The sequence below is a fragment of the Triticum urartu genome, chromosome 2A, assembly GCF_056163025.1.
Source record: "Triticum urartu cultivar PI428250 chromosome 2A, HENAU_Tu73, whole genome shotgun sequence".
NCBI lineage: Eukaryota > Viridiplantae > Streptophyta > Magnoliopsida > Poales > Poaceae > Triticum > Triticum urartu.
This window is the reverse complement of record NC_141874.1, coordinates 38,334,570-38,478,748: the sequence shown is the minus strand read 5'-3', so window position 1 is coordinate 38,478,748 and position 144,179 is coordinate 38,334,570. Positions and strand designations below refer to the sequence as shown.

The window sequence follows — 144,179 nt, the reverse complement described above, 5'->3', positions numbered from 1 at the left end:
AACTTGTTTAACTTATGTCTGTACTCAGATATTGTTGCTTCCGCTGACTCGTCTATGATCGAGCTCTTGTATTTGAGCCCTCGAGGCCCCTGGCTTGTAATATGATGCTTGTATGACTTATTTTATTTGTAGAGTTGTGTTGTGATATCTTCCCGTGAGTCCCTGATCTTGATCGTACACGTTTGCATGTATGATTAGTGTACGATTGAATCGGGGGCGTCACAAGTTGGTATCAGAGCCGACTGCCTATAGGAATCCCCTTTCCACACTCCTTGGCCGAAGTTGAGTCTAGACATTACAAAAACTTTTACTAACATGGATGTGTGCCTTACGGGCCCACATCGCCATCTGGGTGGTATTAGGCTCTTTTACTCCTCGATCCTTACTCTAGGACACTGAACTCTCTCCTACTCGGGTTAAACGATTTTACTAAGTCTAACACTAGGATCCCGTGACCACGTTCACCCCAAAGTTGGATAAGCCCTAGTTATTCTTTAGAGTGGTATTTGAACCTTATCCACATTGTCATTTGACTCCTGTGAAAACATCTTTGTTTTCAGATGGAACCCACGAGGCAGGTCGTGCGCCACACGACGGCCATTGGTGCCTCAGGATCACCTGCTGTGTTGATTGAGATGATGACCTATCTGGGTTATCGCTGGCACCCTGAATACACCGTCTATGAGGAGTACCAGGACTTCAACCAGGAGCAGTACCGTGCCATCGTCCACCTCTACTCCCGAGAGTATGACTCCACTACTGTGCTGCACACTGCTCATGGTGTTGGAGTGACTATCGATATGGCGGTCCACGATGCTGCTTATGTTGCTCTGACACGTCTTCGCGGAGAGTATCAGGAGTTGGACACCTCCCCCTTCAGGCACATTGCTATCGCATCTGATGTTGGTGCGGAGGGATACTACACTGCTGCCTACTCCACCGTCACCCGAGAGCCCTTCTGAAGGAAATATGCCCTAGAGGCAATAATAAAGTTATTATTTATTTCCTTATTTCATGATAAATGTTTATTATTCATGCTAGAATTGTATTAACCGGAAACATAATACATGTGTGAATACATAGACAAACAGAGTGTCACTAGTATGCCTCTACTTGACTAGCTCGTTAATCAAAGATGGTTATGTTTCCTAACCATAGACAAAGAGTTGTTATTTGATTAACGAGGTCACATCATTAGTTGAATGATCTGATTGACATGACCCATTCCATTAGCTTAGCACCCGATCGTTTAGTATGTTGCTATTGCTTTCTTCATGACTTATACATGTTCCTATGACTATGAGATTATGCAACTCCCGTTTACCGGAGGAACACTTTGGGTGCTACCAAACGTCACAACGTAACTGGGTGATTATAAAGGAGCATTACAGGTGTCTCCAAAGGTAGATGTTGGGTTGGCGTATTTCGAGATTAGGATTTGTCACTCCGATTGTCGGAGAGGTATCTCTGGGCCCTCTCAGTAATACACATCACATAAGCCTTGCAAGCATTACAACTAATATGTTAGTTGTGAGATGATGTATTACGGAACGAGTAAAGAGACTTGCCGGTAACGAGATTGAACTAGGTATTGGATACCGACGATCGAATCTCGGGCAAGTAACATACCGATGACAAAGGGAACAACGTATGTTGTTATGCGGTCTGACCGATAAAGATCTTCGTAGAATATGTAGGAGCCAATATGGGCATCCAGGTCCCGCTATTGGTTATTGACCGGAGAAGTGTCTCGGTCATGTCTACATTGTTCTCGAACCCGTAGGGTCCGCACGCTTAAGGTTACGATGACAGTTACATTATGAGTTTATGCATTTGATGAACCGAAGGTTGTTTGGAGTCCCGGATGTGATCACGGACATGACGAGGAGTCTCCAAATGGTCGAGACGTAAATATTGATATATTGGAAGCCTATGTTTGGACATCGGAAGTGTTCCGGGTGAAATCGGAATTTTACCGGGTTACCGGGAGGTTACCGGAACCCCCTGGGAGCCATATGGGCCTTCATGGGCCTTAGTGGAAAGGAGAAAGGGGCAGCCCAAGGTGGCTGCGCCACTTCCCCCTCCCCTAGTCCTATTAGGACTAGGAGAAGGTGGCCGGCCCCCCTCTCTCTCTTTCCCCCCTTGGGGAATCCTAATTGGAATAGGATTGGAAGGGGAGTCCTACTCCCGGAAGGAGTAGGACTCCTCCTGCGCCTCTCTCCCTGGCCGGCGCCCCTCTCCCCCCTTGGCTCCTTTATATACTGAGGTAGAGGCACCCTAGAACACACAAGTTGATCCACGTGATCTATTCCTTAGCCGTGTGCGGTTCCCCCTGCCACCATATACCTCGATAATACTGTAGTGGAGTTTAGGTGAAGTCCTGCTGCTGTAGTTCATCAAGATCGTCACCACGCCATCGTGCTGACAGGAACTCTTCCCCGACACTTTGCTGGATCGGAGTCCGGGGATCGTCATCGAGCTGAACGTGTGCTCGAACTCGGAGGTGCCGTAGTTTCGGTGCTTGATCGGTTGGATCGTGAAGACGTACGACTACTTCCTCTACGTCGTGTCATCGCTTCCGCAGTCGGTCTGCGTTGGGTACGTAGACAGCACTCTCCCCCTCGTTGCTATGCATCACATGATCTTGCGTGTGCGTAGGAAAATTTTTGAAATTACTACGAAACCCAAGAGTGGTATCAGAGCCTAGGTTATTTATGTTGATGTTATATGCACGAGTAGAACACAAGTGAGTTGTGGACGATACAAGTCATACTGCCTACTAGCATGTCATACTTTGGTTCAGCGGTATTGTTGGACGAGACGACCCGGACCAACCTTACGCGTACGCTTACGCGAGACCGGTTCCCTCGACGTGCTTTGCACATAGATGGCTTGCGGGCGACTGTCTCTCCAACTTTAGTTGAACCGAGTGTGGCTACGCCCGGTCCTTGCGAAGGTTAAAACGGAGTCTATTTGACAAACTATCGTTGTGGTTTTGATGCGTAGGTGAGATTGGTTCTTACTTAAGCCCGTAGCAGCCATGTAAAACTTGCAACAACAAAGTAGAGGACGTCTAACTTGTTTTTGCAGGGCATGTTGTGATGTGATATGGTCAAGGCATGATGCTGAATTTTATTGTATGAGATGATCATGTTTTGTAACCAAGTTATCGGCAACTGGCAGGAGCCATATGGTTGTCGCTTTATTGTATGCAATGCAATCGCGATGTAATGCTTTACTTTATTACTAAACGGTAGTGATAGTCGTGGAAGCATAAGATTGGCGAGACGACAACGATGCTACGATGGAGATCAAGGTGTCGCGCCGGTGACGATGGTGATCATGACGGTGCTTCGGAGATGGAGATCACAAGCACAAGATGATGATGGCCATATCATATCACTTATATTGATTGCATGTGATGTTTATCCTTTTATGCATCTTATCTTGCTTTGATTGACGGTAGCATTATAAGATGATCTCTCACTAAATTATCAAGAAGTGTTCTCCCTGAGTATGCACCGTTGCCAAAGTTCGTCGTGCCCAGACACCACGTGATGATCGGGTGTGATAAGCTCTACGTCCATCTACAACAGGTGCAAGCCAGTTTTGCACACGCAGAATACTCAGGTTAAACTTGACGAGCCTAGCATATGCAGATATGGCCTCGGAACACGGAGACCGAAAGGTCGAGCGTGAATCATATAGTAGATATGATCAACATAACGATGTTCACCATTGAAAACTACTCCATCTCACGTGATGATCGGTCATGGTTTAGTTGATTTGGATCACGTAATCACTTAGAGGATTAGAGGGATGTCTATCTAAGTGGGAGTTCTTAAGTAATATGATTAATTGAACTTAAATTTATCATGAACTTAGTCCTGGTAGTATTTTGCAAATTATGTTGTAGATCAATAGCTTGCGTTGTTGCTTTCATATGTTTATTTTGATATGTTCCTAGAGAAAATTGTGTTGAAAAATGTTAGTAGCAATGATGCGGATTGGATCCGTGATCTGAGGTTTATCCTCATTGCTGCACAGAAGAATTATGTCCTTGATGCACCGCTAGGTGACAGACCTATTGTAGGAGCAGATGCAGACGTTATGAACGTTTGGCTAGCTCAATATGATGACTACTTGATAGTTTAGTGCACCATGCTTAACGGCTTAGAATCGGGACTTCAAAGACGTTTTGAACGTCATGGACCATATGAGATGTTCCAGGAGTTGAAGTTAATATTTCAAGCAAATACCCGAGTTGAGAGATATGAAGTCTCCAACAAGTTCTATAGCTAAAAGATGGAGGAGAATCGCTCAACTAGTGAGCATGTGCCCAGATTGTCTGAGTACTACAATCGCTTGAATCAAGTGGGAGTTAATCTTCCAGATAAGATAGTGATTGACAGAATTCTCTAGTCACCATCACCAAGTTAGTAGAACTTCGTGATGAACTATAATATGCAAGGGATAACGGAAACAACTCCCAAGCTCTTCGTGATGCTGAAATCAACGAAGGTAGAAATCAAGAAAAACATCAAGTGTTGATGGTTGACAAGATCACTAGTTTCAAGAAAAGGGCAGAGGGAAGAAGGGGAACTTCAAGAAGAACAGCAAGCAAGTTGCTGCTCAAGTGAAGAAGCCCAAGTCTGGTCCTAAGCCTGAGACTAAGTGCTTCTACTGCAAAGGGATTGGTCACTGGAAGCGAATCTACCCCAAGTGATTGGCGGATAAGAAGGATGGCAAAGTGAACATAAGTATATTTGATATACATGTTATTGATGTGTACTTTACTAGTGTTTATAGCAAACCCTCAGTATTTGATACTAGTTCAGTTGCTAAGATTAGTAACTCGAAACGGGAGTTGCAAAATAAACAGAGAATAGTTAAGGGTGAAGTGACGATGCGTGTTGGAAGTGGTTCCAAGATTGATATGATCATCATCGCACACTCCCTATAATTTCGGGATTAGTGTTGAACCTAAATAAGTGTTATTTGGTGTTTGCGTTGAGCATGAATATGATTTGATCATGTTTATTGTAATACGGTTATTCATTTAAGTAAGAGAATAAATTGTTCTTCTGTTTACATGAATAAAACCTTATATGGTCATACACTCAATGAAAATAGTTCGTTGGATCTCAATCGTAGTGATACACATAATCATAATATTGAAACCAAAAGATGCAGAGTTGATAATGAAAGTGCAACTTATTTGTGGCACTGTCGTTTAGGTCATATCGGTATAAAGCGCATGAAGAAACTCCATACTGATGGACTTTTGGAACCACTTGATTATGAATCACTTGGTACTTGCGAACCGTGCCTCATGGGCAAGATGACTAAAACACCGTTCTCCGGTACTATGGAGAGAGCAACAGATTTGTTGGAAATCATACATACCGATGTATGTGGTCCGATGAATATTGAGGCTCGTGGCGGATATCGTTATTTTCTCACCTTCACAGATGATTTAAGCAGATATGGGTATATCTACTTAATGAAACATAAGTCTGAAACATTTGAAAAGTTCAAAGAATTTCAGAGTGAAGTTGAAAATCATCGTAACAAGAAAATAAAGTTTCTACGATCTGATCGTGGAGGGGAATATTTGAGTTATGAGTTTGGTGTACATTTGAAAAATTGTGGAATAGTTTCGCAACTCACGCCACCTGGAACACCACAGCGTAATGGTGTGTCCGAACGTCGTAATCGTACTTTACTGGATATGATGCGATCTATGATGTCTCTTACTGATTTACCACTATCGTTTTGGGGTTATGCTTTAGAGACGGCCGCATTCACGTTAAATAGGGCACCATCAAAATCCGTTGAGACGACTCCTTATGAACTGTGGTTTGGCAAGAAACCAAAGTTGTCGTTTCTTAAAGTTTGGGGCTGCGATGCTTATGTGAAAAGGCTTCAACCTGATAAGCTTGAACCCAAATCGGAGAAATGTGTCTTCATAGGATACCCAAAGGAAACTGTTGGGTACACCTTCTATCACAGATCCGAAGGCAAGACATTCGTTCCCAAGAATGGATCCTTTCTAGAGAAGGAGTTTCTCTCGAAAGAAGTGAGTGGGAGGAAAGTAGAACTTGATGAGGTAACTGTACCTGCTCCCTTACTGGAAAGTAGTACATCACAGAAAACTGTTTCAGTGACACCTACACCAGTTAGTGAGGAAGCCAATGATAATGATCATGAAACTTCAGATCAAGATACTACTGAACCTCGTAGATCAACCAGAGTAAGATCCGCACCAGAGTGGTACGGTAATCCTGTTCTGGAAGTCATGATACTAGATCATGATGAACCTACGAACTATGAAGAAGCGATGGTGAGCCCAGATTCCGCAAAATGGCTTGAAGCCATGAAATCTGAGATGGGATCCATGTATGAGAACAAAGTATGGACTTTGGTTGACTTGCCCGATGATCGGCAAGCAATTGAAAATAAATGTATCTTTAAGAAGAAGACTGACGCTGATGGTAATGTTACTGTCTACAAAGCTCGACTTGTCGCAAAAGGTTTTCGGCAAGTTCAAGGGATTGACTACGATGAGACCTTCTCACCCGTAGCGATGCTTAAGTCCGTCCGAATCATGTTAGCGATTGCCGCATTTTATGATTATGAAATTTGGCAGATGGATGTCAAAACTGCATTCCTGAATGGATTTCTGGAAGAAGAGTTGTATATGATGCAACCGGAAGGTTTTGTCAATCCGAAAGGTGCTAACAAAATGTGCAAACTCCAGCGATCCATCTGTGGACTGGTGCAAGCATCTGGGAGTTGGAATATACGCTTTGATGAGTTGATCAAAGCATATAGTTTTATACAGACTTGCGGTGAAGCCTGTATTTACAAGAAAGTGAGTGGGAGCACTACAACATTTCTGATAAATATATGTGAATGACATATTGTTGATCGGAAATAATATAGAATTATTCTGTAAAGCATAAAAGGAGTGTTTGAAAGGAGTTTTTCAAAGAAAGACTTCGGTGAAGCTGCTTACATATTGAGCTTCAAGATCTATAGAGATAGATCAAGACGCTTGATAAGTTTTTTTCAATGAGTACATACCTTGACAAGATTTTGAAGTAGTTCAAAATGGAACAGTCAAAGAAAGAGTTCTTGCCTGTGTTACAAGGTGTGAAGTTGAGTAAGACTCAAAGCCCGACCACGGTAGAAAATAGAAAGAGAATGAAAGTCATTCCCTATGCCTCAGTCATAGGTTCTATAAAGTATGTCATGCTGTATACCAGATTTATTGTATGCCCTACCACTGAGTTTGGCAAGGGAGTACAATAGTGATCTAGGAGTAGATCACTGGACAGCGGTCAAAATTGTCCTTAGTGGAATAAGGATATGTTTCTCGATTATGGAAGTGAAAAAAAAGGTTCGTCGTAAAGGGTTACGCCGATGCAAGTTTGACACTAATCTAGATGACTCTAAGTCTCAGTCTAGATACATATTGAAAGTGGGAGCAATTAGCTAGAGTAGCTCCATGCAGAGCATTGTTGACATAGAAATTTGCAAAATACATGCGGATCTGAATGTGGCAGACCCGTTGACTAAGATTCTCTCACAAGCAAAACATGATCACACCTTAGTACTCCTTGGGTGTTAATCACATAGCGATGTAAACTAGATTACTGAATCTAGTAAACCCTTTGGGTGTTGGTCAAATGGCGATGTGAACTATGGGTGTTAATCACATGATGATGTGAACTATCGATGTTAATCACATGGTGATGTGATCTAGATTATTGACTCTAGTGCAAGTGGGAGACTGAAGGAAATATGCCCTAGAGGCAATAATAAAGTTATTATTTATTTCCTTATTTCATGATAAATGTTTATTATTCATGCTAGAATTGTATTAACCGGAAACATAATACATGTGTGAATACATAGACAAACAGAGTGTCACTAGTACGCCTCTACTTGACTAGCTCGTTAATCAAAGATGGTTATGTTTCCTAACCATAGACAAAGAGTTGTTATTTGATTAACGAGGTCACATCATTAGTTGAATGATCTGATTGACATGACCCATTCCATTAGCTTAGCACCCGATCGTTTAGTATGTTGCTATTGCTTTCTTCATGACTTATACATGTTCCTATGACTATGAGATTATGCAACTCCCGTTTACCGGAGGAACACTTTGGGTGCTACCAAACGTCACAACGTAACTGGGTGATTATAAAGGAGCATTACAGGTGTCTCCAAAGGTAGATGTTGGGTTGGCGTATTTCGAGATTAGGATTTGTCACTCCGATTGTCGGAGAGGTATCTCTGGGCCCTCTCGGTAATACACATCACATAAGCCTTGCAAGCATTACAACTAATATGTTAGTTGTGAGATGATGTATTACGGAACGAGTAAAGAGACTTGCCGGTAACGAGATTGAACTAGGTATTGGATACCGACGATCGAATCTCGGGCAAGTAACATACCGATGACAAAGGGAACAACGTATGTTGTTATGCGGTCTGACCGATAAAGATCTTCGTAGAATATGTAGGAGCCAATATGGGCATCCAGGTCCCGCTATTGGTTATTGACCGGAGACGTGTCTCGGTCATGTCTACATTGTTCTCGAACCCGTAGGGTCCGCACGCTTAAGGTTACGATGACAGTTACATTATGAGTTTATGCATTTTGATGAACCGAAGGTTGTTTGGAGTCCCGGATGTGATCACGGACATGACGAGGAGTCTCCAAATGGTCGAGACGTAAAGATTGATATATTGGAAGCCTATGTTTGGACATCGGAAGTGTTCCGGGTGAAATCGGGATTTTACCGGGTTACCGGGAGGTTACCGGAACCCCCCGGGAGCCATATGGGCCTTCATGGGCCTTAGTGGAAAGGAGAAAGGGGCAGCCCAATGTGGCTGCGCCACTTCCCGCTCCCCTAGTCCTATTAGGACTAGGAGAAGGTGGCCGGCCCCCTTCTCTCTCTTTCCCCCCTTGGGGAATCCTAATTGGAATAGGATTGGAAGGGGAGTCCTACTCCCGGAAGGAGTAGGACTCCTCCTGCGCCTCTCTCCCTGGCCGGCGCCCCTTTCCCCCCTTGGCTCCTTTATATACTGAGGTAGAGGCACCCTAGAACACACAAGTTGATCCACGTGATCTATTCCTTAGCCGTGTGCGGTGCCCCCTGCCACCATATACCTCGATAATACTGTAGCGGAGTTTAGGCGAAGTCCTGCTGCTGTAGTTCACCAAGATCGTCACCACGCCGTCGTGCTGACAGGAACTCTTCCCCGACACTTTGCTGGATCGGAGTCCGGGGATCTTCATCGAGCTGAACGTGTGCTCGAACTCGGAGGTGCCGTAGTTTCGGTGCTTGATCGGTTGGATCGTGAAGACATACGACTACTTCCTCTACGTCGTGTCATCGCTTCCGCAGTCGGTCTGCGTTGGGTACGTAGACAGCACTCTCCCCCTCGTTGCTATGCATCACATGATCTTGCGTGTGCGTAGGAAAATTTTTGAAATTACTACGAAACCCAACACCTTCTACCATCAGAACCTGGTTCTGCATGCTGATGGGCTAGATAGAGCTAACCGAGCTCTTCGCCACGAGTTGTACACCACCCGTCAGCACCTGTACCGTGCTCTGACGCTGTTGCACCCCTCTATCCGATCTGGTGATTTGTCGCGTTCTGCGGTCTACCCTGCCAGGACCGTGATGCCCTAGGGCGTCGGCTGGCCAGATGTGGGAGGCTACTCTCCTGCACTTGGTCCTCTCCTACCACCTGCGCATCGGGTTCCGCACCAGAGTATCCGCGGACCCCAGGCTGCTCACGTGGAGGTCTTCCCTTCGCGTCACTACCAGCTGTCAGGCTACACCTACCTCCACAGTTCCACCTGGGACTGATGAAGGCTTGCTTATTAATGATAGATGCATTTGTCGCGAGCCTACGTGCCGCCTATGATGTATTAGTCTATGTACTGAACTCTGTGTACCGAACTCTATGCATGATCTCTTTTGTAAGATATATCGTCTACTATGTAGTATCTATCGTGCTGCTTTCATTGTGCATGTTTCATCATGAATGATTCTTGTCCTTGCAAAATTTCTCGATGCTGAACTACCCCTGTTATATATTAGCAGGATGGTTAGACCAGGTGGTCGTGGACATGGTGGCAACCGCCCACCACCGCCTGAGTACATGGCTGGTATGATCCAACAGCTTGAGATGAATCGCCAGTTCATGGAGAATATGATGGCTCAGTTTCCTCGCCCCAATATGAACCAGCAGCCAACCCCAGTAACTCTGCAGGATTTCATGCGCCTGAACCCAACTGTGTATCATAGCTCAACTCAGCCTCTGGATGCTGATGACTGGCGCCGTGACATCACCTATGAGATGGAGTCTGCTAATGTAGCACCTGCCAGCTATGTCACCTTTGCTTCCTTCTTCCTGAAGGGACCCGCAGCTCAATGGTGGGACAGCCACAGGCGTACTCTGCCAGTTGGAACAATCATCACCTGGCCAGACTTCCAAGCTGCCTTCCGTGCTCGCTTCATTCCTCAGGGAGTCATGGACCGTAAGAAGCGTGAGTTTCACAACCTCACCCAAGACAACAAGACTGTTGAAGCTTATCAGCAGGAGTTTCTTGACTTGTCCCGCTATGCTGAAGAAGACATTGCAACTGATGCACGTAGACAGGAGAAGTTCTGTGATGGCCTTCAAGCTGACATCAAGCTCGCACTTCTAGTGCATGACTTTGCTGATTTTGCCACTCTGGTGAACAAGGCCATCAATGTCGAAACTGGTCTGCAGGAATACCAGAGCTCTCACAGGCGCAACCGTGACACGGGCTCATCTTCGGGCCCGTCCTCGCAGAAGCGCAAGATATGGATTCCCAATAGCTTGTACCAGCCGGATGCACCTACCCAAGGCAGACCTATGCTGCACCTCGTTTGCCTGCTCCTCCGACTAGGAAGCCAAGACTCCCAGCTCCACCACCACAAGCTCCTGTTCCCACTCCCAATAATGGGTTGTGCTTCAGGTGTGGACAACCAAGGAACCGTGCTAGGGAATGCAACCAGAACCAGAATCAACTGGCCCTTCCAGCAACTGGCCGTGGAAGCAACCAGCCCCGCAGCAACAATGCCAAGTCTCATGATCGTGTTCATGCCAACCACGTTGATCTGAGCGAAGCTCAAGACCAGCCTGCTACTGTGATGGGTACCCTCCTCGTAAATTTAGTACCAGCATCCGTTTTATTTGATACAGGTGCATCGCATTCATTCATGTCATAAGGTTTTGCATGCTTGCACGACATTAAATGTGAGGACATGAATGCTTCACTATTAGTACACACCCCTGCGGGCCAATGTCGAACCTCCATGGTTTGCAACGACGTCCCTGTAGAAATCGAAGGACTAGAGTTCCTTTTCTCTCCCATCGTACTAAAGTCCTGTAGCATTGATCTCATTCTGGGAATGAATTGGTTAAAAGCGCATACTGCTTCTATAGTTTGCGCCACTAAGACCGTCCATCTGCTACACCCTTCAGACGAAATAGTTACTTACCAAGCTCATCTGGTGCAAAACGCCGAGGCACGGCTTTATGCCTTGAATGCGTTGAACGCTGCACCACTTGATGGCATTGAAAACATTCCCGTCGTTCGTGAGTTCCAAGATGTCTTCCCAGAAGAACTTCCAGGGATTCCCCCTGCTAGAGCTGTCGAATTCATCATCGACTTGAAACCCGGCACTACCCCTATAGCTAAACGACCCTACAAGATGCCGCCGCATGAACTCATTGAGCTTAAGGAGGAAATCGACAAATCTCTTGTCAAAGGTTTCATTCGCCCAAGTTGCTCTCCTTGGGGAGCACCTTCTCTCTTTGTTAAGAAGAAGGATGGGACAAACCGATTAGTCCAAGACTACCGTCCTATAAACCAAGCTACCATTCAGAATAAATATCCTCTTCCCCGGATCAATGATCTTTATGATCAACTGGCTGGCTCATCAGTGTTCTCCAAACTCGACTTGAGGTTGGGTTACCACCAGATCCGTGTTCGTGAGGTGGACATCCCAAAAACCGACTTCGTGACTCGGTATGGATCATACGAGTACACCGTCATGTCATTCGGCTTAACGAATGCTCCCGCCACCTTCTCTCGTCTGATGAACTATATATTCATGGATTACCTCGACAAGTTTGTCGTGGTTTATCTAGACGATATCCTTGTATTTTCCAAGAACGAAGAAGAACATGCTGCACATCTTCGTCTTGTGCTGGAAAAACTTCGAGAGCATCAACTGTATGCTAAGTATTCCAAGTGTGAATTCTGGCTCCCCGAAGTAACCTATCTTGGGCATGTCATCTCCAAGAATGGTATTGCCGTCAACCCTGAACGAGTTCAGGCTATTCTCGATTGGACTCCTCCGAAGAATGTGAAGCAAGTCCAAAGTTTTCTCGGCCTCGCCAGCTATTGCCGTCGATTCGTCGAGAACTTCTCCAAGATTGCCAGGCCTCTGACTAATCTGTTGCATAAGGGTGTCAAGTTCGAATGGACAGACAAGTGTCAGGAAAGTTTCCAGGCGCTCAAAGACAAGTTGACTTCTGCCCCCGTGCTTGCTCCACCTGATACTAAGAAGGACTTTGTCATTTACTGTGACGCTTCCCGTCAAGGATTAGGTTGTGTCCTAATGTAAGAGCGCAGAGTGATTGCTTATGCCTCTCGTCAACTGCGCCCTCACGAAGAAAACTACCCAGTTCACGACCTCGAGCTTGCTGCTGTCATTCATTCACTGAAGCAGTGGCGACACTACCTTCTCGGTAATCGTTGCGAGATCTTCACCGATCACCAAAGTCTGAAGTATTTGTTTACTCAGCCAGATCTGAACCTTCGTCAGCAAAGATGGATGGAGACTGTTGCAGACTTTGACGTGGGTATATCATATACCCCCGGCAAGGCTAATGTAATGGCTGATGCCTTGAGCCGCAAGTCTTACTGCAACCACCTCCAGGTTCACAAAGTTCAGCCCTCGCTTGTCGAAGAATTTAGAAAGCTGAACCTCCATATTGTTCCTCCTGGAGCACTCGCTCCCCCTCCCCCGGAATTCCGCAAGATGAATCTTCTTGTTATTACTAAGGGTTCTCTAAATACCCTGACTGTCGTACCAGATCTCGTAGCTGGTATAAAGACTATACAAGGTTATGACTCTGAAGTCCATAAGATTAAACGCCATCTAGCAGAAGGAAAGCCCTCATTCTTCACTATCGCCGATGATGGCGCCTTGTATTTCAAGGGCCGCCTAGTGGTACCATGTTCGAAGAAAAACCTGCATAAGACTAAAAGGGTTATGCAAGAAGCCCATGATACGCCTCTGTCCATACATCCTGGTAGTACAAAGATGTACCAGGATATTCGTCAAAGATTCTGGTGGTCTAATATGAAGCAGGACATTGCTCGTTATGTTGCTGAGTGTGACGTATGTCGCCGTATCAAAGCAGAGCATCAGAGGCCTGCTGGAACTCTGCAACCTATCTCTATTCCTGAATGGAAATGGGACCATGTTGAGATGGACTTCGTCACTGGATTTCCCAAGTCGCAGAAAGGTAATGATGCTATTCTTGTCGTCATTGACCGGCTTTCTAAAGTTGCACATTTTCTGGCGGTCAAAGAGACAATCACTGCTAGTCAGCTTGCTACTCTCTACATGGCCAGAATTGTTTCACTTCACGGTATTCCACTGGTTATCAGTTCAGACCGTGGCAGCTTATTCACTTCAAGATTCTGGCAAGTTTCCAAGAAGCTATGGGGACTCATCTGTCGTTCAGTACTGCGTTTCATCCTCAGTCGCAAGGACAGGTTGAGTGCGTCAACCAAGTTCTCGAAGACATGCTTCGAGCTTGTGTAATATCATTTGGCAAGAAATGGGAGGAATCTCTTCCATATGACGAGTTCTCTTATAATAATATCTATCAAGCTAGTCTGAAGGTGTCCCCCTTTGAAGTGCTATATGGACGAAAGTGTCGATCCCCCCTAAACTGGTCAGAAACGGGGGAACGTCCACTCTTTGGTCCGGATATTATCCAACAGGCTGAAGAGCAAGTTCGCATTATTCGCGAGAATCTCAAGACTGCTCAGTCATGTCAGAAAAGTCAGTATGACCGTCATCACCAAGACATGGTCTATCAACCTGGCGAAAAGGCTTATCTTCGAGTTACACCAATGAAGGGTGCACACCGCTTCGGGATCAAAGGAAAGCTAGCTCCCCGCTATATTGGTCCTTTCACTATTCTCGAAAGGCGTGGAAAAGTGGCATATCAACTGGAGCTTCCGTCAAACCTTTCTCAGGTTCACGATGTGTTCCACGTGTCGCAACTTCGACGCTGCTTCAAGGACCCAATCCGAGCAGTGGACCATGAAGTGCTCGAATTGCAATAGGACCTCTCCTATAAAGAGCATCCGGTCCGCATTCTCGACCAAGCTGAACGCCGCACCCGTCAGAAGGTGATCAAGTTCCTCAAGGTCCAGTGGTCGAATCACTCTGAAGATGAAGCCACCTGGGAACGCGAGGATCGTCTTCGCGATGAATACCCTGCACTCTTTCCTTCTACCTCCTAAATCTCAGGACGAGATTTCTTGTAGTGGAGGAGATTTGTAACGCCCGGATAATCATGCTACAGTAATCTCACGTTAAGGGTGACACGTCACCTCTGTCACTGTAATTAATCTCGGGTTAATTCAAAACCGTTTCAAATTTAAATCCTAAATAAGTCAAACGACAAAAGTTTTCAAATATTAAAATAAAATGTTCGGGCTATGTCTATTATTGCATCGGTAATTATGGTGAAGTAAACACATTTTATAAAATGCCTAAATACTTTTAAAATGAATTAAACAGGAAAGAAATAATAAAAGAAAATACAAAAGGGGAAAACAAAAAAAAAGAAAAGAAGGAGAACACCCCCTTCCCTGGGCCGTGGCCCAACTGGGCCAACCCACCTAGCCCAGCCGGCCCACCCCCGGCTATAACCCCCCCCCCCCACTACCAGAAACCCTAACCCCATCCACCCCACTCTCCCCACGACACCCCCACTCCCCCCCCCCCCCCCCGCAGAAATATCTCCCTTCCCCCCCATCTCTCCCGATTGGATCGGGAGGAGATGGCCGCACGACGCCGCCGGACCTCCCTCACCGGACGCCGCCACCTCGCCGTCCTCCTCCACTCCGTCGCTCGTCCCCGTCGCCCCCCCCCCAACTTTCCCCGAGCCCACTGCCCCGTTCCCTGCTCCGCGATGTGAGCTTCCCCTCCCCTGCACGCCCCCCCCCCCCCCCCCCGCGCGCGCACTCGCGCTTGCCGCGTGCGCCCGCACTCACCGTGCGCCTGCTCCTCCCCGCGCCCCTCCTCTCTCTCCGTTCGTCGGCCGCGCTGCTCGGCTGCGCCCGCATGCCGGAGCTCACGCTTCGGGCCGCCCGCCACTCACGCACACACGCGCACGCGCACGCTCGTCGCCCGCCCCGCACGGCTCCGCCCGGAACGCCGCACGGCCGCGCGCCCGCGCCCTGGTGCTGCTTTCCCCTGCCTCCCTGCCGCCGCAGTGACCGCGCACGCCCGCACCTCGCCGAGACCACGCGCGCGCCGTCCCTGGCCTCGCCCCGCCCACCGCAGCTCGCCTCCCCCCAACTGGCTGCCGGCGCCCACGTCGCGGGCCGCGTCCGAGGCCAGCCCCGTTCGGCCTCGGGCACGGGCACCACGCCCGCACCCAGCGCCCGACCCGCAAGGCCTCTGGGCCACAGACAACGGGGCCACCCCCCTGTGAACGAAAACAAAATAAAAAAATGAGTTAATAAATAATAACTAAAATTAGTTAAAATGATAATTAATTAATTGATTAAAGGATTAATTAAATTAATTAATCTTGATTAGATTAACCTAATTACTAGTTAACTTAATTAACCCCCTGATTAGACTAATCAATCAATGACATGAGGGTCCCACACATAGTTGACCCAGTCAACTGCTCAGTTGACTGCTGATGTCAGCATGATGTCATGCTGACGTCATCTTTTACTATTTTGGATAATGTTGAGTTAAAATATTTAAATTAGTCCTAAAAATGATTTAAATCTTTTAAAATTAATATAAAATAAACCGTAGCTCGGATGAAAATACTTTGTACATGAAAGTTGCTCACAACGACGAGACGAATCCGGATACGCAGCCCGTTCGCCCGCCACGCATCCCTAGCATAGCGAACACGCAACTTTCCCACCTCAGTTTCATCTGTCCGAAAACGCGAAACATCGGGAATACTTTTCCGGATGTTTTCCTCCCTTCCCCGGTATCACCTCTTACCGCGTTAGGGCACCCCTAGCACCGATACTTGTCATGTCATACATCGCTATGCATCTGTTTGCTTAAATATTTATTGTTTCTTCCCCCTGTTCTCTCGCTAGATACCGAGACCGACGCCGCTGCTACCCAGTACGAGTACGGAGTTGACGACCCCTCTCTCTTGCCAGAGCAACCAGGCAAGCCCCCCCCTTTGATCACCAGATATCGCCTACTCTTCTCTATACTGCTTGCATTAGAGTAGTGTAGCATGTTACTGCTTTCCGTTAATCCTAATTCTGATGCATAGCATGTCCTTGCTACTACTGTTGTTACCTTTACCTACTATCCTATTGCTTAGTATAGGATGCTAGTGTTCCATCAGTGGCCCTACACTCTTGTCCGTCTACCATGCTATACTACTGGGCCGTGATCACTTCGGGAGGTGATCACGGGCATATACTATACACTTTATACTATTACATTACTTGTGATGCTGTTCGGAGATGGGGGCTGAAGGGGCAGGTGGCTCCATCCCGGTAGAGGTGGGCCTGGGTTCCCGACGGCCCCCGACTGTTACTTTGAGGCGGAGCGACAGGGCAGGTTGAGACCACCTAGGAGAGAGGTGGGCCTGGCCCTGGTCGGCATTCACAAATACTTAACACGTTTAACGAGATCTTGGAATTTGATCTGAGTCTGGCTACTGGCCTATACGCACTAACCATCTACGCGGGGACAGTTATGGGCACTCTACGTCGTGGTATCAGCCGAAGCCTTCGTGACGTCAGCAAGGATTGGACTGGAACGCCTACTAGGCTAGGTCTGCTTCCGGCCACCCACGCAACGTGCAGGTGTGCTAAGGGCGATGGGCCCAGACCCCTGGGCGCTTAGGTTTAGACCGGCGTGCTGACCTCTCTGTTAGTCTAGGTGGGGCTGCGACGTGTTGATCTTCCGAGGCCGGGCATGACCCAGAAAAGTGTGTCCGGCCAAATGGGATCGAGCGTGTTGGGTTATGTGGTGCACCCCTGCAGGGAAGTTAATCTATTCGAATAGCCGTGATCTTCGGTAACAGGATGACTTGGAGTTGTACCTTGACCTTATGACAACTAGAACCGGATACTTAATAAAACACACCCTTCCAAGTGCCAGATACAACCGGTGATCGCTCTCTCACAGGGCGACGAGGGAAGGATCATTGGTTAGGATTATGCTACGTGATGATACCTGGAAGACTTCAGTCTACTCTCTTCTACATGCTGCAAGACGGAGGCTGCCAGAAGCGTAGTCTTCGAAAGGACTAGCTATCCCCCTCTTATTCCGGCATTCTGCAGTTCAGTCCACATATGATAGCCTTATTCCAGTTGATACCAATGCATACATATGTAGTGTAGCTCCTTGCTTGCGAGTACTTTGGATGAGTACTCACGGTTGCTTTCTCCCTCTTTTCCCCCTATCCCTCCTACCTGGTTGTCGCAACCAGATGTTGGAGCCCAGGAGCCAGACGCCACCTTCGACAACGACTCCTACTACACCGGAGGTGCCTACTACTACGTGCTGCCCGCTAACGTCGACCAGGAGTAGTTAGGAGGATCCCAGGCAGGAGGCATGCGCCTCTTTCGATCTGTATCCCATTTTGTGCTAGCCTTCTTAAGGCAAACTTGTTTAACTTATGTCTGTACTCAGATATTGTTGCTTCCGCTGACTCGTCTATGATCGAGCTCTTGTATTCGAGCCCTCGAGGCCCCTGGCTTGTAATATGATGCTTGTATGACTTATTTTATTTGTAGAGTTGTGTTGTGATATCTTCCCGTGAGTCCCTGATCTTGATCGTACACGTTTGCGTGTATGATTAGTGTACGATTGAATCGGGGGCGTCACAGTGCAGGTCGGGTTGCAAGGCCAGCCCCTGGTGGATAACCTGTCCGCGGTCCAGTTACGGTTGTGGAGCATTAACCAAAGGTAGAATTTGATCTTGTTTTCAGCCTTCACTTTCCATGCTTTCTCTAGGAGTGGCTGCCTAATTCGTCCCAAGAATTGGGCTTCATAGGCATCTTTAGCCATGTAAATTCCTTTGGAGTTAAGGATCCACGTGATGCCATCATCGTCATGAGACAACTGCACTTCCTGGATCTTCTCCCATAAGGAAACAAATTGCTGCACTTGCTCTTCGTTGTTCATCCTATGTAACCCCTTCATCCAAAGGTTGTTTGTCAGAGCATCAGTGACCTTGAGATTCTTCTTCCATGCCAGTTTTGCAACTTCGGGTGCCAGTGCAATAGGTGCAATTCCATGCATCCACCTGTCCTTCCAAAAGTTGATCTTTTTTCCATTTTCCATGGAGATCTTGGTGCAGGCCGCGAAAAGACTTCTGTCAACTGTGTCACAAGGGATTTGGGTGCCTTTCCAAGGTCTGTCGATGTTGTCCCATTCAAACCAGCACCATCTGAGTCTCAAGGCTCGGCTATAACAAGTTAACTCTTTGATCCTGGGGCCTCCGAGACTTTTGGGGGTACAGCATTGTTTAAAGTTTACAAGGCATTTGCTTCCCCTTGCTTCCTCATCCCCAGCCCAAAGAAAAATCCTCCTGCACGTATCAAGCTTCTTGATAGCCCATTTATCCATTGCGAAACACGAGAGGAAGAATGTTGCCATTGCCGTGAGGACTGAGTTGATTAGAGTTAGCCGCCCAGTTCTATTCAGAAGTCTTCCTTTCCATGGCTTGACTCTTCCAGCAGCCTTGTCTATCATTGGTTCCAATTCAGCACGCGTTGACTTCCTCCTGTTCAGTGGTAAGCCTAGTTATTGGCAAGGGAACAAACCCTCCTTTCCTCCAAAGTCCTGTAAAACCTCTCCATGCTCTTCATTGTTGCACCGGATCTTGAATGCCGTGCACTTCCCTAGGTTGATCATCAAGCCAGAGATCTCTCCAAATCTAAGCAGAATTCTCTGAGTAGCTGCAATTTCTTCTCTGATGGGGTTGACAAAAAGTGCCGCGTCATCCGCGTACAGGCTGGTTCTCAAACTGGCGGCCTGATGGCTTAAAGGAGTGAGAAGACCATCAGCCGCTGCCATGGCGATCATTTTTTGCAGTGCTTCCATTGCAAGAAGGAATAACATCGGCGACAGCGGGTCTCCCTGGCGCAACCCCCTCCGGTGCAGGAACGGTTCACCTGGACAGCCGTTGAGGAGGACCCGTGAAGAGGAAGTCGAGAGCAGCAAAGCAATCATGTCCGTCCATCTTTGCCCGAAACCAAAACCTTTCAGAACCTCCAACATATAGCTCCAATGCACAGAATCAAAGGCCTTAGAGATATCCAATTTGAGGAAGATGAGCGGTGAATTTTTTGTGAATGCCCGTCTTATGACATTCTGGACATACAAAAAATTATCTTGAATGCTACGTCCCTTAAGGAAGGCACTTTGACTTGCAGAGATCATATGTTGTAATTCCGGGGCCATTCTGTTTGCCAAGATTTTGCATAGAATCTTTGCCACACTATGCATGAGACTAATTGGCCTAAAATCAACAGCATGATCAGCATTTCCTTTCTTTGGCAGCAGCACAATGAAAGCATTATACAAAAGATTCCATGTTTTCCCTCTGAGATGAAAACATTGATTGATGGCCTCCAGCAAATCTCCTTTAATGAGCTCCCAACACTTCTTGAAAAAACCTCCAATAAAACCATCCGGGCCAGGGGACTTCTCATCATGCATTTCTAGAACCGCCTTTTTTAACTCCTCCATGGTGAATATGGCATCCAGATGCTCAAGGTTGAAGGAAGGAAGCTGCAGATATTCCCCATTTAAGCTAAAGTTACGCTGCCTAGCAGTTCCCATCAGATTGTTGAAATGCTCCCATAGGATTTGAGCCTTTTGCTGCTTTTCAAAGACAAAGCCTTCAGGCCCTTGCAAGTAGGGGATGTGGTTTTTGCGTCTGCGCCCATTCGCCCTGAGCTGGAAAAGTTTTGAGCTTGTGTCCCCAACCTTAATCCAAGTTAACCTGGACCATTGCCGAATTCTAATTCTCTCAATAGCTGCAAAACCCAACAACTTCTTTTTCAGCAGGTATCTTAAGAGCCTCTCTTCTTCAGTTAGCATTCTTTCCTCTTGGGCGAGGTCAAGATGGAAGATCAGCTCAGTGGCAACATTGTACAGCAGTCTGGATCTTTTGGATGCCTTTCTGTTCCATTTCTTCAGCGCCTTGGCAGTTCTGGACAACTTGGTGTGAAGCCTCCTGCAAGCATCCAAGGACTGAACTGGTTTTTCCCAAGCTTTAGCTACCACCTCAAGGAAGTCGGGTTTTGCAAGCCAAAAGGACTCAAAATGGAATCCTTTGAGGTGTTGCAGCTCCATTGGCTTGAGTAACGGCGGGCAGTGGTCGGAGATGGACGAAGAGGCAGGAGTGAGCTGATAGTTTGGAAATCTCAGCTCCGAGGCTTCAGTAACTAGCACTCTGTCGATCTTTGTCAAAGTCACATTTTCCCTCTCATTTGACCAGGTGAATTTTCTCCCAAGTAGAGGAAACTCCAGCAGCTCAAGCTGGTCCAAAGCAGCCCATCATTTGCAGATTGATATTACCATTGTTCTTCTCGTCAGCCTTCTTTATCAGATTGAAATCCCCAGTCACCATCCAGCAGGCTTGAGCAAACTGTTTGATGTTTTTGAGCTCCTCAATGAACAATATCTTATCTGAGTCTATTTGCGGTCCATAGACAGCAGAGATTGTCCAAGAATCATTGTTAGTTCGATCTGTAACAGTCCTTGAGATTGAATTTGGTCCATCTGCCAGTGGTTCATGGGTGATCTCAAAATTAGAGGAGCAAGCGATGAGGATTCCTCCCCGAGTGCCCACAGCAGGCTTGTAAATGAAGTTCTCTCTGAACTGGGTGCCCAAGATTTCAGCAACAATAGCAGGAGTAATCACAGCTAATTTCACCTCTTGGAGGCAGATTATGTTGCATCCAACCTCAGCTGCGAACATTAGAGTTGCTCTTCTCTTGGCCGGGTTGTTTAAGCCCCGAACATTCCAATTTAAAATTTTGTAATCCATAAGGAAACCAGGGTCACAACAGGATGGAATAGTAGCGTGGATTGACATCCAGGCAGTGGGTTGCAGGGCAGAGCCAATTGATCCGGACTTCCCAACAGACGAACAACAACACTAAGCACTCCAACAGCAATTTGGGGATACATCAACACCACACACAGACCTCTAAGAAACATCAGAAGAACTAACATATGGAAACCAAAGAACTACCAACATCGATAGGAGCAGCCAGCCTAGGACGCAGCGAGTCCTGGCACCATAGCAGGGGTCTTGCCTTTCTTATCAGGGCTGGAGGCAACCATGGGGGAGGATATGGCAGCCATAAACGCCGAGGGAAGCGGCTTCTAGCAGATATTCTTGATTCGCTCGATCCCCTCAGGCATGGCAGCCGCCAGCTCAGGCGCAGTTCCCTCCTTTTTCAGAAGGACGTACAACGCCTTGTCCAAACTCGAGAGCTGGCTGGAAGGCTTCGCCGTGAGCCTACCGCTGCACCTCTGCGCCGTCCCGCCGCCCGGGCCCGCAGGAGGGCGGCTGACCGGGGTTGTTGCCTTGGCCGTCGGTGCCACGGGAGGAACGGGGATCAGAGGGGCTGTGGTCATGGATGAACATTTGCTAAGGAAGAGCTCGACCTTATCCACCCCTGGCACCGAGGATGGGCTGAGCAGCAGACCCTGGTGGGCCCTCGATGGCAAGCTTAATTCCATTCAGGGCTGGAGCGCTTGGGTCTTCAGGGCCGGGGACTTTTCCAGGCCCATCTCCAGCCCCGAAGCCCAAGATGGCTTCAGGCCCAAGCTCCATCTCAGCATCCAACTCTTGCAAGGGCATTAGAGGACCGCCCGTGCGCAGACGATCTGGCATTTCTTCTGCTGGTGTAGACTTGGGCGCTGCTCTTGGTCCTGCTGGTGTGGGTACCAGCTTATCCATGTTTCCCCCATCCCCGTGCTCCTGGACGTCCGACAGGTTTGGGCAGAGGGCGGGAGACATGAAAGAGGGAACTGGCTCTAAAGCAGCGTCCGACCGAGGAGACCGAGGAGCCAGAAATACACCATCGTCAGGCACGCTGTCTTGGACATGCACATGGGTGGTATGTATGTCTTGCTCTGAATGCCTGAATTCGCCATGCTGTCGACCACAACTCCGCTGTGTTTGTTCGGTCTATGATATATAATATCGTTGTAAGACTGCATCTGTGGTACCACCGTACCAGTACCACCCTCCTCATAGAATCTTCAAAATTATATTTGAATGCAGCACTAATATTGCAGCAGTAAGTGGCTGCATTTGTGCTTCTCCAAACAATTTGTGATCTGAATAGTTGGTGCCAAAACTAGAGAACATTGTATCATTATAGTCAAGGTGCTTAGATTTGGAATTCTATATCTATACCTAATAATAAAAGGGATATTGCTTCTGATGTTACGTCAGAGCAATTGTCCCAAAGTTGCAAAATATTACCAATCAATGCCACTCATAAGTGATAAAAATGCACACAGGGAATCCCCCGCCCCGGCCCATGCAGGAAGGACCTTCTATACTGCGATATGGCAAAGCGACAAGATGCAGCCCACCCGTTTGGGCTGGCCCATGTCTGGGCGGCCTGTTTTTAAATTCATTGTTTCTACATTAAATAATTTTGTACTTCAAAAAGTTCCTAAAATTAAAAAATAGAATTTTGAAATAAAATTTTAATAAATAAAAAAAATGTCAATTAAAAAATGTTCGCAATTTTTCTAAAAAAAGTTTGCTTACTCAAAAAATATTGAAAATCTTGAAAACAATATTTTAGGAAATCAGAAAATGTTCATATTTAAAAAAAATCGTGTATTAAAAAATTTAAAGAAATTGAACAAAATTTCCCCAATTCAAAAAATGTTCATGAATGGAAAATATCCTATAAATTCTAAAATTGTTCGTGACTTAGAAAATACTTTATTCATTCATAAAATGTTCGCTGATTCAAAAATGATCATGCATTTCAAAAAATGTTTGTTAAATAAAAATAATATTCGTGAATTTAAAAAATTGGTCCACTAATTTCCAAAGATGTTTGTTGATTCAAGAAAATTGTTTGAAAAAATATTTGCAAATAGTATAAAATGTTCATGAATTCAAAAAATGTTCTTGATTTTAGAATATGTTTGAATATTTTTTAAAGTGTTACGAATTTGAAAATTGTTCACGATTTCAGAAATGTCCACGAGTTTAAAAAATGTTCATGATTTCACGAAATGGAGAGTGATAGTATATCTCGGTAATGCAGCAAAATGTGGTGATGGCCATTGGAGATTATGATTTTTTGTTTCTTCCATTGCAACGCACGAGCCCTTTTGCTAGTATCTAATAAAACCAGAGGTACATTTTTTTATGGGAAATGTAGGTGGCGTGTTTACTTGCTAACCACCTGATGACAGGGAGTATGGTTGTTTACGAAGAGATATTAATCAAATCTCGGGCTGTGGAAGCAGGTGATGATTATGTTTCTTCCCATTAAAGTAGAGGTCCCTGTGGAGCTGTACTAGTAAATTAGTACTTCCTCCATGAAGAAATATAAGAGTGTTAGTGATCTAAACTCTCTTATATTTCTTTACAGAGGGAGTATCAAACAGACTATCATGATTTGCAAACTGTATAAATTTAGGCTTCAGGCATGCGATTACTATTTACATCCTTTGTTCCTAAATATAAGATATTTTGGCAGTTCGAATAATCCAATTTGAACTACCAAACCATATTATATTGAGGAACAGAGGTAGTACATGTTGACTGGCTCAACATGATCCATGGCCAGTTTCTCATGTGCCCTCATCAATTTAACATTGGTATTGGTGCTATAGAAACCAGATGATGTGATCGATTCCACACGAATGGGATGAAAGGGGTGTTGACATCCTGGCAAAAAATAAGGGGTGTTGACACCCTTATAAAAGGGCTTCATTTCTAGAGGCTTGATTAATTTGTTGCTACAGGACATGTTTGAACGATTCAATAGCACCGCATTTTGGAACCGAGTATATGCGAGATGAGATATTAGAAGAATACTGAATAAGCACGGCTGTGAACTGCTCCATGTATCTATGGAGATCAATTCATGTTCTCGGCATCTGTCTTGCGGAACCACCAACCCAACCACGATGTCGCCACCATCACTTGTTTTTGGCAATGGTAGCTGGTAGCATGCAGGAATACACGTCAAAAGAAAATGTACCTGAGTAACTATGTTTAGCTAATGCGCCAAACAAGAAATGTACACCATGAATATGTTAAACACAATTACATAGCGTGTTGTAGCGTGGCAGGATTGCATTACTTGCGCCTATATGTTAGGTAGTTAGGAAGGACATTTATCTTAACTAGAGTCCTTATCTCTACCTCTTTCTTTCTTCTCAAGTTTGTAATTACAACTGATGTATGCGCTATCCAAGGAGGTGCGCCCCTGGCCTTTATAACACGCAACAGCGCCCCCACGATGGGTAAGACGCTTTCGCCTATTCGCACATGGTATACAGAGCCTCCTCTTCCAAACCCTAGCTGCTCCATAGTCCCAGGCCATGTCTTCCTCCAGCGCCGCCCCAAGCAATCTCGGTCAGGTCACGGAGAAGCTCTCCCGGACGAACTACATCCTGTGGCGAACTCAGGTTACGCCGCAGCTGAGGGGAGCTGGGCTCTTCGGCTACATCGATGGAACGATGTCGGAACCCACCCGCCTCCTCGTCACCAAGGACAAGGATGGCAAGGAGTCGTCTGAGCTCAACCCTCTCCATCCCATCTGGGTGAGGGAGGAACAACAAGTGCTCGGCTACCTCCTCAACAACCTCTCCAAGGAACTACTGATCGCGGTGACCACGGTCACCACCGCGCATGCCCTCTGGGTGGCGCTCGCAGGCATGTTTTCTTCTCAATCTTTGAGCCGTGTAAACAATATTTGCACTGCCTTGATCAATGCACAGAGGGGCACCCAATCGGTTGTTGCATACTACGCTCATATGTGTGGCCTTGCCGATGAACTCGCCGCGGCCGGCAAGCCCATCCAGGATGATGAGCTCATCTCCTACCTGCTGCATGGGATGGATATGGACTACCAGCCTCTCGTCTCCGCCCTCGACGCCGGTGTCACGCTGGTCTCCATCGACAAGCTGTACTCCATGCTGAGCAACTTTGATCAGCGTGTGGCACAGTTTCACAGCACTGCTGGCGGCTTCAAGTCTTCGGCCAACGCCGCCACTCGCGGGCGCGGTGGGTACTCCTCGCGCTCTCGCGGTCCTCCTCGACACAAGGGCAAGCAAGGTGGTGGAGGCTCTGTTGGGGAACGTAGTAATTTCAAAAAAAATTCCTACGCACACGCAAGATCATGGTGATGCATAGCAATGAGAGGGGAGAGTGTGATCTACGTACCCTTGTATATCGACAACAGAAGCGTTTGGTTGATGTAGTCGTACGTCTCCACGGCCCGACCGATGAAGCACCGAAACTACGGCACCTCCGAGTTCTAGCACACGTTCAGCTCGATGACGATCCCCGGACTCCGATCCAGCAAAGTGTCAGGGAAGATTTCCGTCAGCACGACGGCGTGGTGACGATCTTGATGTACTAGCATCGCAGGGCTTCGCCTAAGCACCGCTACAATATTATCGAGGACTATGGTGGAAGGGGGCACCGCACACGGCTAAGAATATGATCGCGTGGATCAACTTGTGTGTCAAGGGGTGCCCCTGCCCCCGTATATAAAGGATCAAGGGGAGGAGGCCGGCCGGCCCTCTATGGCGCGCCAAGGAGGAGTCCTCCTCCTAGTAGGAGTAGGACTCCTACTAGGAGGGGGAAAGAAGTGGGGAGGGAGAGGGAAAGGGGGGCTCCGCCCCCCTCTCCTAGTCCAATTCGGACCAGGGGGGAGGAGGCACGCGGCCCACCTTTGGCTGCCCCTCTCTCTCTCCACTAAGGCCCATATGGCCCATTACTTCTCCCGGGGGGTTCTGGTAACCCTCCGGCTCTCCGGTTTTCTCCGAAATCACCCGGAACACTTCCGGTGTCCGAATATAGCCGTCCAATATATCAATCTTTATGTCTCGACCATTTCGAGACTCCTCGTCATGTACGTGATCACATCCGGAACTCCGAACTAACTTCGGTACATCAAAACTCATAAACTCATAATATAACTGTCATCGAAACCTTAAGCGTGCGGACCCTACGGGTTCGAGAACAATGTAGACATGACCGAGACTCGTTTCCGGTCAATAACCAATAGCGGAACCTGGATGCTCATATTGTCTCCTACATATTCTACGAAGATCTTTATCGGTCAGACCGCATAACAACATACGTTGTTCCCTTTGTCATCGGTATGTTACTTGCCTGAGATTCGATCGTCGGTATCTCAATACCTAGTTCAATCTCGTTACCGGCAAGTCTCTTTACTCATTCCGTAATACATCATCTCGCAACTAACTCATTAGTTGCAATGATTGCAAGGCTTATATGATGTGCATTACCGAGAGGGCCCAGAGATACCTCTCCGACAATTGGAGTGACAAATCCTAATCTCGAAATACGCCAACCCAACATGTACCTTTGGAGACACCTGTAGAGCACCTTTATAATCACCCATTTACGTTGTGATGTTTGGTAGCACACAAAGTGTTCCTCCGGCAAACGGGAGTTGCATAATCTCATAGTCATAGGAACATGTATAAGTCATGAAGAAAGCACTAGCAACATACTAAACGATCGGGTGCTAAGCTAATGGAATGGGTCATGTCAATCAGATCATTCACCTAATGATGTGATCCCGTTAATCAAATAACAACTCCTTGTTCATGGTTAGGAAACATAACCATCTTTGATTAACGAGCTAGTCAAGTAGAGGCATACTAGTGACACTCTGTTTGTCTATGTATTCACACATGTATTATGTTTCCGTTTAATACAATTCTAGCATGAATAATAAACATTTATCATGATATAAGGAAATAAATAATAACTTTATTATTGCCTCTAGGGCATATTTCCTTCAGTCTCCCACTTGCACTAGAGTCAATAATCTAGATTAGACAGTAATGATTCTAACACCCATGGAGCCTTGGTGTTGATCATGTTTTGCTCGTGGAAGAGGCTTAGTCAACGGGTCTGCAACATTCAGATCCGTATGTATCTTGCAAATCTCTATGTCTCCCACCTGGACTAGATCCCGGATGGAATTGAAGCGTCTCTTGATGTGCTTCGTTCTCTTGTGAAATCTGGATTCCTTTGCCAAGGCAATTGCACCAGTATTGTCAAAAAAGATTTTCATTGGACCCGATGCACTAGGTATGACACCTAGATCGGATATGAACTCCTTCACCCAGACTCCTTCATTTGCTGCTTCCGAAGCAGCTATGTACTCCGCTTCACATGTAGATCCCGCTACAACGCTTTGTTTAGAACTGCACCAACTGACAGCTCCACCGTTTAATGTAAACACGTATCCGGTTTGCGGTTTAGAATCCTTCGGATCAGTGTCAAAGCTTGCATCAACGTAACCTTTTACGATGAGCTCTTTGTCACCTCCATATATGAGAAACATATCCTTAGTCCTTTTCAGGTATTTCAGGATGTTCTTGACCGCTGTCCAGTGATCCACTCCTGGATTACTTTGGTACCTCCCTGCTAGACTTATAGCAAGTTACACATCAGGTTTGGTACACAGCATTGCATACATGATAGAGCCTATGGCTGAAGCATAGGGAACATCTTTCATTTTCTCTCTATCTTCTGCAGTGGTCGGGCATTGAGTCTTACTCAACTTCACACCTTGTAACACAGGCAAGAACCCTTTCTTTGCTTGATCCATTTTGAACTTCTTCAAAACTTTGTCAAGGTATGTGGTTTGTGAAAGTCCAATTAAGCGTCTTGATCTATCTCTATAGATCTTAATGCCTAATATGTAAGCAGCTTCACCGAGGTCTTTCATTGAAAAACTCTTATTCAAGTATCCCTTTATGCTATCCAGAAATTCTATATCATTTCCAATTAGTAATATGCCATTCACATATAATATCAGAAATGCTACAGAGCTCCCACTCACTTTCTTGTAAATACAGGCTTCTCCAAAAGTCTGTATAAAACCAAATAATTTGATCACACTATCAAAGCGTTTATTCCAACTCCGAGAGGCTTGCACCAGTCCATAAATGGATCGCTGGAGCTTGCACACTTTGTTAGCTCCCTTTGGATCGACAAAACCTTCTGGTTGCATCATATACAACTCTTTTTCCAGAAATCCATTCAGGAATGCAGTTTTGACATCCATCTGCCAAATTTCATAATCATAAAATGCGGCAATTGCTAACATGATTCGGACAGACTTAAGCATCGCTACGGGTGAGAAGGTCTCATCGTAGTCAATCCCTTGAACTTGTCGAAAACCTTTTGCGACAAGTCGAGCTTTGTAGACAGTAATATTACCGTCAGCGTCAGTCTTCTTCTTGAAGATCCATTTATTCTCAATTGCTTGCCGATCATCGGGCAAGTCAACCAAATTCCATACTTTGTTCTCATACATGGATCCCATCTCAGATTTCATGGCTTCAAGCCATTTTGCGGAATCTGGGCTCACCATCGCTTCTTCATAGTTCGTAGGTTCATCATGATCTAGTAGCATGACTTCCAGAACAGGATTACCGTACCACTCTGGCGCGGATCTCACTCTGGTTGATCTACGAGGTTGATTAGTATCTTGTTCTGAAGTTTCATGATCATCATCATTAGCTTCCTCACTAACTAGTGTAGGTGTTACAGAAACAGTTTTCTGTGATGCACTACTTTCCAATAAGGGAGCAGGTACAGTTACCTCGTCAAGTTCTACTTTCCTCCCACTGACTTCTTTCGAGAGAAACTCCTTCTCTAGAAAGTTTCCGAACTTAGCAACAAAAGTCTTGCCTTCGGATCTGTGATAGAAGGTGTATCCAATAGTCTCCTTTGGATATCCTATGAAGACACATTTCTCTGATTTGGGTTCGAGCTTATCAGGTTGAAGCTTTTTCACATAAGCATCGCAGCCCCAAACTTTCAGAAATGACAACTTTGGTTTCTTGCCAAACCACAGTTCATAAGGCGTCGTCTCAACGGATTTTGATGGTGCCCTATTTAACGTGAATGCGGCCGTCTCTAGAGCGTATCCCCAAAACGATAGCGGTAAATCAGTAAGAGACATCATAGATCGCACCATATCTAGTAAAGTACGATTACGACGTGCGGGCACACCATTACGCTGTGGTGTTCCGGGTGGCGTGAGTTGCGAAACTATTCCACAATTTTTCAAATGTACACCAAACTCGTAACTCAAATATTCTCCTCCACGATCAGATCGTAGGAATTTTATTTTCTTGTTACAATGATTTTCTACTTCACTCTGAAATTCTTTGAACTTTTCAAATGTTTCAGACTTGTGTTTCATTAAGTAGATATACCCATATCTGCTTAAGTCATCTGTGAAGGTGAGAAAATAACGATATCCGCCACGAGCCTCAATATTCATCGGACCACATACATCTGTATGTATGATTTCCAACAAATCTGTTGCTCTCTCCATAGTACCGGAGAACGGTGCTTTAGTCATCTTCCCCATGAGGCACGGTTCGCAAGTACCAAGTGATTCATAATCAAGTGGTTCCAAAAGTCCATCAGTATGGAGTTTCTTCATGCGCTTTACACCGATATGACCTAAACGGCAGTGCCACAAATAAGTTGCACTATCATTATCAACTCTGCATCTTTTGGCTTCAACACTATGAATATGTGTGTCACTACTATCGAGATTCAATAAAAATAGACCACTCTTTAAGGGTGCATGACCATAAAAGATATTATTCATATAAATAGAACAACCATTATTCTCAGATTTAAATGAATAACCGTCTCGCATCAAACAAGATCCAGATATAATGTTCATGCTTAATGCTGGCACCAAATAACAATTATTTAGGTCTAATATTAATCCCGAAGGTAGATGTAGAGGTAGCGTGCCGACTGCGATCACATCGACTTTGGAACCGTTTCCCACGCGCATCGTCACCTCGTCCTTAGCCAATCTTCGCTTAATCCGTAGTCCCTGTTTTGAGTTGCAAATATTAGCAACAGAACCAGTATCAAATACCCAGGTGCTACTGCGAGCATTAGTAAGATACACATCAATAACATGTATATCACATATACCTTTGTTCAGCTTGCCATCCTTCTTATCCGCCAAATACTTGGGGCAGTTCCGCTTCCAGTGACCAGTCTGCTTGCAGTAGAAGCACTCAGTTTCAGGCTTAGGTCCAGGTTTGGGTTTCTTCTCTTGAGTAGCAACTTGCTTGCCGTTCTTTTTGAAGTTCCCCTTCTTCTTCCCTTTGCCCTTTTTCTTGAAACTAGTGGTCTTGTTGACCATCAACACTTGATGCTCCTTCTTGATTTCTACCTCCGCAGCTTTCAGCATTGCGAAGAGCTCGGGAATAGTCTTATTCATCCCTTGCATATTATAATTCATCACGAAGCTCTTGTAGCTTGGTGGCAGTGATTGGAGAATTCTATCAATGACGCAATCATCTGGAAGATTAACTCCCAATTGAATCAAGTGATTATTATACCCAGACATTTTGAGTATATGCTCACTGACAGAACTGTTCTCCTCCATCTTGCAGCTATAGAACTTATTGGAGACTTCATATCTCTCAATTCGGGCATTTGCTTGAAATATTAACTTCAACTCCTGGAACATCTCATATGCTCCATGACGTTCAAAACGTCGTTGAAGTCCCGATTCTAAGCCGTAAAGCATGGCACACTGAACCATCGAGTAGTCATCAGCTTTGCTCTGCCAGACGTTCATAACATCTGGTGTTGCTCCAGCAGCAGGCCTGGCACCCAGCGGTGCTTCCAAGACGTAATTCTTCTGTGCAGCAATGAGGATAATCCTCAAGTTACGGACCCAGTCCGTGTAATTGCTACGATCATCTTTCAACTTTGCTTTCTCAAGGAACGCATTAAAATTCAACGGAACAACAGCATGAGCCATCTATCTACAATCAAGCATAAACAAGCAAGATACTATCAGGTACTAAGTTTCATGATAAATTTAGGTTCAATTAATTTACTTAAAGAACTCCCACTTAGATAGACATCCCTCTAATCCTCTAAGTGATTACGTGATCCAAATCAACTAAACCATGTCCGATCATCACGTGAGATGAAGTAGTTTCATTGGTGAACATCACTATGTTGATCATATCTACTATATGATTCACGCTCGACCTTTTGGTCTCCGTGTTCCGAGGCCATATCTGTATATGCTTGGCTCGTCAAGTATAACCTGAGTATTCCGCGTGTGCAACTGTTTTGCACCCGTTGTATTTGAACGTAGAGCCTATCACACCCGATCATCACGTGGTGTCTCAGCACGAAGAACTTTCGCAGCGGTGCATACTCAGGGAGAACACTTCTTGATAATTAGTGAGAGATCATCTTATAATGCTACCGTCAATCAAAGCAAGATAAGATGCATAAAAGATAAACATCACATGCAATCAATATAAGTGATATGATATGGCCATCATCATCTTGTGCTTGTGATCTCCATCAAAGCACCGTCGTGATCACCATCGTCACCGGCGCGACACCTTGATCTCCATCGTAGCATCGTTGTCGTCACGCCAATCTTATGCTTCCACGACTATCGCTACCGCTTAGTGATAAAGTCAAGCATTACAGCGCGATTGCATTGCATACAATAAAGCGACAACCATATGGCTCCTTCCAGTTGCCGATAACTCGGTTACAAAACATGATCATCTCATACAATAAAATTTAGCATCATGTCTTGACCATATCACATCACAACATGCCCTGCAAAAATAAGTTAGACGTCCTCTACTTTGTTGTTGCAAGTTTTACATGGCTGCTATGGGCTTAAGTAAGAACCAATCTTACCTACGCATCAAAACCACAACGATAGTTTGTCAAGTTGGTGCTGTTTTAACCTTCGCAAGGACCGGGCGTAGCCACACTCGGTTCAACTAAAGTTGGAGAAACTGTCACCCGCAAGCCACCTATGTGCAAAGCACGTCGGGAGAACCGGTCTTGCGTAAGCGTACGCGTAATGTCGGTCCGGGCCGCTTCGTCCAACAATACCTCCGAACCAAAGTATGACATGCTGGTAAGCAGTATGACTTACATCGCCCACAACTCACTTGTGTTCTACTCGTGCATATAACATCAACATATAAAACCTAGGCTCTGATACCACTGTTGCGGAACGTAGTAATTTCAAAAAAAATTCCTACGCACACGCAAGATCATGGTGATGCATAGCAACGAGAGGGGAGAGTGTGATCTACGTACCCTTGTAGATCGACAACGGAAGCGTTTGGTTGATGTAGTCGTACGTCTCCATGGCCCGACCGATCAAGCACCGAAACTACGGCACCTCCGAGTTCTAGCACACGTTCAGCTCGATGATGATCCCCGGACTCCGATCCAGCAAAGTGTCTGGGAAGAGTTCCGTCAGCACGACGGCGTGGTGACAATCTTGATGTACTACCGTCGCAGGGCTTCGCCTAAGCACCGCTACAATATTATCGAGGACTATGGTGGAAGGGGGCACCGCACATGGCTAAGAATATGATCACGTGGATCAACTTGTGTGTCAAGGGGTGCCCCTGCCCCCGTATATAAAGGATCAAGGGGAGGAGGCCGGCCGGCCCTCTATGGCGCGCCAAGGAGGAGTCCTCCTCCTAGTAGGAGTAGGACTCCTCCTAGTAGGAGTAGGACTCCTACTAGGAGGGGGAAAGAAGTGGGGAGGGAGAGGGAAAGGGGGGCGCCGCCCCCCCTCTCCTAGTCCAATTCGGACCAGGGGGGAGGAGGCACGCGGCCCACCTTTGGCTGCCCCTCTCTCTCTCCACTAAGGCCCATATGGCCCATTACTTCTCCCGGGGAGGTTCCGGTAACCCTCTGGCTCTCCGGTTTTCTCCGAAATCACCCGGAACACTTCCGGTGTCCGAATATAGCCGTCCAATATATCAATCTTTATGTCTCGACCATTTCGAGACTCCTTGTCATGTCCGTGATCACATCCGGGACTCCGAACTAACTTCGGTACATCAAAACTCATAAACTCATAATATAACTGTCATCGAAACCTTAAGCGTGCGGACCCTACGGGTTCGAGAACAATGTAGACATGACCGAGACTCATTTCCGGTCAATAACCAATAGCGGAACCTGGATGCTCATATTGGCTCCTACATATTCTACGAAGATCTTTATCGGTCAGACCGCATAACAACATACGTTGTTCCCTTTGTCATCGGTATGTTACTTGCCTGAGATTTGATCGTCGGTATCTCAATACCTAGTTCAATCTCGTTACCGGCAAGTCTCTTTACTCGTTCCGTAATACATCATCTCGCAACTAACTCATTAGTTGCAATGCTTGCAAGGCTTATGTGATGTGCATTACCGAGAGGGCCCAGAGATACCTCTCTAACAATTGGAGTGACAAATCCTAATCTCGAAATACGCCAACCCAACATGTACCTTTGGAGACACCTGTAGAGCACCTTTATAATCACCCATTTACGTTGTGACATTTGGTAGCACACAAAGTGTTACTCCGGCAAACGGGAGTTGCATAATCTCATAGTCATAGGAACATGTATAAGTCATGAAGAAAGCAATAGCAACATACTAAACGATCGGGTGCTAAGCTAATGGAATGGGTCATGTCAATCAGACATTCACCTAATGATGTGATCCCGTTAATCAAATAACAACTCCTTGTTCATGGTTAGGAAATATAACCATCTTTGATTAACGAGCTAGTCAAGTAGAGGCATACTAGTGACACTCTGTTTGTCTATGTATTCACACATGTATTATGTTTTCGTTTAATACAATTCTAGCATGAATAATATGCATTTATCATGATATAAGGAAATAAATAATAACTTTATTATTGCCTCTAGGGCATATTTCCTTCAGGCTCCAGCAACTCCTCTCGCGGCGGACGTCCCAACTTCACCAACAACAGGGGCCGTCGTGGCGGGGGTGGCAGCGGTGGCGGCTCGGGCAGATCACGCCCTAATGTCGTACGTTGCCAGATCTGCGGCAAGCCTGGCCACATGACCAAGGACTGCTGGTATCGTTTCGATGAAGATGATGCCTCCTCTGATGAAGATGACAAGGTAGCTGCCGCCGCTGATGGATCATATGGCGTTGATACTAATTGGTATCTTGACAGCGGCGCTACCAACCACCTCACGGGAGAACTTGAGAAGGTGACTCTTCGTGAGAAATATCATGGCAAAGACCAAATTCACACGGCAAGTGGTGTAGGTATGAGGATAAGTCACATAGGTCATTCGGTTATACGTACCCCTTCTCGCAAGATTCATCTTAGAAATTTTTTGCATGTTCCTAGTGCCAACAAAAATCTTCTCTCCGTTCATCGCATCACCATTGATAATCATGTATTCATTGAATTCCATCCTTTCTTATTTTTGATCAAGGATCAGGCCACGAGGAAAGTTCTCTATCGAGGTAGATGTGTTCGAGGGCTTTACCCGTTGATTCCGGAGTTTAGAAGATCAAATAAACAAGCTTGTGGTGCTATCAAGCTTTCGTCCACACGATGGCATGATCGTTTAGGACATGCATCTTTTTCTTTGGTTGAACATTTGCTTAGGAAAAATAAGCTCCCGTTTGTTGGTGAGCGAAATATTGAAACTATTTGTGATTCTTGCCAAAGAGCAAAATGTCATCAATTACCTTACCCTATATCTACTAGTGTTTCCACTCAACCTTTGCAATTGATATTCTCTGATGTTTGGGGTCCTGCCCCCACCTCGGTTGGTCGACACACATACTATGTTATCTTTATTGATGACTATAGCAAATTTTCTTGGATTTACCTTCTCAAGAAAAGATCCGATGTTTTTCAAGTGTTCAAAAATTTTCAAGCACTTGTAGAACGCAAGTTTGACAGCAAAATTATTGTTGTCCAATCCGACTGGGGGGGGGGTATGAGAAGCTCAACTCCTTCTTTCAAACCCTTGGCATATCCCATCATGTGTCATGCCCTCACGCTCACCAACAAAACGGATCGGCCGAACGCAAACATAGGCACATAGTTGAGGTTGTTCTAGCTCTTCTTGTCGGCGCTTTTATGCCCCTTAAATTTTGGGACGAAGCATTTCTCACAGCCGTTCACATTATCAACATGCTTCCTAGTCGAGTTATCAACAACGACACACCCACCGAACGACTTCTTCATGTCAAACCCGACTACACATCACTTCGTGTTTTTGGGTGTGCCTCTTGGCCTAATCTTCGACCCTACAACTCTCGCAAGCTCATGTTTCGCTCAAAACAATGTGTTTTTCTCGGGTATAGCTCTCAACACAAGGGGGTCAAATGTCTAGATGTCTCTACAGGTCGAGTTTACATATCCCGTGATGTTGTATTCAATGAAACCAAGTTTCCCTTCGCTGAGTTACACCCAAACGCCGGCGCTTTACTTCGGAAAGAAATTCTTCTTTTGCCTCCAAATCTAACCGGCTTTGCTAATGGGGAGTATAACTCTGATGATACTACTATGACTAACCCTCTTACCAGGTTGCATGAGTTGTGTGATGACACAGGAAGCTACGCTGAAGAAAACAGAGTCAGAAATAATGAAGAAAATCGCCCAACAGGGCCATATTTCATGTGCCAGGACTTGCGGAGCATATCTCCTTTGGAATCGACGCCTGCAGGCGTGGCAGACCTGCCAGCAGGATCCACTCCGAGATCGCCGCCCTCAGCTCGGTCAGGCGGATCCCCCTCAGATTCCGCGCCCGAGCCCTTCGCTTCTCCCCCCGCGCCCGACCGCACGTCAGCAGGCGGCCCTGCCTGCGCCACGCGGCAGCCAGCGGCTGGAGGCGCCGGCCCGCACTCGCCAGGGCCCACAGGCAGTCGCTTTCCGGCTCAGCCTGTCTGCTACAAGCGGCGGGATCTGCGTCGGCCAACTGGCCCGGGCCCAACGGGCCCCACACCTGGCGCACGCGGGGGACCAGCGTCATCATTGCTGTGGAACGAGCCCTGTCCGGTGGGATCTTCTGTGGCGCGTGTGACTCCGCCCCATGTCGCTGCCTCGCCTCCACGCACAGAGGATCCGGCCTCTGTTTCTGGTGCGGCTGCTATGGATCCTACCGAATCCACCCCGGGATCAGCAGCTGCAGCTCCCATGGGATCTTCTGCGCCGAAGCCAACCACGTCACGACATACTCGTCTCCAACAGGGGGTAATACAACCAGTAAATTACAAACATATGACAAAATTTGGCATGATCTTCTCTACAGGTGAACCAGGCGAGCCGTATTCACTTGAGGAAGCCCTTGGTGATGAAAATTGGAAACAAGCAATGAAAGAAGAGTACATGGCCTTAAAGAGGAACAACACATGGCACTTGGTTCTTCCACGGCAAGGTAAAAACCTTATTGACTACAAGTGGATTTTTAGGATTAAGAGAAAATATGATGGCACTATTGATCGTTACAAAGCAAGACTTGTAGCAAAAGGTTTTAAACAACGGTATGGCATAGACTATGAGGATACCTTTAGTCCAGTCGTAAAAGCTGCCACTATCCGTCTTGTGTTATCTATTGCTGTTTCCAGGGGATGGAGTCTTAGATAGCTAGACGTTCAGAACGCGTTTTTGCATGGTGTTCTGGAAGAGGAAGTGTATATGAAACAACCTCCTGGGTTTGAAAACAAGAATGCACCTTCTCATGTATGTAAACTTGACAAAGCCTTATATGGATTGAAGCAGGCTCCTCGGGCATGGTACTCACGGTTGAGTCACAAAATGCAAGCACTTGGTTTCATCCCTTCAAAGTCTGATACCTCTTTGTTCATTTACAACAAATGCAACACTCATATATTTGTTCTCATCTATGTTGATGATATTATTGTCACAAGTTCATCTAATGAGGCTATCACAGGCTTATTGAAGGATCTAAGTACAGAATTTGCTCTCAAGGACCTTGGAGACTTGCATTATTTCCTAGGGATAGAAGTGAAGAAACATGATAATGGTCTTCACCTCTCTCAGGAAAAGTATGCAACAGATCTGGTAAAAAAAGCTGGTTTGCAAGGGTGTAAACCCTCACCTACTCCACTATCAAGTTCAGAAAAATTGTCTCTTACAGAAGAGCAGCCTTTGGGTCAAGATGACAGCATAAGATACAGGAGTCTGGTAGGTGCGCTTCAATATTTAACACTTACACGGCCTGATATCTCCTTTGCTGTTAATAAGGTCGGTCAGTTTCTTCATGCACCCACCATAGTTCACTGGACTGCTGCAAAGCATATAGTTCGATATGTCAGGAATACTCTCAATATTGGTCTGAATTTTAGTAAGTCATCATCTACACTTTTGAGTGCTTTCTCAGATTCTGACTAGGCAGGCTGCCTGGATGACAGGCGGTCCATTGGTGGCTTTGCAGTATTTTTTGGTCCCAATTTAATTTCATGGAGTGCAAGAAAACACATTGAAGTTGATTTTCACTTTGTCAGAGAACGAGTGGCTCAGAAGAAACTTGACATGCGTTTTGTGCATTCCAAGGACCAGATAGCAGATGGATTCACAAAGCCTCTTCCCACATGAAGCTTTGAAGATTTCAAACATAATTTCAACTTGATGAAGTTGTGATTAAGGGAGGGTGTTAAACACAATTACATAGCGTGTTGTAGCGTGGCAGGATTGCATTACTTGCGCATATATGTTAGGTAGTTAGGAAGGACATTTATCTTAACTAGAGTCCTTATATCTACCTCTTTCTTTCTTCTCAAGTTTGTAATCTCAACTGCTGTATGCGCTATCCAGGGAGGTGCGCCCCTGGCCTTTATAACACGCAACAGCGTCCCCATGATGGGTAAGACGCTTTCGCCTATTCGCACAGAATATACAATCCATATTGTAGAAGATCAGAATAATCAACACTGCAAAACTTGATCTATATCTTTTTTTTAGAAAAAAAAAAAGAATTACTTCCGGCCTCTGCATCAGAGTGATGCATGAATCCCTTTTATTAAACTTGATGTATATCTTGTCAAGAGTGTAAGCTATACTCCTCGCAGACAAAAGAGTGTACGCTCTGAGACAATATCATTATGCCCTCGGAGAGCCCACCCTCGTAGACTTGAACTTGTAGTGAATTAAAAACAATATAAATCTTAGTCTTCTTAGTTTGCCTATTTTTATTCGTAATTAGTATTAAAGCTTGGTTTTGTCTTATAGTGAATTAAAAACAATATAAATCTTAGTCTTCTTAGTTTGCCAATTTTTGTTCGTAATTAGTATTAAAGCTTGGTTTTGTCTGAACCTATGATTAGCTCTTTGGGAAGTATCCAAACGAACATTTTTGGCAAAAATCAGCTGAACTTGTTGGGGGTGTGTGATGAATGTCCCGGCTAGTACGATTGATCCAACTAGAGCTGGCGGAGACCATTAATTGCGAGTTTAAGATGTAGTATATTTTCATCCGTCGTTACCCAATACTCCCTTCGTTTTTTTATATAAAGTGTATTTTTCTGAGCGCGGTGATCAAGGCATGGAATTGAGGACAAAAGTATCCTTAACTAATTAGGTGGTTAGTAGCTTAATTTGTGCCAACTAAATAACCAGCGGCCTAATAAAAGGCAATTAAATCTCGTTGTGCCACAATAAAATCAGTCAGTGGGCTGAGAGAGAGAGAGAAATGTGAGTGCATGCAATCAGGGAGAAAGATACTTCTTTTACTACCTTTCTATTGGGAAATACGTACTACTTTTTATCTAAGGCGGGTAATGAATGGTGGAAGGGCATGCACGGAAAATCGAGAGGAAAAGAGAAATACACCTTATATTACATTGTGATATTTTTGGGATAAATAAATACACCTTATATAAAGGAACGGAGGGAGTACTATGGTCAATCATCCGGTTCACCTGTCACACAGGTCACACACGTATGGTGTGCGGTGCTTCCACGTGAGAATGATAGAACCGGTACCCTTGCGTTGCCCCGTGCGTGCGACTCGAGGGTGAAAGCCCTAGCGCCGCCAGGCTTCATCCTCCACCCGATCCATCACCCCCCGCCTGATGCATACACCGGCCAAGTCCGAGCCGCGTCCAAGGAAGGTGGGGGCGGGGTCGTGCTGATCCAGCTTGGTGGAAGGGGTGGAGGGCCCTAGATCTAGAGTGGTGGCTCCGTCCGGTCCTGTGTTGCTCCCTCATGCCGGAGGGCATTTGATCCGGGGTGGCGGCCCCTGGTGTGGCCTCCCTGTCCGGTGGCGTGGTGGGGCTAGCGGGTGCCGGGGGTCAGCTTGGGTGGCCAGCGATCTACCAGTGGGTTGGTGTCGTGGCTAGCTATCCCGACGGCCGGTGGCTCCTATCTTTCCTCTACCTCCATTCCCTACTAGGTGCACTACGTCTCACCCGACATCTCCACGCTGGATGCTAGCCGGTCATCGGGCTGGGGCGGAGCGGGTGGTGGAGGTCCAGATTGGGGTAACTCCCTGGTCAGCTTCGGCCAGTCGCGACAGTGACGACGCTTGACGGCGCCTATCTTTTTCCTAGAGACGGCGTTTGGGTCTGCCCTACCTCTTCCCACATCATTTCTTCTCAGATGAAAACCCTAACTGCGGTAGGCGGCAATGGTGCTCAAGGCGTTTTGTCCTTCTTGAAGGCATCGCCGTTAGAGCTATGTGGTGGTGGGTGCCATTTGGGTTCATTGGCGGCACGTGCAGATGGCATGCGCCTCTTCCTCTAGTGGGCATCTACTCCAGGAGAAACCCTAGATCTGGGTCTCCCGGATCGGATGATGACGGACACTTTGGTGATGTTTTCCCTCCCGTGGGCATTGTTTTGGAGCAGATACTAACTAGAGGGGCCAACAGGTGGAGCGGTGTCACATCTACCGCATTGAAGACGGCAGGTCTCGACGGCATGGTGTAGTGGAGCCTTAGCATTAGAGGGGGGTTGATGGACGCGCGCAAGTTGGAGGCATTGTCAGGCATCTTGGTGACGTCGACGATAGTTAACCCTGACAAGATCAATGCGATGATCCCTCCCGAACATGGGACGGTGGAAGATGGCATCGGCACATCCTAGAGCGTGAGCACGCAGTGTTGGCGCCGTCTCATCGCAGCGCCGCTTCTTCTTCCTCGGAGCTCCACAACTCTATCCTCTCTCTTTGTCTCTCTCAAGAACACATGAGAACACACACGCACGCACACATTCACCAAGGAGAAAATTAGCTTTTCCTTATCTCTCCCGATGACAATCACATGCGCTACATGGTTTCCTTCAGCCCTCACGTCCTGGAATCACTCCATGATGCGTGGCCCGGCCTACCGGCCACTTCTTACTTATCTTTCTCAAGATAATTCACTAGAGCTAACAAACTACATGCAGCTAGCAACCCACTACCTACATGCACGGTCAAGCCTTCCGTAGCCTTCTCATCATCCAAACGACCCGGCCACAAACAGCCCACAACTCTAGCTAACAGCCACTGCCTTACGAGCCGGACCCGGAGCGCGCGCACGTACCGGAGACCAATGTCACAGGCATGGCTTATTTTCAACACTCACCCCCTAAGCCATGATCTCGTTGTCGGAGTTGTTGCAGCTCCCGTCGTCGATGTCTTCTTGACCGTGACCCAGCCTGCGGACCCAACCTGGCGCAACGACGCCGATTGCACCGCCACGGATCCGACCTAACGCAATGACACTGGTCCATCCGTGCTCCGTCACGTCTCCGGCGACATACGCCAAGCTCCTCCGCCGGTGACACACGCCCGACGTCCCTCGGCGCCCCGCACGTCCCACGCGCACCCGACGCGCCTGACGAGCCCGACCACGCCAGTGCATCCCGCACGTCCCGCGCGCACCCAACGCGCCCGATGAGCCCGACCGCACCAGACGCTCACAGCGCGCCGCCTCCGTGTCCGCCATGGCAGCCGCCAGCGACAAACGCCGGAAGGATGTAGCCGAACTCGAGCACAACGGCGACATACGCCTCCTCCCAACGTCAACCGCACGCTCGTACGCGCGCCCATGGTCCCGACGCGTCCAGTGCGCACCCATAACACGCATCGGTCACGCCCGGCTCGCCGCCACGGCTTATTGCCCTGCACCGCTGCGGCCTCAACCGCAGCGCAACAACTCCATGCCGCCACGCCGCGCCACCACGACCTCTGCGCCACCACGCAGGTCCTCCACGACCTCCTTGTCTCCGCGACCACCGTGCCCTTCGCGCGCACGACATCATACCGCACAGCCGCGGACTCGCCGCGCGTCGCCATCGCCACGCGCTCGCCGCGCGGCGAGTCCGATGCCTCCATGCCGCTCGCGCACGCCGCGGACGCCACAGCGCGCAACGGCCGCCCCTCGAACGTTGTGGCTCTGATACCAACTGTTGGCGCCGTCTCATCGCAGCGCCGCTTCTTCTTCCTCGGAGCTCCACAACTCTGCGTGCTGTCGGTCGCCTAGACTGGTTGGTGCTCTTGGCTTGCCAAGGGGCGGCTTCTTGAGGCCACTGGATTAGATGTTGTGCGTTGGTGCAGCCAAGGCACATCATTGTACTTGTAGGTGTAGCCACTGTTTCCTGGAAGGTGGCTTTGGAATGAGCTTTGTATTTATTTCGTCAGATTCTGTTGAATAACATAATAATAAAGATGGGTTGATCCTCCCTTTCTAAAAGAACACAAAAAATCTTCTGGTTCACCTAGAGAGAGCAAAGATGATCACGCCAGTGTTCCTATGTAGCATGTGTCCATACGAGAGCTAGATTGGCATGTGTGTATCTTCTTAATGCGACATTGAGATTAATGAAAACTTCATAATTATTATAGGTGATACTTGATTCAAATTATTCTCATTCTATTCTTTGGCACCTGTTAATCTATCTAGAGTCTTGCTTTCCCTTGGATGGAAGAAAATGTTTGAACGGGGTGGACAAGTGTTGGCTGCAAGTGGATGCACACTACCCATTACACCAAGTAGTTTTCGTACCAGAAAATATGAGACATGCATGCAGATTATCGAATCTCATGTACCTAATCGACTTGTAGGAGCAGGGGGTGAATATGCTTCTTAACATTCAAGTGAGATCCCTGTGGTGTTGTACTAGTAAATTGCATCAAGCGGCATGCAATTACCATTTACATGTTGAGCCACGTCGAGTGGCTCAACGTAATCCATGGCTAGTTTCCGATGTGCCTTCAGCAACTTAATATTGGTACTATGAAAAACAAGAAAACTGTGATATATTAATTTCACAACGGATGGGGTGAAGAGGGAGCCGAACTGCCGATGCCCTTATAAATGGTAAAGTTATGACTGACGTTTGAATGATCAAATAATACTACACTTCCGAGATGACTATACAGCTGAAAGGTATATATATTAGTAAGATATTTGAAGAATACTGAGTACATGATTTTTATGGTACCTTGGTGCCCCGTGAGAAGGATAGGTGTACTATAAGATAACGGATGAGCTGAATCACTCTGTATTGGCCAAGACAACACAAAACCGAAAAAAGCACACTTCACATGTTGCAATCAACTGACCTGTTTGTTTTCATAACATGGACTAGGCAACAGATTTCTGAAAATTTAAATGTGCGCCCGCCCAACTGGATTTGCCTCGTTGAGATGGCAGAAAGCACACCAACTGAACTGACGTGGGAGAAAAACTTCATGAAGATGATAGCCTACGTTGCACAGATACTTGGATACGTATCGGATACGCGATACGGGGATACGCTTGATACGCCAATTTTCTGAAAACATGGATACGGCGATACGTTTTTATATAGATGTTACGCATATTAATTATTAAAAATATTGAAAACAAAATAGAGCTTCTAGGTCAAAGCATGCCTTAATAGGATTGTTCCCTTTGTTTTCTTGCACTTGGTCCACTTTCATTAATTAGCAGTGGGATTTTTCCGAGTTTGTTGTTCCAATTAGTACATCGACTTTCTCTTGCTCACCTTTTAATTGAACAAAAATATTGACAGTCATATTTTGGCATGAACTCACACCCATGTTGGGTATCTTCAAAAGATGTGCCTTTACTATTGAGGGGATTTCGCTTCGAACGAGGGGTTTCAGGTATCCAAAAAGTATCGCAGAAGTATCCTAGAATTATCAAACATTATTTTTAAAAAAATTACAAAATCGAGGGATACTTACGGGATACGTATCGGGCTGTGTCGGGGCAGTATCCGGCTGGATACACGTGATTTTTGAAGTATCCGTGCAACGTAGATGATAGCTCATAGAGAATATTTTCTTTCTGTTTTCTCTGAAGATACACGTAAATATTTCTGAAAGAAAAATAACTTGTTCTTTCTTTAGTTGCAAAACAACTTGTTCAATGAGAAGGTACATTTCACAGTAATTTCACTACTGAAACAGTGTACCTAATTCAGATAGAAGTGTTTGTCCAGTTGCACAGTACTACTGCAGAGTTGCCGCATCTTTCTACTAACAAAATAGTTCACGCTCTCAGACCTTATGATATCTTCAAGCATGCAACCATTATGATAAGCATTGTTCATGGGACACGGCTAGCTACATCGGTTCAACATTGTTAGTCATGCAGGACGTAAGGTGAGCATTCCATAAGGATAGATGGTGTGAAAGTTCGTTTCCACCATTATAAAAGGAACATTGCTTTACCGGGAGACCTGATTCAGGGAGGATAATTGGTCCCGACTATGTGATGAGATGAGTATACAGTTGAAAGGCACAGCTTAATTCAGATGAGGCATTAGAAGAATACTGAAGAAATGGGTCTAGAGCATGTAGGTATGGAAGAGCTTTACATAGATCTTCAAGGCCGCTTGCATCCAATGGCCACACGTCGCAGACGTACCATTGGATATACTTCCTTGCCTGACTAGGAAGAAAGTTCCAGCTCGCATTCAATGACAACATTATTTGCACTATTAATTTAGACCCGGACAGTGCTAAGTTATTTCAGCAAGTGGATCCAGTTTGCCAATTGAACTCCAGTTGAATAGGTAACTGCACTAGAGATAAGCGGTTCTTCAATATATCATCTTTTGTTGTGTCTTTTACCCTGGGTAAGTATGTATGATTTATTATGTAATGGATGCAAATGGTCTCGATTATTTTTCAAAAGGTATAGGTAAATATTATTGCCACTAGAATTGGCTGAATCCAAGTCATTGAGAAGATTAGGCTACAAGCATGGCATGGTGAATGATATCAGAGTCGAAGAATAATTTTGTAAACTAAGAACTATTCGGGTTGGCCACATTTGTATCCCACGGAGGCCGGCATACTAATGTATCAGGGTCAACGAAAAGACACCAAATCTAATAAACTAGAAAGGATTCCCTAAACCCCGCAAAAAAAAGGATTCCCTAAAAAAATGAAACATAAATTTCTCTTGAGATGGCAGTTCTCTGTAGATCTTACCGAGTCGAACATTCGTCCAATAAAGTGACTGGGATGGCTTGCAATTTTTGCTTCCATCGACTGGGAAAGAATATCCCCATTGTAATATTTATTAAATACGTAGCTCCCAATAAAATATAAATTTGTTTCCATCAAAATGAATAATTTGTCCATGAAGCAAATCCAAACGCGCACTAACAAACAAGCCGGGAGCAGATGATGCTAATCGCCTGAATCTACTACTACTACTACCTCTGTAACTTTTTATAAGATATTTTTGGAGTCTCTAACAGTATTAAATTACAGAGGGAGTACAGTACTCAAACATTTAATCAGGATGATCGGTTAGCTCTTATCTTTTAGAATAACTTAGTAAAAAAAGTCAAAGTATATGTGGCTCCCTATTCTCTTTTCTCCTTTATAGTTTTTACTCTCTTGTGGATACCCATCCACAGAAATTTCGGAGTAAATTGCACGAAACCACCACTTTGTAGGCTAGGTTTGCGAAAAACACTATAATATATTTTTTTTTGCAGAAAACACCATGTCTACAGTAATCTTTTTGCAAAAAACACTGATCGGCGGATCGGGCTCAGTTAAGTGAGTTTATGACAAATAGAGCCCGCCAGTCAGGCTGACGTGGCACCGCCTAAGTAACCGCGTCGTTGGCTAACGTTATCATCATGTGTGGCCATGTGGGGTCCACCTGTCATTGAAAGAAAAAAGAAAAAAATCTGAGCTCGTCAACCTCCCGCCACTGGACCTATTCGTCCAGATCCGCTGCTGCTCACTACCTGTTGCGCCTCACTGCCGTCGCGGCCGCTGCGCCCGCTGCTCGCCCCGGCCGTCGCACCTCTCTGCCACCGCGCCCGCTGCTCGTCGCGCCCGCTTCTCGCCGCGGCCGCCATGCCTCGCTGCTCGTCGCGCCCGCTGCCGCCGCGTCTCTCTGCCACCACAGCCGCTGCTCGTCGCGGCCTCCACGCCTCGCTGCTCTCCGCTGCCGCCGCGCCTGCTGCTCGCCGCGGCCACTGTTACCACCGCGCCACGCCTCGCTACTGCCGCGCTCGCTGCTCGCCGCCGCGCCCACTGCTTGCTCGTTGTTCGCCGCGCCCACTGCCTGCGCCTGCTGCTCACTCCCGCTGCTCGTCCCAACCCCAGCCAAGGCAGAGGTCTCCACCGGCGGGATCCTTGCGCCCTCGCGACGGTGGCCTGTGCACTGCACGCAAGTTGTTCGATGGAATGCCAAAGAGAGGCTTGTTAGGCTGACAAGCGGGCCCCATGTACAGCAAACGTTTTCATGTAAAGGTGTGAGAAATTAGTGCCACGTCAGCATGACTGACGGGCCCTATTTGTCATAAACTCACTTAACTGAGCCCGATCCGCCGATCAGTGTTTTTTGCAAAAAGATTACCGTAGAGACGGTGTTTTCTGCAAAAAAAAAATGTATTGTAGTGTTTTTCGCAAATCTAGCCTTCAAAGTGGTGGTTCTCGAAATTTCGGTACCTTACTTGTCCTTGAGCTGGTCAACTATATCCTCCGAAGTGAAGACTCCATTATTTATTCATCATCTTCAAAGTCTCCCATTGTAGCATCATAACATGGAAGATACCCCTAAGTAATATCGGTACGATTCAGTCTTCGGTCATGCGAACACTGGCCAGGGCTGCACTGCGTAGCTGGCTGGACACTTGCCGCTGCAGGGAAACTTAACGATCATAGTGCTTTTTTTTGTTGAGGAAATCACTATCGGACTCGCGGGCTATGCCTACGGCCACGGGCCGTCGGCATAGGCCCCCAGGCCGTCGGCATAGATATATGCCTACGGCTGCCGTCGGCATATCCCCGTCGGCGTAGATGTCGTCAGCGTAGTCTTGTCAGACCGCGGCATAGTATAGCCATCGGCATAGGGGCCTATGCCGACGGCCTGACGTCAGCCGTCGGCATAGTATAGCCGTCGGCAGTGTTTTTCGTCTGACGGCAACGGACGGCGCCGTCAAAAGCGCTGACGAATCACGCAATGCCACGTCGCAGGGCTATGCCTACGGCAAAGCCGTCGGCATAGATTAATCTATGCCGACGGCTTTTGCCGTCGGCATATCTCTGCCACGTGGCGTCTCCTGGTTTCTCCTGGCAGCAGGGCTATGCCTACGGCAAAGCCGTCGACATAGATTTTCATATGCCTACGGCTTTGCCGTAGGCATAGATGTGCCACGTGGCAAGCCCTGGTAACTCCTGGGCGTATATATGCCGACGGCTTTGCCGTAGGCATAGTTTTTATTTTTTTTTTATTTTCCCTGTTTTCTCTTTTCCAATTCATTTGACAGCATTTCAAAACAGAACAATATGAAATTATGCAGAAATATGACAATTCATCATGTAAACATACTCAAGTTCATCTAAACATACTCAAGTTCATCTAAACATACTCAAGTTCACCATCATCATCTAAACATACTCAAGTTCATCACATCATCTAAAGATCATCACCGACGGAAGTTCATGAACATAAAAGTAGTGCAAGACATGAAACATGATAAAAGTAGGAATATGAAAGGCATGGCACGATGGCCACATGCACGGAATCATCAAGCAAGAGCACCTCCGCCAAAACCACCACCTCTGCCATAACCACCACCACCTCCGCCAAAACCACCACCACCACCTCCGCCAAAACCGCCATCGCGACCACCACCACTCTGCCAGATCGGAGTGACTGGGGTCGACGGAGCAGGAGTCGAGCCACCGGTCCCCTACATGTTTCAGAAAAGATTCTAACGGTAAATATGATATGATAGTGTTTCATGAACGAGAACTAGTTTGCTAGTAGTTAGGCAAATGTACTAACCGGATCATCACTGCCTAGTGCCACCCATTCATCGAACGTGGGCACGTGTGGGGGTTCTCCCGCAGGTGGTGGTGGGGGTCCCATTTGTGGTGGATCCGTGCGGTTAGTCCAAGACGCCAACATAGCCTGAATGTTAGTTAAACAAGCAAACTAGAAGATCAGAAGGAATGAAAGTGCAAAAATTTAGCTTGGTTTTAAGAGGGCAAAACTAACCGTCATCATCTGACGGTTGTAATCATCGTTTGCCTTCACTCGTTTCAAGTACTCCCGCACCTCGAGATTCCTATGCTCGACAAACTCCTTATATGCCTACATAATTTAGGTTGTTTCTAAGTGAGCAATGCTGAAAATAAACTGAGAATGCAAGATAGAAAAAGATAAAGAGGAAGTACTTACAGCATGCTGGCGGGCTAAGGGAGTCTGTGAACGCCCCGTACTCTCTAACTGGCTCTGGTTGGTAGCCCGAAGCTGTGTGTACGATATCGAAGGAGTGATCAAGCCATCGAAACACGGATACCGGCCATTCTTCTTCCCCTGGATGGCCACCACCGCCGTGTCGTCGATCTGAGACTGGGCGACCTCAGCAATAGGAACATCCGGATGCAACTCCTGATAGTGATGAATGTAAGACCCCAGGTGCTCCTCGGTCTTGCCGTAGTACTGGCTCTCGCCCTCCTTGCGATGACTCTGCTCGCGGGCCAGCTTCCACGACTCCATGTCTGAGAGCGGCATCTTCAACTTGTCCTCCTACAACGTCAAATAGAAGTCAGCCATACATAAGAACATGACGTAAATAAGAAAAAAAAATGCATCATGCACATAGATATACCTTCATGGCCTTGAAGCCCCAGTGGTTCCTGTTTCCTTGGCCGTGTGTCCCGTCGTCTCCACGGTTAGCCCGGGCCTTGATGCTCTTGGCAGCAAACTTTGCATCGGCGCCGAGCCACCTATCCACCAAACTCGCCCATCCGTCATGCCTTCCATAGCACCAACGAGGAACAACCTATGCAAATTTTGGAAGCATGACATGTGAGCACGAAACATATAGTTGACTGCTTGAAACAATGAAAAGTTAGTAATAGTTACCATCATGAACTGCTCCTTGCTCAAGGTAAGTCGTAGCTTCTGCACTTGAGTTTTGGTCATCTTTTGGTGCAGGTAGTAGTGGTAGTACTGCGAGACGGCAACCCAGCGCACCTCGTACCGCAACTGACGAGCTTTCTTCTTCGCAGCCGCAAGCAAGACCACGTCGGCTCTGGCCTTGTGCTCGTCAAGAACTCTATAGAGTTGCTGCAATCATGCATAAACCAGAAGCAAACAAGGCATCAGTTGAGTGATTCAATGATAAACTATGAACGAAACTGAAGACAAGTGATTCAGAAGAGAACTTACCCAAAATTTGGTGATCACGGCCTTAGCGGTCGTCCCGTACTCCGCGTTGCTGCAAGCCTCGTAGTGGGCCCAGCTCGTGGCCAAAACCCGCTGCTGCGGGTCCCTGTCTGGCCGCGGGCAGAATAGGCCAGGCCAAAACTCCTTCAACAGAATAGTGATAAGGCCGTTCGGTTTACGGCCCTTTCCGCGAAGGATCCAGTTTCTGCAAAAGAATCAAATGATTGCCATGTGTACAATAAGAAAATGTTGTCATGTGTTGAAAATATGATTGAGAGGCACTTACTCTGTCCCCACAGGTTCAATGAGCCACTTGTGCTCCTCGATAGAAGGTGGTGTAGGTAGTCCGGCATTACCACGCAGCCACCCCTGCGAAGAACCCGGTGGCAAGTCACCCCACAACGCGGGATCAACCTCCCCTCCACCCTCCTCGCCCTCCTCCTCACCCTCCTCCTCGGCCTCCTCCTCCTCGCCATCAGGAACATACTCCTCCTCCTCAGACTCAGAAGGTGCCTCTGTATAGGAGGGCATCGAAGAAGACCCTCCTATTTCAGACACGGCCTGGAGTTTTTTGCCCCGGTTGCCTCTCCCCCCACCTCCTCCTCCTCTAGGGGCTCTCCCCCCACCACCTCCTCCTCTAGGCTCTCCTCCCCCGACCCCTCCACCTCCCTGTGAGGTGTCATCCTCGCGTAGTCGGGAGGGAACCTTGTGGGCTCGTCCACTCCGAGTAAGTCCTTTAAATTTACTGAGGAAACTAGCGCCGCTGGACTTGCCCATGATTAGCAAACCTGCATTGAGAAGAGAATAAACAATTAGTAAGGATATCAATTAAACAAGCATACAGGAAAAACATTAATACCAGAAGAGCACATTAAGCATACTATTGTAATGATCATTAAAAGAACTTACATTTTCTAGAACCCATATGAATCATCACTATTGTAATCTATTTGTGGACCGGTCTCATCATCACTATCACGCATATCTTCTTCGTTGTCTGACGGAGGTGGAGGCTCTTCCTCATCGTCAGCGTCTTCATTTAACTTTTCAAGCATAATTATGTCTCTTTGATTCACAACTGCCTCACCATCAATCCGTGCGTCGTCGTCGTTTGGGTCCAGGTCAACATAACCCAAGTCATCATCCTTGTTGTTTCGGACCACGTCATCATGTTCCTCTTGATAGAACACTCCCTCGTATGTCATGGGGTTTATGTTGTAGTAATCATCATCATTCGGGTCCGGTAGCTTACCATGCGGCGACACCTTGAACACAACTTCCCAACCCTTTAGGTACTCTTTCTGGCATGGGTAAGGCAGATAATATACTTGTGTGGCCTGGGTAGCGGCGATAAAGAGATCAGCTCCGGCATAGATGGTTGATGGTTTAACTTCAACTAAACCAACAGAAGGCGTATGTCTCAGACCCTTTTTGGGGTCGAACCATCGGCATTTGAACACAGTGAGACTTAGGTGTTCGCGGCCACGTTTGAATGTAAGCTCGTATATTTTTCCTACCCTTCCATAGTAATCTACTTTATTATCTCCTTCAGTGAAGACTCCGGTATTTATGGTTTTGGGATCAGGCCGACTGTTCTGGTGCTCCTCTGTATGGAAGCGATACCCATTCACATCATACTTTTCGCATGTCATGACGACAGGATCAAAACCCATGGAAACCCATCTCAATTCTTCATCCATTGATTCGGTCAGATCATTTCCCTACAAGTTTAATTGAAATTATAGGGTGCATGAGTTTAATTGAAAGTGTGAAAAATTACTTTCTCGATGAACCACGCAACGAAATTTTTCCTTCCATCAGCACCCTTTCGGAGAAGAGCAAGTGCCTCCGCTTCAGAAGGAGGCAGCATTCCCGTCCATTCTTCTTCAACGAATCGACTACAATAAGAAAAGCGGTATAAGAACTAGGCAAAGTGAACATAACGAATTGACTAAAAGAATGGTGCAAAGGTATTACCTCATCCACTCATCCTCAACTTCCTTGATGTTGTGCAAGATATAGAACATGACATCCTCCCACTCATCTCGTGGCATGAGATAAGATTTCGAGCATCCAGCCCTACTACCTTGCCCGATGAATAGAGGCAACTTGGGTTTATACTTGGGTTCTTCTGTATTGTATCGAGACACCTTATTGTGCAACGTGGGAACATGGTCCGGATAGTAGGCTGTCCTGAGGTCTGCCACCTCCTCTAGGATAACTGCCTCAGCTATGGAAGCTTCAATCTTAGCTTTGTTTCCACATTTCTGTCTCAGATGCTTGTTCTGTCTCTCAGGGCCGTACTGCCAACGATTCTGCACAGGGCCCCCCAACAAAACCTCGTTCGGGAGGTGCAAAAGGAGATGTTTCATCGGAGTAAAGAAGCCTGGCGGGAAGATCTTCTCTAGCTTGCATATCAACTCCGGCGCCTTCTTATGCATTTCTTTTATCTTCTCAGGACATACTTCTTTAGCACAAAGCGTGCGGAAGAAATGGCTTAACTCCGCAAGCACACGCCAGACACGCTCGGGAACATAGCCCCGAACCATCACCGGCATAATCCACTCAATCCATACATGATAGTCATGACTCTTGAGCCCGGTCACTCTGCCCGTTGAAAGATTGACCCCCTTACTTATATTCGACGCATAACCATCAGTGAACTTCACGACGTGTTTCAGCCACTTGAATGTCTCCATCTTATGATCCTTTTTAAGTACGAAGTCAGCATCTGGCTTGAACCAAGATTTTCGACTGCCTGTGGGAGGCTGCATGTGTAGACGTGGTCTATCACAAATATTCTGTTGATCAACTCTAGCATTAACATTATCCTTTGTCTTATCAGGAATGTTGAGGATCGTGTGAAAAAGGGGCTCTGCGACATTCTTTTCGGTGTGCATCACGTCTATGTTGTATGGAAGTTTGAGGTCCTTAAAATAGGGAAGCTGTGTGAACGGGGTAATGTGAGTCCAGTTGTGCGTCTCACCATATCCTTCAAAAAATTTCCCTTTACTTTTTCCTTTGCCCTCGCCCTCGTCTTCGCCTGTGGCTTTGCCTTTGCCTTTGCCTTTGACTTTGCCTTTCCCCTCACCAGCAGGCTTAAGAGCTTTCAGCTGAGCAAGCACATCCGCACCAGAAAACGTTGGAATCTCGTTTACTTCATGGACAACTTTGCCTTTTGTGAAGTTCTTCTTGTCTTCCCTATCAGGATGGTCTGGAGGGAGGAACTGTCGATGCAGGTCAAATGCAACATACTTGCCACCCTTCTTCAGCCAAATGAAAATCAAGGCCTGCATGCACACTGGGCAAGGCATCTTTCCACTTGTACACCATCCGCAGAACAAGGCATAACCGGGAAAGTCATGCATGCAATATTGTAGCCAAACTTTCATCAAGAAATTTTTCTGCAGATGTCGGTCGTATGTCAACCTCGGGAAGTACCAAGAATGGTGCAAATCATCCACCAACGGCTGCATAAACACACTCAAATTCTTCCCCGGATATTCAGGCCCCGGAATTATAAGCGACAGGAACATGGTCTTGCGTTGCATTATGGCGCCGGGAGGGAGATTCAGCGGAATAACAAATACGGGCCAACAGCTATATGGATTAGACGACATACCATATGGATTGAACCCATCACCTGTTATAGAAATTCTGACATTCCCAGCCTCGGCTGCTTCCTCCGGGTACTCTATATCGAATGACTTCCATGCTTCACCTCCTGATGGATGTACAATTTTTTTTGGATTGTACCTTTTCCCTTCCTTGTGCCACTTCATCATTTTGGCAGACTCCTCGGTGATGAAAAGGCGCTGCAGTCTTTTTATAAAATCAAGATACCGAAGAACCTTCACAGGGATTTTTAGCTGCTGCTTCTGACCATGCTTATCGACCACCACAATATACCGAGAGGAACCGCACTTCCTACAATACTTGTCATCCGCATACTCATGCCTAAACAAAAGGCAATTCTTTGGACAAACATGTATTTTCTCATAGTCCATTGAGAGCGCCTTCATGATTTTCTTCGTACCGTACATGGTTTTTGGCAGTTCATGGCCCTCAGGCAGGCTGCTAGCCCATACTCCCAGAAATGCTTCGAAGCAACCTCGGCTACAGCCGTACTCAGCCTTGACTGCCATCAGTTGCGAGATGGCATCCAGCACAGACAGCTTGGCACCCTCATAGAGAGGTTTCTTTGACGAGGCCAAGATTTCCAGGAAGGCCTTTGCGGTTTCCTCCGGCTCCTCCGGTTCATTCGCTGGATGTGACGGAGGTGTCGGCTGTGCAGCAAAGACATCATCTAGCATGTCTCTAACCCCATCGTCCTCATAACCAGCGACGCGTTGTCGTATCACATCCTCTCTACCACAGTCCCGCTGGGCAAAGTTTATAGGCATATTAAAGCTGGGCATAAATCCATGCGTGCGAAGGTGCTTAGTCATCTCACTCTTATCTCTGCGGATACGTCTCTTACATCTGGCACACGGGCATTCTGGCACCATCCCCATTGGACTACGGAATATCTCTTTCAAAAACACATCAGTTTTCTCGACCCACTCTGTTGTTACTTGATTCCGACGGAAAAACCCACTATACATCCACTGATTATCTGCCATCTCTGCTTTATTGGAAGCCACACAACAAAATTAAGGATTCATTTAAATTACTCACATCAATATTTTATTTTTTACAAGGTTGACGAGAATCGACATTTAATCCACCTACATCTCTAATAGGTAAAGATGGGTCCTAATCCCACCCGAGAATGTGTAGATTGAGTACGTTGTCCATGCTCTACCCCATTCCGAGACAAAATTTCGGCAGCACCTCCCCGCTATTCTCCAAATACACGTCTCGGCAAAATGCCGAGAGAATGTGCATCCGGAGAACAACAGGGAGGCGCCGCCGAAATCCTGTCTCGGAACGGGGTAGAGCATGAACAACGTACCCAATCTACACATCCTCGGGCTGTCCGTGGAAAGCGCTGGACAATCCGAAAGAGCTACGGTGATAAATATGCAATTGAATGCATATTTATCAATGCAACCCTTTCGGACGGGAGACCTAGGTTACGTGACTTGATGTGAAAATTTAATCTAGTGACATGGAAAAAAAGTGGACGAGGTCATGGAATTGTTGCTCACCCTCCGATGTAGAGGATGTAGTCGATCAAAGGAGGGACGATCGTGGACCAACACCTCCAACGTCGACGGTTACTCCACGAAGATGGAACACCACAAATCCTGTTAATTCGACCAAGTGCAAAAAAAGGTTAAGCATTGACACTTTAAACTATGAAAAAAATCATATTTCGTCAAGTGTCAAATATTGTCCTTCAATTTTTTTAGCAAGATCATCATGATTAAATAACCACTCATCATATGCCAATTTTGGAGCACATCTCACACAACTATTTTAGAAACTAAATGTCACATAGCAAGGATTTAGACACAAACATCATATATCTCACACAAACATCAACTCAAAAATTTATTTTGCATGCATATGTGAATAGACTTAGGGGCTGAATACACCATCCACATAGTAGTTATTTGCAGCAAATAAACATGAAACTATGAATGTCACAGTAGGAAAAATTAAAAAAAAAGAGCATAGCTCACCGGGCAGAGGGGCGTCACCGCGATGGAGGGGACGGGAGGGACGGTCGCGGGCCGGAGCTAGCACCAGGGCCGGCCGGGCAGGGTCGCGGGCTAGCCGGAGCCGTGGCCAGGCGTGCTCGGGGAGGGGCCGAGGCGGGGCAGGGCCCGGTTCGTTGCGGGGCAGAGAGCTGGGGTGGAGACGAGATGGCGACGACGTGGGTGGAGCGGCGGCGGGCGGGCGGCAGAGAGCTGGCGTGGCGGCGGCGGCGCGAGAAGGGGAGGGGAAGGGAGGGGGTGGAGCGGTGGGGAGGGGGGACAGGCGAGGGAAGGGGAGAGTGGCGGGAGGCGGGGAGCAGTGGCTGGCGGGCGGCGGGGAGAGTCGCGGGAGGCGGGGAGCAGCGGCGGGCGGCGGCGGCAGCGCGGGCGGCGGTCGGCGGTGGGCTGTGGGCTGCGAGTGGATGAGGCTGCGGGTGTGGGAAAGAACGAGTGGAGGAGGGTGGGCCGCGAGTGGATAAGGGGACCTATGCCGACGGCTTAGCCGTCGGCATATATTAACCACGCCACGTGGCATATATGCCGACGGCTAAGCCGTAGGCATAGGTGTATTTTTTTATACATATTAATTACAAACTAGCCGTATACATGTTAATTACACACGTGGCATATATTATTAACTGTCTTCAAATATATTTTTAGTGTATATTATTTTCATGCGCATTGAAAAGTTTCATATATATATATATATATAATACTTTTTTATATACACGTAGATATTAAATATTTTCAAATACACGTTCTTGCATTTTTTTGAATGATACATGGTATATAATTATATTAAAAATGATACATGGTATACATATTTTTTACATGCACGAACATTATTTAAAATGTACCATACATTTTCTTTAATGGTTTGAAACATTATTTTTAATGACATGATCTTCTTTTTATATTGTACAACAATTTTCTAAAATATCACATATATTTTTTTTGAACCGAATTTTTTCTATGGTTAGCAACATTTCTTATGATATAAATATTTTCTATGGTCTTGCGAAAGGTGATACATAGGAGAGCAACTGACTGAGGGGTACCGTTACCGAGTGCCTGATCCGGTAACTATGCGAGTGCCTGATCCGTCTACTGCCGTGTCATCGCCGTCCGTGAGGGGGGGCCACGCCCCGGAGACGCGTGCCGCCTCTTCGGACATGCCATCACACCACCCCGCATGTATGAGGGCCCGGTGCGATGCTCCGGTGGCATTGCTACCCCCAGGGCCCCCGTCCCGCCTAACCCAGGAGCGGTTGATCACGAGATCTAGCCCTTTGACTTCCCACGGACGGGCTCTGACTAGTGGACCTCTCCACCCGGTTGTGTCAGGTCTACCCATAGGGACACCCGGGAGCAACATCCGGGCCAAACCCACAGCTACATCCACTTCGTGTAGACCCGACGCGTCCGTTTCCCCCCCTCCAGGTGACGGCAGCGGCGCCGTCCGTGACGGGGGGCACACCCCGGAGATGCGTGTCGCCTCTTCGGACATGCCACCACACCACCCCGCACGTATGAGGGCCCGGTGCGATGCTCCGGTGGCATTGCTACCCCCCAGGGCCCCCGTCCTGCCTAACCCAGGAGCGGTTGATCACGAGATCTAGCCCTTTGACTTCCCACGGACGGGCTCTGACCAGTGGACCTCTCCACTCGGTTGTGTCAGGTCTACCCATAGGGACACCCGGGAGCAACATCCGGGCCAAACCCACAGCTACATCCACTCCGTGTAGACCCGACGCGTCCGTTTCCCCCCCTCCAGGTGACGGCAGCGGCGCCGTCCGTGATGGGGGGCACACCCCGGAGATGCGTGTCGCCTCTTCGGACATGCCACAACACCACCCCGCATGTATGAGGGCCCGGTACGACGCTCCGGTGGCATTTCTACCCCCCAGGGCCCCCGTCCCGCCTAACCCTAGAGCGGTTGACCACGAGATCTAGCCCTTTGACTTTGCACGGATGGGCTTTGACCAGTGGACCTCTCCACCCGGTTGTGTCGGGTCGGCCCAGAGGGACACCGGGGAGCAACATCTGGGCCAAACCCACAGCTAAATCCACTCCGTGTAGACCAGATGCGGTAGTTTCCCCCCTCCAGGTGCCGGCGGCGGCGCCGTCCGTGAGGGGGGCCACGCACCGGAGACGCGTGCGGCCTCTTCGGACATGCCACAACACCACCCCACATGTATGAGGCGCGGTACGATGCTCCGGTGGCATTGCTACCCCCCAGGGCTCCCGTCCCGCCTAACCCTGGAGCGGTTGACCACAAGATCTAGCCCTTTGACTTCCCACGGACGGGCTTTGACCAGTGGACCTCTCCACCCGGTTGTGTCAGGTCGGCCCAAAGGGACACCGGGGAGCAACATCCGGGCCAGACCCACAGCAAGATCCTCTCCGTGTAGACCCGACGCGTCCGTTTCCCCCTCCAGGTGCCGGCGTCGGCGTCGTCCGTGACGGGGGCCACACCCCGGAGACGCGTGCCGCCTCTTCGGACATGCCACAACACCACCCCGCATGTATGATGGCCCGGTACGACGCTCCGGTGGCATTGCTACCTCCCAGGGCCCCCGTCCCGGCTAACCCTATAGCGTTTGACCACGGGATCTAGCCCTTTGACTTTGCACGGACGGGCTTTGACCAGTGGACCTCTCCACCCGGTTGTGTCAGGTCCGCCCATAAGGACACCCGGGAGCAACATCCGGGCCAAACCCACAGATACATCCACTCCATGTAGACCCGACGCGTCCGTTCCCCCCCTCCAGGTGCCGGCGGCGGCGCCGTCCGTGACGGGGCCACACCCCGGAGATGCGTGCCGCCTCTTCGGACATGGCATAACACCATCCGATTGTGGTAGGTCATCCGATATATATAAACACTTGGAGCAAAGTCCCCTTCGTATAGACCCGATGCGGCTGTTCCCCATTCCAGTTGCCGGTTGGCGGCGGCACCGTTCGTGAGGGGGGTCACACCGCTCTGTACAGAACCGAAAAATAATGTATGTATGCTTATTAACACATACTGTATGTAAGTTAGTTAAATAATAATAATAAAGAAAAAAACTATATGTATGCTTATTAACACATACTATATGTATGCTTATTAACACAATCTATATGTATGCTTATTAACACATACTGTATGCTTAATAATAATAATAATAATAATACTATATGGAAAAAAGAAAAAAAGAAAAAAAAAACTATGCCGACGGCAAAGCCGTCGGCATAGCTGCGACCAGGGCAGATGGACAGCGCCGCGGATCGATGACGTGTCAGCTATGCCGATGGCTGCCGTCGGCATAGGTCCTGGTCGGTGCGCTCTGGATCGGTGACGTGTCACCCGTATCTATGCCGACGGCCACCCGTCACGGCCGTCGGCATAGATTTGACGTCGTTAGCCGGCCGTGATGAGTGTTGTCGGCGGGCCCGCATCTATGCCGACGGCAGCTGTAGGGGTAGTCTGGGATAAGCCGACGGCTGTTATGTGCCGACGGCTGCTGTCGGCATAGACGGGGATAGCCCGACGGCCATTGTACGCCGACGGCCAGGACCTAGCTGTCGGCATAGCTCGGATTAGGCCGACGGCGGCCGTTGGCATACATTTGGCTGTCGGCTTAGAGCCCTGTTCCCGTAGTGAATGCCATCATGGCGACTTTATTGCATAGGTAGAATAGTTACATCGTTTAATTTGTAAGGTTTTCTACCACGACATATGGGGGTTCATCGACCCAATTACAAGCAAGATTATTATCAAAAGCATATTTAGCTAAGCTATGTGCCACCTCGTTGGTTTCCCTTGGACAATGCAAGAATTGAACATAACCAATCATTCCAGATTCTATCTTGTCCCGAGCATGCATTAGTCACTTATAGTGCATCAGACTCAATTGAATTGAGTGTAGTCCCATGTCGTTCGTCAGTGCAAGACTATGTTTCACTGCTAGAGTTTCTGCTGCATGAGCATCAGGTACATGTGGTAGAAAAGAGCATGAAGCAGCAAGGAAGGTGCATAGTGCGTGGTTTCTCAAAGTGTCAATCATATACTCCCTCTGTATACTCTCATACGTACTGTATTAGTTTACGGAGGGAGTAGTGTTCTTTTCTACTGCGATGGATCGACTATGTCACAAAAAAAAAAAAAGAAATACTGCGATGGATCGACTGGACGTGGTTAATTGTTGTCAGTAATGTGGCCCCGGAGGAAACACAAGTAATTGACTCCTAGTCGATCTTGGTAGTTTCACCCGTCCTGCCAAAACCTAGCGTACTCCGCCTCCCAAGTCAAAATCGAGGAGAAGAAGTATGGCGGCGCACATGATCGCGTCCGCTGCGTGGTCCAAGCTCCCGCGTGATCTTCTCGGGGAGGTGTACGCCCGGATCGCTTCTCCGCTCGGCCACGTCCGCTTCACCTCAGTCTGCCGCTCGTGGCGCGTTGTTAGGTCCTTGCAACCGCCGGCGCCGCCCTTGCCGTGGCTGATCATCTCGCCATGTGAAGGCGGCCCGGAGAAGCGTGTGTTCTGCCCCGTGGACGGCGCGCTCCTAGGCGTCCCGCTCCCGCCCGCGGCGATCAGCAAGAGGCTGGTCGGGTTTCACGACGGGGCTGGGTCGCCACCGCGTCGCCCGTTGCCGGTGTGAGTCGCTAGTGATCGTCAATCTCTTTTCTGGCGTCGAGGTGCCACTCTCCGCCAAGCAACGCAGCACGCCATGGATCAAGAAGTTGGTCTTTTCAGAGGCCCCCACGCTGGACCGCTGCATCCTTGCCGCCATCCTCGCGGACGGGCTCGCGGTATGCAGAGTTGGATGTGGAAACAATAGTAACCAGTGGATGCTGCAAAGTTTTACTAGCTCTTACGACGACATTGCTTTCTGCCGTGGGAAGCTCTATGGCCTGCTCGGAAGCGATTTATCCGTGCACGACATTCATATGACCAAACAAGGTAATCCGGTGATCAACGTGGCCCGCACATTGCGCTTGAACCAACTACCCAAGTGCGAAGGAATGCGATTCGACATCAGCTACATCCTCAAGCACGGCGACAAGTTGTTCATGGCCAAAAGAGCCTGGTGGTCACAAGAGAACAAGGGCTTCTTCTTCAAAGTGTTTGAGCTCGTCAAGATTAGAAACACACGTAACTACTATAGGTGGGCAGAAGCAGGGACGAAGCTAGGAAAAAAGTTTGCTGGGGTCATGTCTATGGCAATGGGGTCATACTCAATAAATACATAGTGTTTAGTACTAAATTAATGAAGGTTTTCCTCATTTCATTGGGGTCAATTGACCCCAATGCCTACAAGGGAGCTTCGTCCCTGGGCAGAAGTGACGACATTACATGATCATGCCTTGTTCTTGAGCGCCAATTGCTCCAGGATGGTGTACCTGCCAGCAGGCAGGCATGGCAGAGTAGAAACAAACCACATATACTACAACAATGTCAACTTAATAGGCGACGATAAGTCCATCTGTAGGGATGTAGAGTTGACAAGATGTGGCAATGGCCAACATCTGTACTGTGGGGAAGACCGGAAGTTCAGTGGTATTGATATGATCATGTCAGTGAGATATTACGTGCCTAGTGGTGACAATAACAATCTCATGTGGCTTCTTCCTCCGGATTTCTAGCCGTTCAATGTGATCATAGTATGTATCAAAATTATGAAGTTACCTTTTTTTAGATGAATTACGATGTTATCTAGTGACGACAAAAACGGGATGTTATCTTGACCCATTTATTTGATTTAGATGTTGTGCATGCTTCACATGTTTAGGCCTGCCAGTCTAAATTTTACTATGTTGACCCATCATTCCAACTATTTGAATATTGTTTTGAATCAGAGGTTGCCTTTTTGGCTTTATAGTTTATACACCACAACGAATTCAGATGTGCTATCCTTCTGTTTGATTGACTCTTTACCTAATCAAAGCACGAAGAAACATAAATTGCAGTCAATCAAAGCATGAAGAAACATAAATATGGGCGACTTGGAAGGTTTCAAATTCCTTAATATTCATGTCGAATGAAATTCATGTAATACTTGACATTCATAAGCTGTGTTCGGATGTGATTGTGCACCTAGGTTTGTGCTCGTTCGGCTTTCTCCTCCCGCAGTTTGTCTACAAAAACTGCATCACTAACGTCACAGTGTTTTTTCAATAGGTTATCCTTTTCAGAAAGGTTCCTGCAGGCGTAGCTACTTTCTGGTAACAACTTATGAGCATATGTTGTAAGTTTCTACGCCTAGATAACTGACACAGATCTTGCTTTGTTACCAATCTTATTGTTTAGCCTCACCAGGACATAATTGAACTACCCAAAATCCAAAAATTATTTACAGAAAAAACCCGACACCATCAACAAAATAAACATGTACAACAATAGTAATTTTTTATTATTTGCATTATCCAAACATAGAGACTAGATGATAATATTTTTCCTTTTCCATAATGAAAAATCTTTAAACATAGTACAAACATGCATGGACACTCACCGATACGCATATGCACATCCTAACAGGTGCCGAAACTCAGTCCACCAACTAAGAATAAACAATAAAAAATTTCATGAATAGTACCGTATTCAAAATTTAATTTAATTTTAATGGTAACTGAGCTGCTATTCACAACATAGTTTTCTTTATCGTTTCTAGAAGTGTAGACAAAATTTGGATTTTAGATCTTATGGTGTGGTATACACAACAAAAAAAATAGTGTGCTATTTCCGTGTTATAGCGTCGCTATAACTTATCTGGGAAGGCCACGCTACGTTTAGGCATATTTTCTCGCTATGGCGCTAATCACACTCTAGCGTGCCGCTAAACCTTGCTATACGCTATAACATTATAGCGTTATACTGTTTTGTTGCGTGCACCCAACAACAGAGCAGCCTATCGACCCAAGCCCAACTCACTCTCACGCTCTCTTAGATGCCATCAATCTGCATGTGTGTGGTTAATTAGTGGAGTTTGTTGTTGCTAATTAGCTTGTTGTTGACCTTGCTGAATTAGCTTGCTGCAGACCATATTTTGTGTGTTTATGCCATGTATTGGGCCCTTGTAGACAACTGGAGACTATTTTTGATGTGGTTAACTGCTTATGCATGCATGCATTGCTCTTGGACAATAATTTTGTGATATAATTGACATTTTGTATCTTAAATTATGTGATATAATTGATATTTTTATGCAAAACGCTATTTTCAAATATAGCACACTATAACCTGTATAGCATCTGGAGAAAGGCGACTTTAAATCTTGTAGGGCGCTATATTTTTTGTTGGGTATACATCAAATGTGTCCTGCATCGATCAAAAAATAATTGCATTTTTTGTGACATTTTGGCGAAGAAACTCTCCATCAGTAGTTAAACAGACTACACATATTTTACTAGGACGACGATAACTGCCACACGTGTGATATATTCGATATGCGCCCACACACCGTGTGTGATGTGAGCAGGAGGCAGCCCACACGGGTTGTGTGGGGGGCAGACATTAGAATTGCCCACACGTGTGGACGCGGCTACTTCGTGCCACACGCCCAACAAGTACTACTCATCTCCACCTCGCGTGTGTGACATTAAACAAAAATGCCCACACGTCCTGGCGCAGCTACGTTAGGTACCCCGCGGGATGACAATTTAGTTGCCATCCTGGTTGGCAGATGTAGTTATCTGGGATGGCAAGTGTAGTTGTAAAAGCATGGAAACTCTATCTGTTTTGGTTAACTATAGTTGCCTTGTCTAATTTCTAGTAGTTGCCGTGTGTAATCAAACCGTAGTTGCCGTGTGTAATTAACTACTTGCCATATATAGTCAAACAGTAGTTGCCATGAGTGTTTACCTAGTTGCCACGTGTGGTCCAACCATAGTTGCCATTTATTGTTAATCACAGTTGACATGTGTGTTTATCTGGTTGCCACGTACGCGCAACTGCAGTTGTCGTCTAGCAAAGAATCACAGTTGCCATGTGTGTTTATCTAGTTGTCTTCGCGTAACTGCAGTTGCCATCCACACGCGCATGAATTAGGTGGTGGCTGTGTGGGCAGAAATTAGTTCGCCCACACAGCGCAGCTGGCAAACAACGTGGTGCGGGCATATGGGCAAACTCTCCAACGCCCACACACCAGTCCCGTCCTACGTGGCACACCAAATTCACCTTTTCATGTCAAGATTCGTGCAAAAGACTGAAGAAAATATGCCCTAGAGACAATAATAAAGTTATTATTTATTTCCTTGTATCATGATAAATGTTTATTATTCATGCTAGAATTGTATCCGGAAACATAATACATGTGTGAATACATAAACAAACAGAGTGTCACTAGTATGCCTGTACTTGACTAGCTCGTTGATCAAATATGGTTAAGTTTCGTAGCCATTGACATGGTGGGTTGTCATTTGATTAACGGGATCACATCATTAGGAGAATGATGTGATTGACTTGACCCATTCCGTTAGCTTAGCACTCGATCGTTTAGTATGTTGCTATTGCTTTCTTCATGACTTATACATGTTCCTATGACTATGAGATTATGCAACTCCCGTTTACCGGAGGAACACTTTGTGTGCTACCAAACGTCACAACATAACTGGGTGATTATAAAGGTGCTCTACAGGTGTCTCCGAAGGTACTTGTTGGGTTGGCATATTTCGAGATTAGGATTTGTCACTCCGATTGTCGGAGAGGTATCTCTGGGCCCTCTCGATAATGCACATCACTTAAGCCTTGCAAGCATTGCAACTAATGAGTTAGTTGCAGGATGATGTATTACGGAACGAGTAAAGAGACTTGCCGGTAACGAGATTGAACTAGGTATTGAGATACCGACGATCGAATCTCGGGCAAGTAACATACCGATGACAAAGAGAACAACGTATGTTGTTATGCGGTCTGACCGATAAAGATCTTCGTAGAATATGTGAGAGCTAATATGAGCATCCAGGTTCCGCTATTGGTTATTGACCGGAGACGTGTCTCGGACATGTCTACATAGTTCTCGAACCCGTAGGGTCCGCACGCTTACCGTTTTGATGACGCTTCCGCTTTCGATCTACGAGGGTATGTGGACAACACTCTTCCCTCTCGTTGCTATGCATCACCATGATCTTGCGTCTGCGTAGGAAATTTTTTGAAATTACTACGTTCCCCAACAAAGACAGTGAACGACGATTTAGGCGTGTGGGCGAGTTGGGGAACGCCCACACGTGTGGGCTTTAGTGTTCCCGTTTAGTTATTTGAGCAACAAAAAAGTTACTTTCCATGTAAAAATACTAGAGTATTCATTAGTGGCACCTAGGTTATAGGTACTGTAGCAGTAGATAAACCTTGTGGGAATACGGCCAAAGGATTGACATTTTCTACTTGTGGGTGAGAGCCAAGCTTGAAAATGTCAATGAATTTTCTGATATTTCAGTAATTATGATGCTTCTGTTTCCTACCAGTTCCCCTCGCCTTCGGTGAGGTATCTCAAACCACGGACTGTAGCTTTAAGTGTTTTTTTTTATATGTTTAGTATTTGTGTCATCGCGGACAACATCTGAGTGATGGAGGCAATGTCATTTGGAATAAAAGTCACATGGTTTTATCATGTCTTTGTATGGTCGCCATGGGCAATACCAAAGATCGTATGGTTTTCTTTTCTAGAATACGCACAAGCACCCGTATGATATATTGATAGGAGAAGAGGCAAAAAATTCCGGATATAAGCCTTTCCGTCATTACAACGCCAATCACAAGGAATAGCAGTCACATCCATGAAACACACCCACCATGCAATGATCCTATGGTTTGTTTTGGTCTCATGGACAAAAGGATCTTGATCCTGTGAACTGTGATTCTGCCTGACTTGTGCTGGTGGTGCTGATTGATGGTGGTGTCTAGTTTGTCTTGGCCGGAGAAGCTCACTTCCATTCTCTTGCGATCGTGGTATTCTGCTCAACTGTATAGCAACGAAGCAACAGTTCTGTATATCCTGACATGCATGGGGGGTGTTCCCGGTCACGGGTCACTCAACAGTACATAGTTCTCACGTGGCCATTCAAAAAACTTGTAGTTAATCTAGCTTTTACAGTTTTTTATATCTGAGGAATCGAGAGTCAAAAAGTGAAGCTGGAGACCACAACTTCAAAAACCCGTGATATAACTTTTGATTTTATCAGAAATCTATGTTATTTGCATTTATTTCAGCAACCTCGGTCCGATGTACAGTACTACTCCCTCCAATCCATATTACTTCTCGCGCAAACAAATGTATCTAGAGCACTGGAATACGTCTAGATAGAAACGTTTGAGCGACAAGTAATATGAATCGGAGGGAGTACTTTATTTGATTATTAGTTAATAAAATCATACAATCATTTTACTAGAAGATTATTTTTAATTATTTCTGTTCCGACGAGCCTCAAATTTGTGGAATATAATTTGAACGAGCAAACTAGTGTCCTTGGCGATATAAGGATCAAGCAGTTGCGTGGAAAACCTGTTTGCTTTACCTACCCTGTTTGCTTTACCTACCCCACGTGACGAAGTACAACTCCGAAATAACCAACAACGAACCTAGACTAGTTTGCTGCAAGTCGTAACCGGACATACGAGAGAGAAGCATGGCGGCGCAGGCTGGCGCAAAACAAACGACGGCAGCGCAGACCAGCGCGTCTCCGGCGGCGGCGGCAGACGGCACGTGGTCCAGGCTCCCTGTCGATCTTCTCGGCGTGGTCTACTCCAGGATCCCTTCGCCGCTCGATCGAGTCCGCTTCGCCGCCGTGTGCAAGTCATGGCGCCATGTCTTATCGCGGCGACCGCCGCAGCCAGCTCTCCCGTGGCTGATCCTCTCGCCGTACGAGGACGGCGCGGCGGAGCGTGTGTTCAGCCCCGTGGATGGCACGGTGTTTCGCGTTCCCCTCCCGGCCAAAGCAATCGGCATGCGCCTAGTCGGATCTCATGATGGTGGCTGGATCGTCGCCGCGTCCACCGGTAATGCCGCTACCTCGCTGGTGATCGTGAACCTGTTTTCTGGCATCGAGGTGCCACTTTCTGCCATGCAACGAAGGATCTTAGGCGCACCAGTGCAGAAGATCATCTTCTCAGAGGACCCCACCTCAAAACGCTGCATCCTTGCCGCCATCTTGACGAACAGGAGCACGCTCGGGCTGTGCAAGGTTGGATGCCGAGACCGCGGGTGGTCGATGTCAGTACAGCCTATCTTCTTCTCGGACATTGCCTTCTGCCGTGGCACGCTCTATGGCATAAACAACCATAACGACTTATTCATGTTCGACCCCACTGCGTCGGTGGTCAGCGCCACATACCCACTGCGCATCCAAGAACCTAGCCGCATATATTCGTGGGGAAACCCCAGGATCAACTACATTTTCACGCACAATGACAAGCTATTTATGGCACAAAGGACCAAGTGGTCACAGGAGGGCGAGCTTTTCTTCAAGGTGTTTGAGCTCAGCAAAATTGACAAAGACAAGGCAACCCAATATGACTACATGTGGGCAGAAGTGAAGTCATTGGACGACCATGCCTTGTTCTTGAGTGTGCCCTACTCCAATTTTGTGCACGTGCCAAGAGGCTGTCATGGCGATGTGGAGAGGAACCACATCTACTACAACCATCCCCACGCAAGCAGTATCAGTGATGTCGTGCAACTGACAATGTGTGACAATGGCAACCATATGTATCTCACGGAAGACCGCAAAATCAGTGCTGTGGATAGGATCACGTCGTTCAGATACTACATGGCCAATGGTTGTCCTGCTCTCATGTGGTTCATCCCTCCAAATTCCTAGGCGCTTTGCAATATGCATTCCGGGCTATATTATACTTACTTGCCTGAATTTTAAAAAATCTCAATTACTTTTACTCTAGATGTTGGACATGAAACTTGTGTTCTGGCTGTTTTGTTTTCCCTCTGGGTGTTTTTTAAATCTGGTTTTGTTTTTTTAGCATACGTGTTTAGTTATTGGACTAAACAATATGTTATTTTTCATACATATAACTTCTCTATGAGAGTGCATAGCGTACACCCGTTACAATAATTTTCACATTCAGCCATGTCCATCCACCTGAGCAGCAAATGTGTTCTCTCTGCAGCATGAAATTCCAAATACTGTTGAACCATAAACTTTTGACATGTATAAAGATATTCAAGAGTACATCCATAGGGTAACCAACTAATGCCCTGCCGTGGCTAACGATTACCCCTTGCATCAGAAGGGACCCCAAGAGAGTCACGGTCCAAGCATCTGGACCGGGCTTGAGTGCCAGGCCATCAACAACCAAAACCATTCCCGCGGTACTGAACCAGCAAAACAGCAGAAATAATTAATCTGTCCAGGGGTCCTGGCTACTCTGGATGCTGCCCTGGGGGTATACAAGCCGGCCCCTCGCTTCAGATCAAGGCCATTCTAAGGAGAGCTAACAGCCGCGCTGCCAGTCGAGCATTCGTCCAACAAAGTTGATTCAGTATAAGATTGATTTAGCAAGCGTGAGCATCCAAAACATTGCCTACAAACGTGAGCATTGTCCCACCATATGTGCAAGAATTTTCATTCATTCAATTTACGGTGTCACAACCAAATGGGTTAAATCTTGTTCATATCACTTGAAGATAGAACTTATGAAACAGCAACCATGATCCATGAAGATTGAATACTAGTTCTCCGACTGAAAACTAGTGAATGAGATGCTCGCGTAGGCTGCTTCAGTACCTGGATAACGAAAATCAATAATTATGTAATTAACTCAGCTCGAAATAAGAGAGAAAAGGGAGAAAGCAAGATAGGGTTTCGACATGACAAATTACAACGAGAAAAGATCAAACTGAAGTAAGAAAGAAGGAAGTACTACTTGGTTTGATGTAGTAGCTTCACGAATGCATGCCATTCAGGGAATGGGAAGAGCTAGAAACCAAAAAGTGAAGATGGTGCTTAGTGGGAGGAATAGAGGGGAAATAACAATGGAGTTTGTTGGGAATAAGTGGTGATGGAGCACGGTGCGACCGGCGTTGATGCGCCGGGTCGGGTCCATGACGGTGTGACCGGCATCGATGCGCCGGGTCGGGTCTGTGGGCTGGGTCACGGCCATGTGCGTACGTGTGTAGCGTGTGTGTCCCGGTGGCGCGTGAGTCACGTAGTTAGCAGCAGTGGACGTCGGAGCGTCAGGTGACCGGTGTGCTGGCCGAGTCTAGACGAGTTAGTTTGCATCAGGTTGTTAGCTGCATGCATGATCGGGTCAAGTGGCCGTTGCATGCAGAGCTGAACCTGGGCGTGGGTGTATGTGTGATGAAAGCGTGGGCGCTGCGTCTCTGGCGGCTACAAAGAAGGCTGGTGTGCTCACGTTTGGAGTGTGTTGTACGTTGAGGCCGGAAAAACATCTCTGTTATCTTATACTTCTTCTACCTTCGTCCGCTGAGAGAGAACTGCCCCAACAGAGTTTACCTAAAAAGTCTTTCGATCAACAATACATATGTCAACAGATCTAAGGAAAGAAGATGTGCTCGCTTGGTCGGATGTAGTAGATTGAGGAATTAATGCAGACAAATTGGGAACGTGTAAGAACTGCAAGCAAAACTAGAGTAAGATGCAAATACTGGGAGAAATAGAGGGGGTGTCCAGATGGATCTTTACTTCTAAGCTTCCAGACCAAAGACGCATATGAGTGAGAAGAGATAAAAGGAGGACAGATTTCCTAAGTGTGTGGACAAAGAGCACTTGGCAATGAAATTGCAGTTATCATATACTTCCTTCAATCCTAAATATAAGTCTTTCTAAAGATTTCACTATAGACTACATACAAAACAAAATGAGTGAACATATACTCTAAAAAATGTTCATATACATCCGAACGTAGTCTTTATAGTGCAATGTTTGAAAGGACTTATATTTACAAATGGATGGAGTAGGTTCTCGATCCTCTCTGTATTCTCCTTTAGCCAATTTCAGAGAATATACAGGAGATTTGATGCAGTGCATCACGTCCAGCAAGACATCTCTAAGTCATGATCGAGGGCAAGAAGCTCCAGAAGATACGTACTGCGGCAATCTCAATGCAACAACAACTATCTTAAGATGGCATACAAGCAACCAAAAGTTGGGATCAAGCTCTAATTGTTATTTAGGTGTGTCTCTGCCCCCCTTCATGGAAAACAAAGGAGAACTGCAACCAAAAGTTGGGATCAAGCTCTAATTGTTCTTTATTAATTTATTTTCTTACATGAAACATCCTAGAGGAAATGCAACAAGTGAACAAAAGTGTAATGATGGCCAAGCCTTCCTTCGAGTTCTTTTTTTTTTTGCGAATCTTCTTTAGTTCTGGATTGCTTTATGATATTACATTTTCACTTTGAACTACTACGTGATTTTCCTTTATACTCCCTCCGTTCCGAATTACTTGTCGCAAGTATGGATGTATCTAGATGTATTTTAGTTCTAGATACATTTATTTTCAGGACAAGTAATTTGAAACGGAGGGAGTTGAAGAGTACAGAAGCACCGTCACACCTGAACTCCATCAACCATTCCGCATTCCATTTTTTTTACAAAAAAGACCTTGATTAAAATATCCCATCCGAGGGGAATTTTTTATATTTGAAGTACTTCATACTCACGTACTCCGTTCTAAATTAATCGTCGCGGAAATGGATGTATCTAAAACTAAAATACATCTAGATATATCCATACCTGCGACAAGTAATTCAGAACGGAGGGAGTAGTTTTTAAGGAATCTGATAGCGACCGAACGTCAGGTGTTGGATTATGGATGGGCTTAGGCCCATATAAGACACTAATCCCTGGTTAATCTCTAAGGCCCATGCATGTGTACGGCAAGTGGTGAGAAGTGCGAAAAGTTTAGTCCCATACTGCTACAGCAAGAAGAGTGAGACCTCTTTATAAGGGCTGCTCTACCACTTGCTATTGGGAGCTTGGGAATAGGAGCTGTACACGCGCGCTCCTCCTCCTCCACCGCCCGCCTCGCCTCGTCACGACGCGCGCGCCGCGGGTTGCGGGAATGAGACGAGCCGAAGCTTATTTTTACCGCTCAGGAATGGTTAATTAATTGTTAATTAATTAATGAGTCGCTTACGGAAGCAGACGTTGGACTATGGGCTGTTCGCAGACTCGAACGTGGGCCTGGCCCAGGCCCATCTACCTGACGGCCTATATAAGAAGGCACTGGCCAGTGGAGTGAACCCTAACTCAATTCACCCACTCCCTCTCGTACAACCCTAGCCGTCAGCTACTGTTCCTCTCTCTATACTGCTTCCGGCGATCCCATCCTGACGACCGCATGCACGGTTGGTCGGAAGAACAGGTGCCTCCAGAACCCTGTCGTTCGAGATCCTGCACGGGAGAACGGCAATAAGGTTTTTGGGGAGCGTCTCGACGCGACTGCTCCCGGTCCGTCCCCAACTTCGTCTGCCTCTGCTTCCACTACTTCCCCTGCATCGATACCATGGCCAACGACGCCGCCTCCAAGAAGAAGGCCACAGACGACGCCGAGGCTGCTGCTGCCGCCGCCGCGTTGGCCTGGCCAACCGGAGGGTATGATCTGTTCATCCCTCGTTTACTCGTACTTGTGCTAGCTGTATATGTGCTGCTCATAGATAGTTCAATTCTATGTTCTGTACATGCTAGTATGCTTAGGTATCGCTATGAGATGCATATCTTTTATGCCATGCTTACTGTTTACTCGTGGATAAGTCTAATCGGAAAAGTGCTAATATTTCCAACAATCCAAAAACCTTATTTTAGGCACTTTTCGATTCAAGGCTTTGCTACTACTCTAAAACCGGAAAAGTTTACCGGGACGCATTTTAAGCGTTGGCAGACTAGGACCACCGCGTGGCTCACAGCGATGACCGTGTTCTGGGTTGGTGGTGTGTCCCTCACAGAAACGATTGCTCCTGAACAGGAGAAGGCGTTTAGGGAGGCAACCATAATCTTTCTGGGAGCAGTTCTGAGTGTGATTGGAGACAAGTTGGTTGACGCCTATATTCATATGGGTGTTGCCAAAAACTTTGTGGGATGCGCTCGAAGTCAAATTCGGCGCAACTGATGCTGGCAGTGAGATGTATGCCATGGAGCAGTTCCATGATTATAGGATGGTTGATAACCGTTCTGTATTGGACCAGGCTCATGAGATACAGTGCATTGCTAAGGAGCTGGAGCTCCTGAAGTGTGAGTTACCGGACAAGTTTGTCACGGGTTGCATTATTGCAAAACTCCCTCCTAGTTGGAGGAACTTTGGTACTTCTCTCAAGCACTTGAGACGTGAATTCTCTGTTGAGGATGTCATTGGTCATCTCAGTGTTGAGCAGAACTCGAGAGCAAAGGACTCACACGTGAAAGGGGCAGAAGGTTCGTCTAGCGCCAATGTGGTGCAGAAGAACTTCCACAAGTTCAAGGGAAAGAACTCTGTCCAGCAGAATACTACCTTTAAGAAGAAGGGTAAGAAGAAAGACAAAAGGAGAGATGGCTGCTTTACTTGTGGTTCAGATGAACATTGGGCAAACAAGTGCCCAAACAAGTACAAGAAGCCAGCACAGGACTCCAAGTCTGTGAATGTCACTCTGAGCAACAACGATGTGGCATCTGGGTATGGTAATCTGTTTACCATACTTTCAGTTTGTCAGTCCACCGATTGGTGGATTGACACTGGGGCCAATATTCATGCGTGTGCTGATGTGTCTTTGTTTTCTTCCTACCAGGTCGCACGAGATTGTTCCGTCCTGATGGGGAATGGCTCGCATGCTTCTGTTCATGGTGTTGGCACGGTAGATCTGAAGTTTACTTCGGGAAAGATCGTGTAACTGAAGAACGTGCAGCATGTCCCCGCCATAAAGAAGAATGTCGTTAGTGGCTCCCTTCTATGTAAAGAAAGGTTTAAGTTAGTATTTGAGTCTAACAAAGTAGTCGTATCTTGGTATGGACTATTTGTTGGAAAAGGATATGATTGTGGTGGTTTGTTCTGCCTTTCCTTGGAGGATTTCTGTAATAAAGTCGTGAACCAAATTCATTCTAATGTGAACGAATCTGAGGTTTGGCACTCACGTCTTTGTCACATAAATTTCGGTTGTATGACGCGGCTAGCTAAAATGGATTTAATCCCGAGTTTCACTTTAGCCAAAGGCTCTAAGTGTCATGCGTGTGTGCAAGCTAAGCAACCTCGTAAGCCTCACAAGCCTGCGAAGGAGAGACACCTGGCATCTCTAGAGCTCATACATTCAAATCTCTGTGAGATGAATGGTATGTTGACTAAAGGTGGAAAGAAATACTTCATGACTCTGATTGATGATTCCACTAGATTGTGCTATGTGTATTTGTTAAACACTAAGGATGAGGCTCTACACTACTTTAAAGTCTATAAGGCTGAAGTTGAGAACCAACTTGAGAAGAAAATAAAACGAGTCCGGTCTGATCGTGGTGGAGAGTACTTTTCTAATGAGTTTGATTTATTCTGTGCGGAACATGGCATTATTCATGAGAGGACGCCTCCCTACTCACCCCAGTCAAACGGGGTTGCTGAACGGAGAAACCGTACTCTAACTGATTTGGTTAACGCCATGTTAGATACATCGGGTTTATCCAAGGCATGGTGGGGGAGGCTGTATTGACATCTTGTCATGTCCTGAATAAAGTTTCCACAAAGGATAATGAGACTACTCCCTATGAGCAATGGGAAAATAAAAGAACTACACTCTCTTACTTGCGCACTTGGGGCTGTTTGGCGAAAGTCAACGTGCCGATAATCAAAAAGCGCAAGTTGGGACCGAAGACCGTGGACTGTGTTTTTCTTGGCTATGCCAAGCATAGCGTTGGCTATAGATTTCTAGTGGTGAAATCTGAGGTACCTGACCAGAAGGTCGGTACAATTATAGAGTCTAGGGATGCTACATTCTTTGAGGATATTTTCCCCATGAGAGATATGCAAAGCGTTTCTAGACTGGAATCTGATGAGACTCCCGAACCTGCTATTCCGATGGAATACTATGAACATAAAAGTGATGAGAGTTCCACGGAGGATGACGAGGAAGTTCCTGTTAGGAGCAAGAGACAGAGGACTGCAAAGTCCTTTGGTGATGATTTCCCTGTGTACCTCGTGGATGATGTTACCATTTCAGAAGCTTATGCATCTCCTGATGCTGACTACTGGAAGGATGCGGTTCGTAGTGAGATGGATTCCATCTTGGCTAACGGGACATGGGAGATCACTGATCATCCTTATGGTTGTCGACCATTAGGATGTAAGTGGGTGTTCAAAAGGAAGCTTAGACCCTATGGTACTGTTGAGAAGTACAAGGCTAGGCTTGTGGCCAAGGGTTATACCCAGAAAGAAGAAGATGATTTCTTTAACACTTATTCACCTGTGGCTAGACTGACAACCATTCGAGTGTTACTCGCTTTGGCTGCCTCGCATGGTCTTCTCGTTCATCAGATGGACGTTAAGACGGCTTTCCTTAACGGAGAGCTAGACGAGGAAATTTACATGCAACAGCCGGATGGCTTTGTAGTAAATGGTCAGGAAAGAAAGGTGTGTAAGCTAGTGAAATCTTTGTATGGCCTGAAACAAGCGCCTAAGCAATGGCATGAGAAGTTCAACACTACTCTGACATCTGCTGGCTTTGTTGTGAACGAAGCTGACAAATGTGTATACTATCGCTATGGTGGGGGCGAAGGAGTTATACTGTGTCTGTATGTCGATGACATACTGATATTTGGGACCCACCTCAAGCTCATTGAGGAGGTCAAGTCTTTTCTATCTCACAACTTTGAGATGAAGGACCTGGGTGTGGCTGATGTTATCCTGAACATCAAGCTACTGAGAAATTCTGAGGGTGGAATTACACTTTTGCAATCCCACTATGTTGAGAAGATTTTGAGCCGGTTTTGGATATTCGGACTGCAAACCTTCCGCAAAACCATATGATCCTAGCGTGTAGATTCGAAAGTTCGAAGGCACGGCTGTAGATCAATTGAGATATTCTCAAGTGGTTGGTTCACTGATGTACCTAGCATGTGCTACTCGTCCTGACATCTCATTTGCTGTGTGCAAACTGAGCCGATTTGTTTCCAATCCGGGAGATGTGCATTGGCATGCTGTTGAGCGAGTGATGCGTTATTTGTAAGGTACTGCGAACTATGGAATTCACTATTCTGGGTACCCGACGGTACTTGAGGGGTATAGTGATTCGAATTGGATATCTGATGCTGATGAGATGAAAGCCACAAGTGGACATGTCTTCACACTTGGTGGTGGTGCTGTTTCCTGAAAGTCTTGCAAGCAGACGATCTTAACCAGATCGACTATGGAAGCAGAACTCACAGCATTAGACACATCATGCATCGAAGCAGAATGGCTTCGAAAGTTTTTGATGGATTTGCTGGTGGTTGATAAACCAGTGCCGGTTGTCCTTATGAACTGTGACAATCAAACAGTGATTGCCAAGGCTAAGAGTTCAAAGGATAACATGAAATCCACAAAGCACATAAGAAGAAGATTGAAATCTGTCAGAAAATCAAGAAACTCTGGAGTAATAGCGTTGGATTATATCCAGACGGCTAAGAATCTGGCAGACCCTTTTACGAAAGGGCTATCACGGATTGCGATACAAAATGCATCGAGGGAGATGGGTATGAGACCCACGTAAGTTGCCATGGGGGTAACCCAACCTATGTGATCGGAGATCCCGTGAATTAGGACCTGGAAAAACAATCCAGCGATCAACTGAGGAGAGTATCCTTAATAAACCCACTCCGTTGGAGATGTAGTAATACTCTTAATTCTGTAAGGCAGGCTGACTTTTGTCTTAATGTGTTCCAAAGCTTATGTAAGCAAGATGCTAACCTACAGAGCATTCTTTGGAGGAACACACCTATGTGAGTCCGACTGCTGGTCACAGTCTATGAGATTGGGTAATCTCTAGTAAGCTCATGAGAAGGTACGGAGTATGACTAATAGGCTCCACGCGTGGGGTTTAGCCTTCAGCAGCCATGTATCAGCTGACAATAGGCGAAACTTCTGCATGCCAAACTGACAATTCAAGGCATAGTCCATTGTTCAGTTGTGAAGAAGCCTAATCCTGTTGCTCCAGGTGGAAGTTCAACTTAACGGTCTCCACTGAAACTTCTGGTATATCAAACATTGTTTGGAACAGTTGACAAACTTATGTGCCTCGAGATCTGATGGGGGATTGTTGGATTATGGATGGGCTTAGGCCCATATAAGACACTAATCCCTGGTTAATCTCTAAGGCCCATGCATGTGTACGGCAAGTGGTGGGAAGTGTGAGAAGTTTAGTCCCATACTGCTACAGCAAGAAGAGTGAGGACCTCTTTATAAAGACTGCTCTACCACTTGCTATTGGGAGCTTGGGAATAGGAGCTGTACACGCGCGCTCCTCCTCCTCCGCCGCCCGCCTCGCCTCGCCACGCCACGCCTCGTCATAATGCGCGCGCGCGCCGCGGGTTGCGGGAATGAGCCGAGCCGAAGCTTATTTTTGCCGCTCAGGAATGGTTAATTAATTGTTAATTAATTAACGAGTCGCTTATGGAAGCGCCATTGTCCGAGACGTTGGACCGTGGGCTGTTCACGGACTCGGTCGTGGGCCTGGCCCAGGCCCATCTACCTGACGGCCTATATAAGAAGGCACTGGCCAGTGGAGTGAACCCTAACTCAATTCACTCACTCCCTCTCGTACAACCCTAGCCGTCAGCTACTGTTCCTCTCTCTGTGCTGCTTCCGGCGATCCCATCCCGACGACCGCGTGCACGGTTGGTCGGGAGAGCAGGTGCCTCCAGAACCCTGTCGTTCGAGATCCTGCCCGGGAGAACGGCAAGACTGCAGGTTCGAATCCTATCCCCGCCTAATCATAGTCAAAATCTGAGTTTGATCCTGGCTCAGAAGGAACGCTAGCTATATGCTTAACACATGCAAGTCGAACGTTGTTTTCGGGGAGCTGGGCAGAAGGAAAAGAGGCTCCTAGCTAAAGTTGTCTCGCCCTGCTTCAAAACTACAGGGCGCGCGCTACGGCTTTGACCTAACGGCCTCCGTTTGCTGGAATCGGAATAGTTGAGAACAAAGTGGCGAACGGGGGATTCGGGCCGCCACTTCTCTGAAAGCATGGTTCTTGCCTCCCTCTCTCCTCCCTCCTTGGAGCTCGTCCATTCGTTGGGTGATCCCTTGCTCTCACGTTCGAGTGTTTGCTCGTCGTTTAGGCCGGTGAGTTACATTTTTGCTCCCCCTTGTTTTTCACTCGCTTAATTCGGAAGAGGAAAACGACAGCAGCTAAAGTGAGAAATAAACAACTGCTCGGAAAGCTTCGGTTTGAGCGTTGGTTTTGATGACAGTGCTTGGTCCATAGTGCTTGGTCCATAGATGGGGCGTCCTATCCGATGGATGAATGAGGAGCCTCTGTCGAGTAGTGAAATGATAGGATTCTGCTTTTCGGTTAAACCGAAACACAAGTCGGCGATTCAAGCCAAGAGTGCGGGCACCTTAAGAGCGGTCAAAGCTAGAAGCTATATCATGACTGCTGGAACGAAAGTAGGTTTTTGGGGAGCGTCTCGACGCGACTGCTCCCGGTCCGCCCCCAACTTCGTCTGCCTCTGCTTCCACTACTTCCCCTGCATCGACACCATGGCCGACGACGCCGCCTCCAAGAAGAAGGCCACGGACGACGCCGAGGCTGCTGCTATCGCCGCCGCGTTGGCCTAGCCAACCGGAGGGTATGATCTGTTCATCCCTCGTTTACTCGTACTTATGCTAGCCGTATATGTGTTGCTCATAGATGGTTCAATTCTATGTTCTGTACGTGCTAGTATGCTTAGGTATCGCTATGAGATGCATACCTTTTATGCCATGCTTACTGTTTACTTGTGGATAAGTCTAATCGGAAAAGTGCTAATATTTCCAACATCAGGTACGGGCACATGACAAATCAAACATTTTTCATGACAAGTTCAGTGATGCAAGGATGACAATTTTAGTTGGCAAAGATGACAACCTTTTTTTTTACAACTTCATGCTTTAGTGCGCGTCGGGCCAAACTAGAGTAAGCCACCGCTATATTATCGGCGAGTGGGCCAAAACTAGCAGCCTAGGCCCATGAGCCCATACGCAGGAACCGGCTTCCCGAGCCCAATCGACCTCTTTCTGGGGCAACACGAGGCGGCAACCCGGCCGACCATTCTCGTCCCCTCCCCACCCTTCTCCTCTCCGTCGCCGTAGAACGTAGATCCACCGCCGCCGCCGCTGCCGACGACGACGACGATGGGCTGCCTGCTGGCGCTCACCGACGACCTCCTCGCGGACATCCTCATCCGCCTGCCGTCGCCGGCGGACCTCGCGCGCGCCTCCGCCTCCTGCGCCTCGCTCCGCCGCGTCGTCACCTCCCCGCGGTTCCTCCGCCGGGTCCGCTCCCTCCACGCCCCGCCCCCGCTCGGCGTCTTCGTCCCCGACGCCGCCGCCGGGTTCTTCCCCGCCCTCCCGCCCAGCCCCGCGGCCCGCCCCGCCCGCGCGCTCGCCCTCGCCGCCGACTTCTCCTTCGCCTTCCTCCCGGCCCCCGCGCGCGCGTGGCTCGTCCGCGACCACCGCGACGGCCGCTTCCTCCTCGACCGCGCCGCGCCGGCCGGCTCCACGGCCTTCACCGAGGTCGCCGTCTGCGACCCGCTCTCCCGGCGCTGCCTCCTGCTCCCGCCCATCCCCGACGCCCTCGCCGCCTCCGTGGACAACCCCTACCTCCAGCGCGGCGGCGACGACGGGGGGCTCCAGTCGCGCAGCAACGAGATCTTCCTGGCCTCCCGCGGCAACGACGACCGCGGCGAGGAGCTGCCGCTCGCCGTCATCTGGATGGCCTGCTGCCGAGGGAAGCTGGTCGCGTTCTACTTCTGCTCTGGATCTCGGGAATGGAGCGCGCTTTCGCCGCCGGTGCACCACGCGCTGAGCATGCGGAGGGTCATGGGCGTCCGACTGGGGCAACGCAACCATGCCCATGGGTGCTTCTACTGGATGATAACTCTCACCCGGAGGTGGCTCGTGCTGGACGCCCGCAAAATGGAGTTCTCCATCCTCGACATTTCTCCTGTCCTGGCAGGCCGCTCGATGATGTTCAGTAATCAGATCACCACTCTGGAGTCAGGGGAAGGCAGGACAACCGTTGTGGTTTCGGATCTTTTTAGGGCGGATAAAAGATGTGTCCTCTACTTTTATTCGTTCATGCATTTCAGTGACCGGTGGCAGCTGCAGAACAAGATCACCTTGCCCGAGGAATGGGGAGACCGGTTTCGAGGCATCATAGGTGCATTTGAGGGCTGCTTATACATAAAACTAGATCATCCAAAGCAGAATTTGGGAGATCCTGTTGAGCAAAATGTCACATACTTTTGGTTCGATCTCAAGACTATGCAGGTTGGTAGGTTCACTGAGATAAGTTCTGCTACTGTGAACGAAGCCTACCTTTACATGGGGTTTCCCCCATCACTGTCACTTCCTAGTGTTTGATGCGGTAAGCTTGTTCTCTCTTCCTGTTTTTTTTTTCATTTTATAGTTTAGCGTTATGCCATACTAGATTATTTCATTATATAGTTTAGCGTTATGCCATACTAGATTACTAGTGTTGTTTGATAGTATGGTTATGTCTTCTGGAGAATCTCAAAATTTTCTGTCCTCATAATTGTACATCTTTCAACCTGTAAATTTTTATAGATTGCTCTAGAATCACAACAAAATGATGAAAACAACTCATGCTAGATAATTCACAGTAGTTAGGATGCTTCAAAGTTCTAATCATCAGCCGCACATCTAAAACGTGTTGTTTTCGTCATCTTGTAAGATACTGAAGTTATGGGTACTGCCAGAAAGAATGTTTCTGCTGATTAATGAACACTTCTCAGTTTTTCATCTCATGGTTTAATGTATCTAATTCACAATCAGAACCAGCATTCTGTTTCATTCTTGAATTCCATGCTAGTTGATGCAAGGAACAAAAGGGCTTCATCTTTATTGGCTTTCAGATGCTTAACCGTGACATGGTTTAAGGGTTCTATGTCACCACATTTTATTGAACTCTTATTGATATGCAAAATTCTACTGTAGATGGACGACCGATTTCTGGATTGGCTGGTTCATTGGAGCTGGAAAAGGGTGCATGAGTAATGTGTCACTCTTTACAGCCTCACTGTCTTTACTAGCATTTTTGTATCGGTACAACTGTTATGGGGGAATTGTTGCAGCCCTGGAAGTGGGGAATAGAAGAGGATTCACTTGGATTCATTTTTGAGGAACACCAATTCAAGAGGATTTGGATGGATCATTTAATGTTTCATTGTTCCCATACAGTCGTACCAGCAGTTATGTGTCACAGCTAGGGTCTGATCGAGCCCAGTCGAGTGTTGATGCATGCAAATTTCAGCTGTATGCATTAGTTCCTAGTTGGAGTTTTGCCTTCAACCATTAGATTTCCTGAGGTTCAATGTTGTATGTACTATGTAGTGCTTTTGTTAGATTGAGGTGTCGTATTTATTTCCATATACACTTTAGAAAAATTCTACTTTGCAAGGTGTAGTACTGTATTCCATATACATTTACCTGAAATGCCAGTGGTACTAATAGTATTTGTACTAAGGCCATCTATATTCTAGGTGAGGAATGGACAGTCAGTGAGGCTAATGAGTCATGGGCTCGAAAACCATGCATAATGGTGCTTCTACTAGATTGTTCCTCTCATGCGGAAGTGTACTGTAATAGATATGCAAACAATGGGGTTCACCATCTTGACAATCTTGTTATCATGTCAGACTATATAGCTGCATTCAATTAATCAGATAATTTCACAGAAGCCAGGACAAAGTCGTTACCAATATTGTCTACGATTTCTTTCTGCTGGATGAAGCATGTCTAATTTTTCTGTATGTTCATGCATAAGTCTGCCAAGTGGCATTTGCTGAACGTGATCACCTTGTGAATTGTGGCTTCAGTTTATGGACATCACAAGGTGCATGCATATCCCAAGGAATTCAGCATATGAGAGTGGAACATCCGGCTGAATATTTCTTGCTTTATGTTTGTCAGAATTGCATTTCTACAACCGTTTCCCCATCATTGCCGGTTTTGTCACTCTCAGTATATGATGTGGTAAGTTTGCTCCTGTTCCTTTTCTTCTCGTTCACAGACTCTGTTTGATGGTATTATGTGGTCTTATAATGGATGTTTGTGGTAGTTTTGATACTGAAATAATATTTGTTCTACTGAACTATAAAATCTTGGTGGTTTTAGAGGCGACATAAAAAAACAGAATAAATGCCCCTAATTTTTGTAAAACAAGACATTTTAACTCCGTTTGTGTTGTGCTATCTCTAACTGAAAATCACTGAAATCGTTGTCTCGAATTCTTTCAAGCAGCACATAATCTTTGTACTAATCATGCATTGCTACACTATGGTATGTACTATGTAGCTATCATGTATCCACTATTGAGCTTGCACAATGGACAGGATGATATTTAAACCACAATTATTGAGCTTGCACAATGGACAGGATAATATTTAAACCACAACTAGCATCAAACATTGCTGCAGTTAACACATAGTAGAATGTATCTACTAAGATAATAGACATGCACAGTTGATGCAAAGTACAATAGATCAATAGACTATCCGTTGTTTCATGAGGGGCATTTAGCCTTGATTCCTTCTATATGTTGATACATGAGCTAAGATTAAATCCGTATAAGGTGGGACTTCCTAATGGATGCTCTTTGATATATGCGGCATATCATCTTGCTATTGTCCTGTTCACCTTCCTCCTAAGCACATCCATTCCTTGTGTGTGTTTGCATCCTTATTTCATCCTCAAAGATGAGTGCATCCTTCATTTGGGGTAAAATTACATTTGTTCTTCGGTGACACATGGTATGTTTATGAATGTGTTGAAAATTAACCCTAACTTCGTTATTTCTGTAACATCGCATCCTACAGACGTGGATTGACATCACTGAGTGGGGACATGACAACTGCTAACCATTCATTAACGATGGCAGAAGCAACATAGAGGATAGTGACTATCGTTGGCACAGGAGACCTACTGGAAGAACAAGAGCTGTAGTATATCATGGAAACCCTTTGCTTCTATCCTATGGCCCTACCCCAGTATGAATCATCCAGCCATGAACTACTCTATTCACTGGCTTCCTGGTAGTAACAATGCTTGTGTTGAACGTGAACCATGAAGCAAAGCAACCTGATCATCTGGCAGTTGCTGTTTGATTTGAGTTCTCTAGTAAGGTGGTGGCTCTTGCGCTGGGTAAGTGTAGACTTGAGAAGAGGACCGGTGGTTAGGGATTGATGCTGCTGAATGTTGTTGTATCTGAAGCTTTGTGGATGTGTTGAATGGACTTCAGGTAAAAATGTTTCCTACCATGGAGAGAATGGACAATAAGCCACATATTATCTATTTGGTGATTGGATTGGAAATCCTCAAACCCGGGCTGTCAATATTTGTGTCATTTGAAAAATTACCTGTCTTCATGCCACATTCAAGTACGTCCTGGTCAACCTTGAGGCCCATCTTATTGGTCTCAGTTGAGTGACTGGAAACTATTCTACCAGGCACCAGCCTCTGTTTTTTTTTTTTTGAAAAATAAGGCCCCGCCCCGGCTCCACATTTTATATATGAAACCAAACAAACCACAGACTACCAGCCTGTGGTAAGCGGGTTCATTCTACTATAAAGATTATGGGAAATGTTATTGTGCAGACGTTCCCTAGTAGGGCATGGCAAAACAAACCTTTTTTTATGGCAATTTATGTTGTCATGAGGATGAGAAATTCCTTCAGGAAGCACGGCAAATTCTGACAAAAAACTGACCCGGGTGGATTTGCCATGCTTGCTAAAGAAATTTGCCAGCCGCAGACAACACAAATTGCCATGAAAATCATTCGCATTGCCATGCCTCACAGCGAACGTTTGCTGGTTCTAGCGGTCCAGGTTTATTACTTATGGAGTTTGTCATTGCTATTAAAGCATGGACATGCTCGAGTAGCCATACCTGACTTTATTTCTTATATCATGTTTAGGTGCTCCAGTTGATTTTCTTTGTGCTTGAGGTGCATTACTCTACTGTCTCCACTCGTAGTTTCTGTATTTTTTTTCTTCATGCACGTCTAAAGTTTTTCTTCGTCGCTTCTCCCTAACCTCTGGTTCTTCTTATGTAACAGGGTTTTGGATCTGGTACGAACTAAGAAATACTGATGCGGAACATCCATTCTACATGATCATCTTGTGATCTGGTACGAACTAAGAACCACTCGTGCTGGGGTATACATTCTACATGGTCTGCTTGTGATTAAGAGCAGTTGATGATACCAAAGGTAACTTCCTGATTCTCCTGCCTCCCGAAATTGTGCTTTTATTAGTGAATTTTCTCAGAAATGAACAGCCCGTGTTCCTTTCCTAGAGTGCCCTTAGCACCGGTGTCATCTCTGCACGAGGCCAGTACAAAGCCTCCAAAGGTACAGCCATGGGCATGGTCAGCCCTGACCCTTCAGCCATGTCAACCTCCTCGTCGCCGACCCTCCTCCACTCGAAGCACTGCACCAGCGTGCCCAGCGCGAGCCCGACCATCTTCACGCCGAGCGCCTCCCCTGGGCACCCTCTCCGCCCCATTCCGAATGGCAGCATCCACTTTCCCTCGCCCCTCCCGCCTTCAAACCTCTCTGGCGAGAACCTTGCCGGTTCCTCCCACACACGCGCATCCCTGTGCATCGTGTGGATGTTGACAAGGAGCATGGTTCCCGCTGGGATGTCGTAGCCTGCGATGGAGCAGGCGGCGGAGGACTCGTGTGGGGCGAGGAGCGGGGCGATTGGGTGCAGCCGGAGGATCTCCGTGATGATGCACTGGAGGTAGGGCAGGCTGGGAAGGTCGGCTTCCTCCATGAGGCGCCCCGTGCCGACGACCTCGTCGAGCTCCACCCTTGCCTTCGCCATGGCGTTTGGGTGGTTCAGAAGCTCTGCCATGCCCCATTCGATGGTGCTCGACGAGGTGTCCGTGCCGGTTTGAAGGATGCTCTGTTGCAGCAAAGATTGACATGGTGAGCTGCTGGTGTCTATGTGCAGTGTGTTGAGGATGATGAAGATCATGTGTAACGGCACAATGTGATTTATTAATGTGCTCTGAGCAATCAATAGAAGTCCTGGGAAATTGCTAGAAGCTGGTGAAACAGTTTGTTATACATTATCATAAATAAATTGTAGACATATGATGCTCAGTTCATAATGTGGATAATCTGGTAGACTGGTTGTTACCCACATGTCATGCACTGATGCTAACTACAGTATTATCCAAAAAAAATGCCGCAAAGTTATTTTAAAATTGCTTCATTATAACGCACACATAAAAGTCTGTCCGGCATCAAGGAAATTTGGATGTGGATGGGAAGACTAGTTGACAATATTTGATAAGGATGTGATTAGGATGGATGAACCACCAAATGAAGCTCCTGAGCCACCTAATTAAATAGCCAACCAAGTCACTGGACTGGACTTGGACTGCCTCGAAGATTCCATCACGATTCTCAACACTAATTTTAACAGCTACAGTAGTTTCAAAATTGCTTTGCTCGTTAATGAAATGCAGCCTGAATGCTGATGCAGAGTTTCTTGTGCTCACCAGGCAGAGCGCTCTGATGACCTTGTCGCTGTACGCCTCCGGATCGGCCGCCTGCATGTCCAGCAGGTCGCCGACCATCGTCCGGCCGCCGCGGCTCTTCCCCTTGCCATCGTCGAAGGAGGCGCGGTGCTCGTCGATGAGCCGCTGCGCCCACTCGTTGCGCTTCCGGGCCAGCCGCACCGCCCGCCGCCTGGCGCCGCCGATGTCCAGCACGCCGAGCACCGGCAGGAAGTCCTGCAGGTTGGACGCGCCGTGCATCGCGAAGTACTCGCGCACCATCTTCCGGAACCTGGCGGCCTCCTCCGCCTCCGACTCCGGCACGTCCCCCTCGCCGCCGTAGTACCGCTTCCCGGCGATCATCCGCGCCACCACGTTCAGCGCCAGCTCGAACGCCCGCGCCTTCACGTCGGCGCGCGCGGGGCTCGGCTCCGACGCCCCGTCGGCGGCAGCCTCGAGGAAGAGGCGGCGCGCGGCGAGGCGGACCTCGTCGCCGCGGACGGCGGCGGAGCGGAGGAGGCTGCCCGCGGAGAGCACCTCGACGGTGGCGATGCGGCGGAGGTTGCGCCAGTTGGCGCCGTAGCTGGAGGAGCCCAGCGTGGTGTAACCGTTGGAGAGGTGCCGCGCTGAGGGTAGCCGGGGCCGGTTGGCGAAGACCACGTCGTGAGCCGTCAGGCACTCCTCGGCGGCTGCCGGGTCGGTGATGTGGAGCACGCGGCGGGAGCCGAAGCGGAGGAGCAGCACCGGCCCGTGTGCCGCGGCGAGGTTGGCCAGCGCGCGGTGGAGCGGCTTCTTGAAGAGGTGCAGGTGGCCGATGACCGGCAGGGACGGCGGGCTCGGCGGCAGCCGGAGGCCGCGCTCGCGCCTGCTTTTGGTGAGGAGTAGGAGGAGAACGAAGAAGAGGGCCGTGGCGAGCGAGAGGGGCAGGTAGGAGAGCGTCCCGGCGTCCGCCATGGATGGATCTTGGAGGTCAGCGACGGTGACGCGATGGGGGAACGGTGGTCTGGCGCTCGTGGACTGGCTGGAGCTTGCCTACAGCGTGGGATTAAACAAGGAGTTTTGCTACAGTTACGGACTCAATTCTATGGACTACAACCTACAGGCTGATGTGTGTACGGCCGATTGAATATCAGGGGAGCCCGCAGTTGAAGTCAGAGGGACGGGGGAGATTAATGTGGCGACACGTAGTCCCGTACGCCTTTTTCGTGACTATTTGCCCGTAAGTCTAGGATTTTCGTTAAACAAGAGGCTAGTGCGGAGCTCGTGGACGGCCTGATGGAATCAAGAAGGCCATTTGTTTAATCAATCTGATTTGCTTTACATGCGTGTACCTTAATTAGTCGGACATCATCCAGGTAAATAGGCTAAAAATGAGGTTAAAGAAGGCTAAAAATGGTCAAGGTAGCATCCCCATGAGTTAACTTCATGTACCACATGTTTCACCAAATTGACACATTTTACCCAATTTTGAGAAAATTCTCAATTTGTAGAGACAATAGCCAAAATGCCACTATGAGAAACCAGGCTTGCCAAAATACCACTATGAAAAACTGACTTGCCAATATAGCACTGCCCTTTCAATTTTTCCTAGCCAAAATACCACTAGTGCCTAACTGAGACTAACATCATCCAAAAAAATCTTATATGCCTTTACCTGTTCACACCCGAAGCTTACATTTGAGTAACAAAAGAGCAACTAGAATGCAGCACTCAACAGCAAATTATCAAGTAAACAAGACCAGCTGAACATAATCTCACTTTGCATAAATCAACATCAATACAGCAATATTTGGGCAGCATTTTGACACCATTTTCGCAGCATTTCGGCAACATTTCGACAACATTTAAACATAATCTCAATTTACATCATTGAACATATATATAACAGCATTTTAACAACATTTTGACAGCATTTCAGCAGAATTTTGACAGTATTTCAGCAACATTTGACAACAATTCAGCATAATCTCAATTTGCATAATGGTTCAACATAAGATAACATTAACAATAATAAAGATAGCAACAACACATCATGGTTTAAACAAAGATAGCATCAACACATCATGGTTCACACCACCACCCTTCATCATGGTTCTCGCAACCATAAGCAAAAGATCATTCTTCTCCCAACCAATGCACTAAACTCGCCATAGAGGGCTAGGAGCAGCAGTTTTGCTCCTTGTAGACGCACACGGAGGTGTAGAAGCGATTGCAATAGCTGCTGTCCTCTGCCTGGTCATTGGACTTGTAGGAGTATCAAGTTGAGTACCTTGCTTAGTTGGTGTCTTAGGAGAAGTAGTTGCAATGCTTGCTTGAGCCTTTGATTTTTTCCTACAGTTCAAAACAATATTGTTAGTAATTAACATTCAAGGCATTTTGGTAACAATGTGAGGAATGGCATCATGAAATTAATATACAAATGAAAGAAATTAGACTCATGAAAGAAATGCCATGGATGAGTATCATTAAAGTAGTATATAAGTGAAAGAAATTAAACTCATGAAAGACATACCGTGGAGGAGTAGCATCTCGGTCCGCGTCACTTTCCATCTCTGGCTCCTTGCAAGTCTTTTGAAGATGGCCTAATGCTCCACACCTTTTGCATTTATGTTTTCTGCAGGTTCCACCTTCAGTGTAATTTTTTACCCTCCTAGTTCTTGAACGTCCAACACTCTTAGTAAGTTTGGGAGGGATCATATCAAAACCAGGATTTACCTTGGGCCATTGGGACCTGCCCCTAATTGGCATGAGAATTCCCTCATATGCTGGTTGGAATCTTGCCACTGAGAAGCACCCATCAACATAATCCTCTAGTTTGGCTTTTTTCGAAAATATGAACCGGAGAGCATGTGTGCATGGTTTACCACAAATATGCCATCTCCTATAAGAGCACTCTTTTTTCTCCAAGTTAACAGTGTGCCTCCAACCATTTCCCGAAATCTCAGCTATATTTGGCGATGCTCTTGCTTCCAAATAATGCAGCCCCTTACTTTTTAAATTCAACTCCTTTATCACACTAGGCAGTATGTAACCTAGCAACGCTTCAGCAACAGCTCTCCTTTTCTCAAACAAAATCATTATCATTTCCCTAAGGTTGTCCAAAATCTCAACAAGTGCAAGTTGCTTCACATCCTTAATCCAATTGTTGAAAACCTCTGCCAAATTATTGCTAACATACTCAACTTTTGTCATTGCTGAAAATTTGCTTCTTGTCCACACATGGTTGTGATGCATGTTCAAATATGCTATTGCTTCAGCGCTTTGTGCTTGTATTTCTGCCATTAGTGAATCATGCTTCTCTACCTCATATGTCCAAGCTGCAGGCCACATATTATCAAGTATGTCACCTTTGAATTTTTCTTGAAGTTAAGCATCAGATGCATCATGCATTCTCTATGTTCACAATTTGGGTAGACCTTAGATATGGCGTTCTCCAACCCCTTACATGCATCTGTATGGATTGCAAGCCCTTCTGGCTCTCCAATGGCCAATTTCAGCTGCTCCATGAACCATACCCAATTTTCTGTATTTTCTTTCTCAAATATTCCAAATGCTACCGGGAACATCCAACTATGTCCATCTACACCAATTGCGGTCGCCAATTGTCCAGTGTATTTCCCACTAAGAAAAGTTGCATCAACCCCCAAATATGGTCTACACCCTGCTAAAAACCCATCAATGCATGGCTTGAAGGCAATGAACAACCTATTGAAAACATGCACAATTTCACCTTTCTTGTTGGTAGTTGTTTTTATGTCTATCTCAAATGTACTTCCAGGATTGGCTGCCAACAATTCAGCTCTAAAGTTTCACAACAACTGAAAATTCTCCTTATATGTACATTCTAATTGATCCTTTGCACGAGCTCTCCCTTTCCAAACATCGGTGTATTGAAGCTTAATATCATACTCCCTTTGTAAACGTTCTCTAAGCTGTTTTGCACTCACCGTGGCATTCTCTTCAAGTGCAGCCTTCCCTTTTTCAGCAAGCCAATCTCTATTTGCCATTCCTTTGCTGCAATTTTTGCTCCCACAAGTATGTTCGAAGGGAAGTTTCTTTACCTACAATAACATCAAGGAACATAAATGTCAAATAAATAACAATAGAAAGAAACAAATCAACAATAACATGTACCAAAGCAAGAAGGAAACAATAGTATTAATCATACCATGAAAGTGTTAGTGTTCGGTAACTTGGAGGCATGTATCCTCCATGGACAATCCTCGTCGGTGCAATTAGCCCTGAATCTCCTAGTATCACTATATTGTGTGTTAAAGGACCAATCTTCTCTAATTGCTAGTTGTCTCAATGCAACTCTAAATGCTTTGGAGTTAAGAAATGTGGCTCCTACTTCAAGACGAGGATTTTTTTATCATGGATATAAGTAGGAGCCACATTGTTCGCAAGTAAAGTCTCATCATCCCCTCGCACATGATGTGGATCATAAGAGTTGTCAACATCCAGTGTTCCCAATGGTACTCTTGCAACCTTTGGCTGGGCACTTTTCTGTGGCTCGGCATTCTCCTTTGACTCTACATTCTCCTCATGCAAATAGGTGTTCTCCTCATCGCATCCCACGGGCTCATCATCCTCGTACTCCCCTTCATAGGCTTGCTTCGTCCAAGCAAAGAATGGAGCATGAACCGGCTGATCATCCATTCCCTCGGCCATGAAAGAAGCATGTTCATTGTGTTGTTGTTTTCTCTCAATGGTCACACCGAACCTTACTATTTTTGTCTTAGAACATCTATTAAATAGCTCAGCTATCTCTGATTCAGAGATCAACAGGACGGTGTTATCTCCGGTTCCATACCAAATGGTCATCCTTTGATCAGTAGACCACTTAAACTTCTCCTCCACAACCTCCTTTATTCGCGCCACAGACAAGTCCCGACCGGCCATGAAATCCCATGTTTTGCCCCTTCTGTACACTCGTTTGCCGTCTACAATCGTCAAATAAGACTGAACATCTATTTCTACTTTGTAATCGCCCATAGAATCGTCTCTGAAACACATAAACACAACACTAAATCTGCTGCACTTGCAACGAAAAAAAACATGGAAACAGGGGGGAAAACTGTACCTCATGCTGTTGTGGATGTAGTGGTAGAAATTTGGTGCAGGGAGAGGATCCAGTCGAGGGGCGGGACGAGGAAGAGGGGCGGGTGAGCGTACAGGTGGGACGAGGCAGAGGAGGGCCAAGCTTTGAGCCGGCGGTGGCCCAGCCCTCGGATCGATGGGCGCCGGGCTGCCCAGCCACGGATCGCGGGCGGCGGAGGGGGCGGCGGAGTGGGAGGCGGAGGGGGGAGGGGGATGGGCGCGGGAGAGGTTCAGACGGAGAGGTGCCGGCGGGGGCTGCGCACTCGCGCCGCCATGGGTGTTGCGTGCAATTGGGCTGGAGAGGAAGAGGTCGTGGGTGGGTGTTAGGTCTTGTGAGGGTAATTTTGGAATAGCCAAAAAACTGACAAGATGCTAACAGTTTGACTAACGGAAAATATTTGACAACTAACGGAAGTGCTATTTTGACAACAAAAAAATGAGAAGACAGTGCTATATTGGCAAGTCAGTTTTTCATAGTGGTATTTTGACAAGTCCAGTTTCTCATAGTGGCATTTTGGCTATTGTCTCCAATTTGTACCCCCATTGACTGACGTTGTGGGCATTTTACCACATGTGCCCCATGTCCCACATTTCCCCCCAATTTGATGGTGACTGGACGTGCCATGTAGGCTATTTTATTTTAAGATTTTATTGTCTGGTTTTAGCTACTGCAGAAAGCTGGCCCAGTGTGATTTCGGTAGGAGTGGGTCCTACCTGTCAGCAGAAGAAAGTCTCCTCACCTTTCCCTTTCGCACCGGGCTCACTCAACCATGCCATCCGACGCAGGCAAAAGGCGGTGCCGCCACACCACCTCTCCTACGGCCTGGAGGAGTCTGAGAGCATCTCCAGCTGTTGGTCTCTCCAGGACGCATAAAAATCGCCCCTTGGAGGCGAGCCGGCGATACAATCGGCGTTGGGGGCGGTTTTGCGCCCAGTCGTCGTCCCCAGACACCGAAATTGGCCCATTTTTCAGCCCCATTTCGGCAAATAAAGGGCCCATATGGGCGAGAATAGGCCCATATTCGGCGTGGTTCGCCGTGTCTCGACGTTCAATTATCAACGCAATTTTTTTCTTATCACATATTTCATCACAGAAAAATCAAATACTTCAACAAAATAGTACAACAACAAATAGTTCAATACAAATTATATAGTTCAACAAATAAAAACTCATATTTCATCACACGTCGCGCCCGGCGTCCCCCTTGAGCCTCCATAGGTGCTCAATCAGATCTTTCTGCAGTTGATGATGCACCTGTGGGTCTCGGATCTCCTGACGCATACTGAGATAGGCAGTCCAGGTTGCCGGTAGCTGGTGATCAGCTTCGGCTAGAGGACTCTGCCTGTAGTATGGTTCAATGTCAAACACTGGGTCTTCTTACTCGCTCTCGATGATCATGTTGTGCAAGATGACACAACAAGTCATAATCTCCCGCATTTGATCTTTCGACCAGGTCTGAGGGGGTATCGGACAACAGCAAATCGAGATTGGAGCACACCAAATGCCCGCTCGACATCCTTCCTGCAAGCCTCCTGAATCTTCGCAAACCAGGCGTTCTTGCCTCCTCACACAGGGTTTGAGATCGTCTTCACAAATGTCGACCATCTCGGATAGATGCCATCAGCTAGATAGTACCCCTTGTTGTAGTGCCGCCCATTGATCTCGAAGTTCATCGGAGGAGAATGACCTTCAACAAGCTTGGCAAAGACAGGAGAGCACTGCAGCATGTTGATGTCATTGTGAGTTCCTGGCATACCAAAGGAGTGCCAAATCCAGAGGTCCTGTGTGGCCAACGCCTCAAGTACCACACTGCAACCGCCTTTGGCGCCTTTGTACATCCCCTGCCAAGCAAATGGGCAATTTTTCCATTTTCAATGCATGCAGTCGATGCTTCCAAGCATCCCAGGAAATCCTCTTGCTGCATTCTGTGCTAGGATCCGAGCAGTGTCTTCCGCATTGGGTGTTCTCAAGTATTGCGGTTCAAACACTGCCACCACTGCCCGATAGAACTTATAGAAACACTCTATGCTGGTGGACTCGGCCATGCGCCCATAGTTGTCGAGTGAATCACCGGGAGCTCCGTATGCAAGCATTCTCATCGCTGTCGTGCACTTCTGGATGGAGGTGAATCCAACTTTGCCGGTGCAATCCATCTTGTACTTGAAGTAGTTGTCGAACTCCCGGATGGAATTCACAATCCTGAGGAAGAGCTTTTGGCTCATCCGATAACGGGGCCGAAATGTTTTCTCGCCGTGAAGTGGAGCATCAGCGAAGTAGTCAGAGTAGAGCATGCAGTAGCCTTCGAGACGATGCCGGCTCTTTGCTTTCACCCGCCCCGGCGCCGAGCCACCTCGCCGCGGCTTTTCATTGCTCGCCAGCAGCTGGGCGAGGGTGACGAGCACCATGAGATGCTCTTCTTCCTGGACGTCGGCCTCGGCTTCCTCCTCCAGCAGCGCGGCGAGCGCTTCCTCGTCATCCGAGTCCATCGATGAGGCAGGCAAATTGCCGAACACCTTGTGCCTGGTGGGCGTGTACCCGCCGCTAAACTGCCCCTCCGCGGCCGGAAACGCCCAGCTGCTGTTGGAGGGGCTGCCACGGCGAAGCTCTGCTATTTTTCCGGCGGGGAATGGCTATCTAACGGTGAAGGGCGGCGGGCGGCGCCGGGATATAGCTAGTGGCGGCCGAGGGCGCGGGGGATGGGAGGCGAGTCGGGAAAGAAAACCTTGACTTTTCATCTGACGGTGTGGGCCAACCGCGCTTTTTCCTTGCGCCGGAGCCCCCAATTGCCTCCCAGTGCGCCGGGTTCGGCCTGTGACCGCCTGGCGGAAAAAAGAGCCGAACCGGCTCTTTTCGGCGTCCTGAGACGCGACTGGGGTGTTTTTTTGGCGTCGGCTCCAAAAAAATGGCCTGGAAGAGCTTGTTGGTGACGCGGCTGGAGATGCTCTCATGCTAGTTGCCCATGCGTGGCATCACGTGGTTGCAGGCGTCGTCCGTGTGCGTGTGTGCGCTCTCAGGCCGTGCGTTCATGTGATAGAGAAGGTTGCAGCAGGCCGCGTCCATGTGGCAATGGAGGCGGCCGGGAGGTGCTGGAGGGCGGGACAGCGGCCGGCGTTCGTGTGAAAGAGAAGGCAGTGGTAGTTGCCGGTGGCCAGATCGATGTACACACGTGCGGCGGAGAGTGCAACCATGAGAGCGTTGATGTCGGGGGAGAGGTCTTGGTGCTTGGAACGGGCGGGCGAGGTGCAGGTGCATGGCTTCCTTGTAGCGTCCCAGTTCCCATTCTTGAAGATCTTATCATTTCTGTTTACTTGAACCTATCAATAGACATAGGACCCCCCAGCCACTGGAATCCATCGGTTTCTATCTCAATTCGTCATTTGAACTGATCCAAATATTCTTGCGTCCCATGATCAGAATCCAGCTCTATTTACGCCGGCAGCATATCCAAAGCTAACATGATTTGGGAACGACTAGAATAAAAGAAGAGCTTCACGTGAAAAAAAATAGAAAATTAGATCTGGGCCGTCTTAATTGGGGTGAGTGGTACAGATTATGGTCGTGGGATATATGCGGACAGTTAGCAATAAGGACCCTCGATTCTGATTAATTTGCTCCCGATATCCTCCTCCGAACGCGACCGCGAGTCACCCTCGCCCATCTCCCTCCCGCTTGCAGACGGTAGCGGGGCAGTAGCGACACCCGAGATCCGCATCCTCCTCATCTCCGGCAACAGCAGCAGCTCGCCTATGGCAAGCCGGTGTTGGGCTACTCACCCCCTTCCCCTCTCAGGCCCAGGAGCAACACGTCGGTGTGATCCGTGCCTCCGTCCCCTCTCAAGGTCCTAGCTCGCCGGCGACAAGCCGGTGGTGGGCTTCCCCTTCGCCTCTCACGCTCAACATCAAGGTATACTACGATCCTCCCATTCCCCCCTCTCCCATATAGATTTATGTATGCGCATTTGTCAAAGATCTGCGATGGCAGATGAGGGGTCGAGAAGAAGGCTGGCTTAATGACGCGGTTCATGGTGACATTAAATCCAGAGCAATTGCACACATGGCACTAATGGGGTACCATGTGAAATCACCGAAATATCAATTGGATTACGCGGTGACGGCAATTACATGTTGTATTATCGTTATATATGGGCATGTGATTTATGGATCTGGATTCTTCTTTGGATGACTCATGCTACTTATAGAGTGCTCCTAGATTAATACGAGAACCAATAAAAATCATGGATAACCTTCCATGAAAACAGGAACAGAATGCATGCTTAGATAGCTGATGCCTGATGCTAATCTGAACCTAAAGTCAAATGATGCCATGTTTTAGCCTGTAGATCATTAATCTGTTGATGCTTTGGTTACATTGATTGTGAGACATGCTAAGGTTATGTCATCTGTATTCTAAAGTATACAACGCAAGGGGTTTGAATGGTTTAGTGGGGAGAGTGAACCCTTTAGTGACCTAGTGCCTATAAGATTATGTATGCCAATTTTGGCACTATCAAAAGTTGCCAGTATTTGGCAAATCAAGTGCCAAGTTTTTGTCTCATGCCAAATTTTGGCCCCAATCCAATCCCAAAATCTTTATATTTTTGTAGTATTCTGTTGTAAATGTTCATTGCTAGTATTCTGCTGTAAATGCTATTCTATACTCAGCATATATGAATACTGGACGAGTGCAGCGTTGATCTTTTACTCAGTATATATGAATACAAAGCAGCCAACCCACCCTTCTCCCCTGTGCGTGCTCAGGCGCCCCGCCGCCGGCCAAGACCACCAGCCACCGCGGGCCGCCCCGCAATACTCGTCGCCTCGCCGGCCTTCAGCGGTCCGCCGCCGGATCGAGCTCCACCGCCGTCGGAAACTCTCAGATCTGGCGGGTGTCATCAACCTCGGGCCGCCCCCGCCTCCGCCTCGTCCGCCCGAGGGGCGCCTCGCAGCCCACCTGCGGCGAGCTCTGGCACGACCATGCCACAACAGCTAGGGTTCTTGCCGCGCCGGCCAAGACCACCAGTAGCCGTGGGCCTCCACCGTCGGCCGAGACCACCAGCTGTCGCGGGCCTCCACCGTCAGCCGAGACCACCAGCCGCCGCGGGCCTCCACCGTCGGCCAAGACCACCAGCCGCCGCCAGCAGCTCGACCCGTCGCCCCGTCTCCTTCTCCAACTCTGTGGCTCACTGTCAGGACGGCAGAAGGGAACAGGTGGAGTGGCTTGTAGCCGGCCGGCATGCTGATGCCTAGCAGCAGGTCCTTGCCGGAGTGCATCGTAGCCAGCCTCCCGACCGCGGCTCCCGGTGTCGGAGATGGGCGAGGCGACGACCTGGACGCCGCCTCCCAGTGCCAGAGGCGGGCGACAGCCTCGATGCCCAGGGAGCCCGAGCTCGAGGATGGCCTGCTGCGGGTGGGGTGAGGCGGTCGGCAAGGGCCTGATTGCTTTTCCTATTCAAATTGAAGGGTGCCTATGCAAAAATACCAGGGACTATTTGGTAATGTCATATCACACTTTGTCTAGACCAACCGTTACGCCACATCAGCTTTTGCGGGACCAACCTGTCATAATTGAGGTTAAATTGCCCAAAGAGACTGATCATTTTTGCAAAAAAAAATTAGGCCGAGAAACAATGGTTTCTGGCAAAAAATCGTAAACCAATGTTTTTTGCAAACCTATGCTTCAATGTGGTGGTTTTATTCACTCGTTCATGGAAGTAAGATGAGCGTAATCTTTTCTCTCTATCTTAAGTCGCTCCTCTTCTTGAACGCACATAGCCGTGAGCTCACCCATGATCCACTTCTCCTGTGTGTTATAGTTGATCTTGAATGGACCAAACTCCACAGGAAGGGAAGTCATAATGAAATGAACCAAAAAGCCCTCAGAAATCTCCATGTCCATGCCCTTTAATTTTGCGGCCATATCGTTCATAGTCATAATATGTTCTCTCACAGCGCTTGCACCATCACACTTAGTCGTGAGCATTTTCATGATCAGCGTACTGACATAGACTTTTGTGGATTCTTTAAACTGTTCCTCCACCGATGCCAGATAAGTCTTAGCACATTCAGAATCGGGGATAGCTCCCCTAACCCCAAGAGTAATTATGCTTTTCATGATCATGAGGGACAATCGATTGGAGCGCTCCCACTCCTCCTTGTTAGCCTCATAAACCTTAGTTTTCCGAGCAAGGTTTTCATCATCAGATGACAAGGGAACTGGAGCCTTCTCCCTAAGTGCGTAGTCAAGATCCATGACTCCAAGGTTAATGGAAATCTGCTCCTTCCATGTAGGAAAGTTAGTCCCATTGAGGTGCTCAATTGAGTTCAGGAGCCCAGAAAATAGTGATGGGTTCAAAGCTGAATAAAACATAAATAATATGGATATCAAAATTATGAATTACGAAAATATCCATCTTAATGTTATGAGAAAACCAGATCGGATAAGCAGAGTGAGTTAGCTCTGCAAGGACGGCACCGATGCAAAGTGGTCGGCGCCACCGTGAGGCGCGCGACGGCGGTGGCAGCGCCACCATGAGGCGCACGGCAGCGGCAGCACGGCCTGAGGCACACGGCAGCGTGGCGCGAGCACAACCAGATGTGCTCGGCTACAGCAGTATCACCCTGAGGCGGACGGCGGTTGTGACACCACCGCTGATGTGCGTGAGTGTGGCCTAATTACGTGAATTTTCAGGCAAGTTCTATGACACAGATTGATCTACTGCCAATTTTCCTCAAATAGATTCATGTGATTAGATCCAACTGGCTACTGATACCAAATGTTAGAGATATTGCTGGGATTATGCAATTGCTAATCAGATCTTATCTAATACACATGAACACTACTCGATTTGATGCGGAAATTAGTGGACAGTAGTGTGTTTATACCTCGTTTGGAGAGGCCATCTCGGTGGAGGAAGTGGAGTCCGATGACGAACTGCAGCAACGTAGTAGATCACTCTGGCACCTTGCCGGAGTAAGGACAGGCCTTCACGTCAACGTCCAACGCACTCCCGATTGGATTTGGAGTGAATTTTGGAGGGCACTGTTATCCTAAACGATACAACGATCAAATAGGTGCAGGGGTGCCCTCCTTTATATATAGCGCTGTATATGACGTGTGACCTAACCATATTAGTAACTAGATGACACCCCGCACGTTGTTGCGGGAACTGTTGAAAGAAAAATGGGATATGTTAGACAAATGAAATAGAAATAATTTGGACATACTTTTAGCCATAGTGTTTCTTGGCTAAAATAAAACCATTTCATGAGATTTAACAATGCAGAACTGGGTAGAAAATGCATAACATTTCCTTTCAAAACCATATTTACATTAGTGGTTTCATTTCCCACTGGCAAAATATTGTGGCCCTGCCAAGCATTTGTGCATCAAAAACCTCTCACCCACAAAGAATAAATAAATATACCACAAATCAGATAGGCATTTGAGATTTGCTTCAGAGCTGGTAATGATTCTTCTTAGTTGGCCATATCATAGCTCACTGCTTATATTCATGGCGAAGACAACAAACAATCACCTCCATTAACAGGAACAGAGAGTTGGCACTTGAAAAGTGGAAAAAATAATAGCGTGTAAGAGTTGATGACAGTGAGAACAGAATTTGCCAGTTCGGGTTGTCCCATATTTCTACACATAAAAACCAAACCCCTGCTACATCTAGTGACGGCAATATTATACAACAATTAGCGTGAAAGAAGTTTCACGATAAAATAAAATGGTGATGCAATTTTGACTTAATAAGGTAAGACCAATCAAGGGAGAAAGCTTTTATACTTAGCACGGTGATTAACTTTTGGTCAATAATTGAACAGACAATTCATAACCATATTATGCATTCAATATTGTATTCTAGGTAATATTGCAGGTCTATAATATTCATGGTTTGGGAAGTCAGGATAACCTGTTCTGGAACAAAGGCATGTATGCAAACCGAACAAATATGACAATGAACAGAGAATAGTGAACTAAATCTTACTGATTCCGCAAAGCTGAACATAATTAGATTAAAGGTGTTGAACTAAAGCAGTTCTATAGGAGTCAAAGAATAACAATCTGTAAGGATAAATAAAGGAGGGCATGCTCTTACTTCTATAGAATTGAATGAAGATTTGCTTCAGAGGTGGTAATGATTCTTCTTAGTTGCCCACACCGGAGTACTATTTTTAGGTCCATGCAAGACTAATGAGAATTGAATGGAAATAATAGTCTGACCGTCCTTCGACTATTTTTGCATCATCTTCCTTCAACTGCTCAGATCTATACTTGTCAACACTCTCGGGTTCGCATATATGTGGAAGTAACTCACACCATTAAAACATGTGAATGATTGGAAGAGAACTACTCCAGAGAAAAGGTTTCTTTACCCTGTAATCCAGACCAAAGTAACCTGCAAACACCAACATATTTTGAGTATTCAGAAATATGTTCAAACCACATCAGTAATTAAAAATAGTAGATGTATTGAACAACAAAGAAGATTATGGACATCATACCATCAAAAGAGATTTGTGCATTTTGTAAGACTTATTCAGAGGTCTTCTTTAGCAAGGGGCAATACAGAGTGTGCAAATTTATGCAATCATACGAACAAAATGGCGCAGAAAGAGTTACCTTTAGTGGATGGTCACAAAGAAATTCAGTAACATTATTGATTCCACCTACTGGAGCAAATAAAGTCAATAGCAAATATGCAGCTTGACTGCTGGTGTCTCTTCTCATCACAATAGATCAACGGCGGAGCTATGTTGAAGGTTGAGGGGGCTGTGGCCCCCCCAACCCATGTGCAATTTTTCTACTAGGTATGTAATCGCGTGCCCTGCAGCTCTTGGATGGCACATGCACATATACGTAGAAGGCCGATGGATTTCTTGCCTAGCTAAGACTCAACCAATCACGTACGTGCAAAGCTAAGACTCAACCAAGCAGCCAAGCAACTTAATCGATATCTTGGCTAGCTGTAGATGTATGCATGTGAACCTGGGCTTTCACTAGGGCTAATACCGGATCGATTGATCTGACTCTCTCAACGGAACTCGCGTCAACTTAGGAGGTCAAGACGGAGGAACAAGGGCACTCCTGAGATGGTCGTCTTTGGTTCTTCGCCACTAGCCGGTGGTCGTCGATGTAGGCCAGCCGGCACGCCACTCCTCGTCGCAGGCCGCCCCCCATACGATCTTGTCTACTTAATTTTGCAAGTGCCATCTACCCAGCTTAATTAAACTCTAAACTACTGGATCCCTTTTTGCAATGTTGCTCATACGAGTAAATTGGGGGCAACACTAAATTTTGGAATATCCTGTTTTATTTTAGCAATTAGTATGCTTATTCATTTGACCTAATTTGGGGTATTTTAACGGAATTCAGTGTCTTCCTAGTTTGAACGCTAAGCGGCAACGTGTATATTTCGATGTGTTTAGTTCTCTTATGAAGCATATATATTCCTAATCATACATTTATTTTGCGATAAATATGGGTAATATAAGTATAAATTTTCCTGAAGGCTACAAGTTCTTGTTTGTTGAAGTTGGTTTTTCTTGTCTTCAGCCCCCCCCCCCCCCATAGATTCTTGTCAAGCTCCGCCACTGCAGTAGATCATAATGCAGTTGTCTTGAAAAGCTGTTTGAAGCAGCAGCTCTCCTCCTCCTGACCATGCCAACACTTCCGTTGGCTGCTACAGTGCTACTACTACTTGCTGCAGTGCAGCCTAGTCGATTAGGTGGATGGTGATGCTAGTGCGTGGGATAGATGGCCTCCAAGCTCTGCATCGAAGGAAAAGAAGAGACGGATCAAGTGGCATGGGTGAGCGTGGAGGGGAAGGGTATTAATGTTCAGAGAAGATGTTACTGTAGGTAAGCACACGTCAAAAGCAACAGCAGTGGGCGGGCGGTGTGTGTCCTGACGCTGTCGAGCGGCCAGTGGGAGGAGGAGGCCACGGCTGCGAGCAGTGTCGCCAAACGGCTCGAACACGACCACCGAGAAGGCCGCCGGTGAGCCGTCGCTCCGCCTCGCACCAGTCTGAACCTTGACCTGGAGCTCAACCTTGCCGTCTCATCTTCTTGGCTCGGATGTGATCGACGCCAACGGCTCCAACGCGACCAGCGAGAAGGCCGTTGCTCCGGCGAGCTGTCGCCCCGCCTCGCCACCATTCTGAACTTTTACCTGAAGCTCGACCTCGCCGTCTCATCTCCTTAGCTCTGATGTGATCGATTGACGGGTCACTGTATAAATATAGAGTTGCATCCTTTCCACTTCCGTGTTATAATGGACTTTAGAGAAGATGGAAGTGGGGGAGAAGTTCTGTGGAGAAGGTAGGAGGTCGCGAAGGAGAGGCGGCGCTGCCTGAGGTCGCGGGCCTGGTGAAGAGGAAGCGTGGGACGGGGAACCTCTTGGGGGAAAAAACGTCCCCAACAAAACGGTGCGGTGTGTAATCCTCTTCCTCTATAGAAAAAAAGGTGGGATGACTCAGATAATAGAAAAAAAACTTGATGATGTGGCAGATTAGCTGATGTGGATGGCTACATGTTGATCACTGATGTGGACATGTTGCATGTTGAGAAAAATAGGTTAGTGAGAATGGACTATTTAGGTATTATAGATTAGCCCCCCAATCACAGGCACAAATTAGTGTTAATCCCCTAATTAACGAATGGGCCCACTTTGACTTAGGGTAATTAACATATTAACCATTTAATCACATAATTTTCTAACAATAACAATAACGAGAATGATGGGAGAATAGAGTATGATGTTTTTTAACCATGCAAAACAGCTACCTGTGAATTCATTAAGGAAGAAGAAGAAACAACATCAAACAAACGCACAAATCATACAAGCGACGCAACCCAAACTAAAAAAAAGTTTAAAACAATCTAAGGATCACTAACCAAGAGTCGGCAATCTGCGACTCGAGAGAAACAGACTACCCAGACTAGGACAAGAGCACACAAGGCATGAGAGCGAGAATAATCCACTACAAGAGCCAACCACAACCAGCTTCAATAGTCTTTCTAGAGATTTCAACAACTGACTATATACGGAACAAAATGAGTGAATCTACAATTTAGAATATGTCTATACATCCCTATGTGGTAGTTCATTTAAAATCTTTAAAAAGACAAATATTTAGGAACGGAGGGAATATAGCACAACCTAAGAGACGACTACCATGACAACATCAACACGGCATCACAGGGAAGAGGCTGCCACCCACCTTGAGACATGCAAAATATAAATCAACATAGTAAATCTATTACTCCCTCTGATCCATATTAATTAATGCTGGTCTAGTACTAACTTGTACCAACTTTATACATATTGCGATTACATTGAGCGGCTAGAGATCTGGAGGAAGAAGCCACATGAGATTGTTATGGTCGCTACTAGTGACGTAGTATCTCACAGACATGATCATAGCAACACCATTGAACTTGCGGTCTTTCCCACAGTACAAATGTTGGCCATTGTCACATTTTGTCAAATCTACATCATTATATATGGACTTATCATCACCTATTAATTTGATATTGTTGTAGTATATGTGGTTACTCTCTACTCCGTCACGCCTGTCTGCTGGTAGGTACACCATCCTGGAGCAATTGGCACTCAAGAACAAGGCATGATCGTCTAATGTTGTCACTTCTGTCCATCCATAGGCGGGACGTGTATTACTAGTCTTGATGAGCTCAAACACTTTGAAGAAAAAGCCCTTGTTCTCTTGTGACCACCATGCTCTTTTGGCAACAACTTGTCGCCATGCTTAAGGATGTAGCTGATGTGGAATCCAGTTCCCTCAAACTTGGGTAGTGGGTTCGTGCGCAGTATGTGGGGCGTGCTGACCACCGGATTACCTTCGTTGGTCATGTGAATGTCGTGCATGAATAGATAGTTTCTAAGCAAGCCATAGAGCTTCCCATGGCCGAAAGCAATGTCATCGTAAGAGTAACACCATTGTGATATCCACTGATTATTATGGCTTTGGGATCCAACTCTGCACACAGCGAGCCTGTCCGCGAGGATGGCGGCAAGGACACAGTGATTGGATGTGGGGGCCTCCGAAAAGATTAGCTTCTTGATCCATGGCGTGGTGCTTTGCTTGGCGGAGAGTGGCACCTCGACCCCAGAAAAGATATTGACGATCAGTGGTGACTCACCACCGGCAATGGCGGACGTGACGGCGATCCAGCCCCCATCATGAAACCCGACCAGCCGCTTGCCGATCGCCTCGGGCGGGAGCGAGACGCGTAGGAGCTCGCCATCCGCGGGGCAGAACACCCGCTTCGCCGTGTCGTCGTCGTCGTCCCGTGACGAGAGGATCAGCCACGGGAAGGTCGGCGCCGGCTGTTGCCACGATTTAACGACGCGCCATGAGCGACAGACTGCGGCGAAGCGGACGCGTGCAGCGGAGAAGCGATCCGGCCGTAGACCTCGCCGAGAATTTCGTCTGGGAGCTTGGACCACACATCACCGGCCGCCCTCATCTTGGCCGCCATCTTCCTCGTTCCCGATTTTGACTACAAGACGGTTGTTATGCGGATGGATTTGTATTGCCGTGGGGATCGGTTTGGCAGGTACACGGGTGGAATTACCATCTTGTATACTCCTATTTCCGTCGGGGGCAAGGCATCTAAACTGTAGGCAATCACGTCCCTACTCCAAGCAACTTAAATACAAGTATATTAAAAAAACTTTATTTTTTGTGGGGAAAAAGAAAAAGAAAAATAGTATATTCGATCGCTACTTAAAACAAATTCAAAAAAGCAAAACGCCGGGTCTGCAACATGCTACATATTTGAGGACAATAAATGTTGAGAGAAACATACTACTCCCTCCTTCCGAAAATCTTGGGAGGATTGACAAGTTTCGGGGTAACTTTGGATCTGCCCTCCACCTCTGCAACAGGCAGTGACAGCAACCAAAACTTTTGCCCACTACCTCCGCTAGCAAGATCTCTCATCCCTGCTGCAGGGGATGGGAACCTCGCCATTTCGATCTTAGCGAGTAGTTAGGGTTGGGCTAGGTTTTTTCAGGGGTGCCGCATCGGTGGCGCCGCGTCAGAGTAAGATGCCATTGCTTCTCCCCCCCCCCCCCCTCCCCCCATCTTGGCGGTGCTCTACACGGCGGCACCATGAAGTAGGTGGCTTGGTCCTCTCGCCATTCTTCAGATCTAGTGAGATTAGCCTCTTGATATGTTGATGGCGTATGTGCTATTTACCGAAAAAGGCATTCGCCCTGCTTTATAGATAAAGCCAAACATCCAACAAGGTTCAACAACACACACACACCCAGAGGTCTAGCACAACAAGTAGTTAAATAGGGTTAATGCTGAGGGCACAGCTCAGCAAGCCCTGAGAAAGGAAAAAAAGAAAGGCACGCACACGCAGGGGGCGGCAAAGCATCTAGTCAGGCTCCGGGGGTGGCGGGGGGAGCGGGGCGCCAAGCGGAAGGCCATCGAATGAAGGTCGGCGATGAGGTTGTTGATGACGTCCCGATCCTGGAGGCGGCTAAGCGGCCGCCAGAGCTGCAAGTAACCACACATTTTAAAGATCTACATGGTGGCACAATGAAGTAGGTGGCTTGGTCCTCTCGCCATTCTTCAGATCTAGTGAGATTAGCCTCTTGATATGTCGATGGCGTATGTGCTATTCCCGGCGGCATTGGTGGCCAGGGCGAGATGGATGCTCTGGAGCGAGGAGTTTGGTCCGATGGTGGTGGATCTCTCGTTCTCCCCGACCCCGTCGATGGGATCCAGCGGATCTTGGTCCAAGGTAGCACAGGGATGTTCTCCGGTCGATGTGCCACATCGACGTGTGCCTTGCTGCTTGCAGCGGGCCTGTTCATCGACTTACAAAGCCTCTTTGGCAATGGTGCTTCCCTAGATTTGGCAATGGTGGAGGCTCAATGTCTTTTTTGGCGTGCGCTTTGACGATGCTAGATTTGGGCGAGGACCGCTGGCTTCGGCAGTGCAAGAGAAGCTAGGGATAATTCTATATTTTTCTATCTTTTAGGAGTCTATATGCAAAGTTTTTAGGACAGTCGTGTTTTTCTGGTTAGTCTTTCAGTTTTCACGTATGTTTGGCTATGTAACTTTATTTTCTATTAGTGAAATGAATTATGTGGTTGCTCTCAGAAAAATATCTTGGGCGTATTAATTATTAGCACGAAAATTGTACGAGGGAGGCATGCAGAAGAAAGAGGGAGACATGCACGGATTCTTTGGACCCAGTCTTGTTTGACCGATCCAATCTGAAACTAGGATTACGCGATCGTTGGGGAGGTTGTTACTGTGCACCCTACATTAAGGATTGCATGCAAAATAATACGCCTAAGATGTTGGAAAGGAGGGAGTACTACAAATTAGAGGAAATTTTATGCACAAACACGCAGGTACCGGCAATTAGTGAAGCAAAAGTGCAGGCAACGACAGTGAGCAGTACTCTACCATGATTCGGGATCGTGCTATACCTCGGTAACGCATCTTAGGGTTGATAGCCACCCTTATATGTTGATGTTTAAGCTTCACCTCCATTGTTGGTAACCCTCCAAACATCAGTGTCTAGGTAAACAACTTCATATTGTGTGACTACATTTTCCGGAACAATGACCACAACGGCCATTCCCCTTACGGCCTAGATAGCGTAGTGTGCACTTAATTAGTTGCACATGGGTGTCCCTCTGTTGATGCATAAATGAGCACACTTGTTGCACCGCATAAACAGTGTCTTGCCGGGTTAGTGTGAGATATTGAAAAGCCCCTCCAAGACTGCGATAGTGGGTGTGGTTTTGTAAAGGAGTGCCCTTCATGGAAGGCTCCTTAGAACGTGTATAAATGGGTATGTTTATGGGATTGCAGTTGAGCATGTGCACACGGTCTAGATGTTTGAGCGTGTACTGTTATTAAGAGATAAGCAAGCCACATCAATTACTTACGGCATTAATCTGAAGGAAGTGATCTACATCACCCAAATCATTCATGGAGAAGGAAGATTTGAGTGAATAATTGAATGGAGGGTGATTGTGGTGTCAATTAGTAGTGAGAATTATATTGTCAATGAAAAAAAGGTGGTAGAGGAACCATGATGGAAAATAAAAATCGAGGAATCACTCTTAGAAACAATTATATCGTTGCCCTGAAGGAAGTGATCTACATCACCCAAATCATTCATGGAGACGGAAGATTTGGGTGAGTGAATAATTGAATGGAGAGTGGTCGTGGTGTTAATTAGTAGTGAGAATTATATTGTCAATGAAAAAACAAGATAGGCGATAGAGGACCCATGATGCAAAATAAAAATAGAGGAATCACTCTTAGAAACAATTACATCGTTGCCACATGTCATACGTGGTGAGCAACCTCAAAGCAAAGAAACAACTACATCATTACTTGATCTTATGGTGAATCCTTGTGATTTATGCACTTACCAATTTCTTTTGCTCCTCGTGCGATTAATATTTTTGCTTATCTAGCAGATCCATAATTGACCCCGGCATCGACCGTTGTTGATCACAAAGCTTTCTCCATGATTTGCACGACCGCCCTATCGAGCCTTCGGGGAAATCCAGCCCAACCAAAAGACACCACCATCTCTTCCACTCTGGTCAGATACGTCCCAGTGGTGAGGAAAGCACTCTTCAGTAATGCCTCCAAGGAGGAGAAGGACGCCCATGGGAGCCATCATCACCGGCAATGACCTGCATTGAACCCAAACCTTTCACCCAAAGCCTAATTGACGGTGTCCTGGACTAAGAGGTACCAACCTAGTTGGTCCACTGTCCATGCGCTGAGCTTATGGCCCACCGATCTCACAAGGAAGGACTCTAGAAGCCTCGATCTCAAACGTGACCAAGATGGACTCAGTCGAAGACTTATCGTGTACTTCAGGGACTGCTCCACCAATTGGCATGATTATCCCTAGTTGACAACCAACCATGTGTAACCCTAGATACCCCTGGTGCCTATATAAGCCGGAGGGTTTAGTCCGTAGAGACAAAATCACAATAACCAGCCTTACGGTTTGGAACACAACATACGATCTCGAGGTAGCTAGGTCAAACATGTATTCGATACTCCATCATCAATATAATCAAGCAGGACGTAGGGTTTTACCTCTTCAAGAGGGCCCAAACTTGGGTAAAATATCGTGCCCTTCGTCTCCTGTTACTATCGTTTCTAGATCCATAGCTCGGGACTCCCTACCCGAGATCTGCAAGTTTTAGTACTGAAATTGGTATTTTCATTGAGAGTTCCATTGTGTGGTCGAAAAGGATCAATGGCTTATCTGCAGATCAACAACGACACTGGCTACGGTGACATATTCGTCCCCGACCACCTCTTTGCGTTTGGCAGCTTTGTTCTGCACGCCAATTCAGCCGGTCACCTCGACCGTGTCAAAAACTTCGTCCCAAACCAGATCATCACTTTCGCGAGCTTGGAGTGCACCGCCGACTCGCGCGGTAATCTCGCCCTCTCTGGCTGGATGCCGGATCGGCTTGAGAACTCTTCGGACATCCTGACCTTAACCACAGAGCCAACCCCTGATCCGGGCCTCAGATCAGATCTCGTGTCAGAGCCGACCTCGAGTATGGACTTGATCATCGCCACGTTGGACACAATTTTAAGCACGGATCCGACCACTGCCACCTAAGATCTTGACCTCGAGTCTAGCCCGACCTCAGACTCTGCATTAAACTTGGGCCCGACCTCTCAGCCGGTGAACCAGGAGTCAACCCTGGCCAACCAAGAACATGAAGTTGCGTCAAACAACCCATGGAGAATTTTCCATATCAACATGGCCTACAGTCAGGATATTGAGGATCTTTCGGAGTTAAACGAGATGCTAGAACGAATCCATATCTAGCGATGTCATCCTTAGTCTATGATCAGATCGGATGTAAAGCTGACGATAGGGAAATTTGTGCCCCTCCCACCATCCACCTAGTCGCTACAATCGAGGACTTAACCAACATACTAAACTACGGCTCTGATGAAGCAACCGACATGTATGAAAATGACGGCGACACATCACGAGCGGCTTCACCTATGGCCATACCCCATATTGGCAGCTGGGCCACGACCTGTACATGATCGACACCCTTAAGGACGCCGAGGAGAAGAAAAAAGGCCCCTCGAAGCACTGACCTTCTCAGAGGCGACCCAAGGGTACCGGTAGAGGCAAGGAGAGCCAAACCAACAACAGGGATGCCATCGACACTAATGCCTCACTACATTAGGCACCTGGGAGGAAGCATAAATGCTTCAAGCTGCGACTGGGCCGCGACTCTTCTTCTATATTCATCAATGGTGAACTATGCCAAACAGAGAAAAACGACAACACTGCCACACCACACTATGACAACAAGCTCAAAGCGATGTTGACACCACTACAACCACTATCCACTGGACCAGCCGACACACGAGGTCCAGCTCAACCCCACACAAGCAAGCACCCCTCCAAACCACTGCTCCATCCGAACCGCCACCATCATTGCATCCCTCATGCAACCACCACCATTCGACACCTCGGAGCCAACCCGCCACCAAAAACAGTCCGTCGTGCCGTCCTTGAGCCCAACCGCACCACCAACGTACACTCGGGTCAAAGCTCACGCGACCATAGAGAGATGACGCACAACCACAACAGCGCCAGCACACTGCAAAATGCCAATTAGCATCCCCGATGCACCTCCAACTACCACATCCGATAAGCGCCACACTAACCCATCTCCATGCCGCCACCACGGCCTGGCCGAGTTGGGTGGCAGGTGCTCAAGCCGTCTGCCAAAGCAACCCCGCTGACAAACATGAGTCGAGCAACAGGCTCGCATGACCCCGATTGGGCCTGCCTTCACCAGGCCCGAGCCTAAGGGTCTGTGCGCTTGCACAGGGCCCCCTCGCTTTCAGGGGCCTCCAAATTTATTTGCAACAGTATATATACTAAGCTAAAAAAATGTAACCTTTTGGGCCTCTTGGACTGGTGTCCTGGACCTGGAGCAGCCCCGACTAGTCTATGCCTCATCCATATAGGATCGATCCAATGAAAAAGAAAAAAAAATCAGTGATCGATCGTCATCGACACGAGCGAAGCGACGAGGTGTCTCTTCGTCTATTCGTCTGGCACTGGCGGCAGGTTAGTGTTCTTCCGATCCTTCCTTTCCTTCCTTACAAATCTCATGACTCCGTTCCAACTTCCAGCGCTATAGGCCCTTTTCAGGATTCAAGAGGACAGGAGCAGCATGAACGGCCGGACAACAACAGAAGGGAGGACCTGAACTGAATCACCTGAAAGGCAAGGAAAGTTCAGGCCAATCTCCCGATCTTCGTTTTTTAAGCGTCGTCGCGTCAATACCTAGCAATCCTGACATCCTGTGAGCCCTTTGGCCTTTACTTTGAAATTTTGATATCTGCCAGTTGTTTGATTCTTCCAAAATCTTACAGTTAAGTTTAATATTCTTTTCATCTATTAGGTGTCTAGTATTGCAAGATCCAAGTCATGTCTGCATTTAGAAAACATGAATCTGGTTACAAAAAGCGTTTGAAGAAACAAAAAAAAAGAGGATTTAACTCTGTCTCAAAAAGGAGATATGGATAATTTTGTCATAAGAATACCACAAGTGTCGCCCGATAATCAGTCACTTGATAGAGAGCATGCTCCGGATAATAATGTTGACAATGATCCTAGCCCTAGAGATGCCGAGACAGAGATAGAAAATAATGTTGAGAGTGAAGAAAATTGTGATGACATCGGGGCTAGTAATACTGATGGTAACTTGAATACTTCACCTACTGCAGACGTTGGTGATTCTTTTCAGTTTGACATATTTGATCCAAGAAATTGGGATTCCCTTAATTCTAAGCAAATTGATATTTTAGCACAAAAGGGCCCTCAAAGGGACATGTCATTTAAGAAAGGTCGTAAGGATAAATATAAAAGGAGGTTTTCTGCACTATTCTACACTAGAATTCTATCGAATGGAGAGCATTGCGATAGGGATTGGCTTGTCTATTCTGAGGAACTCGATAAAGTGTTTTGCTTCGGTTGTAAATTATTCGCAAAAGGGTATCAAAAAGGTAATTTGGCAAATGAGGGGTATAATGATTGGACACATCTTGGCACTAGACTTAAAGAGCATGAGACAAGTGCAGATCATGTTTTGAATATGACAACTTGGTATGAGTTGCGTACTAGATTACAAAAGCATGAAACAATTGATAAAGCTGCTCAACGACAACTTGAGAGTGAAAAGGAGCACTGGAGAAAAGTTCTGCCAGAATCATTTGCATTGTAAAATTTCTTGCCAGGCATAATCTAGCCTTTCGTGGTACTAACAGCAAATTGTATGAAGATAGCAATGGCAATTTCTTGGGTTTGGTTGAGATGTTGGCTGAATTTGACCCGGTTATTCAAGAGCATGTCCGTCGTATTACAAATGAAGAAACTCATACTCATTATCTTGATTTTAAGATTCAGAATGAGTTGATACACCTGCTTGCTTCCGCTATTAGGTATGAGATTGTTAAGAAAATAAAGAGTGCAAAGTACTTCTCTGTCATACTTGATTGTACCCCAGATGCAAGCCATCAAGAAAAAATGTCTATAATCATAAGATATGTTGATTCATCTTCTAGTCATGTTTGCATAGAAGAATCCTTTCTAGGATTTTTAGATGTAAATGATACGACTGGGCAAGGGCTTTTTGAAGTGCTAGAGAATGAACTAAAGCTTCTTGATCTTGATATAGATGATGTGAGAGGACAAGGTTATGATAACGGGTCAAATATGAAAGGAAACCAGCAAGGTGTCCAAAGGAGACTTTTGAATGTAAATCCTAGAGCATTCTATTCTGCTTGTGGTTGTCATAGCCTTAATTTGACACTTTGTGATATGGCTAAGACTTGCGGTAAAGCTAAAGACTTCTTTGGAATCATCCAACGCATATATACGACTTTTGCTAATTCTACTAAGAAATGGCAGATTCTGAAAAATAACATAACAGGATTAACTCCCAAGTCAGTGTCAGCTACACGCTGGGAGAGTCGTGTTGACAGTGTTAAAGCTATTCGACTTCAATGTGCAGACATTCGGGAGGCCCTACTTCAGGTACCCAATATTTTCATATTGTTATGATGTAATTCTTTAGTTTTCTCTAACTATAACATATATTTTCTTTATTTTCATTTCAGGTATCGAGACTGATAATGATACAAAAACGAGCAGTGAGGCTAAAGGTTTGGCAAATAATGAACTTGGAGAGTATGAATTTATAGTGGCGATAGTCATTTGGTATGAGGTATTGTATGCTGTTAATTTAGTAAGCAAACACTTGCAAGAAAAGGATATGCTTATTGATGTTGCTATTGAGAAAGTGCAAGGATTGCTTTCTTTCTTCAAGGGTTATAGGGACACTGGTTTTTTAGAAGCATTGGAGACAGCCAAAGTAATTGCACTTGAGATGGATATTGGTACAACATTCCGTAAAAGACGAGAAATTAAAAGAAAGAGACATTTTGATGAGAACCCAGATGATGCAAATGTTGCCACACAGTCTGCAGAGGAATCATTCAGAGTCAACTATTTTTTACGTATTGTTGATCAAGCAATTCTCTCACTTACAAGCAGATTTGACCAATATCAGGGTTACCAGAAAATATTTGGTTTCTTGTTTACCTCTGAAACATTGCAGTCATTGGATAAGAATAGCTTGAAAACTTCTTGTGACAATCTTGAGGTTGCTCTTAAAAAGGATGGGAAGTCTGACATTGATGCTAATGAACTTTATGTGGAGTTGATGTTTCTTCAAAATTTCGTGCCAAAGGAAAATATTGGGCCAGTTGAAATTCTAAAGTTTTTGAAGCGGCATGATTGTTTCCCCAATGCATGTATTGCATATAGAGTTCTGTTGACTATCCCTGTGACTGTTGCTTCGGCAGAACGGAGCTTTTCTAAATTGAAGCTATTGAAGTCCTATATGCGCACTACCATGACACAACAAAGGCTCACTGATTTGGCCACAATAGCACTGGAGAGTAATCTATTGGACAAGATTGATTATGAGGATATTATTACAAAGAACACTAAAAGAATGATGTTGTTTAAGTGAAGACTGAAGACCATACAATCAATAATAGGTACAATTTTTATATTTTCCAGTTGGTATCTAATATATTATGAACTTTATATTATTATAGTTATGTTTATGTAGTGTTTTTCTTAGTGAGATAAGGCCCATTTTAGAGTTTCGCACAGGGCCTCCGATTTTGCCGGCTCGGCCCTGGCCTTCACCCAACTACCACCACGAGCCAACGCGTCATCCAGATCCGGCCGCCGGCCCTGTGGACGCCACCACCGTAACATGCCACGGGATACCTGACGCCTCCATCGTCGGTGCTCGTCGATCCGCCTATCAATCATGGAGTCAGCGTGTTCACACGGTCCCTGCATCTCCCTGTCCTCCTATGGTAACTAGCTAGGGTGGCTACCGCCATCGTGTCACCTGCAGGTGGAAATGGCGGCCGAGGATAGAGTCAAAAGAGGAGGTAGGTAGACGGCGGGATTTGGTAGCCCAGTAGCCCTGCGGAAGCAGCTGCAAAAAGTTGAATGTGCATATATGTGTTTGTGCCCGATCACATTCGAATACAGAATTTTGTTTGACTTCAAGCTAGTTCCATAAATCTTAATTTAATAGGATTACATGAATTTGTTATTGACGGGAATATTCAGGAATTTTCACCCCTTAGGTTGTGACATTCAAGTCATTTGTTCGTGTTGAGCTTGACTGCATATTAAAATCTTGTGTGTCTTTCTTGAGTAGGCAAATCCGTGGCAATCACATGGGGAAGAATAACATACCTTAATTTGTTCTGGTATATCAAGTGAAAATAGATTCAAAATTAAAACAATGAATTTTGGGAATGAAGGGGGAGAATATATGTAGGCTCCGATTTAGCGCGCGCGCACGCGCACGCACACGCACACGCACACGCACACGCACACGCACGCACGCACGCACGCACGCACGCACGCACGCACGCACGCACGCGCACACACACACACACACACACACACACACACACACACACACACACACACACACATGAAAACTCACCGACAACTAGCAAAGTCATAAAACCACGTTTCTGTAGAAAGCAGCTAACATTGTAATTTTGATACATGCTGCAACGACATTGAGCAGCTAGAAATCCAGAGGGAGAAGCCACATCAGACCCTTACGGTGATTAGTAATGTTATAGTTGCTAGTCATGTAATATCCTGTTGACTTGATCCTATCCACTCCATTGATTTTTTTGTCTTTCCTACAATACAAATGTTTGCCGCAGTTACATCTCATCAATTGCACATCATTACAGATGCGATTAGTATCACCTGGTAAATTGAAATGGTGGTAGTAGATGTGGTTTCTCTCTACTCCGCCACGCCTATCTGCTGGCACGTACATCATTTTGGAGCACCTGGTACTAAGGAACAAGGCATGGTCGTCCAATGTAGTCACTTCTGCCCAGCTGTAGCCGTAACACGTATTTTTATTTAGCTCAAACAACTTGAAGAAAAGCCTGTTTTGCTGCACTGTCCACTGGGCTCTTTTGGCCATCAACATCCTGTCGCCATGCTTGAAAATGTAGCTGATGTCGTCGGATCCCACACACTTGGGTAGTTGATTCCAGGGCCGAGCCGGCAAAATCGGAGGCCCTGTGCGAAACTCTAAAATGGGCCTTATCTCACTAAGAAAAACACTACATAAACATAACTATAATAATATAAAGTTCATAATATCTTAGATACCAACTGGAAAATATAAAAATTGCACCTATTATTGATTGTATGGTCTTCAGTCTTCACTTAAACAACATCATTCTTTTAGTGTTCTTTGTAATAATATCCTCATAATCAATCTTGTCCAATAGATTACTCTCCAGTGCTATTGTGGCCAAATCAGTGAGCCTTTGTTGTGTCATGGTAGTGCGCATATAGGACTTCAATAGCTTCAATTTAGAAAAGCTCCGTTCTGCCGAAGCAACAGTCACAGGGATAGTCAACAGAACTCTATATGCAATACATGCATTGGGGAAACAATCATGCCGCTTCAAAAACTTTAGAATTTCAACTGGCCCAATATTTTCCTTTGGCATGAAATTTTGAAGAAACATCAACTCCACATAAAGTTCATTAGCATCAATGTCAGACTTCCCATCCTTTTTAAGAGCAACCTCAAGATTGTCACAAGAAGTTTTCAAGCTATTCTTATCCAATGACTGCAATGTTTCAGAGGTAAACAAGAAACCAAATATTTTCTGGTAACCCTGATATTGGTCAAATCTGCTTGTAAGTGAGAGAATTGCTTGATCAACAATACGTAAAAAATAGTTGACTCTGAATGATTCCTCTGCAGACTGTGTGGCAACATTTGCATCATCTGGGTTCTCATCAAAATGTCTCTTTCTTTTAATTTCTCGTCTTTTACGAAATGTTGTACCAATATCCATCTCAAGTGCAATTACTTTGGCTGTCTCCAATGCTTCTAAAAAACCAGTGTCCCTATAACCCTTGAAGAAAGAAAGCAATCCTTGCACTTTCTCAATAGCAACATCAATAAGCATATCCTTTTCTTGCAAGTGTTTGCTTACTAAATTAACAGCATACAATACCTCATACCAAATGACTATCGCCACTATAAATTCATACTCTCCAAGTTCATTATTTGCCAAACCTTTAGCCTCACTGCTCGTTTTTGTATCATTATCAGTCTCGATACCTGAAGTGAAAATAAAGAAAATATATATTATAGTTAGAGAAAACTAAAGAATTACATCATAACAATATGAAAATATTGGGTACCTGAAGTAGGGCCTCCCGAATGTCTGCACATTGAAGTCGAATAGCTTTAACACTGTCAACACGACTCTCCCAGCGTGTAGCTGACACTGACTTGGGAGTTAATCCTGTTATGTTATTTTTCAGAATCTGCCATTTCTTAGTAGAATTAGCAAAAGTCGTATATATGCGTTGGATGATTCCAAAGAAGTCTTTAGCTTTACCGCAAGTCTTAGCCATATCACAAAGTGTCAAATTAAGGCTATGACAACCACAAGCAGAATAGAATGCTCTAGGATTTACATTCAAAAGTCTCCTTTGGACACCTTGCTGGTTTCCTTTCATATTTGACCCGTTATCATAACCTTGTCCTCTCACATCATCTATATCAAGATCAAGAAGCTTTAGTTCATTCTCTAGCACTTCAAAAAGCCCTTGCCCAGTCGTATCATTTACATCTAAAAATCCTAGAAAGGATTCTTCTATGCAAACATGACTAGAAGATGAATCAACATATCTTATGATTATAGACATTTTTTCTTGATGGCTTGCATCTGGGGTACAATCAAGTATGACAGAGAAGTACTTTGCACTCTTTATTTTCTTAACAATCTCATACCTAATAGCGGAAGCAAGCAGGTGTATCAACTCATTCTGAATCTTAAAATCAAGATAATGAGTATGAGTTTCTTCATTTGTAATACGACGGACATGCTCTTGAATAACCGGGTCAAATTCAGCCAACATCTCAACCAAACCCAAGAAATTGCCATTGCTATCTTCATACAATTTTCTGTTAGTACCACGAAAGGCTAGATTATGCCTGGCAAGAAATTTTACAATGCAAACGATTCTGGACAGAACTTTTCTCCAGTGCTCCTTTTCACTCTCAAGTTGTCGTTGAGCAGCTTTATCAATTGTTTCATGCTTTTGTAATCTAGTACGCAACTCATACCAAGTTGTCATATTCAAAACATGATCTGCACTTGTCTCATGCTCTTTAAGTCTAGTGCCAAGATGTGTCCAATCATTGTACCCCTCATTTGCCAAATTACCTTTTCGATACCCTTTTGCGAATAATTTACAACCGAAGCAAAACACTTTATCGAGTTCCTCAGAATAGACAAGCCAATCCCTATCGCAATGCTCTCCATTCGATAGAATTCTAGTGTAGAATAGTGCAGAAAACCTCCTTTTATATTTATCCTTACGACCTTTCTTAAATGACATGTCCCTTTGAGGGCCCTTTTGTGCTAAAATATCAATTTGCTTAGAATTAAGGGAATCCCAATTTCTTGGATCAAATATGTCAAACTGAAAAGAATCACCAACGTCTGCAGTAGGTGAAGTATTCAAGTTACCATCAGTATTACTAGCCCCGATGTCATCACAATTTTCTTCACTCTCAACATTATTTTCTATCTCTGTCTCGGCATCTCTAGGGCTAGGATCATTGTCAACATTATTATCCGGAGCATGCTCTCTATCAAGTGACTGATTATCGGGCGACACTTGTGGTATTCTTATGACAAAATTATCCATATCTCCTTTTTGAGACAGAGTTAAATCCTCTTTTTTTGTTTCTTCAAACGCTTTTTGTGACCAGATTCATGTTTTCTAAATGCAGACATGACTTGGATCTTGCAATACTAGACACCTAATAGATGAAAAGAATATTAAAATTAACTACAAGATTTTGGAAGAATCAAACAGCTGGCAGAAATCAAAATTTCAAAGTAAAGGCCAAAGGGCTCACAGATGTCAGGATTGCTAGGTATTGACGCGACGACGCTTAAAAAACGAAGATCGGGAGATTGGCCTGAACTTTCCTTGCCTTTCAAGTGATTCAGTTCAGGTCCTCCCTTCTGCTGTTGTCCGGCTGTTCATGCTGCTCCTGTCCTCTTGAATCCTGAAAAGGGCCTACAGCGCTGGAAGTTGGAACGGAATCATGAGATTTGTAAGGAAGGAAAGGAAGGATCGGAAGAACACTAACCTGCCGCCAGTGCCAGACGAATAGACGAAGAGACACCTCGTCGCTTCGCTCGTGTCGATGACGATCGATCGCTGATTTTTTTCTTTTTCATTGGATCGATCCTATGGATGAGGCATAGACTAGTCGGGGCTGCTCCAGGTCCAGGATACCAGGCCAAGAGGCCCAAAAGGTTAATTTTTTTAGCTTAGTATATATACTGTTGCAAATAAATTTGGAGGCCCCTGAAAGCGAGGGGGCCCTGTGCAAGCGCACAGGTAGCACACCCTTAGGCTCGGGCCTGGTTGATTCATGTCCAATTGGTAGGTCATGCTGACCACCAGATCACTTTTCTTGGTCATGCTAATGGTGTATATTTGTAGACTCCGGCGGAGTAGGCCACAGAGCTTCCCATCGTAGAAAGCGATGTCGTAGTAATGGTTGCGGTTTCTCGACCTCCACCAATTATGGTTGCGACATCCAACTTTGCACACCGCGAGCCCTCCCGTGATGGCGGCAAGGACGCAACGATTTGACATGGGGCGCTCCGAACACACTAACTTGTCGATGTATGGCGCCCGGCGTGGCGCGTTGCTTGGCGGAGAGTGGCGCCTCGACGCCAGAAAAGAGATTGACAATCATTAGCCAGTCACTAGCACCACCACCGCGAGAGGATGCGGCGGCGATCCAGCCTCCATCATGAAACCCGACCAGCCTGTTGTGGACTGCCTCGGGCGGGAGCTGAAGGCGTAAGGATACACCGTCCATGGGGCAGAATACGCGCATCTCGCCGCCATGATATAGCGAGAAGATGAGCCACGGCAAAGTCGGCGCCGGCCGTTGCCATGACTTGACGATGCGCCATGAGCGGCAGACTGCGGTGAAGCAGACGTGGTCAAGCGGAGAAGCGATCCGGCCGTAGACCTCGCTGAGAAGATCAGCCGGAAACTTGGACCACGTACCATCGGCCGGCGCCGCCGCAGCGGACGTGCTCACCTGGGCCGCCATCTTCGTCTTTCTCGATTTTGCGGATGGATTTGGATTGCTGAGGCTTGTGTGGATCGATGTAGTAGCTAGGGTTTGGCAGCTAAGGGTTTAGAAATTACCAACGTACTATATACTCCTCCTTTTTCCTCGGGGCCAAGTAAACCGACAGCAATCAGCCAATCACGTCCTTTTTTTTTTTTTTTGCATCGAGCAATCACGTCCCTACTTGAAGGAACTCATATTTTAGAAAAAAAAAATCAGTTTTGCTAAAGCACATCTAGATGTGCCATAAGTATTGCACATCTAAGTCATATGTCATTGATTTTACGCTAAGATTCGTGCAAACCTTTTCTTTGTCTTTTTTCTTTTTCTTTTTATACTTGATTCACTCACTTAGATGTGCAATAACTAGAGCACATCTAGATGTGCCCTAGACACACCCAAAAAAAATTGTATTTTATCGGGGTTTTCGGACGAAAGTACCAGGCCGTTTTTTCTTTTTATACTTGACACTACCAGAAATTATCTAGTTGCCGACGGCCTCATCTATGCCGACGGCGCCCGTCGGCATAAATGGACATATGCCGACGGCCAAGGGCAGGCCATAGGCGTAGAATAGCCGTCGGCATATGTGTATCTATGCCGACGGGGGCCGTCGGCATATTACGGCCGTCGGGACAGCTCGCGGTACGCCTACGGGGACCGTCGGCATAGAAGAGGCCGTTGGCATAGAAAGGGCCCACCTACCCGATTAGCGGCGACCGTTTGACGGCGTCAAAACTACGCCGACGGGGGATAACGGCGGCCGTCGGCATAGAATTGCTAACATCACCGATCCGCGCCGTCGACACGTCATCGATCCGAGGGAGTGAGGGCCTGTGGTGTGGCAGAGATATGCCGACGGCATAGCCGTCGGCATAGTCCTAGCCCATGCTATCTGCCACGTCATCAATCCGCGTGCAATGCCATGTCATCGATCCGTGGGATCGTAGCTCCGTGTGCGCAGCTATGCCGACGGCCTTGCCGTCGGCATACCTTTATTTTTTTATTTTTAGTTTATATATTTTTTATTTTGTATTTTTTCACAACATAAATGTGCCTTATCTAAACAAAAAACATGCCCCGATGGTATATCGATTGCCCCCCTCACGGACGTCACTGCCGCCGTGTCACGGAGGGGGGAAACGATCGACATGGAGGGAATCTGGTTAGAGGGGGGATTCGGGCTGGCCTTCGGGGTGTAGCTATGCTACCGAAACATCGCATGGGTCCCGATGCATGTGTGAAAGTGTTCTGGCATGCGTAGACGCCCGTCTTGGGGCTCCAATGTGGCCCCCTCCACGGAAGGCAGATCCGCCGTCACTTGGAGGGGGTAAGGTGCGGGTGCGGTGGAACCGGAGGGAATCTAGTCTTGGGTTGGGTCCAAACCGTGTTCGGGGATGTTGCTATGGGCTGACCTATCGCAACCAGGCGGAAGAGTCCACCGGTCAAAGCCCGCCCGGCGAAAGTCAAAGGGCTAGATCTACTCGTCAACTAGGATTCGGGGTGGCCTTCGGGGTGTAGCTATGCCACCGAAACATCGCACGGATCCCGATGCATGTGTGAAAGTGTTCTGGCATGCGTAGACGCCCGTCTTGGGGCTCCATGGTGTGGCCCCCTCCACGGAAGGCAGAGCCGCCGTCACTTGGAGGGGGGATGGTGCGGGTGCGGTGGAACCGGAGGGAATCTAGTGTTGGGTTGGGTCCAAACCGTGTTCGGGGATGTTGCTATGGGCTGATCTATCGCAACCAGGTGGAAGAGTCCACCGGTCAAAGCCCGTCCGGCGAAAGTCAAAGGGCTAGATCTACTGGTCAACTGGGATTCGGGGTGGCCTTCGGGGTGTAGTTATGCCACCGAAACATCGCATGGGTCGCGATGCATGTGTGAAAGTGTTCTGGCATGCATAGACACCCATCTTGGGGCTCCGTGGTGTGGCCCCCCTCCACGAAAGGTAGAGCAGCCGTCAGTTAGAGGGGGGGATGGTGCGGGTGCGGTGGAACCGGAGGGAATCTAGTGTTGGGTTGGGTCCAGACTGTGTTCGGGGATGTTCCTATGGGCTGACCTATCGCAACCAGGTGGAAGAGTCCACCGGTCAAAGCCCGTCCGACGAAAGTCAAAGGGCTAGATCTACTGGTCAACTGGGATTCGGGGTGGCCTTCGGGGTATAGCTATGCCACCGAAACATCGCACGGGTCCCGATGCATGTGTGAAAGTGTTCTGGCATGTGTAGACGCCCGTCTTGGGGCTCCGTGGTGTGGCCCCCCTCCACGGAAGGCAGAGCAGCCGTCACTTAGAGGGGGGATGGTGCGGGTGCGGTGGAACCGGAGGGAATCTAGTGTTGGGTTGGGTCCAGACCGTGTTCGGGAATGTTCCTATGGGCTGACTTATCGCAACCAGGTGGAAGAGTCCACCGGTCAAAGCCCGTCCGGCGAAAGTCAAAGGGCTAGATCTATTGGTCAACTGGGATTCGCGGTGGCCTTCGGGGTGTAGGTATGCCACCGAAACATCGCACGGGTCCCGATGCATGTGTGAAAGTGTTCTGGCATGCGTAGACGCCCGTCTTGGGGCTCCGTGGTGTGGCCCCCCTCCACGGAAGGCAGAGCAGCCGTCACTTAGAGGGGGGGATGGTGCGGGTGCGATGGAACCGAAGGGAATCTAGTGTTGGGTTGGGTCCAAACCGTGTTTGGGGATGTTGCTATGGGCTGACCTATCACAACCAGGTGGAAGAGTCCACCGGTCAAAGCCCGTCCGGCGAAAGTCAAAGGGCTAGATCTACTGGTCAACTAGGATACGGGGTGGCCTTCGGGGTGTAGCTATGCCACCGAAACATGGCATGGGTCGCGATGCATGTGTGAAAGTGTTCTGGCATGCGTAGACACCCGTCTTGGGGCTCCGTGGTGTGGCCCCCCTCCACGGAAGGTAGAGCAGCCATCAGTTAGAGGGGGGATGGTGCGGGTGCGGTGGAACCGGAGGGAATCTAGTGTTGGGTTGGGTCCAGACTGTGTTCGGGGATGTTCCTATGGGCTGACCTATCGCAACCAGGTGGAAGAGTCCACCGGTCAAAGCCCGTCCGACGAAAGTCAAAGGGCTAGATCTACTGGTCAACTGGGATTCGGGGTGGCCTTCGGGGTATAGCTATGCCACCGAAACATCGCACGGGTCCCGATGCATGTGTGAAAGTGTTCTGGCATGTGTAGACGCCCGTCTTGGGGATCCGTGGTGTGGCCCCCCTCCACGGAAGGCAGAGCAGCCGTCACTTAGAGGGGGATGGTGCGGGTGCGGTGGAACCGGAGGGAATCTAGTGTTGGGTTGGGTCCAGACCGTGTTCGGGGATGTTGCTATGGGCTGACCTATCACAACCAGGTGGAAGAGTCCACCGGTCAAAGCCCGTCCAGCAAAAGTCAAAGGGCTAGATCTACTGGTCAACTGGGATTCGGGGTGGCCTTCGGGGTGTAGCTATGCCACCGAAACATTGCACGGGTCTCGATGCATGTGTGAAAGTGTTCTGGAATGCGTAGACGCCCGTCTTGGGGCTCCGTGGTGTGGCCCCCTTCCACGGAAGGCAGAGCAGCCGTCACTTAGAGGGGGGGATGGTGCGGGTGCGGTGGAACCGGAGGGAATCTAGTGTTGGGTTGGGTCCAAACCGTGTTCGGGGATGTTCCTATGGGCTGACTTATCGCAACCAGGTGGAAGAGTCCACCGGTCAAAGCCCGTCCGGCGAAAGTCAAAGGGCTAGATCTACTGGTCAACTGGGATTCGGGGTGGCCTTCGGGGTGTAGTTATGCCACCGAAACATCGCATGGGTCGCGATGCATGTGTGAAAGTGTTCTGGCATGCGTAGACACCCATCTTGGGGCTCCGTGGTGTGGCCCCCCTCCACGGAAGGTAGAGCAGCCGTCAGTTAGAGGGGGGGATGGTGCGGGTGCGGTGGTACCGGAGGGAATCTAGTGTTGGGTTGGGTCCAGACTGTGTTCGGGGATGTTCCTATGGGCTGACCTATCGCAACCAGGTGGAAGAGTCCACCGGTCAAAGCCCGTCCGACGAAAGTCAAAGGGCTAGATCTACTGGTCAACTGGGATTCGGGGTGGCCTTCGGGGTATAGCTATGCCACCGAAACATCGCACGGGTCCCGATGCATGTGTGAAAGTGTTCTGGCATGTGTAGACGCCCGTCTTGGGGCTCCGTGGTGTGGCCCCCCTCCACGGAAGGCAGAGCAGCCGTCACTTAGAGGGGGGATGGTGCGGGTGCGGTGGAACCGGAGGGAATCTAGTGTTGGGTTGGGTCCAGACCGTGTTCGGGGATGTTGCTATGGGCTGACCTATCACAACCAGGTGGAAGAGTCCACCGGTCAAAGCCCGTCCAGCGAAAGTCAAAGGGCTAGATCTACTGGTCAACTGGGATTCGGGGTGGCCTTCGGGGTGTAGCTATGCCACCGAAACATCGCACGGGTCTCGATGCATGTGTGAAAGTGTTCTGGAATGCGTAGACGCCCGTCTTGGGGCTCCGTGGTGTGCCCCCCTTCCACGGAAGGCAGAGCAGCCGTCACTTAGAGGGGGGGATGGTGCGGGTGCGGTGGAACCGGAGGGAATCTAGTGTTGGGTTGGGTCGGGGTGTAGCTATGGGTGGGGCTATGGGTGGAACTTATAACGTATGGATTAGTGAACTATTTAAACAGGTCAAATTGCTTGTCCCTGGGCGAGGTGGGACTATTTTTTCGAAAAAAAGTGGTTGCCATCTATGCCTACGGCCTTGCTGTCGGCACCTGGAGGGGGGAAACGGACGCGTGGGGTCTACACGGAGGGGATCTTGCTGTGGGTCTGGCCCGGATGTTGCTCCAAAGTGTTCCTATGGGCTGACCTAACACAACCGGGTGGGGAGGTCCACTGGTCAAAGCCCGTCCGTGCAAAGTCAAAGGGCTAGATCCCGTGGTCAAACGCTACAGGGTTAGGCGGGACGGGGGCACTGGGGGGTAGCAATGCCACCGGAGCTGCTCGAATTCGGCGCCTCCCCTCCCCTCCCCTCTGTGTGGTTCCGGGAGAGGAGAGGGCTGAGCGGTTTAAAAAAATAAAAAATCTATATGAAATAATAATACATAAAAAAGGAAAATTATAACTATAATTTTTTTTAAAAATCTATATAAAATAAAAAAGAATAAATATATAACTATAAGAAAACATTAAAAAATTTATATAAAATAAAAAAACTATGCCTACGGCTAAGCCGTCGGCATAGGTGCCACGTGGCATCACTACATATGCCGACGGCTTAGCCGTCGGCATAGTTGCCTTATCCATATCCAGTCAACCCCCTCCACTCATTCGTCCCCGGCCAGATCCCGCGCGCCCCCGAGCCCGACCCGCGCTGCCGCCGCCGCCCGCCGCTGCTCCCCGCCGCCCGCGACGCTCCCGCCGCCCGCCCGCCGCCGCTCCACCCGTGCCACTCTCCCCTTCCCTCGCCCATCCTCCCTCCCCGCCGTCCTCGCCGTCTCCACCCCTGCCTCCCCCGTCGCCATCTGAAGCCGCCATCGCCCCGGCCTCCCCCTACCGCGCTGCGCCGCCCCGGCCTCCCCCGACCCCAACGCCGCACCGGCCTCCCCCCGACCGCGAGCCGGCCGCAGCTCCTGCCTGCCCGCGCGCCCGGCCCTCCCGTCCCCGGCCGCCCCTGCCTCGGCCCTCCACCGCCGCCCCTGCTCGCCCGCTGCCCCGGCCGCCCCTGCCTCGGCCCTCCACCGCCGCCCCCTGCTCGCCCGCTGCCCCGGCCGCCCTGCCTCGCCGTCCCGGCTGGCCTGGTGAGCTTTTTTTTCATTTTTTGCATTTTTTACTGCTTGTTATGTGATAGATGCATGTTGTATGGATGAATGGATGGATTGATGTATATTGGTTAGTTATTTTATCATGATGATCTTGCTAAAAAAATGTTGTCAAATGTTGTCAAATGTATGTGATAGATGCATGTTGTCAAATGTTGTCAAATTTGAAGAACAAAATTGGTATATTTGAGATGTTGTCAAATAGCTATAGTTTCATTTTGTGATGTTGACAAAATTGGTATCTGATGAGTAGTTATTTTATCATGATGATCTTGCTAAAATAAATTGAAGAACAAAATTTGACACTTGATGAAAATTAGGATTTGAAGTATCATGATGATCTAAGACCTTGACTAGATGTCATTAGCAATATGATTTTTTTCATAGTTTGAAGTGTCAATGCTTTATGTGATGTGGTGCCGTCAAATTTTTTGACTCGGTAAAATTTACAGGCTTTGTGGTATTTCATCTCCCTGGAGCCTTCGTCGTCTGGGTTTGGTCCGTGATCCTCTAGTGAGGTACACTCTAGGGAGGAGGAGGAGGAGGAGGAGGTGGTGGTGGTGGAGGAGGAGGAGGTGGAGGAGGAGGCAGGCGAGGAGGAGGAGGAGGAGGAGGTTGGGGAGGAGGTTGGGGAGGGGGAGGCAGGCGAGGAGGAGGGTGGTGGCAGGGATGATGGTGGTGACGGGAAGGGGGTTGACAAGAAGGGGTGGCTGCGTGGCAACGCAAAGCTACCAAAGCAGGTTCCTGCTACTGAGGAGCAGAAGTGGCTCATTGAGCCCACGGGAAAAGAGTAAGTGGTTCATTATTTTGCTTCTCACATGCTTATTCCGGTTGTTATTTATTTTGCTTGTCACATGCTAATAGTTCATTCTTTTGAAGCAACTGGATATATTCTAAAGGGGTCCGTATTCCCAACGGCCTCATCACCATCTTGCTGAAGTTATATTGGCCGGGGTTGTACTGTCCTGATCCAGTCAGGCAGCCGGACCGTCGGGTTTTGGCCACGAGCTGGGACCACTGGGAAGCGGCCCGCCACGCGGACCATGAGACCCATGCCAAGGCCGTGATCACTACTTTCTGGGTGAGTTCTCTTCAGAAGCACACATCCATTCTAGTTTCATGAATGATTTAACTCATGGCTTCTTCCATTCTTGTTTCATGCATGATTGTAGACATTCTATCGAGTTCTTCCGGAGCACAGGGCTAGAGCGGACCAGGTCGTGCTGCGCCAATGCAAGAAGAAGGCCCGCCAGATGCAGTACGAGGTGCGCTATGTGGCCATCTCCACATACTACCACGACTATCTTGGTGTGAAGATGACCAAGGAAGAAGCGCGGAGGATGGGCATTACCTTGGAGAGGCCCGAGTTCTTGGCGGTAAGTATAAAAGATTTTTCATTATGCTTTCATATATTATGCTTTCATTACCTTGTGGTACATTATGCTTTATGCTTTATGCTTCCATAACACCAATTTGGACACACCTACATGCCATTATGCTTTTATTATGTAGGTGTGTCCAAATTGGTGTTATGGAAAAGACGAGTCCTGGGCGGCATTGGTGGATCTTTGGTGTGATGAGGCTGGAGCCTGGGCGGCTATGAGAACCAAAAATAAGGCTAACCGAGGGACAGAGGGAGTACATGCTCAGGGAAACCGAAACCACTATCTCCACAAGGCAGTTAATGTATGACTAACCCCATTAAACATTCTTCTTCTCCTATTTACCATCACTTTCTTATGTATGACTAACCTCTGTTTGGTGGTGCAGGAGGAGAAACTGAAGCGGCCGCTCTCAGACATGCAGGCGTGGGAGATCGCCCATACGCGGAAGGACTCCAAGCCTGGCGAGCCCCAGTACTACGGCTAGAAGACCGCGGGGAGGAAGCAGGCCTACTCTGAAGCGTATCTGAAGTTGCATCCTGACACACCTGACCCCATTGCGGCGCCTCTGGACGACAGGGCGGTGGTGAGCATGGGGCCCAAGGAGCACGGTCGGGAGGCGGTTCTCGATGCTGTGATCACTCCTAGTATCTCCTACACACAGCTTCGTCGGATCGACCAAAGCCTGAGCCAGCGCACGAGCCAGCCAGTGACCAGTACACAGTCCCTCTTTCAGGAGCAACAATCTGTAAGTATTTTCCCTCTTATCTTCATTGCTCACTTCATTTTCCGCATTTAGTAGTTTTATGAGTTCCATCATGTCATACCGTAGGCCTACATGGAGTACACACGCCAGGAGACCATGGCGTGGCATCAGAGGCTTTATGAACACCAAGTGCAGAGGGATAGCCAGATGCAGCAGGCTTTTCAGGATATGGCGGCCGGCAGGTGTCCTCAGTTCCCTCCAGCACAATGCCCTCCAGCACAACCAGTGCTGATGAGCTTTGAGGAGTTTGTGGCATAGAACGCTGGCCCCTCGCCGGTTAGTTCATCCCCAATCTATTCACCCAAAGCATGTCATGCCTTTCAACACAGTCATATATCCCGTGCATATGTCTTTTCAACATCCAGGGAACATGTGGATCTACCGTTGGCGGCGGTCTTCGCAGCACTCCGGAGACACGGAGCCCGACCACTCTGATCCACGGAGGCGGAGGCGGAGGCGGTCTTGGCGGTAGCGCTGCCGCTAGCACTGACGACCTGGGCTTTGGCCGTCTTGGCGGTGACGACCTCCGCGGTGCTCGATGATCCTTGTGTGGTGATGATGCTTGAGATGACTTGTGTGTGGTGATGATCATTTAGATGAATTGTGTGCTTCTCTATATGCTTATGTTGGTTGTGATGATGTTCATTTAGAGACTTGTGTGTGATGATGCTTATGCATATATTGTTGTGATGGTGCCGGATGATATCCCGTTGTGTTTTATATGTCTATCTCATCATATATATCTGCTGATATGTGCTGCTATTTGAATTGAATTGATCTGAAAACAAACAGAAAAAAGAAAAAAAAGCAAAAGCAAACTACGCCGACGGCTAGGCCGTCGGCATAGGGCTAGCGTGAGCTCCCAGTAGCTGACACGTGGGCGCCTATGCCGACGGCCTAGCCGTCGGCTTAGTTTAAAAACGGTGCCGACGGCTAGGCCGTCGGCATAGGCGCCCACGTGTCAGCTACTGGGAGCTCTGTATGAAGGACTATGCCGACGGCCTGGCCGTCGGCTTAGTTTCAAATTATGCCGACGGCCCGGCCGTCGGCATAGACCTGGTCCTAGAGCAGCGGCTGGTCGCCACGTGGCACCCCTATGCCGACGATCTAGCCGTCGGCATAGGTTTTGACTAAGCCGACGGCTAGGCCGTAGGCATAGTGGTGCCACGTGGCGATCAATCATTGGGCAGACTTGACGGCGGCTGCCGTTAGGCGTGATAGTTGCCGACGGCCGGGGCCGTCGGCATAGATGTACGGCCCCCGTCGGCGTATTATATATGCCGACGGCTTTTCTAAGCCGACGGCCTCCCTGGCTGTGCCGACGCATATGTTGCCGACGGCCCTATGCCGACGGGGGCCGTCGGCATAGGTCTACCCCGACGGGACTCAGGCCTATGCCGACGGCCAGGGCGATTCCGGTAGTGTGATTCACTCACTTAGATGTGCAATAACTAGAGCACATGTAGATGTGCCCTAGACACACCCAAAAAATTGTATTTTATCGGGGTTTTTGGACGAAAGTACCAGGCCGTTTTTTCATTCAATTATATATGGGAGAAAAAACTGTACAGTGCGTATCGCACGATTACAGTTAGCAGTATAGCACAATTTGCTGTATCACACGATTACAGTTAGCAGAGCACGCAAAGTCGTCCAAGGAATAAACAATCCGATAACTAGGTGTAATTAAGAAGAGTTTACAAACAGAACAGACCATAAATTCGGTTTACAAAGGAACTACTCTCGCGGCGGTATCGAAGATCCTCTTTTGATCTTTCATGCAAAACATGGTACCCTGCATTGATGAACAATTTCTAAAAAACTTGGCATTTATGTCGGACTAAGACCCTGATCGGCAACCCTCCACTACGGAGCGGAGCGCCGTTCTAGCCACTCTCCAAATTATAATTCATGCCACTCCGCTCCCGAGCGGAGTTCCAAGACAGAGGAAGTCCGAACAGTCCCTAAATCTCCCATGATGTAAGCAAAACAAGGGAAGCTAGTCCCTCAGGGCATACTAAGTGATCCCAAATAAACGGTTAGAGGAGTAAAATTCAGGACCTAGCCGATCCCCAATCGGCATTAGTGGAGTTAAAATTATTTTCAGCTGCCGCTCATCGTGCTACCGGAGCTGCCGCCATCCCACCGGAACTGCCATTGCCAGTGAGGGAGTTGCAACCACAGGGCGAAAGTTGTTGCATGCGTGGATCCGGCGAGGAAGACATGAGATGACGCGGGCGGCCGGCGGTGAGGGGCGGCGACCGACGGCCATGGCGGCGAGCTGTTGCCGGCGCGGGATGGGTGCGCATCCTCGAGCAGACATGGCTCCCATGCGTGCCTGGTGGCTGGATTTGAGACGGGGGGAGGATGACGACATGATTTTTCACGGGATCTAAGGTGCAGGGGAAGAAGAGAACCTACTGTCACAGGATGAGACGGTTGGAATTAGGGGAATCGGACGGCTGCAGGCCGACCGGCTCAAGTTTGGGCCGGCGCGCCGGCACCTAGCACCCGCCTAATGTTATTAGGTATAGAAAATTAAAAAAGTATTAGTATCAGTATTGGGAAACGCTTGAAATCCACCGGCAGATCCTTCCGTTTTTGTCGATCGCTTTTTTTCTACGCGAGGCGTGTGCAAGTGGAGCCCAACCCTACTACTATCCTTATCCCAACTGAGTCATCTTCTTCTCTCATACTTCGCCTCCCCAATCCCCTTTGTCCTAAATCAACGCCCCCAGGGGAGAGCTCGCCCACGCCATGTGCGCACCTATGCTCACCACCGGCCCGCGCCAGCAGCCGCCGTTCACTCGTGAGGCAGGCCTCCGTCGTCGCCCTTTCCCTTCCTCTTTTTCTTCTCCTCCCACACCTCTCATTCCCTTCCCTCACAGACCAAGCTCCTGCTCGAGGTCATGATTGTCGGCGGCCCTTCATTTCCACCGTCGTCGTCGCTGCTTGCTGTCCGCTATGGAGAGTTTCGGCAACAAGACCTCTGTTGAAAACAAAAATGTAACAAGACCTCTATAGAAAGAAAGAAAATTGCAACAAGACCTCTGTTGCATGAAAAAACAATTGTAACAAGACCTTTGTTGCAAAAAAAATTGTAACAAGATGTCTGTTACAAACAAAAAAATCTGCAACTTGACCTATGTTGCAAAAATGTCCGAAACATGAACTGTGTTGCAGAAATATTTGCAACGCGACCTGTGTTGCAATGATAGAGGGTGACGCTCGGTCACTCAACTGTCATATCCCACGTCTCGCGATGCGTAGCATGGCCCATCAATATTAGTAATAAGTTTTGTTATTATTATATTATTATTAGTAGTAGGTATAGACAGGCTGGCCTACACATGTAAAACATCTAAATCAGCTAAAAGTGTCAAGATAAAACCCTGTTTCTATTGGAAGTAGATAACATCATAATTTTGATACATATTGCGATGACATTGAGCAGCTAGAAATCCGGAGTGAGAAGCCACATCAGATCCTTATAGTGACAGCTAGTGATGTATCCTATTGACTTGAGCCTATCCTTTCCATTGATTTTTTTGTGTATCCTACAATACAAATGTTCGCAATTGTCATATCTTGCCAATTGTACATCTTTACGGGTGGACACATTATCGCCTGTTAAGTTCATATGGTTGTAGTAGATGTGGTTCCTCTCTACTTCGCCATGCCTCCCTGCTGACACGTACACCATCTTCGAGCAATTGGTATTCAAGAATAAGGCATGGTCGTCCAATTTAGTCACTTCTACCCAGCTATAATCGTAATGTGTATTTTTTATTAGCTCAAACACCTTGAAGAAAAGCCTATTCTGCACTGTCGTCCACTGGGCTCGTTTCGCCATCAACATCCTGTCGCCATGCTTGAAAATGTAGCTGATGTGGTCAGATCCCACACACTTGGGTAGTTGGTTCATGTCCAATACGTAGGTGATGCTGATCACCAGATCACTTTTCTTGGTCATGCTAATGGTGTATATGTATAGACTGCCGCGGAGTAGTCCACAGAGCTTCCCATCGTAGAAAGCGATGTCGTCGTAAGGGTTACCCTTTCTTGATCTCCACCAATTATGGTTCCGGCATCCAACTTTGCACACCGCGAGCCCATCCGGGGTCCTGGCGGCAAGCATGCAACGATTCAACGTGGGGCAATCCGAACATATATACTGACTTTAGGATGGTTGGTGCATTGATTTGCTTGGCCGAGAGTGGCGCCTTGACGCCAGAAAAGATATTGACGATCGCTAGCGAGTCACCACTGACGAAGCTATATATCTAGAGTAGGGTTATAGATCTGTCCAAGATACCCTCCTCAAGGACATCTCTAAAAGAACCAGAAGTAGTCGAGGAGAAATCATCATCCACTCGACCATGAAGTTATGTTTCACTCGACAGTCTTGAAGATACTCGACTATGCAAACAACCACTCGACGATACAAGAAACCACTCGAAGTGTAGAAGGCCTAACGTCACTCGGGATGGCAACGGTCGGTCATTCACTCTGTAACCTTAAATATCATTTATTTCTCTTTATTACTAGCGTTACCAGTAACGCCCTGCCTTAATATACATTGAACCCTTTGTAACGTGGGCTGGCTGGGGTCCTGGCGCATTCTATATAAGACACCCCCTCCTCCGGGACAAGGGATCGCACCCCCTGTAACTCACACGCATATATCCAGTCGACCGCCTCCGGGCTCCGAGACGTAGGGCCGTTACTTCCTCCGAGAAGGGCCTGAACTCGTAAAACGCGCGTGTACAACTCCTCCATAGCTAGGATCTTGCCTCTACATTCCTACCCCCTATTCTACTGTCAGGCTTAGAACCACGACAGTTGGCGCCCACCGTGGGGCAGGTGTCTTAGCGACTTGTTGGAGAAGTTGCAATTTTTCCCACCCCCTTCATCATGGTTCCAGGCGGAGGTTTGGCTGAGGGCTGCGAGATCCGTCTCGGCGCGCTCGTGTTTGTCGCCGACGACTCCGCTTGGCTTCAGGAGGCTCCACTCGACGTCGACGCACTCCCCGCCCGCGGGGCGACACACTTTCGCGCGTGCGTCCTCCTGCGACAGCCGTCGATCCAATATCAGTCGGCTCCAGCAGCTTTCCCCCTCTCTGCGGCCCGCCGGAGCAAACGTTCCGGTCGGTCGAGGCTTCAGCGGTGGGTGAGGCATGCGGTGGCTCGCCAGTCGGCCACCCCTCAAGTCGCGGCAATCGAGCCCGACGAAACTCTCTACGGCCTGTTTGATCTGTGGACTGGCTCCGTAGAGACTGCATCCGAGTGCGACAGCAGCGACCCAGCGGCAGAAGATTTGATGGTTAATGGACCACGCAGTCCTCCTGGCTTCACCCGTGAAGACGGAGACGATGGGGACGGCGATCCGTCGCGTGTTCATGAAGAGTACCGCCCCGAACCCCTCTCTTCGCAACGGAGGGAGGAACTTCGCCGCCGGAACATGGATGCACTGCATACTCCTATAGTTGGAGAAACCCCTGAGGCCCAGGCCTTGGAGCAGGTGCGCCTGGCCAACTTGGCTGAGCGCACTCGACTGGAGAATCTCCAGCGCGCACTCGACGAGCGTGCTCGACAGCGTGCTCCTGAATCCAGTCGACGTCAACTCTTTCCGCCTCCGACTCAGGTATACCGAACTCCAATCCAGAATCTCGCAGCTACAGCTCGGATAGCGGAGTCGCTCCTACCTTCCCAATCAGAAGCTGGTCGAGGTCTAGTGTAGATCTGAGCTTTGCTCCGTGTAGCAGGAGAACAGAATACAACAGTATCTCAGTCGTGGAATAGGATTCATAGCAGGTCCGTGGTTGCAGACACAGTTCAGTCGGCTCACAGCCCAAGATCGCCTGCGAGGCATGAGGGACGTGGAGACTGACGAGATCAGTGTAGAAACCGGGAGCAGTATGATCACTGAGTCGATCGCGATGATCGTCGTCGAGTGCCCACACCTCCCCCAAGGAGTGGGTCGTACGTGCCGCAGCAACATGATGACAGACGCCCTCACAGTATGGGGCGAGGGGTTCCAGTCGACCCCAGAGAGCCGGGCTTTGATGCGAGATCTATTCTCGTTCAGGGCTTGGTCAACAGAAATAGAGCTCACCGAGAGGGTCATGACAGAGATGTACCAACCAGCAACAGGGTGCATGTCTCAGGTCCGGAGTGCTTCAGCAGAGCCATCAGGGCTGTAGTGATTCCTCCCAACTTCAGGTTGGCGACTAGAGTCAGTAAGTTCACTGGTGAGTCCAAGCCTGATACTTTGCTTGAAGACTACCGAGTGGCTGTCCAGATTGGTGGCGGCAATGATGAAGTGGCCATGAAACACCTTCCTCTGATGCTGGAGGGCTCGGCTAGAGCATGGCTGAATCAGTTAGCGCCAAGCAGTATTTATACTTGGGAAGATCTTGCCCGAGTATTTGTCAGAACGTTTGAAGGGACTTGCAAACGGCCGGCAAGGCTGACCGAATTACAGTGTTGCCTGCAGAAACCGAATGAGTCTTTGAGGGATTATATCTAGAGATGGATCATATTGCATCACACGGTGGAGAATGTGTCTGATCACCAGGCGATTTGTGCCTTTAAAGAAGGTGTCAAGTATCGGTAATTGAATACGAAGTTCGGTCGGACAGGAGATATGACTCTGACTCGAATGATGGAAATTGCCACCAAGTACGCCAACGGTGAAGAAGAAGACTGACTCCGGAGTGGCAAGCACAAAACAGTCGCCCATGAAGCCAGAGGAGGTAACTCCAGTCGGAAACAGAAGCGTAAAGCCGAGCCAGCCGCCCCTGGTGAAGCCTTAGCTGTGACTCAAGGAAAGTTCAAGGGAAAGCCCAAGGGGCCATGTAACCCCAAGAAAGTAAAAGATCAAGATGGAAATGATGTGCTGGATCTGCCGTGCCACATCCACACCAAAAAAGATGAAGAAGGTAATTTCATTTACCCGAAGCACACCACTCGGCAGTGTCGACTCCTAATCCAGCAATTCCGAGAGAAACAGCCCAAGGAAAAGGAGAAGGAAGCAGACAAGGCTGAGGATGAGGAAGAGGATGATGATGGTTATCCCCACCTGAATTCCACTCTGATGATTTTTGCTGACGTTGAGGGCAAAATTCGATTGAAAGTCATTAACAGAGAAGTGAACATGGTCGCTCCGGTGACACCTAGTTATTTGAAGTGGTCCCAGACTGCCATTACATTCGACCAGTCCGATCACCCAGCGCACATAGCCACCCCTGGGAGGCAAGCGTTGGTGGTCGACCCAGTAGTCGAAGGCACCTGACTGACAAAGTTTCTGATGAATGGTGGCAGTGGCCTGAATATACTGTATGCAGAGACATTGAAAGGAATGGGCATTCCGATGTCCAGACTCAGTGAGAGTAATATGAGTTTCCATAGGTTCATTCCAGGCAAGAAGGCTGCATCACTCGGCCAGATTACTCTCGACGTGGTTTTCGGTGATTCCAAGAATTACCGCAAAGAAAAGTTGACGTTTGAAGTTGTAGATTTTCAGAGTGCCTATCATGCAATTCTGGGCAGGCTAGCTTATGCACATTTTATGGCTCGACCCTGTTATGTGTACCTCAAATTGATGATGCCTGGTCCCAAAGGGGTGATCACTGGTAATCGGAAGAAGGCAGAAGAGTGCTTCCAGAAGGGTTCAAAGATCACCGATGCACAGATGGCCATGGTAGAATTGCAAGAATATCAGAAAAATGCAGATCTGAGTGATTTGTTGCGAGCCAAGAAGCCCGCCACAGATTCAGCATTCCAGTCGTCTGGCGATACAAAGTCAATTCACATTCACCCGACAGACCCCAATGCTGCTCTGACTCACATTTCAACCACACTCGACTCCAAATAGGAAGAAGCGCTCATCCAGTTCCTCCGTGAGAACTGGGACATCTTTGCATGGAAACCTTCAGACATGCCAAGTGTTCCCAGGGGACTGGCTGAGCATCATTTGCGAGTCGACCCAAAAGTGAAACCTGTCAAAGAACATCTTCGACGGTCCGCCGTATAAAAGAGGAAGGCAATCGGTGAAGAGGTGGCTCGGCTTTTGGCAGCTGAGTTTATCCGTGAGATTTACCACTCCGAGTGGTTAGCTAATGTTGTCATGGTCCCAAAGAAGGACGACTCAGTTCGCATGTGCATTGACTTCAAGCATATCAATCGGGCCAACCCGAAAGATCACTTTCCTCTCCCTCGCATCGACCAGATGGTCGACTCGACTGCAGGGTGCGAACATTTGTCCTTTTTGGACGCCTACTCCGGGTACCACCAGATCCGTCTGTACGGACCCAACGAGATAAAAACAGCTTTCATCACCCCATTTGGGTGCTTCTGTTATGTCACTATGCCATTCGGTTTGAAAAACGCTGGAGCCACATTCATGCGGATGATTTAGAAGTGCCTGCTCACTCAGATTAGTCGGAGTGTGGAAGCATACATGGATGACATTATGGTCAAGTCACGTAAAGGTTCTGACTTATTGACTAACCTTGCTGAAACCTTTGCCAACCTCAGAAGGTATGATATCAAGCTTAATCCATCAAAGTGCACGTTTGGAGTTCCGGGCGGAAAATTACTCGGTTTTCTCGTTTCCGAACGAGGGATCGATGCTAACCCAGAGAAAGTGGGTGCTACACTCCGGATGAAACGCCATGTGCGTGTGCATGATGTCCAGAAGCTTACTGGTTGCTCGGCCGCCCTAAGTCGATTCATTTCTCGCCTCGGTGAAAAGGCACTGCCTCTTTACCGACTGATGAAGAAATCAGATAAGTTCGAGTGGACTCTTGAGGCTGATGCAGCATTTGCAGAGCTAAAAGCCCTGCTTTCCACCCAGCCGGTGCTTGCTGCCCCAATCAGCAAAGAGCCTTTACTGCTTTATATAGTAGCAACTGGACAAGTCATCAGTACACTACTTACGATCGAGCGGGAAGAAGAGGGAAAAGCCTATAAAGTTCAGCGCCCAGTTTATTATATTTCTGAAGTTCTGACTCCGTCAAAGCAGAGATATCCGCACTATCAGAAGCTTGTTTATGGGATTTACATGACCTCGAAGAAGGTTGCACACTATTTCTCTGATCACTCTGTTACAGTCGTCGGCGACGCTCCATTGTCAGAGATTCTGCACAACAGAGATGCAACTGGTCGAGTGGCAAAATGGGCGATTGAACTCCTCCCCTTAGATATCATGTTTGAGGCAAACAAGGCTATTAAGTCCCAAGCAATAGCAGATTTCCTCGCCGAGTGGATTGAACAACAACTGCCGACTCAAGTTCACTCGGAGCACTGGACCATGTTCTTTGATGGATCCAAAATCCTGAATGGTACCGGTGCTGGGGTGGTTCTGGTATCCCCCCGAGGAGACAAGCTCAGATATGTCCTCCAGATTCACTTTGGTTCTTCCAATAATGAAGCTGAATATGAAGCACTCCTGTATGGGTTGTGTATGGCCATCTCACTCGGCGTCCGTCGCCTCATGGTCTACGGCGACTCAGATTTGGTAGTCAATCAAGTGATGAAGGAGTGGGACGTCAGAAGCCCAGCCATGACTGGTTACAGCAACGCGGTGAGGAAGATGGAAAAGAAGTTTGAGGGATTAGAGCTCCATCACATACCGCGACTGAAAAATCAAGCAGCCGATGACTTGGCAAAGATAGGTTCCAAGACAGAAGCCATTCCCAGCAATGTGTTTTTGGAGCATATTCACACGCCGACAGTTCAGGAAGATCCTTTTACTGAAGAGCCCCCGCAGCCAAGGAGCACCACCGATCCGGCTGAAGTCGAGGTCCCAGCCGTGGTCGACCTGATCATGGAGGTTCTGGCCATTACTCCCGACTGGACAGTGCCGTACATTGCGTACATCCTTATGAAAGAATTCCCAGAGGACGAGGAAGAGGCTCACCAGATCGTCCGTCGATCCAAGGCCTTTACTGTGATAAGAGGACAACTGTTCAGGGAAAGCGTGACTGGAGTCGGTCAAAAGTGCATAACACCAGAAGAAGGTCGAATGATCCTCAACGACATCCACTCAGGGACCTGTGGTCACCATGTGTCCTCTCGGGCCATCATGGCTAAAGCATGCCGAGCCGGATTCTATTGGCCACGAGCAAATGAAATGGCGAAAGATATAGTCGACAGATGTGAAGGCTGCTAGTTTTACACTAACATGTCTCACAAGCCAGCGTCAGCCCTGAAGACCATTCCCCTCGTCCGGCCCTTTGCTGTTTGGGGGTTGGATATGGTTGGACCACTGAGAACTAGTAGGAGTGTATTCACTCATGTGCTCGTAGCAGTCGACAAGTTTACCAAATGGATTGAAGGTAAACCTATCAAGAACCTTGAGGCCAGCACCGCTGTCAGTTTTATCAGAGAATTGACATTCAGATATGGAGTTCCACACAGCATCATCATGGACAACGGGTCGAACTTCGATTCTGATGAGTTTAGAGCTTTCTGTGCTTCTCAAGGCACACGAGTCGACTATGCTTCAGTCGCTCACCCGCAGTCGAACGGACAAGCAAAAAGAGCCAATGGCCTAATTCTCAAAGGTCTGAAACCCCGACTGATGCGTGATCTCAAACACGCAGCAGGCGCTTGGGTCGATGAACTTCCGTCAATTCTGTGGGCTTTAAGGACAACTCCCAATCGGTCGACCGTACGAACTCCTTTCTTCTTGGTCTATGGAGCCGAAGTTGTTCTGCCAAGTAACCTGCTCCACAACGCACCCCGAGTCAAGATCTTCTCCGAAGAGGAAGCAGAGCAGGCCCAGCAAGATTCAGTCGATCTCTTAGAGGAAAGAGAGATTTGTTGGGGAACATAGTAATTTCAAAAAAATTCCTACGCACACGCAAGATCATGGTGATGCATAGAAACGAGAGGGGAGAGTGTTGTCTACGTACCCTCGTAGACCGGAAGCAGAAGCGTTATAACAACGCAGTTGATGTAGTCGTACGTCTTCACGGCCCGGCCGATCAAGTATCGAACGCACGACACCTCCGAGTTCAGCACACGTTCAGCCCGATGACGTCCCTCGAACTCCGATCTAGCCGAGTGTTGAGGGAGAGTTTCGTCAGCACGACGGCGTGGTGATGATGTTGATGTTCTACCGAGCTGGGCTTCGCCTAAGCACCGCTACAGTATTATCGAGGTGGACTATGGTGGAGGGGGGCACCGCACACGGCTAAGGGACGATCAACTTGATCAACTTGTGTGTCTAGAGGTGCCCCCTGCCCTTGTATATAAAGGAGCAAGGGGGGAGGCCGGCCGACCCTCTATGGGCGCGCCAGGAGGAGGATTCCTCCTCCTAGTAGGAGTAGGACTCCCCTTTCCTACTCCTACTAGGAGGAGGAAAGGAAGGAGGAGAAGGAGAAGGAAGGAGAAGGAGGAAAATGAGGAAAGGGGGGCCAGCCCCCTAGTCCAATTCGGTTTGGGCTAGGGGGGCCGTGCGCCCTGCCTCCTCTCTTCCACCACTTGACCCATCAGGCCCATTACTTCTTCTTCGTATTCCCGTAACTCCCCGGTATCCCCAAAAATACCCGAATCACTCGGAACATTTCCGATGTCCGAATATAGTCGTCCAATATATCGATCTTTACGTCTCGACCATTTCGAGACTCCTCGTCATGTCCCCGATCTCATCCGGGACTCCGAACTCCTTCAGTACATCAAAACATATAAACTCATAATATAACTGTCATCGAAGCGTTAAGCGTGCGGACCCTACGGGTTCGAGAACTATGTAGACATGACCGAGACACGTCTCCTGTCAATAACCAACAGCGGAACCTGGATGCTCATATTGGCTCCTACCTATTCTACGAAGATCTTTATCGATTAGACCGCATAACAACATACATTGTTCCCTTTGTCGTCGGTATGTTACTTGCCCGAGATTCGATCGTTGGTGTCTCAATACCTAGTTCAATCTCGTTACCGGCAAGTCTCTTTACTCGTTCCGTAATACATCATCCCGCAACTAACTCATTAGCTGCAATGCTTGCAAGGCTTATAGTGATGTGCATTACTGAGTGGGCCCAGAGATACCTCTCCGACAATCGGAGTGACAAATCCTAATCTCGAAATACGCCAACTGTCGGTGTCAAAACCGGCGGATCTCGGGTAGGGGGTCCCAAACTGTGCGTTTAGGCCGGATGGTAATAGGAGGCAGGGAACACTTTGTTTTACCCAGGTTCGGGCCCTCTCGATGGAGGTAATACCCTACTCCTGCTTGATTAATATTGATGATATGGGTAGTATAAGAGTAGATCTACCACGAGATCAAGGAGGCTAAACCCTAGAAGCTAGCCTATGGTATGATTATTGTGTATGGAGTTGATTGCCTACGGACTACAACCCTCCGGTTTATATAGACACCGGATAGGGTTAGGGTTACATAGAGTCGGTTATAATGGTAGGAGATCTTGAATATCCGCATCGCCAAGCTTTCCTTCCACGCCAAGGAAAGTCCCATCCGGACATGGGACGAAGTCTTCAATCTTGTATCTTCATAGTCCAGGAGTCCGGCCGAAGGTATAGTCCGGCTACCCGAACACCCCCTAATCCAGGACTCCCTCAGTAGCCCCTGAACCAGGCTTCAATGACGACGAGTCCGGTGCGCAAATTGTCTTCGACATTGCAAGGCGGGTTCCTCCTCCAAGTCCTTCATAGAAGATTGTAAACACCAAGAGTAGTGTCCGGTTCTGCAAAATAAGTTTCCACATATTGCCATAGAGAGAATAATATTGACACAAATCAAATCTGCCGACGTATTCCGCAGCGCGTCATCACACTACGGCCAAGTCCTTTACTCGAATCGTTTTTACTTTTCCACCTCAGCATGTCTTCTGAGGCGGTTTCCTTGGCACGTCTTGTCAAAGCAGAGATCGTGTACCCCCTTTACGGGATTCTCATCAATACGGACGTGGGTAACCCAACCGCGCCATTGATTACGGCGCTTGGAGATAAGCGAGTTTTACCAGGCTGGTGGGGACACGTAGTTGCGTCCGCCCATATAAGGGGATAAGAATCCACCCTTTCACCTACGCCTTCTTCCTCCTTTGCCTATCCATTTTCCGCGCACTCGAGCTCCAGCGCCCAAGTCCGCACTTCCCAGCTCTAACGCCGGAATGTATCCGAGCTCCAACGCCGGACTATGTATCTGAGCTCCAACGCCGGAGTGTATCCGAGGTGTCGTAAATCACCTTGGTTCAAAGAAGTTTTGAAGGAGTTTAGCCGAGCTTAATGCCGGAAATGCCCTCTATGGAGCCAGCCACTAGCGCCCGAGCTTTATGCCGGGCTGCTTCCGAGGTGGTGCACCACCCCGAATGTGGGCCGATTTTTGTGAATATTTTTTTATTGACGCAATTTATTCTCTGCCGAGATATATAGCCAGTAGCCCTCACGGTGTGCATCGGTCTAAAACCCGAGATGCACCCGAAGGATGACGTAAGACCGCTAATTCCAGTAGCCGCTGAGACTCAGGTTGATTTGCAAAATCGGCCTGAGGATCAAGTCCAAGCTCGGCAGAATACTCCGGGACACTAAAAGCGGCGTGCTCAGTCCTCGAGACTCAGGTTGGGTGCGGCCGACCAACCTGAGGATCAAAATCTCCTCGGAAACTATATTGCACATAAAATTTTCTGCATTGGACAAGCAATGCAGTAGCCCCCGAGACACTGGTCCGGTGGCAACACCAGATCAGGGGATCGATGTGCCCCTTTAATATTTGTAAATAATAAGCCCGAAGCCCAGTAGCCCCCGAGCCTTAATGCGGGCACGGGTGGCCGAATTAAGGATCAATATCCATAGTAAAATCACAAATTATGTGTAATGACTCTATGTATCCAAGTACTTTACGTCATTAATGCTCAGATCCGCATTGTACAAAACTTTGTTGACCGACCATCGGCTTCCACCTCCTCGGCCAGTAGCCGAGGAGTGTTTGTCCTACTTTATAAAGCCTTTATGAGGGCAAAGATTTACAACAAACAAGGCAATTTGGCCATACGATTTTATAAACAAAGGTACGCAGAGAGTTATATTACTGTTTAACAGAAGAAATGTTTTCCAAAGAAAATAGTCCCGCTATCGGTTCCTTTCTTTGGGTTGTCATGCTAAGCATGATCATTAAACCTCAGCTCTAATGTAAGAGCAAAATATTGAGGATTTAGTTTGGGAGGCCAGTTAATGGCCCCCGGTAGTGTTCGGCGACAGTTGAGGTCAAGCCGTAAACACTTCGGCCAATGTTATGAATGGCCCGTCATAGTCATCGGATCGCTGACCAGTTTACGCTTATTGTGACAGTCAGTTTTCGGCTTTCTCCACTAAGGTGCTTAACCATGTGAGCTGGAAGCACAATCGCAGTGTTTCTCTCTTTGCACGCCTAGCCGAACAAAACGGAACAAGCAAGTGCAGGAGCCGGGCAACCCAACTATTGACCGAAGACACAATTCGAAACCGATGCATATATAGCAATATCTGAGAATGTTTTTGCTGAATCCCTAAAGGTGTCCGGCGTTGCACTGCGAGACTAATGCTGGAAAAGCACAAATAGTTTAAAAGTGCCAAAAAGCTTGGAAAACCAAGAAACGTCAGTAAAAACATGACGTCCGAACAAGATCAAGTGTTCGGTGCCAATCCGAAAATTGGTCTTAGAAAAAAGAAGTGCTTCTGTCGTCCTTTAACATGACACATCCTATCTCAAGACTTCGAGCGGGTCAGCCTACGGCTTCAACCTCCTATCCCGAGGGCGGAGTACTTCTCATTAGGCCAGTTTAGCAAACTAAACTCTAGCGGCTTTGAGAGAGAAATTAGGCCCCCCGGCTAGTGACCGCACACTCGCGTCGAAAAAAGGAGTGATAATAATAATAATAAAACTTTGCAACGACTAATAAGAAGAACACTTATTATAAAACGGCTCGAATAAACTTAAGAGCCCCCAAGTGACTTGGGTAGAAGAATGATTGCATGTACCAAAGTACTTATATCATATCTATGTTCAACCGAACTTTAAACACGTCTTAACCGACCGTCATCTTCTCCCTCTTCGGTCAAGGACCAAAAAGTGTTATGTACTCCATCGGTCGAGAATATCGACGGTGTTTCCAATAACCAGGCAATTAGGCCATAAGGCTGTAACAGACAAAGCGCGCTCAGGGAACTTATGCTATATTACCGTGAAGTGTAAGAAGCATCTTCGAAGAAAATAGTACCCCACCGATACCTTTCTTCGGTGCTCATTGTTATTATGAGACTTGTGCAATAGATTTTTTGTACTCATGAGTTCCGTTGTGTGCCAACCATCATTGAATAACTATAAGAGCGCTAGCTTTCGGCTTCACCCAGTCTGAGGTCTGGCTCGGGTGACCCGATCGTGACAATCGCAGAGGTGCTCCCTTTACTCCCTAGCCGAACAATCGGGAATGTAGGGGTAAGCACAGGAGCTAGGCAACCCAGCTTGCAAATCGCTTAAGTCAATATGGTGCATATTGTGGCATAATACATGAACAAGGAACGAAGCCGTACAAGTATAATCACATGCAAGAGGAAAAGCTTCATAAAGGAAGCCCCCAAGTGAATTGGGTCCTTGAATTTGTGTGTCACGAACAAAGTTTGGACAACGAAAAAAAATTTACAAGCAACTTTTTACAAAAAAGTATAATGCTTGGTCGAACCGAACGCAAGTTAGAAATTAAAGCTTTGAGCATGAAAGCGACTTAGCTGGTTAATGTGTTCGGTATTGATGACGCGGTCCGAGCTTGATGCGGGGCAAGGTTCCATCCCCCAAGCCGGTCCCGAGGTGGCGGAGCGGAGATCTCGACACGACGAAGTGGTGACATAGCACGGTCAATGCAGATCGGCAGAGTGACGCCGAAGTCCCCGGATCGTTTTCCCGTGCACAAAAAATAGTGCAAACCGGAGATAATAGTAATAATGATAATTAAAAAAAATGTTGCATAATAAATAATTTATGCAAACTGAGTAATAAAAGAAATATGGCCCGGCGCCGAAGTCAATGTCAATGCAGGGCGTCGGCGTGATGCGGTAAAGGCGTGGCAAAGCCTGAATTCACAGGTCGGTCCGAGTTCCGGATGCGGCATTCACCGGACTATGTACGGAGACTGACCGGACGACCATGCGACCGTCGTTAATGCGGCCACCAGTTGATAGACCTGTGTACATATGATGGACAAATCAGAGTAATAATTCCTTGGGAAAAATTGAACCCAAACAAGCAAAAAATACTAGGATTAATAGCACCTGGTTTATTTGTTGTAGCAATCCGAAGGAAGGTGATTCCCAAAATTGGGACTCGATCATACACCCATTACAGGAGTAGGTTGATGAAGAGATGGCGAAGCCTCGATGTCAGCCGATGAGTCGAAGTAGGTCGGCGTGATGGACACCAGCTTGAAGAAGCAATAGTGCGGCCCTGCCGATGCAGGTCGTGACGTGGTCGATGCCGGCTTGATGAAGCGACCGTGCGGTGATGCCGGTATGCACGCTCCGTGTAATCCGTGGGGCGGCGATGTTGGTGATGATTTATCCTTCGCGATGTCGGACTCTTGTTCGGCTTGCCGAGATAATGATCCGAAGAAGTTGAGCTCGGCTCAACAAAGTGACGACGTGTCTAGCGCATGTCGGCGGCCGTGGAGCAATATTGCCGGACTGGTTTGACACCAGCATGATGTTGAAGATCATGTTCAAAAGATCTTAAAGTTAGTGGGATGTGTTCGGGAACAAAACACAATACCCCATACAAAACTTCCTTCAAAATGGATGTCCGAAATCCTGTTCATAAAAAAGATAAACTCGGGTCGGATTCGTTTTCGCGCAGAAAACATATCCGAAAAGTAATGCACTAATCGGAAGGTTCCCGGAGTTTGGATGGTCGGATCGAGCTGAAATTTTGAGAGGTGGTAGATATAGGAATTATGCAGCCGATCAACGGTTGGATCTTCCAAAGGACGTCCGAGCTAGAAGCTGGACACCACGCCCTAAACTCATCCAAATTCCCGTCCAGATTTGACAGGGCTCCGGTATATCGTGGATTGCCAGAGATTCCTCCATCGGAACTTGACAAAATTTTCCAGGGTTGTTATAGACTCAATTCCGCGCAATTCCACCAAAGCGATCGTCAAAGCGATACTCGAGGAGGTGGTGGCGGCAGATACGAGTTCGCTGTCCAGAAAAACAGCACGGTCGCTTGAGGGCAATGTTGACGTTGAGCCCCCGAGCTCCATAGATGATTCCTCCGTGATCTTGATAGAGATCGGAGTTGATGTTTGATGAAGGCCCTCGTCCGGACATGGCGATCCGAACACGGGGCGCAATTCTTGGTCGAACCAAGGTGACCAGTCGAGCTGGTGACGAAGATGCCGAAGTCGCAGCTGATCTGCAGGCGAGCCATCGATCCTTTTGTCGATCACACAGCGGAACTCTCAATGAAAGCACCAATGTCGGTGTCAAAACCGGCGGATCTCGGGTAGGGGGTCCCGAACTGTGTGTCTAGGCCGGATGGTAACAGGAGGCAGGGAACACTTTGTTTTACCCAGATTCGGGCCCTCTCGATGGAGATAATACCCTACTCCTGCTTGATTAATATTGATGATATGGGTAGTACAAGAGCAGATCTACCACGAGATCAAGGAGGCTAAACCCTAGAAGCTAGCCTATGGTATTATTGTTGTGTATGGAGTTGATTGCCTACGGACTACAACCCTCCGGTTTATATAGACACCGGATAGGGTTAGGGTTACATAGAGTCGGTTATAATGGTAGGAGATCTTGAATATCCGCATCACCAAGCTTGCCTTCCACGCCAAGGAAAGTCCCATCCGGACACGGGACGAAGTCTTCAATCTTGTATCTTCATAGTTCAGGAGCCCGGCCGAAGGTATAGTCCGGCTACCCGAACACCCCCTAATCCAGGACTCCCTCACCAACCCAACATGTACCTTTGGAGACACCTGTAGAGCTCCTTTATAATCACCCAGTTACGTTGTGACGTTTGGTAGCACACAAAGTGTTCCTCCGGTAAATGGGAGTTGCATAATCTCATAGTCATAGGAACATGTATAAGTCATGAAGAAAGCAATAGCAACAAACTAAACGATCAAGTGCTATGCTAACGGAATGGGTCAAGTCAATCACATCATTCTCCTAATGATGTGATCCCGTTAATCAAATGACATGTCTATAGCTAGGAAACATAACCATCTTTGATCAACAAGCTAGTCAAGTAGAGGCATACTAGTAACACTTTGTTTGTCTATGTATTCACACATGTATTATGTTTCCGGTTAATACAATTCTAGCATGAATAATAAAAATTTATCATGAAATAAGGAAATAAATAATAACTTTATTATTGCCTCTAGGGCATATTTCCTTCAGTCTCCCACTTGCACTAGAGTCAATAATCTAGTTCACATCGCCATGTGATTTAACATTAATAGTTCACATCATCATGTGATTAACACCCATAGTTCACATCGTCATGTGACCAACACCCAAAGGGTTTACTAGATTCAATAATCTAGTTCACATCGCTATGTAATTAACACCCAAAGAGTACTAAGGTGTGATCATGTTTTGCTTGTGAGAGAAGTTTAATCAATGGGTCTGCCACATTCAGATCCGTAAGTATTTTGCAAATTTCTATGTCAACAATGCTCTGCATGGAGCTACTCTAACTAATTGCTCCCACTTTCAATATGTATCCAGATTGAGATTTAGAGTCATCTGGATCAGTGTCAAAACTTGCATCGACGTAACCCTTTACGATGAACCTTTTGTCACTTCCATAATTGAGAAACATATCCTTATTCCACTAAGGATAATTTTGACCAATGTCTAGTGATCTACTCCTAGATCACTATTGTACTCCCTTGCCAAACTCAGGGCAGAGTATATAATAGGTCTGGTACACAGCATGGCATACTTTATAGAACCTATGGCTGAGGCATAGGGAATGACTTTCATTCTCTCCCTATCTTCTGCCGTGGTCGGGTTTTGAGTCTTACTCAACTTCACACCCTGTAACACAGGAAAGAACTCCTTCTTTGACTGTTCCATTTTGAACTACTTCAAAATCTTGTCAAGGTATGTACTCATTGAAAAACTTATCAAGCGTCTCGATCTATCTCTATAGATCTTGATGCTCAATATGTAAGAAGCTTCACCGAGGTCTTTCTTTGAAAAACTCCTTTCAAACATTCCTTTATGCTTTGCAGAATAAATCTACATTATCTCTGATCAACAATATGTCATACACATATCTTTATCAGAAATGATGTAGTGCTCCCACTCACTTTCTTGTAAATACAGGCTGCACCGCAAGTCTGTATAAAACTATATGCTTTGATCAACTTATCAAAGCGTATATTCCAACTCCGAGATGCTTGTACTAGTCCATACATGGATCGCTGGAGCTTGCATATTTTGTTAGCACCTTTAGGATTGACAAAACCTTCTGGTTGCATCATATACAAATCTTCTTTAATAAATCCATTAAGGAATGCAGTTTTGTTTATCCATTTGCCAGATTTCATAAAATGCAGCAATTGCTAACATGATTCGGACAGACTTAAGCATAGATACGAGTGAGAAACTCTCATCGTAGTCAACACCTTGAACTTGTCGAAAATCTTTTTGCGACAATTGTAGCTTTGTAGATAGTAACACTACTATCAGCGTCCGTCTTCCTCTTGAAGATCCATTTAATCTCAATGGCTCGCCGATCAATGGGCAAGTCAATCAAAGTCCATACTTTATTCTCATACATGGATCTCATCTCAGATTTCATGGCCTCAAGCCATTTCGCTCAATCTGGGATCATCATCGCTTCCTCATAGTTCGAAGGCTCATCATGGTCAAGTAACCTGACCTCCAGAACAGGATTACCGTACCACTCTGGTGCGGATCTCACTCTGGTTTACCTACGAGGTTCGGTAGTAACTTGATCTGAAGTTACATGATCATCATCATTAGCTTCCTCACTAATTGGTGTAGTAGTCAGAGGGACAGATTTCTGTGATGAACTACTTTCCAATAAGGGAGCAGGTACAGTTACCTCATCAAGTTCTACTTTTCTCCCACTCACTTATTTCGAGATAAACTCCTTCTCTAGAAAGGATCCATTCTCAGCAATGAATATCTTGCCTTCGGATCTGTGATAGAAGGTGTACCCAACATTTTTCTTTTGGGCCTATGAAGATGCACTTCTCCGATTTGGGTTTGAGCTTATCAGGTTGAAACTTTTTCACATAAGCATTGCAACCTCAAACTTTAAGAAACGACAGCTTAGGTTTCTTGCCAAACCATATTTCATACGGTGTCGTCTCACCGGATTTAGATGGCGCCCTATTTAACGTGAATGTAGCTGTCTCTAATGCATAACCCCAAAATGATAGTGGTAAATCGGTAAGAGACATCATAGATCGCACCATATCTAATAAAGTATGGTTACGACGTTCGGACACACCATTACACTGTGGTGTTCCAGGTGGCGTGAGTAGTGAAACTACTTCACATTGTTTTAACTGAAGGCCAAACTCGTAACTCAAATATTTTACTTCTGCGATCATATCGTAGAAACTTTTATTTTTGTTACGATGATTCTCCACTTGACTCTGAAATTCTTTGAACTTTTCAATTGTTTCAGACTTATGTTTCATCAAGTAGATATACCCATATCTGCTCAAGTCATCTGTGAAGGTCAGAAAATAACGATACCCGTCGCGAGCCTCAACACTCATCGGACTGCATACATCAGTATGTATTATTTCCAATATGTCAGTTCGTCGCTCCATTGTTCCGGAGAACGGAGTCTTAGTCATCTTGCCCATGAGGCATGGTTCGTAAGCATCAAAATGATTCATAATCAAGTGATTCC

General features: G+C 47.4%; 7 protein-coding genes, 1 long non-coding RNA gene and 2 pseudogenes across 20 annotated transcripts; 5 read left to right on the top strand and 5 right to left on the bottom strand.

Moving 5' to 3' along the window:
- Nucleotides 1–49,852: 49,852 nt before the first annotated feature.
- LOC147983392 (uncharacterized) lies at nt 49,853–51,118 on the bottom strand. The gene is made up of 3 exons (XM_087540713.1): nt 51,042–51,118; nt 50,845–50,962; nt 49,853–50,785 (listed from the first exon to the last, which is right to left on the bottom strand). The coding sequence occupies exons 1-3, from the start codon at nt 51,116–51,118 to the stop codon at nt 49,979–49,981; spliced, it is 1,002 nt and encodes a 333-aa protein (XP_087396839.1). The 3' UTR covers nt 49,853–49,978.
- A 7,898-nt stretch (nt 51,119–59,016) lies between these two features.
- On the top strand, nt 59,017–59,941 carry LOC147983391 (uncharacterized). The gene is made up of 2 exons (XM_087540712.1): nt 59,017–59,295; nt 59,387–59,941. Exons 1-2 carry the CDS (start codon nt 59,017–59,019, stop codon nt 59,939–59,941), a joined length of 834 nt encoding a protein of 277 aa, XP_087396838.1.
- A 5,370-nt stretch (nt 59,942–65,311) lies between these two features.
- LOC147983390 (putative F-box protein At3g25750) lies at nt 65,312–66,502 on the top strand. Its single transcript, XM_087540711.1, has one exon. The coding sequence runs from the start codon at nt 65,312–65,314 to the stop codon at nt 66,500–66,502; it is 1,191 nt and encodes a 396-aa protein (XP_087396837.1).
- Nucleotides 66,503–76,877: 10,375 nt separating this feature from the next.
- Nucleotides 76,878–84,773, top strand: LOC125535308 (uncharacterized). 13 transcript variants are annotated; one of them, XM_087542918.1, is made up of 6 exons: nt 76,879–78,216; nt 78,807–79,844; nt 80,687–81,108; nt 81,785–81,814; nt 81,926–82,078; nt 82,165–83,011. In XM_087542918.1, exon 1 carries the CDS (start codon nt 76,983–76,985, stop codon nt 78,210–78,212), a length of 1,230 nt encoding a protein of 409 aa, XP_087399044.1. In that variant the 5' UTR covers nt 76,879–76,982; the 3' UTR covers nt 78,213–78,216; nt 78,807–79,844; nt 80,687–81,108; nt 81,785–81,814; nt 81,926–82,078; nt 82,165–83,011. The 13 variants fall into 13 exon arrangements, with proteins under 13 accessions (XP_048554322.2, XP_087399044.1, XP_087399039.1 ...); XM_087542913.1 differs by adding an exon at nt 83,380–84,773 and having other exon boundaries at nt 80,687–82,078; nt 82,165–82,798; XM_087542922.1 differs by lacking the exons at nt 80,687–81,108; nt 81,785–81,814 and having other exon boundaries at nt 78,807–79,704; nt 79,782–79,844.
- Nucleotides 81,947–84,327, bottom strand: LOC125535307 (cytochrome P450 81Q32). The gene is made up of 2 exons (XM_048698361.2): nt 83,377–84,327; nt 81,947–82,775 (listed from the first exon to the last, which is right to left on the bottom strand). The coding sequence occupies exons 1-2, from the start codon at nt 84,325–84,327 to the stop codon at nt 82,161–82,163; spliced, it is 1,566 nt and encodes a 521-aa protein (XP_048554318.1). The 3' UTR covers nt 81,947–82,160.
- An 836-nt stretch (nt 84,774–85,609) lies between the features above and the next one.
- On the bottom strand, nt 85,610–89,452 carry LOC147983389 (uncharacterized; annotated as a pseudogene).
- A 4,716-nt stretch (nt 89,453–94,168) lies between these two features.
- On the bottom strand, nt 94,169–100,980 carry LOC147983388 (uncharacterized). Its single transcript, XM_087540710.1, has 3 exons — nt 100,915–100,980; nt 100,339–100,828; nt 94,169–94,827 (listed from the first exon to the last, which is right to left on the bottom strand). Exons 1-3 carry the CDS (start codon nt 100,978–100,980, stop codon nt 94,169–94,171), a joined length of 1,215 nt encoding a protein of 404 aa, XP_087396836.1.
- Nucleotides 100,981–106,464: 5,484 nt separating this feature from the next.
- Nucleotides 106,465–107,036, top strand: LOC147983387 (uncharacterized). Its single transcript, XR_015614967.1, has 3 exons — nt 106,465–106,614; nt 106,699–106,852; nt 106,952–107,036. It is a non-coding gene; the product is annotated as an uncharacterized LOC147983387 (long non-coding RNA).
- Nucleotides 107,037–109,585, top strand: LOC125534836 (uncharacterized; annotated as a pseudogene).
- A 1,753-nt stretch (nt 109,586–111,338) lies between these two features.
- On the bottom strand, nt 111,339–113,953 carry LOC125534838 (uncharacterized). Its single transcript, XM_087540709.1, has 3 exons — nt 112,335–113,953; nt 112,089–112,252; nt 111,339–112,046 (listed from the first exon to the last, which is right to left on the bottom strand). Exons 1-3 carry the CDS (start codon nt 113,854–113,856, stop codon nt 111,339–111,341), a joined length of 2,394 nt encoding a protein of 797 aa, XP_087396835.1. The 5' UTR covers nt 113,857–113,953.
- Between the last annotated feature and the right edge of the window lie 30,226 nt (nt 113,954–144,179).

Excerpts from the sequence above, each read along its gene's own strand:
- LOC147983392 (XM_087540713.1), bottom strand. The coding sequence starts at position 51,118 with ATGCCACGAGATGAGTGGGAGGATGTCATGTTCTATATCTTGCACAAC. Across the intron at positions 50,963-51,041 it reads GTTGAGGATGAGTGGATGAG|TCGATTCGTTGAAGAAGAAT; the intron begins GTAATACCTTTG and ends TTCTTATTGTAG. Across the intron at positions 50,786-50,844 it reads TTGCGTGGTTCATCGAGAAA|GGAAATGATCTGACCGAATC; the intron begins GTAATTTTTCAC and ends TTAAACTTGTAG.
- LOC147983391 (XM_087540712.1), top strand. The coding sequence starts at position 59,017 with ATGGCGGCGCACATGATCGCGTCCGCTGCGTGGTCCAAGCTCCCGCGT. Across the intron at positions 59,296-59,386 it reads CGGCGATCAGCAAGAGGCTG|GTGCCACTCTCCGCCAAGCA; the intron begins GTCGGGTTTCAC and ends TCTGGCGTCGAG.
- LOC147983390 (XM_087540711.1), top strand. The coding sequence starts at position 65,312 with ATGGCGGCGCAGGCTGGCGCAAAACAAACGACGGCAGCGCAGACCAGC.
- LOC125535308 (XM_087542919.1), top strand. The coding sequence starts at position 76,983 with ATGGGCTGCCTGCTGGCGCTCACCGACGACCTCCTCGCGGACATCCTC.
- LOC125535307 (XM_048698361.2), bottom strand. The coding sequence starts at position 84,327 with ATGGCGGACGCCGGGACGCTCTCCTACCTGCCCCTCTCGCTCGCCACG. Across the intron at positions 82,776-83,376 it reads TCATCAGAGCGCTCTGCCTG|AGCATCCTTCAAACCGGCAC; the intron begins GTGAGCACAAGA and ends TTGCTGCAACAG.
- LOC147983388 (XM_087540710.1), bottom strand. The coding sequence starts at position 100,980 with ATGGCGGCCAAGATGAGGGCGGCCGGTGATGTGTGGTCCAAGCTCCCA. Across the intron at positions 100,829-100,914 it reads CAGACGAAATTCTCGGCGAG|CCGGCGCCGACCTTCCCGTG; the intron begins GTCTACGGCCGG and ends TCGTGGCAACAG. Across the intron at positions 94,828-100,338 it reads CATTCACATGACCAACGAAG|CTTTGAACCCATCACTATTT; the intron begins GTAATCCGGTGG and ends TGTTTTATTCAG.
- LOC125534838 (XM_087540709.1), bottom strand. The coding sequence starts at position 113,856 with ATGGATAATTTTGTCATAAGAATACCACAAGTGTCGCCCGATAATCAG. Across the intron at positions 112,253-112,334 it reads GGAGGCCCTACTTCAGGTAC|TCGAGACTGATAATGATACA; the intron begins CCAATATTTTCA and ends TCACTTCAGGTA. Across the intron at positions 112,047-112,088 it reads AAAAGGATATGCTTATTGAT|GGTTATAGGGACACTGGTTT; the intron begins GTTGCTATTGAG and ends TCTTTCTTCAAG.